This window comes from Notamacropus eugenii, chromosome 3 (assembly GCF_028372415.1).
Source record: "Notamacropus eugenii isolate mMacEug1 chromosome 3, mMacEug1.pri_v2, whole genome shotgun sequence".
Classification (NCBI taxonomy): domain Eukaryota; kingdom Metazoa; phylum Chordata; class Mammalia; order Diprotodontia; family Macropodidae; genus Notamacropus; species Notamacropus eugenii.
The window spans coordinates 229,420,992-229,565,170 of record NC_092874.1 but is presented as its reverse complement, the minus strand read 5'-3'; the positions used below and the strand labels follow the sequence as shown (position 1 = coordinate 229,565,170).

General features: G+C 38.8%; 3 protein-coding genes and 7 pseudogenes across 4 annotated transcripts; 5 read left to right on the top strand and 5 right to left on the bottom strand.

Moving 5' to 3' along the window:
- Window positions 1-1,551, top strand: part of LOC140534199 (succinate dehydrogenase assembly factor 3, mitochondrial pseudogene) — a 1,730-nt pseudogene extending 179 nt beyond the window's left edge.
- A 2,285-nt stretch (window positions 1,552-3,836) lies between these two features.
- On the bottom strand, window positions 3,837-5,806 carry LOC140531421 (olfactory receptor 6C4-like; annotated as a pseudogene).
- A 6,148-nt stretch (window positions 5,807-11,954) lies between these two features.
- Window positions 11,955-13,092, bottom strand: LOC140531420 (olfactory receptor 10P22-like). Its single transcript, XM_072650369.1, has one exon. The coding sequence runs from the start codon at window positions 12,882-12,884 to the stop codon at window positions 11,955-11,957; it is 930 nt and encodes a 309-aa protein (XP_072506470.1). The 5' UTR covers window positions 12,885-13,092.
- Window positions 13,093-24,774: 11,682 nt separating this feature from the next.
- On the bottom strand, window positions 24,775-25,704 carry LOC140534197 (olfactory receptor 10P22-like; annotated as a pseudogene).
- Window positions 25,705-52,732: 27,028 nt separating this feature from the next.
- Window positions 52,733-108,505, top strand: LOC140534196 (olfactory receptor 2AP1-like). Of its 2 annotated transcripts, none has more exons than XR_011977212.1 (5): window positions 52,733-52,892; window positions 79,036-79,189; window positions 80,095-80,232; window positions 84,015-84,100; window positions 87,560-87,985. XR_011977212.1 is itself a non-coding variant. In XM_072654940.1 (5 exons), the coding sequence occupies exon 5, from the start codon at window positions 107,124-107,126 to the stop codon at window positions 108,057-108,059; it is 936 nt and encodes a 311-aa protein (XP_072511041.1). In that variant the 5' UTR covers window positions 52,733-52,892; window positions 79,036-79,189; window positions 80,095-80,232; window positions 84,015-84,100; window positions 107,007-107,123; the 3' UTR covers window positions 108,060-108,505. The 2 variants fall into 2 exon arrangements, 1 of the variants encoding a protein (XP_072511041.1); XM_072654940.1 differs by lacking the exon at window positions 87,560-87,985 and adding an exon at window positions 107,007-108,505.
- LOC140531419 (olfactory receptor 10P22-like) lies at window positions 63,051-63,980 on the top strand. The gene has a single exon (XM_072650367.1). It carries the CDS (start codon window positions 63,051-63,053, stop codon window positions 63,978-63,980), a length of 930 nt encoding a protein of 309 aa, XP_072506468.1.
- On the top strand, window positions 71,265-72,194 carry LOC140531418 (olfactory receptor 6C4-like; annotated as a pseudogene).
- Window positions 85,194-86,122, top strand: LOC140531417 (olfactory receptor 2AP1-like; annotated as a pseudogene).
- Window positions 108,506-120,519: 12,014 nt separating the features above from the next.
- Window positions 120,520-121,447, bottom strand: LOC140531415 (olfactory receptor 10P22-like; annotated as a pseudogene).
- Window positions 121,448-132,397: 10,950 nt separating this feature from the next.
- LOC140531987 (olfactory receptor 10P22-like) lies at window positions 132,398-133,308 on the bottom strand (annotated as a pseudogene).
- Window positions 133,309-144,179: the final 10,871 nt, after the last annotated feature.

Here is a 144,179-nt window from a genome sequence, read left to right as displayed (position 1 = left end):
GCTCCAAAACAGGAACGTTACACCATAGATTTATAGGCCTAAGGGACCTCAGAGAAGAGTGAGATGTAATTTGAGCCCAGATCTTGGTTACTCCGGGCCCCAAGCTTTGTCCTCCATTCCAGGATGTCTCTTAGACAAGATTACTTTTCATGTAACATATATTTAAAATGTCATTGAGATTCAGATGTTCCAGAGGATTAAGGAATAAACCAAGGACCAGACCTGAGTGGAAACATTTAAATTACAACCTGAGCTATCACATTACTCTCATTGTTGTCAAGGCTGTTTGTGCTTCCTTCTGAACTTGCTTTTCTTGAACAATTTTCAGGGAGTCTTGTCATTCTTACGTTATCATCTCTGTGTGTTCGTCCTTTGTTCCCAAAGAAGACAATGCCATCAGAGAAATGATGACATGACTTGCACTTGACTTTGTTTTGGGTGACAGAGGGCTGCGCAAGGTCACTAGCCTCATGTCTCCTCTGGAGCCATCTGGATCTAGTGATCAGGTATTCATCAGGATGACTGGAGATGGCCTCACATATACATGTATGCACATACATACATACACATACATAAAGATAATACAACCCAATCTGATGAAGGAAAAAGCATAAACAAGAAAGATAGCGGAAACATATCGAAGAAGATTGCCAGGAGAGAAGAACCTGTGCTGAGCTGAAGGATAAAAAGGATTCTGAGAGTCAAAGATGGAAGTGGAATGCACCATAAACACAGGGGACAATTTTAAAAACAGAGATAAACAAAACCCAAGCAAAAATGGTCACGGAGGTAAGGCCGGGACGCCGCCATGCTGGGGCCACACGCGTCCCGCGTCCGAGCGTTGTACCGGCGGCTCTTGTCGCTGCACCGTGCGCTGCCGCCCGACCTGCGCGCCCCCCGCGATCAGTACGTAAAGGACGAGTTCCAGCGGCACAAAGGCGTTGGCCGCGAGGAGGCGCTGCGCTTCCTGAGCGAGTGGGAGAGGTATGCAGAGGCCCTGTCACAGCAGATGACGGCAGCGGAGAAGACGCAGCTGGGAGCGCGCCTCACAAAAGAGCAGCTGGACGACTTCAGTGAGGAGCAGATTGGCCAGCTGCAGGAGCTGATGCAGGAAGCCACCAAACCCAACCGGCAGTTCAGTATCGAGGACCCGGCCACACCCAAGGCCTAGCCTGCCCTACCTGCTGCTTCAAGGCATTCTGGGATCCCCTGTTGGGCAGAGGAGTGATAGGGCAAAATCTGTGTCTAAGAGCCATTGGAGTCATTCCATTTGCTGGGCCTCTTGTGAAGGTGTCCTCCCTTGACATAATAGCAACAGCTTGCATTTGGCTGTTTGGGGAAACTTTACCCTTAAGATGCCAATCCCTTTCAATCCAGACCAGCCTTCATCCAAAGCAGCCGCCCAGTGGCTTGTCTGAAGCCTTTAGAAGACGGGATCATCCGCACTCATCCGATGACACACATTCAGAGCTGTAACCTGACAGGTTGGTAAAGTTCTGGAAGCTTTGCCACTTCCACCCCACAAATACAGTGTGATCTGCCATCACGTAAGCAGTGTGAGCTGTTGCTTTCTATCATTCCCTGTACCCCTTCTCACAACTGAAGTGACCAGAGGCTTAAGAGATAAGAATCGGCCCGTTACTGATTCTCTGCTGTGCAAACACTAAATGTTTCCGAACGATATGCTAACAAAAACGACTGCCGGTTAAATATTGGTACCCACCACAGATACCTCACCTGACAGGTTCTGGGGAGAGCCAAGCCTGACTGCAACCTGTATGGAAATAGATTACTTACAACAGTGCTTTGTAAACCCTAAAGAAAAAAAAATGGTCACTGAATTGACATAAATCTGTTAAATTTTGGGGAAAAAAAGATAAACAAATCAGTTAATTTGATCCAAAACTTGGTACCAAAATTTAAAATAGATCAGAATTCACAACAAAAAGAGGAAAGGAAAAAAACTGATAAATGAAATGAAAGGAAATTCAAAAATATTTTAAAAATCAGACTAACGGTTCTAGCAATAAAGAATCTGAATGACACAATTTTTGAAAAGGAAATTAAATAATACAGAAACTGAGTTCCAAAGAAGGAAGAAAAATCAAGGTGCCACATAGGTTCACAAGGGAATTTTATCAAATATTTAAAGAATAATAAATTTGGGGAAAATTGAGAAAGAACAACATCATAGAAACTGAATAAGAGACATATTAAGAAGGCAGGGATTTTCATCACTGCTAGATGCTAGAAAAGGGTGAATAAGTTAGATAAGGGGTGGAAAATACCATTGAATCAGGCACTTAAGAATTCATTAGTTAGCTTGGAGAGAGGATGCAGTTGCAGTAGAGATACATTATAGGATATGGAGCAGTTCATACAAAATTAAGAAACAGAAGAAGTAATATTGAATATATTTGTAGGAATTTATTTTTAATCAATTTTCAAAAATTTTATTCGTGCACCTTGTTTTTATATTATATAAATTTACAGATCACTCCCATCTTGCAAGAGGTGTTTTGTAGCAAAATAAAACTGTTAAGAAGTGACTTCATCTGCAAGTGCTGTAACATTTCACATATGTAACACTCCCCCTCACATCTTGCTATAAAAAATTTATAGAATCTACATTCTCTCACTACCACTCTTCATCAAGTTAAAATTGAATTATAAGATTCTTGTCACAAATATAGTCAAGTAAAAAAATTTTCATGAAAATACAAGGTATATGCTTATGTATGTAGGTGTATATCTATATTTATATATACAATTCTCTACTCTAAATCAATCATTCCTCTGTAATGGTTAGCATATTTCAATAGCTTCTGGAACCATGAATGTTTATTGTATTGATAACGGTTCTTACAATTTTTATATTTTTATTTTTGTATATATTAATCATTTTTGCAGTGTTGTTTTTGTATGTATTGCTCTCTTGCTGCTATTCTCACTCTGCATAAGTTTGCAAAAGTCCTCAAAATTGTTCACTTACATAATATTGATATTATAAGTTATTCTTCTGGTTTTGCTAATTTCATTCTGCATCAGTTCATTTAAGTACTTTCATTCCTTTTGGAAATTATTTATTTCTTACAGCACAATAGTACTCCCTCTAGTTCTTTGTCACATTATATTCAGGTGTTCCTCAAGTGTTGGACATCTTGTTTTCCCCTTTTTTTTGTCACCACAAAAAGAGCTGCTATAAATATTTTTGCATATGTAAGAACTTTTCCTCTTTTTATGATTTCTTTTGGGACTAACAATGAATATCTTCAGCAAGCTTATGGGATGTAAAATGGATCCAAGAAAATTTTCAGCATTTTCTCTATAAATTTAGTGGAGAGGAATGAAAGGAAATGGTAACAGAATTAAGGGAAGGCACTTTTCTTCATTAGGATAAAGGAGAGTTGAGCAGGTCTAGAAGAAGATAGGAAGGAGCCAATCAGAATTAATGGAAGGTTCTTTTATTCATTTGAGCATGTCTGGAGGAAGATGGGAAGCAGCCAATCGAGTGTGGGCATCACTAGACTGAAAGAATCAGAAGACAGTGAAAAATAAAAAAAAAACAAAGAAATCATGGACTCTCAGAGTTGGAAGCCAAGTCAGGAGTCAACTACTCTGATCTCGACCTGAAACAAAACTTCTTTCTATAATATCCCTGAATAATGGGCAGATCTTTCCCCCTGAGCCATCCCGTTATGGTTTTGGACAGACTGAGTTCGTAGGACATTCTTCCTGTTATTGAACTCAAATCTTCTTAAATATGTTTCTGTTTTGGTTCACTAGGTATGGCTAGGCAGAGTAAGACTAATACCATTCCACATGAACACCTTTTATACATTTCAAAGTATTTCACTGTTGTCTTTTCCATGGATTATACTTTCTCAGTCATTTTAAGATATGCTCAAATGACCAAAATTCTAGTCCCCTCTCCATACTGGTTACCCTACTCCATACACCATATACTTTCTCCATTAACACCCCAAGGCACTGACATTTACTTAATCTATAGTATGTACTCTTCCTCCTCCTAGTTTTTCTGTGGAAGTGTGAATTCTTTGTGTCATCAATGACCCATAATCTCGTGGAACAATTCTTTGAAGACTTGTACCACCTGCTTGTTTCTCAGGGTATAAATGAAGGGATTCATTAGAGGGCTTATTGAGGTATTGATCACAGCCACTCCCTGGTTGGAGAAAATGTCATCATTTGCTGAAGGCTTGCTGTACATGAAGATGCAGCTTCCTTAAGAGAGGGAGATGACAGTTGTGGGAGGAACAGGTGGAAAAAGCTTTCTTCCTTTGTTGAACAGAAGGAAATCTTTGAATTGTTTTAATGATGCATATATAAGAGAGCATCAAAAGTGCCAGGGCTATGACAAGGGTTAGCCCAGCTAACCCTTGTTAGCTAACACTTGTTAGCACTTGTTAGATACATTCAACCAGTTCTAAAAGGCCTCTGTCTCAACAGGAAAGCTTAATAATGGGAGCAGTATTACAGTACTACTGGTTTATAACAATGTTTGAACAGAAGTCTTGGTGTTTTGTTGTGATAATTGCTGTTAGAGAAATTAAGAACCCAATCAACCAAGAGGAAAGGATGACCAGGACACAGACTCAGTTGCTTGTGATGGTTATATAATGTAGAGGTTTCCAGTTGGCAATATAGTGATCATAGGACATGGCAGCCAGAAGGTAAAACTTGGTGGCCCCCAGAAATTTTGCAAAAAAGTACGGAGTGATGGAGCTAACAAAGGGAATGGTTTTGTTTCCCATAGAGAACCTATGCAGGAGTCTGAGGATAAGAACAGATTTGAGGAGAATTTCTAAGATGGAGATATTCCAAAGCAAGAAACCCATAGGTGTTTGGAGAAGGGAGTCCAGCAGGGTTAGTATGATGACGGTCGGGTTGTCAATGATGCTAAACATGTAGGTGAGAAAGAGAAAGAGGAAAAGCACAACCTGGAATTAGGGAGCCTCTGTCAGACCCAGCAGGATAGTCATTAAATGTGCGGAGGTTTCTCATTGTGACCTTGACTGGATATGAAAGTGAAAAGAAGAGCAACCAGGGGTAAGAGTGGGAAAGTTGGCATCCAGGTTGAAAGTGGAATGGAATAAGCTCATAAAAGTCCATTCTGTCATATTGGTGTTGGCCTTTCATAAGCTCCATTTCCTTTGAGTCTTGTATGGTACAATTGGTCCTGAAAGTCCTTGTCAGTGATTTCACATTTTACTCCTCAAATAGCAACCATATTCCATTATATTCACATAATACAGTTTCTTCAGCCATTTCCTAATTGTCTAAGAAGTTTGTCATGGAGTCTGCTTATTTTCTTGTCCCCTCCTCTTTCTTTAGCTCTCCTTTTAGGATCAGGTACTTTATTTTGGTTGCAGTTATTGCCTGCTCTCTAGTGTTCTTTCTCTTACCTTCTTTTCTCTCTCTAACCCCATTTAATTTTTTGTTGAGGAAATTTTATTTCTGTATGAAATTCTTATGTATCTGTGTGCATGTTCAACTCTTCTTTGTCCATTTCACATAAGACTGAGGTTCATCTAATGCCTATTTCCTCACTCTTTCCTCCATGTTTGCATTCTTTTCTTACACATTCCAATAATGAACAACAGTAAACCTCATATGCTTGTACCTCCTCTCTCTATGCTATTATTTCCCCTTTATCTTTCTTTCTCTTTCCCCTCATAGCACTCTTGGAACATATCCTACCTACCCCTCATGATTTTTCTTATTTAACTTCTGCAATATCCTTTGAAGACTTTCAGCTTCTGAAAGGATACATTTCTTCTCTACTACAAAGTTAGCAATACATTATCATATAGCTCCTTCCCATTTTTCAAATAAATTTACTTTTTTAAGTTTCCTTGTTTTCTTTTTGGATTTAATATTTCCTATTCAACTTTGGTCTTTTCATCAGAATAACTTGGAAGTCCTGTCCCACTAAAGGTCAATTTTTCCAATATTGGGAAAAATCAAAACAAAACAATAACCCAACAACCGAGCTTTTAAGGTTAGGTTATAATTGTTTATAAGCCTATATGTTTTAGTTTGTGCATTAGAATATTCCAAAATCATATCTCACTTTTATAGTAGTTATTACCATGTGTTATTTTTTAATCTTAATTATAGTCTGTTGGTACTTTACTTGCTTCTTTCTGGATTCTTATACTATCTTTCTTTTTGACATGAAAGCTTTGGATATTTGCAATAAGATTCTACGACTTCTCCTTTCAGACAAATTTATTTCAAGAGGTGATTGGTGGAGTTTTTCTGTCTTTATTTTGGCTTTATTTCATTTTTTAATGTGATAGAATTGGCAGTTTTCTATCATGATTCTTTTTGAAATATTGTGTCCAGACTTTATTTTTTTATGAATCTTGATTTTTCGAGAGTCTTGTGAGTTTTAAAATTATCTCTCCTTGACCTGTTGGCATTTTTCCTCCTAGGTTGGTATTTTTTGAGATTATATATTTTACATTTTCTGCCACATTGTTAATATTTTTATATTATTCTAATGTTTCCAAATCTTTCCTGGAATCATTGATTTATTTTTAATTTTTTCTCATTTTCATGGAGCTAATTTCTTTAGGTAAGGCTTATCATTGCCTTATCTAAAATAAGTATTCCCTTCCCAAATTTTCTAAAAACTATTTTTAACAAAAAGAGTTTTAGAGTTTTGATTTTATTTCTTTTCTTTTTAATATCTTGCTTCTTTTCTTCTAATCCTTGTGAAAAATCCATTTTCCTTTGAGTCTCTGCTTTCAGTTATTATGGAGTTAGAGTTGCAAGAAATTTTGATAGAGGTTGGTGCATTCAAAAAAAATTCCTCATCTTTTGATCTGGGGTTCTGTACCAGGACCCAATTCTGTACCCTGTTCTGTGTTTGGATCGTGGTTGTACCTTCTTGGGCAGGGTACCCTGGGAGTAATAGGTTCCTGGATTAGGCTCCGCTATTTCTTTGTGGATCAAAGTGCTGAAACTTCAGGGTCCTCTCAGTAGAGTGCTTGGCACCTAGGAGCTCTAGGCCTAGGCTGTCCTTGTCTGAGAGATATGGCCCAATGCTCATTCTCTTGCTGTAGCTTTCTGATCACCATAGGGATTTCTGAGTGCTCTGAAGCTAAGGAGAGCTCTGATTTCTGTCTGAAAAAAAGAACCTTACAGACTACTAGTTTCCCTGAGCAGTTCTGGTTTTACTGGGAGAATTTGGTACTGGGTTTACTGGAAGGATCCTCCTTTCCTATTATTTTGAACTCTTGTGCAATTTTGGAAGGGAGAAGTTATGTTTCCCAGTGTATTTTCTCCTTATTATTCAGTCCACTGTAAATTTCAGGATTTTGCTGCTATAGGTATGTGAGAATCTTGGCCTACCTGCTTCCCACTCAGGGAGCTGTCTTAGTCACAAAGCTATTTACAATTACCCCTTCCACATCACAACTTTCTTCATCATGGTTCTGATAGATCATGGGTTGGCATAAGAAAATAAATGGTTATTTTGAGGGAGTTGTACAAAAGCCACACATAAAGGCCAGCACGTGGTACAGAAAAAGTTTAGAAATTCAGAATTTTAAAAAAATATAAGTGTATTATATGCAATCAACATGTTTTATCTTTTAATACCATAAAGATACTTTCTATTTTAAAGTTAAAATAAGTAAAAAGCTAAAGTTTTCAAAAAGAACATTAAAGCCAACAGATGATGAACAAAAGCTGTTTCTAGGTGCACCTGCTGCATTGAGAATTTCCAGACAATGTGAGAGTTCAGAGTCTCAGAGGATATCTATTCCAACTTGGGCTCAACAGACCGTCCAATAAGTGAACTCTTCAAGATAATGGCTATGTGCTCTATATTTGAAATTTTCTAATGAGGTGTAACCCAATACCTCTTATAATAGCCTATTCCTATTTATTTAATTTCTTATAACCAATGGTTATGATATTTTTCCTTATAAATTTTTACTAGATCCTTGCTTTCACTGGTGTAGGGAAGTGTCATTGAGGAATTTTCTCTACCAATGTCAATCAATATCTTCTCTCCCACTTATACCTTTATAGAGGTTGTGTGGATTAACAGCTAGAAATTTGGCCTCAGAGTCATGGAGATCTGGCTTCCAATCTACTCCCTTACCCATACTTGCTGCGTGAACATTTCAGTGACTCAGACAACTCTTTCCTCATATTAAAAACAACCTACCTGAGGTAGCCCTTTGATATGGTTACACTACTTAGTGGGAAAAGACCTTTCAGAGGTACTTAAAGGAGATTTGTGGGAGTGATTTTTATTCTTAGTTGATATCTAGAGAAGAATATAAAATCTCTGGACCCCCCTACTTGTACTGTTCTTCCAGTTCTCTCAACCCTATCCCTTCTGTACCTATTCAGCAGGATTCCTGGATTATCTAATCTTCATCCTTCAGATATAAATATAGTCCCTTTCAGAGTTTGGGAAGAGACAGCCATCCCATGGACATAATACCATTTCTTAGAAGACTAATAGGGTTTCAGGAAAGGGGCCTCAGGAGTTAGGGTCCTTTTGGCTTCTTTGTCTTGTCCTGTTCTTTAAGTATCCCCAAGACAAAAAAGTATCAGCCAACATCTCTTACTGTTCTACAGCTCTTGCTAGAAAACAAAATAATCTGGGTTGTCCTTGTATCTTGCTTTTACATGAATTCTACAGAAATTGGTCAGATACTCAACTCTAAGGGAGTAATCAATGTCTCCAGCTTGCTGCATACTCCAGTACCACCATGATCCAAAAGACCAATTCCCAACATAACCTTCTCTTCCTAGAATTTCCATCCATCCATATTTTCTGCTCTAAATCCACAGGAGGAAACCACATTTACTTTGAACCTTATAAAAAGTCTGGTTACCTTCACTTGAAGAACAGTTGGAGTGCAACACAAAGAAGTTTAATAAAAAGGTATAAATACGGCATCACCTAGTAGTATGCTTGCCTTGTGGACATTTGTACTGTATCTGCTCCTGGTACTGATACAAAATCAAACTGAGAGGCAGTCCTACTTGAGTGAGTAAATAGGTACACTTGGAAAGAAAAGGGACTTTGAGAGTGAGAATATGTCTGGACTTTGTGTTCCAGAAAGAATGATGCTGCTAACCTTGGCAAGCAGGTTGTGGACTCAGTCTTGGCAGGTACTACACTACCCAGTATGACTCAAATTGTAACAGCTCTATTTAGGATTGGCACTGGGGTATCAATTGTGTGCGGAAACAAAAGGTGCTCTGGGGAGACTGTTTTGAAGATACTAATAAACTTCATTCTTTGGTGACTTGGAAGCAAAATCATTAACAGGGGACTAAGAGAAAGTGGTGCTAAGAGACAGGAAGGAAGGAAAGTAACAGGAGAATATCAGTTGCAGCTCTAGAGTTTGGTAAGAGAAACAAGGACAAAGTTCATCAGCCTGCTGCCTACTGGGCTGTTGACATCCTCAATACTTTTCCAAATATCTGCTGTCTAATCAGGAGTCAGCTTATTCTTGGATGATGGCTATCTACAGAAAGCATTTCCTATTTTCCTTGACTGTAGTAGGACTGCTACTAGCAGCTGTTTTGGAGGTGTAAGACCAATAACACCAGCACATAGGAGGGCTGATAACACAGGTTCTAGATCTGCTTTTCTAAAGGAAAGACAGCCTCAGAGGAGTTAATAATCTTAGTTTAAACAATGCAGACAGATAAAGATATAAGTAGACAGAACTGAGTATCCATGAAAGACTTCAACAGACAGGGCTTCAACTGTCTAAAAAAGGTAATTTACATCACCAAATAAGGGGAGAGGGGGTACCATTTCACATGAGAAAGCAATAAACTGCTTTCTGTCTTTCTTAAGACAAATCTCTGACTGATTACTTTCAGGGTCTCAAGACCCATAGCACACAGTTCCATAAAACATAGGGACAATATTAATGACTGGGTGGAGGGAAGATTGGTAGAGATTTCATGTAGGACATCATTGCACTCACGCTAATCCTTGTTGAGAACTAACGGATTATAAATAACAGAAGTGAGGAAGGAGTACACTCCAGACACAGGAAACAGCCTGTTAAAGAGGAAAAAATTAGGGATTGTACTATAATTTTTGGAGAGAAGCAAATAAACCAGTTTGGCTGGAACACAGCATGCATGGTGGGAAGCAATGTTTATTTCCTCTAGAAAAATAGATTGGAGGCAGGTTGTGGATAACCATAAATACCAAACACAGGAGTTCATATTTTATCCTAGAAATAAAAGGGAGTCACTAAAGGTTCCTAAACAAAGGAGGGCCATTATCAAACTTGTGCCTGGGGACCAGTACATAGCAAAAGGCAGCTACATGGCAACCTAAATACAGTACCAGCCCAAGAGTCAGGAAGATCTGAGTTCAAGTCCAGTATTAGACACTTTCAATCTATGTAATCACAGCCAAGTCACTCAACTCCAAAAGCTTCCATAAAGAAATGAAGTCTGTAAGCCTAAGAAATGATATGATGGGTGAGAAAATGACAACCCACCAGAATCTCATTAGGGTGATCTTTTTAGATAGGACAAATTCAGTTAGAGATAGAGTTTAAATCAGATCTTCTGATTCCAGAACCAAGGGAGCTAGACACAGGCTATAGATCCATCCAAGTTCAGAGCAGGATTCAGAACTTCATGGAGTTAATGGTTGCAAAAGGACAGAGCTGGGGAGCAAATATTCATTTCATAGTAATGACGGAAATCAGAGGAGTTAGAGGGAAGTAGCCACAAACAAGGACAATCTAAACAAGATTTACCTCCTAATTTAGATCAAAGCAAATTCTGTATTTCCTCCAGTAAAATCCAAGCTCCTTAAAGGAGATCTTGTTATATCTGTGTCTCAGTATCCTCAGCCCCTTGTACAATGACTTCCACGTAGTAAGCACTTAATGGATGCTTGTTAAACTGATGTGAGTGCTCCCTGACTATGATAAACTTATATAGAGCTTACTTTGTGATAGTTCTGACCACCAAGGTAGCTACTGGCATTGAACACAGCCAATGGAATGCCTTACCATGATGAGGAGGGCTCCATTTAAAGATTTTACTTCAAGGAGGGTCCCCAAGCCCTCAAGGAGTGGTGTCTCATATGTGTCAAAGCTGGTATACCATAATCACATTAAATCATTTATATTGTGTTGGTTAATCCATGTGAATCCCTCTCAAATTTCAGCACTAGACTCAGCACACTTTTATATACTCAACACCCCCAGTAATAACACAGAATCCAAATCACAGAACTTTAAGGAGGGCAGTGTCCAGCTCACAGCCGCCTCCACCTCAACCACTGCCCTTCTACTTGGAGACATCAAAATATACATGTTTATGTCCTTCAGACATCGACTTCCTAGTCCATCTAGTCCAACCCATACCTGAGTATCCTTCCAAAGGTGATCATTCAGCCTCAACTTGAAGCACCAATCTGAAAACAGCTACCAGATCAGCATTTTACATGAAAACTGACAGAGATTCCTGGGACCTGAGAAAAGGAAGGATGTCTTTCTGAAAGACCAAGCCCATGTCAGTCATCATCCTTCAGAAATCTCCTTACTGTGGAAAATATCTAGGATTTTAGCCCCACCACTACGACCACCCTTTGGAAAGATCAGGTCATGGTGGTGATAAACACAAAATATGCAGGATGAGACAGACTTCGGGGCAAAATTGGTTTAAGAATTAGTTTTCTTTGACTATGTATGTGTGTGTATGTATATATATATGTATTTACACACACATATACATGTATATGTGTGTGTATGGATTTTCTTTTTCCTTTACAAGAAAGTGGTGGCAGGAGCATGGGAGTATAAGGTCAATAAATGTATATTAGTTCACAATATAAAAATTAAAGGAAAACCAAAGAATGACAAGTATCTCTCAACTCACCAAAAAGGAAGCCAAGCAAACCACTGGACCAGGCAAGGACTTCAAAGGTGTTTGATTACCTTGCGCCTCAGGGCTCCCATCACCTCCTTGTTCCTCAGGGTATAGATGAAAGGGTTGAGCATGGGGGTTACAACTGTGTAAAAAAGGGAGATTATTTGGTCTGTGTCCTGAGTAGCATTGGCACTTGGTGTCATGTAGGCAAGGGTGGCGGTCCCAAAGAAGAGTGTGACAACCATTAGATGGGAAGAGCAAGTAGAGAAGATTTTTTGGCGGCCCTGAGTGGAGGCTACCCCAAGGATGGCAATGAGAATTCGAACATAGGAAAACAGGATCAGAGCAAAGGGAGTCATGATAAAGAGCACAGTGATAGTAAGAATCCCAACCTGCGCCCAGAATGTGTTTCCACTTGCCAGTCTCAAAACAGGCAAAACATCACAAAAGAAGTGATGAATAATGTTAGTATCATGATATGGCAAGGTAAAGATGAATATGGAGTGGGTGGTGCCTGTGATGATGCCCATCAGATAGGAAGCACCCACCATACCCACACACACCTGCCTATTCATCAGCATGGCATAATGCAGGGGCTGACAAATGGCAGCATAACGGTCATAGGCCATGGCAGTGAGCAGGCAGCATTCAGCAACGCCAAAGAGGGCAAAGAAATACATCTGAGTGAAGCAGCTGGCAGGAGACATGGCAGGATGTGAGAAGAGGAGATCAATCAGCATCCTAGGCACAACACTTGTAGTATAGAGAATCTCTGTCATAGAGAGATGTCGAAGGAAAAAATACATGGGAGTTCTCAGGGCTGGGTCCAGTAGGGTAAGGCTTATGATCAGGGAGTTGCCCAGCAAGGAGACCAAGTAGACAAAGAGCACTCCCCAAAAGAGGGCACTCTGGTAGGCCCCCAAATATGAGAATCCCAACAAAATAAACTCAGTCACCTCTGTCCCATTAGCATCATCCATGTCCCTAAATCGGTAGCTGGCAACAGAACCAAGGGAGAGTTAGTAATAGTCCCAGGAAAAGAAAGAAGTACAAAAACTGTTATATTAAGATCCAGGCTAGTGGGCAGCTAGGTGGTGCAGTGGATAGAGCACCAGTGCAGGAGTCAGGAGGACCTGAGTTCAAATGTCACTTCAGACACTTGACACTCACTAGCTGTGTGACCTTGGGCAAGTCACTTAACTCCAAATGCCTCCTCCTGGGTCATCTCCAGTCATCATGATGAATGTATTCACTGTATTCAGATGGCTCTGGAGGAGAAGTGAGGCTGGTGACCTGCACAGCCCTCCCTCACTCAAAACAAAGTCAAGTGCAAGTCATGTCATTATTTCTCTGATGGTATGGTCTTCTTTGGCAATGAAGGAAAAACGCACACACGAAGATCCAAGCTAGAGAAGACAAGAATTTTCCAACTATGGGGATTGTGATGGATAAGTAGTGAGATATTCTGAGAAAACAATAAATGTATTTTTTTACTTATCAGAAGTAAAATGGAATTGAGACAGGAAGAAAGTTGCTGTCTAGAACGTCAGGATGGTCCCTTCCACCTCACAAAGCCCTCAATTCTGTGGGCAGAAACCTCAGTCTTTGAGCATTAAAGGTAACTGGCAATGTGAACAGATGTAGACAGGTATAGAGAAATTATTATGAGGGGGAGGGGCCAGAAAAAAAAAAACAGAAAAGGAGAGAGAAAACAGAGAGAATGGAGAGAGCAGAGGAACCCTTTGAGTCAGAGAAAGTGAAACACAGAAGACAAAGAAAAGAAGGGGAGCTTTAAACTTTAGATATGATCCCCATCAGCCAAGGGTGTCTGTCCCAGAGCCCCTATGAGGTAACAGCTGCTAGCAGTCATTCCCATGTGGTTCATTCCCTGAGTCAAAGGCCATGGGGACTCATGATCCTCAGAGTGAGAAGCAGGAACAAGAGAGATCAGACTGTAATCTAGAATAAAGAAGGAAATGAGAAGACAAGCTTTGCCCTTAGGCCCTGACCTTCCTAAGGAGAAGTAAACAGTAGTTACGCAGCTCCTCCTGCTCCCTGAGCTCCTCACAATGTAGCTACAGAGATCTGGATCAGGAGACACCTCAGTCTTATCTCTGTAACACCAACTCCACCAAAAAGATTAGAGATGGAGTGAATATCTCAAGTCTATGGAGAAATGGAGGTCCAAAAAGAGGCAAATACACATCTAGTGTGGCCCAGTGAGTCTAAGGTAGATGCCTTGCAGGATGCTAAAGACATGTGGAATTTCAAGATGCATGTCTGTTGGTCAAGATGGAAACGACCTAGTTTTCCTCACTTAGCCTTTAGGCAGTTAACACTCCCACAGACTGAAGCAGCCAGAATTTGATGGACAAGTAAGTCCTCTCTTGATGCAAATGGAGGAAGCCACAACCCAACACTGCTCTTAAGAATGTGAAACAGATAAAGGATATAAACAGGCAATTTTCAGAGAAAGAAATTAAAGATACCTATAATTATATGAGAAAATGCTGTAAATCACTATTGATTAGAGAGATACAAATCAAAACAACTCTGAGATACCACATCACACCTATAAGATTGGCAAACATGACAGAACAAGAAAATGATAAATGTTGGAGAGGATGTGGGAGAGTTGGAACACTAATTCATTGTTGGTGGAGCTGTGAACTCATCCAACCACTATGGGGAGCCATTTGGAACTATGCCCAAAGGGCTACAAAAATGTGCATACCCTTTGACCCAGCAATATCACTTCTAGGACTGTATCCCCAAGAGATCATAAAAATGGGAAAGGGTCCCATACGTACAAAAATATTTATAGCATTTGTAGTTTCCAAAAACTGGAAATCAAGGGGATGCCCATCAATTGAGGAATGACTGAATAAATTGTGGTACATGAATCTAATGGAGTACTATTGTGCCATAAGAAATGATGAACAAGAAGATGTCAGAGAGGCCTGGAAGGACCTATATGATCTAATGCTGAATGAAAGGAGCAGAACCAGGAGAACTTTGTGCAGAGCAACGACCACAGTGTGCGAGAATTTTTTTCTGGTAGACTTGGAACTTTCTAACAATGCAAGAACTTAAAAAAAAATTCCCAATGGTCTTCTAAGGTAAAATGCCTTCCACATTCAGAGAAAGAACTATGGAATTTGTTTGCAGAATGTAGCAGATCATTTTAGTGTGTGTGTGTGGGTATTATGTTTTAATTTGTCATATAATTTCTTCCATTTATTTTAGTTTGTCTACACATCTTGACTACAGTGAAAACACATTTAATAGGAAAGTATGTGTAGATCCTATATAGAATTGTATGCCGTCTTGGGGAGGGAGGGGGGTTGTGGGGGGCAAGTGTGGGGGGGGAATCTAAGTTTTATGGTAGTGATTGTAGAACATTAAAAATAAAAGAAACATTTAAAATAAAAATTAAAAAAAGAATTATTTTAAAAATGTGAAACAGAGTTTAAAAACTTTTCATGCAGGTCAAGCTGGCAAGGAGTCTGGCAGATAGATGGCATGGCAGCTAAGCTGCTATGCTGGGAACCTGGAGATAATCATAGCCACTATAAGCTGGAGCACAAGTAACCTGAGAGCAAAAGGAGCAGAATACAGCATAAGAGGGAAGATGGGGATGCCACCAAAAGAAGCAGTACTGATATATTTCCTGCCACAACAGCTGCCAGCTGTAGCTACCACCACTGCCAAAAAAAACTGTATAGGAATAAAAGCTAAGGTAAGGACAGTGAATATAAATGGGCAATGCAGGTTCCACAGAGAGCTTTGATGCTCTCTCATGACCTAGGTTCTTCCACCTAGTTCTCCTCTGGATTAGTAAAGAAGTCTCCCTTTCACGACCTTGATTATTCTTGTGACTGAAGCATTTCTTCTAGCCTCCTAAAAGAGAAAAGAAGTATGAATGCCTTTTCAGACTTCCTTTGAAGAAACCCAACAAAATCCAAAGGAGATGAGCCAATAGGTCACCCCCAGTTTCATACCCCTTATAAACAGTAAATACATCACTCTGGAACCTTCCAAAATCTGAATGGGATGTATTTTAATACCTCACTGTCTCACTTATTGCTCCATACATTCTGAAATCTCATCTTATGGGTAAGGGAGACTTAATTGATCAACGGTGATCTAGTCAACCTCATCCCCACAGCATGTCCAAAATATATATTGTACATTTTATACATATGTGGGGACACATACACATGTAGAGACATATATATGTCACTTTAAGGTTAACAAAGCACTTTTTTCAAGTCAACCTGTGAGTCAAGCAGTGCAAGTATTAGTGTTGCCGTAAAAAGTGTCCATGGATTTTTAATAGAAATGAATTTCTTTTGTTAAAAAAATTTTCAGCTATATTAATAAAATTATCTAATTTTTATTTATTTACATAGTCTTCTGTGTTTATAATTTTACATATAATGAACACAGTATTTCTAATACAAATAAAACCTTGACATAGTGTACAATCTTATTACTCTGTTGCTGTAAACTCATTGCTAATACATTACTTAATATTTTTGGTCTAAAAATCATTAAGGATAATGGTGCATTGTTTTCCTTCTCTTTGCTGCATTTTTTGGTTTGATTATTAGGCCAACATTTATATCATAGAAAGTGTCTGAAAGGATTCATTTCTTTTCTATTTTTGATAAATCCATTAATTTCATCAATGTTAACAGGCTTGTTCCTGTATAATTGTCCAAAATAGGCTTCTTATAGTTTCTTTTATTTTATCTGCATTTCTTCTGAGTTCTGTTTTTCTAATTGTGATGTTGACAATTAGATTTTCCTCTTTTTCATTCAATCAAATCCATTTGGTTTGGTTAATTCATAATGTCAGCTTCTGCTTTTACTTTTCAATTTGATGAGCTGGTGCTGCTGTTTTCATTTCAAATTTCTTAATACCTTCTTTGACTTTTCAGGATTTCTAGTTTACTCTTTACTTGGAGTTTTTTGGTTTGTTGCTTTTCTGATTATTTTAGAGGCATGCCCATGTCATTATTCCAATCTTTCAGTCTCCAGATTAAGAGTTTGGGGATTTATATTTTCCACTAAGGTTGCTTTGCCTACATCACAAAAATGTTGTGGTCTTATTGTTGCCATTTGTTTTGAGGAAATTATCAAGTGTTCTATGATTTGTTCTTTGACCTATAAATTCTTTGGAATTAATTTAGTCTTAAATTGATTTTTAATCCTTTCTCCAAATTCCCTTCATTGAATATATTTTTATTGCATCATCTTCAGTACAGGGAGTGTTTAATATTTCTGCTTTTCTGAATCTGTTGGTGAGGTTTAAATGCCCTAACACTTGGTCAATTTTTATAAATGTATTGCGTATAGCTGAAAAACATGCAGTAGAGTGCTTTGAAGCTTGAAAAGCAATTTACAGGTTTTATTTCATTTAATCTGCAAAATTACTGTATAATATAGCTGTCATTTTTATTATCCATATTGTATAAATCAGAGACCTGGTGCCGAGAAATTAAGTGATTTGGATAGAGCCACACAAGCCTGTTCATGACTGAGGTAGCATTTGAACTTCAATCTTGTAGTTCTAGTTGCCATGGCACTAACTGCCCAGAGAGAGAAACTTTCTATTCAAATTCAGAAATTAAAAGAGTTTTCATGTTGAACTTTTCTAAAATTTTATTAAGGTCTTTATTTGTCACTATCTTTTGGTTTGTCTAGGTATAAAGAGGCATAGTGAGAATTTCTCCTTGAAAGAGTAATCAATAATAACTAGCATTTATATAAACTTTAAAGTTAGTAAAGCATTTTACAAATTTTACATTATTTTGTCAATGATCATTTCAGCTATTCCTCATTTTGTTGTACTTATTTTTAGCTACACTTTGCAAATATTGCATTTTTTATAAATTGAGGGCTTCCAGCAACCATGCATTACAAGTATGTCATCATTTTTCCAACACGATGGACTCACATCATGTCTTTGTGTCATCTTTTAGTAATTCTCATAATATTTCAAACTTTTTATTATTACATTTGTTATGATGATCTATGATCAGTGATCTTTGATGATGTTATTGTAATTATTTTGGAGTGCCATAGACCACACCCATGTAAGACACTGAACTTAACTGATGAATGTTGTTTGTTTTGACTGCTCCACAGACTACCTCTTCTACCTATTACTCATTCACCTCTGGTGTCCTTATTCCCTGAGACACATTAATATTGAAATTAAACTAATTGAGAACTCTGCAAAGACCTCTATGTTGTTGTGTTTGTCCTTCATTCTTGAAGAGAACCATGATGTCAAGATGATGACATGACTTGCGATTGACTTTGATTGAGTGAGGGAGTATAAGGTCACCAGCCTGACTTTCTTCTCCTGAGTCATCTGGGTCCAGTGGTCTGATATTCATCAGGACAACTGGAGATGGCCCAGGATGTAATGTGAGACCCTGGCTTAGGTCTTATCACAGTGTTATTTTGAGTAAGATATACCCATTCAACAAATAGGCCTCTTCAAGTAAGTACTCAAGAGAAGTCCCTTTTAATCCCCCCCCCCCAAGAAAAACCTCTGAGGGGAAAACATTTAGGGTTCCTGGGTAAAAGAGAAGCATTCTTTCTTTCCTCTTCATTTCCACTTCATGATCCATCACAGCCACACTAGATTTTGTTTTGCTTAGGAATTCGCTACAGTTCCTCTAAACCAACCCATTCCTTTGTTATCTCTACATTTCTCTGCTGAGGTTAATGCACTTGCATAAAAGAATAAAAAAACCTCTGGGGTGGGGGGAAGTGTGAGTGAGTGAATGAGAGACCAAGTCAGAGACAGAGAAACTGAGTTAAACCTTCTTTTATCAAGTTCAGATGAAAGTGAGGTTCACATTACACATTCCCTCATCCCTTCCTCCACATTTATACTCTTTATCACACATTCCCTCAATTATCTCCTCATTTTTTCCTAATATATATTCTTTTCCTCCTTTTTTTCCACTTCCTTAGACCACTTCCTCTTTCAGTCACAACATGAGGTCAAAGCTCTGTGGGCGACTTTTCCTGATGAGGACACTAGGTGGTCTTCTCTCCCCTCTGAAACTTCTAAGGTCAATATGCTGCTTCTTCTCTGCCATCTGGGGACAACTCTGCTCCTACTACTGATTCATTCAACTTCTGGAGTTTTCCCAGTCAAGACAATTCTGGAATTTCCCTGAAATGAGAATTTTGAACTGTTTCCTCTTCCAGGGTTCTTAGCTTCTGTTCATTTTTCTGTTTAACTCCGGAATGCATGACTCAGCTTACTGAAGGATCACTTGTGATTGGGTGTTATAGCTTGATCTTGTGCTTTTGTTACATCATTACTGAATTAAAGGTAGGAGAGTTGGATCCTCTGCACCTTTCAAGAGGCTGTGTTTACATGAAGTACCAAGAAATTATTGATCACTTACTACATGCCAGACACTGTAGCAGTTGCTGGGGATACAAAGATAAAATATGACACAATCCTGTCAATAAAGAGGTTATATTTCTATAGGGAGATAGAATATATGTGTATATTAAAAAAATAGAAGTTAATTTGGTGGGCCATGGCAAAGGCACTAGCAGGTGGAAAGATCAGCAAATAGATGATGTGGGAAATGGGACTGAAACTGAGTTTGGAAGGAAACGAGAAATTCGAAAAGATGAAGATAAAGACAAAGGGCATTGCAACATGGGAATAGATCTCGAGAAAAGTCAGTTTAACTGGAACATGTTGGGAGGAAAAAATGAAATGTGTAATAAGTATGCAAGGGGGAATTACAGTCAACTTGTGGAAAGAATTAACCTTCTTATCATAAAACTCTTCCTTGATTTTAAGCTCATGCCCACTTTTACACTCACTGTACTCAATTCAAAGCAGAGAGAAAGGACTAAGGTTCTTGTCTTTCGTGTGATCTCCTTTCTGAGCCTTGACAACTATTCACAATTCAGGATTCCCCCAATAATATCTGGAAATCACCCAGCACAAGGTAGATGCTTACAAAATGCTCATAACAGTTATTGACATCAAACAACATATTTCTCTCCATGAATTTCATGGTGTGACAAAAGCTGCCCAATGTTTGTACATGTGGGCTGTATCATCAGGTCATCTGGTTACCTTTACTAACTCTGTGATTCATGTCTATGCACATGTAGTAACTGGAACTACATGTTCCAAGTTAATCTTCATCAATACCTGGCCTTACTTGAAGAGACAGAGCTGTATTCAGTGCTCTCTGGACAGCAGATCAAAGGGCATCCCAAGTCAAGGATCAAGTTGGTAGGCATAGCACACTTATCCAAAGGAGAAAGAATAATTAAATTAAGTATCTATTTAGTGCTACTATGTGCCAGTAACTGTGTTAAGAATTAAACATATGAAAACAAAAAGGAAACAGTCTCTATCTTTAAGGTTCTTACATTCTTCTGTGGTAAGATAGCAAGTACACAGATGAGGAAATAAAAGGGAATTTCAAGGGGATGATATTAATGACTGGGAGGAGGGAGAGACTGGTACAGATTTCATGTAGGACATCATTACATTCAAGCTAGAGTGTAATGTAGAGAGCTAAGGATTCTAAGAGAAGTGAGGAAGGAGTACACTCCAAGCAAAGAAAACAGTCTGTAAAGAGACAGAAAAGTAGTGGTTGTACTATAATGTTTGGGGAGAAGCAGATAGGCCTGGTTGGCTGTAACATAGAGTCCATGCTCAGGAGCAATGTGTACTGATTCTAGAAAAAAAAAAACTGAGCCAAATTGTGAATGACTTTTAATACCAAACACAGGTATTTGTATTTTATTCTTGAAATAAAATGGAGAGACCAAAGGCTCTTAAACATAGTAGTGACATGATCAAACGTGTGCCTGGGTGCAGCTAGATCAGCTAGTGGATAGAGCGCCACCCTGGAGTCAGGAAGACCTCACTTCAAATCCCACCTCAGATACTTAATACCTTTGTGAACCTGGGCAAGACACTTAATTCTAATTGTCAGAAAAAGAAAAAGAAACTGTTGTCAGAGCTATTAGCTTAGCAACAGCTGCGTAGAGGGTGTAGTTACATGAGGACAGGCTGGAAACAGGGAAACTAATTAGATAATTACTGTGACAGTCCACATAAGAGGTGATGCTGGTCTGAATTAGGGTAATGGTCATGTAAGTAAGGAGAGAAAGGCATGTCGGGGAGACATCAACAAGACTGGGTGACTGATTGGACGTGAGGCACAAGGTGGAGCAAAGCTAAGGATGACTCCGAGGAGTCAGATGACTCACACCTAGAAGCACAGTGGTGCCCTCAACAAATACACGGGGGCTTAGAGGAATACAAAACGAGTTCTATTTGGGACTCTGGCACTGGTGTTCTGGGGCTTCCGAGGCATTCACATGCAGATGTCCAAGAGCAGAAGGAAGAGTCATCAGAGAAGAGAAGATCATTGATCTCTTGGGAGTTTACGACCATCACCCCAGAGAGGGCAGGCCTGGGACAGATGCCTCAGGGGTGCCCATGGCTGGGGCAGAGGTGTGAATGATGACAAAAGACACTGAGAAGACTCCCCAAGCACACTAGGTACTCCAGGAGAGCCTAGTGTACAGGAGGGCGTGGTCAGCTGTATCCAGAACTGCTGAGAGGAGAGGGAAGAGGAAGATGGAGACTGGGCGTTAGCCGTCGAGACACACCGGGGTCCTTGGAGAATGCAGTTTCAGAGGAATAACGGAGACACAGGTCGGGCTGCCGGAGTTTGGACGGGGCCGAGAGCTGCGGCCCCACTGCGGCCGGGCGCCCACACGCCTCCAGAGACCAAGCTCCCGCCGCCCTCACCTGCCTCTTCCCTGTCCCTCCGGGGTGGGGCGGACCTCCTAGCCTTATGGGAGCTACGGATAACAGCTCAGTAACTGAAAAGTGGGGAGGGGTTTTCTGCGGAGATTTTATTTTTGTCAAGGTGCAATGTAAAATGACAAAAAAAAAAAAAGTTTCTTTAAAAAAAAACTGAGGCTATGAGCAAGTACAGGAAAAAAAGCGTTTCCTAGGAGTTAATCAAAGGCAGAGGAGACATGCTATTGTAGTATGAAAAGATGCCACAATCAAGTGAAAGTTTCTTAAAGGGGAAGGTGTTCTAAGCATCCTTGAATGCAGCAAGGAAACTAGATCAAAAGAATTTGAAGATTAGAGAGAAAGTATAATCAAAAAGTACAAGCTCCCATTTGAGATTGGAGGGGATGTGATCACGGGCACACAGAGCAGAGTTAGCATTAGCAAAAATCACCTTTGCCTGAAACGGCAGCAAAGAAGGGAAGAAGGAAAGATGATGTTAAGGGTATTTGAGATCAGGAATTGAGGAGCAAAGGGAGCTCATCATACTAACCTTAACTCATAAACTATGAAGCAAAATCTTCTGTTTAGAAGGAGAGGGAAGGGTGACATTAGTGACTGGAAGAAATAAGAAAAGACTTGGCTTAAAAAAGTGCACCAGGGAATGAATCAGGGAAGAGTAAAAAGATAACTAGGCAGCCATAGGATCGAGCCAGGATATTGATAATTGATAATATTGATAACAGACATTTATATAGTGCTTACATTGGGCCAAGAACAGTGCTGATCACTTTACAATTATTACCTCACAACAACCCTGAGAGGTAGGTGCTAATGTAATCTACCTTTCACACATGAGGAAACAAACTGTTTACTGAAAAGTATAGTGACTTGGTCTAGATCATCCCCCAGCAGGTGTCTGAGATCACACTTGAATTTAGATCTTGATGAATTGCTGACTCCAGGCCCAGAGTTCTATCCACTGTTCCATCAAATTGCCACGTTTAAAGTAAACCTATTCAACAGAGTTCTGTGATTTTGTCAGCTGTATGTAAGGAGTGGAGGTAAATAATGGGGGAAATCCAAACATGGGGATTAGAATGGCATAAATGTTGAGAGGAGAGCAGTGTAAGAGATTTAAGGGTAGAGAAATCATAAAATGGAACAGCTTAACAAGAGCTTGTCTGTGAAGGGACAATCCAAAGGTACGCCACTAGTAATGAACTATGACAGCAGTGAAGATTGAAATGACCTGAGAACTGGCCTGAAAACAAAGAATAAATTTAAAATTGGTGTGAGACAGGAAGAGATGCAAATGCCAAAGGTTAATGGAACATAGGAAAATTTTGGCTTTCTGGTTTGTACAGATGAATTTGTGAATGATGATGAAATCAAAGGACAAGTGACTACCCTCTGAGGGAGAGAAAGAGATATAGAAAGAAGGTCAAGTCATAGTTCTTGAGGAGTCAATAAAATAGTAAATGAGAGTGTTGAGGGATACAAACAGGCATGTTGAAGTATGCAGACGGGGAAGCTAGGTGGTACAGTGGATAGAGAATAGACCATAGAAGCAGGAGGACCTGAGTTCAGCTGCGTTCTTAGACACTAACTGTCTTATCCCAGGCAATTGACTTAACCCCCAAGTGCTTCCAAAAAGAGATGAAGTCTGTGAGACTGACATATGATCTGAGGGGTCAGTAAATAACTACCACCAGAATCTCAGTAAGGTGATCTCTTTAAATAGGGCAAAGCAAGGTAGAAGTAGAGTTTAGGTCAGATCTGCTGATGCTAGAACCAAGGGAGCCAGACGCAATCTGTAAATCCATCCAAGTTCAGAGTAGGACTCAAACCTCATGGAGTTAACAATTGCAAAAGGACATTTCTGCACAGGGAATATTCATTTCATAGTGACAATGGAAATCAGAGGATTTGGACAGAAGTAGCCATAAACAAGTGCAATCTTAGCTCCTAATTTAGATCAAGCCAAATTCTGCACCTCCTCCAGTAAAATCTACATTCTTTAAAGGTGACCTTGGTATATCTGTGTCTCTGTGTCTTTAGCCCCTTGTACAATGTCTTACACATAGTAGGCTCTTAATGAAAACTTCTTGAACTGATGTGAGTACTCCCTGCCACTGGTAAACTTTTATAAAGTTTATTCTCTGATAGTTGACCATCAAAGTAGTGGCATTGGACTTAGCCAACAGAATGCCTTACCACAGAGGAAGACCATGCCTCTATTTCAAGGTTCTAGTGCAAAGAGGAGTCCCAAGCCCTAGGGTCTAAGGTATGTCAAAGCTGGCATTTCATACTCACACTAAACTATTCACATTGTGTCCCTTAATTCATGTGAATCCCTCTCAAACTGCAGCACAAAACTCAACACATACTTATATACTCAACACTCCCAAAAAATACCACAGAATTTAAATCACAGAATCTCTGCTAAAAGCAACTTTAAGGAGGTCAGTGTCCAGCTCACAGACTCTTCCACCCCAACCACTGCCCTTACTTGGAGACTTCAACATACATGTTTATGTCCTGCAGACAAATACTTCCTAGTCCCTCTAGTCCAACCTATACCTGAATATCCCTCTAAAGTAGTCATTTAGCCTTCGCTTGAAGCACAAACCTGAAAACAGCTACCAGATCACGATCTTAGATGAAAGCTGACAGATTCCTGGGACCTTCACAAAAGGAAGAAGTCCTTCTGAAAGACCAGGCCCATCTCAGTCATAATCCTCCAGGAATCTCCCTCCTGTATAAAAGATTAGGTCATGGTGGTGAAAAATGCTAAATATGCAGAAGGAGACTCACTTTGGGGCAAAATTGATTTCGGAATTTGTTTTCCTTGACTATATAGATTGTAACAAGGATTTTGTGTTTTCTTTTCCTTTAGTGGAGGACAGGAATGGGGTCAAGGGGTGGAAGAACAAATAAAAATGTTTGGTATTTGAAAAGTATACTTATTTTTTTTTTATTTAAAGATCAGGAAACATCTCTCAACTCATCAAAAAAGGAAGCCAAGCAAACCACTAGACCAGGAAAGGACTTCAAAGATGTTTGGTTACCTTGTGCCTTAAGGCTCCCATCACCTCCTTGTTCCTCAGGGTATAGATAAAAGGGTTGAGCATGGGAGTTACAACTGTGTAAAAAAGGGAGAGGATTTGGTCCATATCCTGAGTAGCATGGGCTCCTCATTTCATGTAGGCAATGGTCCCAGTCCCAAAGAAGAGTGTGACAACCAGTAAGAGGGAAGAGCAGGTAGACAAGACTTTTTGGCGGCCCTGAGCAGAGATTACCCCAAGGATGGTATTGAGAATTCGAACATAGGAAAACACAATCAGAGCAAAGGGAGTCATAATAAAGACTAGGGTGAGAACAAAATTAGCAACCTCTCCCCAGAACGTGTTTCCACTTGCCAGTCTCAAAACAGTTAAATTGTCACATAGGAAATGGTGAACAATGTTACTGCCATGAAAGGGTAGGATAAAGATGAATATGGAGCCAGTGATGCCTGTTATAATGCCCATTAGATAGGAAGCAGCTAACATACCCACACATACCTGCCGATTCATCAACATGGCATAATGCAGGGGCTGACAAATGGCAGCATAACAGTCGTAGGCCATGACAGTGAGCAGGCAGCATTCAGCACTGCCGAAGAGAGCAAAGAAATACATCTGAGTGAAGCAGCTGGCAGGAGACATGGCAGGATGAGAGCAGAGGAGGTCAGTCAGCATCCTAGGTACAACAGTTGTGGTGTAGAGGATCTCTATCATAGAGAGGTGTTGAAGGAAAAAGTACATGGGAGTGTTCAGGGCTGAGTCAAGCAGGGTAAGGGTGATGATCAGGGAGTTGCCCAGCAAGATGACCAAGTAAACAAAGAGCACTCCCCAAAAGAGGGCACTCTGGTAGTCCCCCAAATATGAGAATCTCAACAAAATGAACTAAGTCACTGCTGACCCATTAGCATCATCCATGTCTCTAAATCTGCATCTTGGAACTGGACCAAGGGAGAGTAGTTAATAGTCCCAAAGAAAAAAACAAGCTGCTTCAATAAGAGAGATCCAGATTAGAGAAGACAATAACTTCCCAAGGGTGGAGATTGTGATGGATGAGCAGTAGGATACTAGAATGTCCTTTCTGAGAAAACTATAAATTTTTAAAATTTTTTTTAACTTATCAGAAGTAAAATGCAAAATCGAGCCTGGAAACAGGCTGCTGTATATAACATCAGTGTGGTCCCTTCCATCTCACAAAGCCCTTGTTCTACGGGCTGAAACCTCAGTCTTTGAGTTTTAAAGGTAACTGACAATGTGAATAGATATAGGCAGATACAGGAAAATTGTATGTGGAGAGAAGAGAGAGAATAGAAAAAGAGGGAGAGAGAACAGAGAGAATGGAGAGAGCAGAGGAACATTGAGGCAGAGAGAGTGAAACATAGAAGACAAAGAGAAAGAAACTGGGAAACTTTAACCTTCAGATATGATCTCCATCACCCATGGGTGTCCCTCCCAGAGCCCCTATTAGAGGTAACAGCAACAAGCAGCCATTCCCATGTGATTCTGTGGTTTACTATCCCTGAACTAAAGGCGATGGGGAGTCTGATCCCCAGAGTGGAGAGCATGAGAAAGGGAGATCAAGCTGTAGTCTAGAGGAAAGAAAAGAAGTGAGGAGGGAAACTTTGCCCTTAGCCCTGACTTTCTTAAGGAAAGTAAACAGTAGCTACCCAGCACCTTCTACTCTCTGAGTTCCCTACAAAGTAGGTACAGAGATCTGGGTCAGGAGACACCTCAATCTCATCTCTCTCACCCCAACTCCACCAAAACGATTAGAGGATGAAGGGAATATCTTAATCCTGTGGAGAAATGGAGGTGCAGAAATATACACCCATTGTTAAGCAGTGATTCCAAGGTAGTTGCCTTTGCAGGATTCTAAGGAGATCTAGATTCCCAAGATGCATCCCTACAGGTCACAATGGAAATCACCTAGTTTTCCCCCCTTCAGCCATTAGGCAGTTACTACTCATACAGACTGAAGCAGCCAGAATTTGATTAACAAACAAGCCTTCCTCTCTTGATGCAAAGGGAGGATGCCATAACCCCATATTAATCTTTTAGTTCATGCAGGACAACCTGGCTAGGGGCCTGACAGCCAGATGGTATGGCAGCTTAGCAGCTAGGTTGGGAAACTGGAGATAATCATAGCCACAACTCCACCATAAGATGGAGCACAGGCTACTGTGTTTACTGAGAGTAAAAGAATCTGAGTCCCAGGAAAGAGGGAAGACTGGCATGCCACCACCAACAGCAGCAGCAGTGTTGGGGCCTTCCTGCCACAGCAGCCAGCCACTATCACTGCCAGCAAATGGGCAGAGGAATAAAATCTAAGATACTAAGACAAGGACAATAACTGTAACTGGGCAATTCAGGAACCACATGGAATAAATCCAGAAAGCCTGAATCATTCCCAATGCTAAGAACAAAACTGATAATTTCTTCTTTGCTTCATTCTCACTCTATTCTCTCTCAAAGAGACAGGGCTTCCTGTCCTTGTCTCTTGAGTTCTTCTTAGGAATATGCAGCAGCTTCTGCTGGTACAGAGCAAAAGGAAGAACAGGAGAAGAAGCAGGAGGAGGAGAAGAATAAGGGTTAGCAGCCATTTCATTCACCCAGGATCTCACTGTCGTTTCACTCTTCCAGGAAGTTGCAGCTGTCAAAGAGATCAGCAAACAAACCCTTGCAACCATTTCTAAGGTTACCTTTCAACAGGGTTTAAATTTTGCCAGACATGCAAAAAGGAGCATAATTAACATGGAAGATCTGAAGTTCTTGGCCAGGAGGAGTAATTCATTGCTAAAATACATCCCAGAGCTAGTAAGTGTCAAGTGTCTGAGGTGAGAGTTGAACTCAGTTCCTCCTGACTCCTGCACTGGTGCTCTATCCACTGCACCACCTAGCTGCTAGTTGTGTGACCTTGGGCAAGTCACTTAACCGCAATTGCCTCATCCTGGGTCATCTCCAGTCATCCTGATGAATATCTGGTCACTGGATTCAGATGTCTATGGAGGAGAAGTGAGGCTGGTGACCTGCACAGAACGTCCCTCACTGAAAACAAAATCAAGTGCAACTCATGTCATTATTTCTCTGATGGCATGGTCTTCTTAGACAACAAAGCATCTATGAACACACATATCCCAGAGAGCACTGAGAACATTTCTCAGGTTAATCTAGAACAAAAAGAAGAAAACGGAAGGAGAAAGCAAAAAATATTCAAGGAAATGCATAATAACTGAAATGGAGATTGACAACTGAAATTGCTTCCTGTCACCACTAAAAACTATGTGATGATATGGGGTGGAACAGAGCAGTGGACAACAGCATGAATGGCCATCCAAAAAGTCATGCTCTTTAGCAAAGGCCATTCTAAGAGAAGGAATGGAGATAACATATTTTTTTCTAATCTGTTACTACTCCATAGTTGATTAACAACGTGAATACATAAGAAAGTTGGAAATATTTAAGCAAAATATTCCTGTGTTTCATTGGAATACGAAGAAAAGAATGTTTGAGCAGTGTGGATTTGTTTTTATTTTAGAGTTAATAAGATGTTTTGTAACTTTTTAAAAAAGAGTTCTTTGCTTTCTGTTTGCTTTTGTGTTTCAGATAAACTGATTTCTCTAAGATAAAATGGTTTACCATTGAGTTGCTGATCTAGGTATGTTTCAAGAAGAAGACGAAAAAAAAAAAAGAAGAGCTGGTAAAGAATGACCCCCACATATCCAAGGATGGGGGCCAGAAAAAGGGAGTAATTGAACCTTCTCCTCAGTCCAGCATGCTACCGCACTGCCCCCGGAGGAGACTTTTCCAACTACCCTGGTGACACAAAACCAACTCAGGGTCCCGAGGGAGGTTATGGTCTTCCCTCTCAAATTTCAGAATAGGATAAATTCTCATCCATGTAGAATGAATATTTAAAAAAAACAAAAACAAAAAACAGTTTATGAGAGTCCAGGCTACATTTAGTTCAATTCATGAAAAACAAGGTATAATAACTTCAAGCCCCAAGAAGCTTACTGTTATGTGATATTTTTTGCAAAGAGCCACAAAAGCTTGCTCTGGTGGATGCTTAACGTCATAACAGGGTGGCCACTAGCTCCAAAATATATAAAGTCCAGTCATAGTGCCCCCATGTGGTAGACCTTTACAGAATCGTGGTCAATTGCAGATAGTGCTGTCTGGGAAGGGTGTATCTATGTACCTGTGAGTCTGTAAGTGTTCTTGTGTGTATGTCCTAACATATGTGTCTGTATCTCTGTGTAAATAGGATTGTAGAATTTTAGAACTGGAAAGGATCTTAGAAAACTTCTAGACCAAAGGTTCTTAGCCTGTTTCATGTCCTGGATCCCCTTGGCAATATGATAAAGCCCATGGACCCCTTCTTGGAATCACATTTTTCCATGCTTTAAAAAGCATAGGATTATGAAGGAAACCAATTACAGCAATATATAGATACAAAAATATTAAATAAAAAATTTATGAACACAACAAGATTAACAACCTTTTCTCTAGGCCAATATCCTCAATTTCACTGAGAAGGAAAATGGGGCTGAGAGATATTTAAAAACTTGCCCAAGGTAACACAGGTAGTAAGGGTCAGAGGGAAGATTCACACTTGGTTCCTCTGATGTGAGGTCCAGCTACCTCAATGGAGGTGTGTGTGTCTGTGTGTAAACGTATGTGCCTGAATAAATGTACATCTTTTACTGGCTCTATCTGTGTGTGTGTGTGTGTGTGTGTGTGTGTGTGTGTGTGTGTGTGTTCAGGATCAAGTCTATGCAAAAGCAGAGTATCCAGCTACTTCAGTTTGTTGAGTTGCACCATAAGGCCCAATGGTCATAAACCCGCCTCTGTCTTTTCCAATATGCCTCCCTCTTTTGCATCCAATGCAAAACCTCCGCTGAGTTCCAATAAGCTTCCTAGAAAGAATAACACATTAAACCCTTTGTTCAGTCTTTTCAGTCATGTCTGACTTATGACACCATTTGAGGGATTTTCGTGGCAAAGATATTGGAGTGGTTTGCCATTTCCTACTCATACTCATTTTACAGAGGAGGAAACTGAGGCCAACAGGGCTAAAAAAATTTTAAGGGGGTAGGAGGTGGGAGGGTGAAAAGGGGTAGATCTTAGTTTATAATATTAATTCTTATCACCTGATAGGGCCATAAGGGAGAAGATACAGACTGGAAAAATTCAAATGGACACTTGAGGGAAGGAACTAGAGGAAGAAAAACAGAGTCCACTGATGGGGGACAAGAATATTTAGTCAGCGGTGCCCAAAATGGCATTCAGGGACTCCACACACAAATTTCAGCTATGTAAAAAAAAAAACAAAAAAAATGCCTGTGGTTTAGTTTACGTAGTAAATATGTTGGAAGATGGTGCTGATCAATTCACTTTAGCTCCCAAAATTTTATTGGTCTCAAATACTGTGCCTCAGACATTACCCACTACTGTAAAAAGCAATTTTTTTTCTCCTGTTGTGGGTCATTTTTTTTCCTTCCTTTTTGCCCTTGTGGGAAGCAGAAAGAGCCCTGAAGTATGAGCCAGATATTGTGATGGCATCTATCCCTAGAAAGACAAAGTTAGGGAGTTTTTCCCAGAATTCTCTCTGGCTGTCCCCCATCTCCCAAACACTCCTTCCTCTGCTCTGACTACTGACTTTTCTGGCTTTTTAAAGTCCCAACTTAAATCCCACCTTCTACAGGAAGCCTTCTTCAATACCTCTTAATTCCAGTGCTTTCCCTCCATTAATGGCTTCCTATTTGTCCTACACATAGCTCGCTTTGTATATATTTGTTTATATGTTGTTGCCCCATTAGAATGTAAGCTCCTTGAGAGTAGGGACTATCTTTTGCCTCCTTTTTGTATCCCCAGCATTTAGCACACTGCCCGGTATATCATGGTGACTTAATAAATTTTATCGATTGATCGATTTTTCAGCTAAGAAATTGCCCATCAACCCCTGCACTATTCAGTGTCCCTATTGTGTGACAGTTGAATCCCCAGCCTCTCTGGAGAGCACCTAGACTCCCCAAAATAGACAGGTTAAGAGAAACATTTACAACTCCACACCCTTCTATCACCATTCAATTAAAAGCTATGGAGGAGACCACAAAGCCAAGGATCCCCTGCTGATCCCAACAGCAGGGCCAGTTCTATTGGAGTAGGAAGTGTAGTGAATCAAGACTGAGATCTGGAGGACCTTAATTTCAAGCAGAGAAATCCCTTAGCCAGCACTGAGGGGACAGGATGAAACATATTATGATGTGACAGGGAGACTCTCATAGGATAATGATGGCAGAAACCCTGGACCTACCCAGGGAGACCTTGGATTTCCAAGGTTCTCAGGTTCAGATGAGGAAGAGACCTCCAAAAACACAAGGACTACACAGGGAGATATGTAGGACTCACAGAACACTCAGACCGAGAGAAACAGATTCATGGACAGAGTTCCCAGATCCCCTTTCCAGATAGAAAGAAATCCTAGATACCCAGAGACCCCCTGACACAAATGGGGAAAGACCTAAATTCGTTGAGAGAGACCCCTTAGACACAAGGGGAGGTTCAACAAGAAATCAGAAGACTACAGATCTCAAAACCTAACTCGAAAGATACCCACTCACCCCAAGACCCATAAGGAAGTCATAAGTATCCTCTAATCTAATAGGAGGTTGAACCAAGAGAAACCCTGGATTCACTGAGAAGCCAGAATTATATCTCTAACCTACTGACAGAGACCCAAGATTCACTGACAAAGACCTTAGATCAAGGTAGACCAGGTACTGTATTCACTCAGAGAGACCCTAGACCCACAGAATGTCAAATTTGGCATGAAAACTGCAGACATACTCTCTGGCTAGGGAGAATCTCAGATCCCCTGTGCCAACTTGTTTGATCAACTGTCATTGATTTTGCCGGTTACCCTACTTCCTACCTCTTTTCTATTGCCTTTAAGACTTCTTCCTGATTTTGGTACAAATTTGGGGTGGAATATAATTTCTTATTGGATTTCTTGATCATTATTTGGTTTGGTGTGAACTTCAGGGTTTTGCTAAAAAGAGGCATTATAGGAGCTGCCTCATTGGAAGAGGAACACCATCACTATTTTTTTTTTTTTCTGTGAAGTCTGAGGCAGCTTCCTGAACTGAGAAGGTTACCTATTTTGTCTGAAGTGGAGTTTGAGTAGTCGGCCAAGACTCTAATAAGCCTTTCTTTATCTCCCCTGTGAATGAAATAGGGAAGAGTCAATTAAAGCAAAATATAACTCCTCCTGAAGGAATAGAACAGATTTAATACACATATAACCCTTTTTCTCCCCAGACTTGCCAGTTTCTGGACGAGGGCTATTACATTACACATGAGATGAACCCCCAAAGAAATTTCTTGAGGAAGAAACATTTAATCTTTATAAAATGATACATTTCTCAGAAGCTCTCCAATCTTTTAGACGCAAAGCAGATAAGGACCCATGGAATGTCTTTTCTGATCAGTATACAGAAATTTTAAGCATAAAATCAGATCCATGGCTAAGAGCCATAAATGCCTACACGGCCACCAAAAAAAACCTCAGTCACAAGATATGGAGAAATTGACTGATCCCCAAAATTATGAGTAGGCTTTCATTTATAACACCACAGAGAAATATGGACTCACTGAGAACACAGCCTACATTGATTAACTACTGTGAACTTTAGACTTAATCTCTTCAACTTTTGTAAATGTTTCATCCCTTCCACATCATCCTTGCAGCCCTGCTTCACTGACATCTCTATTTATTAACCCAAGTAACCATGGTATCCCCTAACTCATTCTAAAGAGCCATGTGAACTATATTTTCCACATCTTTAAGCATCTCCTTCCCCTTCTTCAGTTTCCCCCCCTTCCTTGCCCTCCACTTTAGCCACAGGACTTGCAATCAGGAGGCACCTAATCATTTTCCTCCTACTCCTCTCCTCCTTCTAATCTTCTATCTCATCCTGAACCTCCTGCTAAACCTTTCATCTTTGCTACCAGGATCTTCCAATTGAACCTCTGTTTATGCCAAAAGTCCAGCTAGAACCCCAGTAGAAGTGATCTTATTACTGTTCATGCCTCATGGGCCCCAAGAACCTTTATAATTTGGCCAAAGATTTTCCTTAAGTTCAGGAGAACCCAGTGAAATTTAGAGATTTAGTTGAGAGACTATTATAAATTGTTATGCCCCATCTCACACTGACATAAATCAGTTGATAAGATCTGTTATGCTCAGAGAAACCTTATAATATGTATTCACAGACTGTGACTGGCTGATTATTAATGCAATGGTAATAAATGCAACTGTTCATTTTTTAAAGGTTCTTTAATAAGAAGTATTGGTGAATGATCTCCTTCCCATATGCCCATGAAAACAGACTGGACTAAAGTACCTGCAAACAACATAATGAACAACACCCTGGGGATTATTTAGAAAGACTGAAAAAGATTTTTGAATGCCATTCAGATATTCAGCCCCTGTTGGACAAATTCCACATGCAGCCCTTGCTGCCTTTGGACAAGGATTAAACCCAAAGATAACAGATAAACTCCAGAATACAACAATAGTTTGGGAATATAAAAACCTCACCAAGGCCCTAAGTGCAAATGTCCAATCCTATAATAGTACCCATCACATCTAATAAAACTGATCAAAATGATGACCCTCCAAGCTACAGGGCAACCACAATGTAAAAGTGACAACTTCTGCAGCCAGGGGAGAAGCACTAGATTCCATGTGCATATGCAGCCAGGACTTGGCTTGGTACATATTCAGACCACCTAACAAAGAAGCAACCTACTTGCTTCTGGGAGAAGACTTTCTGAATTCCCCTACCACACGAATGGAAGTAACTCCTTTCCATTGGCTTGTGTAGCTTGAATCTTAAAAGCTGACTTCAAAAATTATCAAACTGGATCTCTACACCTCTCTCTCCCTCCCTCCCTGTTCTCTCTCTCTCTCTCTCTCTCTCTCTCTGTCTCTCTCTCTCTCTCTCTCTCTCTTCCCTCCCTCCAGAAGTGAAGGTCCAAGTTCACCAACAGCATGGATGCCATTAATTAAATGAGTAGAAGAAAGATTTGCCTTCCCCTCTTCCCCCATTTTTTACCCTGTGGACCCCCAAAACAGGTTTGGAGTTGCAGGTTTTAGTTTAGTTTCGTGTGTTTCATTTGTCTTTTTTTTGGGTCTAGGCATTGGCAGCAGAACCCCCTCTGAAATTGAGAGTTCAAGCTATGACAATCTTGGAGGCATGATTCCAGGCCAGATGGGCAGCCTGCCAGGCACACCAGGGAAGTCCTGAGAATCCAGGGTGCCTGATATTCAAGCCCACGAGGAGACTTTGAATTTCTCACTTGGGACTGAGCTATACAGGAACTGAGCTAAACTATGAACCTAATCTCCTCTACCTCCACAGAGTTATGTGAAAGTACAGGAAGGGTTATGTACCCAGGAATTGGGAGGAAGTTTGTATATTTATCCTTACTATAGCTTTAAAGTAAATATTCCTCTTTAAAAGTTAATTAAACTATTAGGGTTAAATGGAACTGGGGTTCAGGGGATCCCTGAAAATTAAGGGAATACCATGAGTGGGGACTAGAGTCAATGTCAGAAACTAGATCCCCCCAAACCCATCCACCCCTTTAAGAGTACTGAAGAACTCTGAAAAAGGAGTGAAATATAACACATCTGGCATTCTAACAATAGGGGCCAAGGCAATCACTATTATACATAGCTGTTCCCTGGCACTTGCTAACCTTTATATCCAGCAGTTATAACAAATCATGTCATTATCACAGATAAGGGTACTGGAGAGTCAAGTGTCTTTACCATCCTAGGACCATTTCACCCTGTCCAACCTCCTCCTCCTACTCTTGTTTTTTGTTCTTTGTTTTCATAGAGGAGCATGACATCAGGAGGGGATGTCATGACTTGCAAGTAAATTGAATTTAAGTAAAGGAGGGCTGTGCAAAGTCACCAGCCTCACTTTCTCCTCCAGAGCCATTTGGGTCCAATGGATAGATACAGATCAGAATGACTGGAGATGGCTCCCACTCCCGCTCTTAAATCCCCAATTAAATTCACCATCTCCACACTCACTGTAGACCCATCTGCTCCCTATGTGACTTTCTCCACTCCTAGGAGAAAATATCCTTTTCTTCATTGTTACCAGAGCCTCTCATTTAACTTTACAGGTTTCTGAATTTTCCTTTTTCATACACCCCCAGAGATTATAAACACTGTGGGAGTAGGAAAGCAACCTGCTCCCCATCTTCTTTCCATTCCTACATCAGTTTCACAAACATGTCTTACTACATAGCCCATGTATCCTAGCCAACTCACTTGGAAGGGATTTGTTGTGTAAGGTGGGATTCATAATTTATTGTTGCCATGATGGGATCTATATGGATGTCCAGAAATCACAGCAAGTGGAAATATTAACATCCTTGACTTGTGAGGGCACTAGTATTGATGCTTCATCATTGTAGGAAGATACTATGACTCTTCAGTTTTAGATCACACATGCAAACAAGGTTGGATCTATCCTCACTATTGAGCTAGTTCACACCAGACTGAACCCAGGCAAATTACTTCCTTCTCTTCTGAAATATACTATTTCCAAAGAAGGTAAGGGGGATGTTCAGCAAGTCTAATGACTTCCCTTGTTAAACACAGAGTTTTTGTTCCCACTGGTTTCTATTACAATACATTTATCATCAATGCCATGATACAGTCCTAAAAGAGATATTGCTGGGTCAAAGGGTATGCATATTTTTGTAGTTCTTCGGGCATAGTTCCAAATGTCTCTCCAGAATGATTCAATCAGCTCACAGCTCCAGCAACAATGAATTAGTGTACCAACTCTCCCACATCTTCTCCAACATTTACCATCGTCCTGTTTTGTCATGTTAGCAAATCTGACAGGTGTGATGTAGTATCTCAGAGTTGTTTTGATTTGTATCTCTCTAATCAAAAGTGATTTAGAGCATTTTTTCATATGACTATAGATAGCTTTAATTTCTTCCTCTGAAAACTGCCTGTTCATAGCCTTTGATCATCTATCAACTGGGGAGACCAAAAGCTTTATATCCAAGATTTGACCCCTTTCTCAGCAAGTAAAGTTCCACAATGAATACACATGTGGCAAATTTATATTTTGCAAAAATACCCTGGAAATACTCCTGCACATCAATAGCAGCTGCTGTGGGTATTGCATTGGTGCTACATTACAGATGAGTAAACTGAGGCAGATAGAATTTAAGTGATTTGCCCAGGGGCATACAACTATTAGGCAGAACTTGAACTCAGGCCTTCCTGATCAAGGAAGTACTAACAGGGAAGTAGCTTCAACAGATCTGAAACAGAGAAGGAAACTGACTCCCACAAGTTCTAAGACACAGCCATGATGGGCAATAAGTTGATGAATAGGACCTTGGGTCAGAACATCTTGGGCAACACCATCCTTTTCATGACAAAACAAGGTGAAAGGTTTTCTTTAGTCAGGAAGACTGAGGTTAGGAGCAGAGATTGTTTCCAAGTGGTAAATGCTGCCTTAATTTACTAGAATTGATGATTATTAATATAAAAATATTCAGGAGTGATGTCATGATTGAGATCCTTTAAGGGTTTCAAGAAGGCTGCATATCTTTCAATCCAACTCTCTATAAAAGCTAGCTGCACCTGAGTCTTCACATTGGTAATCAGGTAGTACAGTGGATAGAGTACTGGGCCTGGATTCAGGAAGACCTGAGTTCAACTCTGGTCTTGGACACTTAGTAGCTGTGAGATGCTGGACAAGCCACTTAACCTTTGTTTACCTTGGTTTCCTCAAATGTAAGGCACAGGTAAGTGGTGCAGTAGATAGAGCACTGGGCCTAGAGTCAGGAAACCTGAATTCAAATCTGATCTCAGAAACTTACTAGCTGTGTCACTCTGGACAAGTCACTTAACCTCTGTTAGCTTCATCTGTAAAATGACCTGGAGAAAGAAATGGCAAACTGCTCCAGTAGCTCTGACAAGAAAATCCTAAATGAGGTCACGAAGAGTTGGACAGCATTGAAAAATGACTGAACAACAACAAAAAGAGAACTATTTCATCTCATTGTTCATCAAATCTGCTCATTAGCTCACATAATCAAATGGAGGATGGTTATTATACTGTCCTTGGGACAACCATCTTTCTGGATCACAAAACTGTCCAACAAGTCAAAACTTTATTTTCTCCCTCCCCCTCATCATAGGGACCATTTATAAACTTGTAGATAAATTTCATCCATTCGCATGAGTGTTGTTCCTATAAATATACTCTAATTATTGTTAACATGTATTTTGGATAAGTGGAAGCCTGTCCTTACAGACTTCCCTACTGCCACCAAGAAACTTCATAAGAAATTCATTCTCATCTTTGCATTGCCATTCATTATATTCAGTATAGGGGATAGGGATTAAGCCCTGTGAGTCCACAGGAATAGCAAATTTCCAGATGAGAGAACTTCTCCTACTAAGGCAGATTGTTATGTGTTCTGCAATTTATAGTCTTAGAGAGTTTCCTAGAGCACTACACCAGGGTCACATGGTTAGTATTCCTCCTAGGCAGGACTTAAACTTCCAGGTTATAAGGCCAGGATGATATTATGCACTACACTTCACCCTACATTTCACAAATCAGATATTAAAGATACTTGTTAAGCTCTTAACATACAACATCTGCTCTGTAGTCCCTACCCACAGTCCAGCAAAGCTATTGAATGCAAGAATTCTGAAATAAATCACACTTGACCAAAAGCTTGTGCTGAAAACTGCCTGTTCATAGCCTTTGATCATCTATCAACTGGGGAGACCGAAAGCTTTATATCCAAGATTTGACCCCTTTCTCAGCAAGTAAAGTTCCACAATGAATACACATATGGCAAATTTATATTTTCAAATATACCCTGGAAATACTCCTGCACCTGAAATGACCCTAATGACCTATTCTTCTCACGCACATTAGATACACTGTCAATGGAATGGATGGCCTTATATATCATAGGAAATTCTCACAACAAATTCTAGGTAGATCACCATATTGTCCCATTCCAACATAGATCTCTAGATAAATGAAACCATGCTCAATTACTGCAAAGCACCAGTGAAATGTGTTGAGTCAATTCACCAACAGATTCCAGAAGGACAATGATGATCCCTGATTGAAAGTTCAAAGAGATCTCAGAAATCATCTAGTCTAACACTTTTCCTTTTACAGATTTGTGCCTAACACAACCTCCAATGAGGAAGTTGGGTTTACTGAGGTTTCTTCATCAATAGAATGATCAGACTTGACTGGAAGGGTTTATTGCAGACCTTGCTGACCACCAAAACCACAGTCCATTGCCAAGACCATCAGACTTGGACTCCATCATATCTCAAGAAGATTACTCCACCTTAAGACCCAAATGACCTTGGCCCTTTTCCTATGCCACAGCACCACCTTGTGGACAAAGGTGGGGATTCCTCCCCAAAACAGCCAGTCTAGCCCACCTCCCTACACTCCTGGCACAGGATCTTACTCGAAGATATTTCTTTCCTCCAAAGGAGTATTATCAGTCCTAACTGTATTAATACTACTAACTATGGTTTTAGCAGAGGTCAGTCTCTAAAATAGGCAGATTGAAATGTGATCTCCTTTGACTCCTAGGAACTTCATGAAAACTATTCTAAACATGATGGTGGAGGCCAAAGTTCCTTTCAGATTTTACCTTTCTTAGACCTGAAGTGTCTAAAAGTTTGCCTTTCCTGCACTCCAAGGGTATGGCCATTTTTCAGCTACACAATCCAAACTTTCCTTCCAATTCTACCTGAGAATTGCACACTTTGTAAAGGTACAACAGGGCTTAACCTGCCTTTGTACTTTGCTGACATTAATACCCAATTATTTCTGCTACATATCCATTACTTTCTGTGATTATATCAAAGGAGTGGGGCAAAGAATCAACTCATCCACCACCACCACACAAATTTAGCAAGTATATTAATAGTCACATTTATGTAATGTGAGATCTCTGATGAGGGCACTGACCCCTGAATCAACAGGGGGAAGAAGGTGAGGGGAAGCATTAAGCCTGTGGGCAGCAGCTTACTGGGACACTTCTGCTCTTTGTTCTAAAGGTTTATCAGTTGACTCCCATCTAGAAACAGGAAGTCTCTGGGCTAAGACCCAAGCAAACAATAGGACCTCTACTGGTCCTATAAATCGTAATTTCTCTGAGGCTGTCTCCCCACCTGTTTATGTCTCTAGTAGACAGCTAGGTGGCACAAAGCACTGAGTCTGGAGCCAGGAAGACCTGAATTCAAACCCTGATCTCAGATACCTACTAGTTGTGTGACCCTGGACAAGCCATTTAAACTGTTTGGCTCAGTTTATCTGACTGAAAAATGGGGATCATAATAGCACCTACCTCACAGCGTTGTTATAGAATCAAAAGAGTTTAGCCCACAGTAGGCATTTAATATTGTTTGTTGTTATTTGTCCTTCATTCTCAAAGAGGGCCATGACATCAGAAAGGTGATACCATGACATGCAAGTGGGTTGGATCTAAGTGAAGGAGGCTGTGCAGTTTCACCAGTTTCACTCCTTCCTCAGGAGCCATCTGGGTCCAGTAGTAAGGTATAGATTAGGGTGGCTGGAGATGGCCCCAGGGCACTTAATAAATGCTTGTTTCAAGGACTTCTGGGTCCTATGAGCAATGAGTTGGAAGAGCAGACATTTCCTCTGATCTCCCTGACCTCTCAAAGCTCCCCCCAAAAATAAATTAGACTCCAATGATTAAGCAACTTCAGTTATTTCCATGGTTTAGAACACCCAGAATCCAAAAGAAGGCTAAAGCACATATATACACACCTACACTCATGAACTAAGGCTCACTGATCCTAAAAGCTCTCTCAGCACCCTTCCCTCCCCCACCACAACAAGACTGCACTAACAGACTCAAGGATTGGGGACAAGCTTACAACAAAATGCATCCCACACCCATCTTCCTTCCTCTTTCCAGTGCTGAGGAAACCAAGCTGTAGAAGTTTATCCTGGCTTGTGCTAGCCTTAGCCCTCCAGGAGCAAAAGCCTACTTACTAGTGGTCACAAGCCTGAAGCACCAACAGAACCCAGTGCCAGGCAGCATAACCTTCTGGTACCAGCACTTCAAAACTCTTAAGTGTCACTGCCAGGAAAGAGAAATAAAGAACAGAAGGAACAGGACCAAATACCTAAGGGGGTGGGGTGCTGTGTAGCACAGCATCCAGTTGAGGCTGGTTCTGATTTCAAAAAAAAAATCATTTCAGGGGAGACTGAGATGTTTTGAGAACTAGCCACCATCAGAATGGACAGAGTCAAAAAGTGAACAGGGAAAATTAGGAAGAAAATAAAGAGTGGTATAATATCTCAGGAAGAAGAAAACTTAAAGACCTTGAACATAAGCAGATAAATAAATAGGAAAACCATTAACAACAGAAGTAAAAATGGCCTCCAAATCTAGTCAATGAGTTCAGGCACTTATGAATAGATACTGCAACAAAGAAAAATAATCAAACACTTCATGAAACAGAGGACCCAGTAGAAAGTGATAAGCACATGGAACTTCAAGGCTGTTCCTTGGTGTTTCAAAAGAGAAATTAGAATTATGAGAGCAGAATTTGTGGCCTGCACAGAAAATAATGGGCAGAATAGGAAAACTGGAATTGGAAAAGTCAGTTTCACCAAAGAAACAAAAAGAGAACAATTTATTAGGAATACAAATACACCAAAATGAAGAACAATGTATAAGAAGAAACACTAAAAATATGCTCACTGTGCAAACAAAACATACGGATCTTGAAGACAGCATGCATGGAAACAATCTAAAGATCATAGATCTCCTAGAAGAATATGCTACAAGAAAACCATATAATGCAGGAAAGAATAGAATTGTGCAAAGCTTCTGAACACAGAAATCAAATACCCATTGAAAGAACTCACAGATCACCTCCAGAAGAAACAAAAAAAAACCCAAGGGTACAAACCCCAAGACATATATAGTGGTTACATTTGACAATTCAATTCAGAAACAAGTTCTAAAAGTGAACAGGAGAAAAGACCTTCAAATACAATGGAAAAGAAATTCAACTCAAGCAAGTCTATTTTGCATCCAATAGAAAACAAAAGGGGAAATAAAATAATGTGTTCTGAAGAGCACTGGAGCTCAAGATGAAGTCTAGGATGAACTACCCTACAAATCTAATTTCAAAATACATGGGGGGAAAGGTGGACATTCAGTAATAAAGAAGCTTTTGAAATACTCCTAGAAAGAAAATAAGAACTAAAAAGATTATTTGCTTTTCAGAAACCTGTAGAAATGCAGAAATAAATAAATGTAGCAAATAGAGGAATGCTGAGAGAGTAACAATAGACCAATAAGAAGCTTCTTTATAAATGTATACAAGAGAAACAAGGGTGAAGGTAGAAATCTTGTAAAGACAATAGCAAAGAAGTAGGCATGCGAAGTTATGGACAGAGCTTGGTAACATTGTCTATAGGTGAATCAAAGTGTTCTTTTCTTTTTTTATGGGATTATATTACAATGGGGAGGTGGATGAAAATGAGGGACAGAGAGGAGCAGGAAGATAGAAAAGAATAGGTGATGTGCTCAGGTCAAATTGAGGGCTAGCAATAAGAGAAGGACTCTACCCCTGTAGAGTCAGAAAGAGAGGAGTTTGTAGGGGAGTGGGTGAGGAGGAGGGTGGAAAGATTGGAAAGGGGTGGGAGGAGCCTTGCTTTGGAAAGGAAAGAGTGCTTCTATGAGCGAAGAGAGGTGGTCTGTGAAAGGAGACCTTGCACTAGGGACAGACTGAAGAATTTGATGCTTGAAAAATCTACTCATCCTGTAAATGGTTGTTCCCCTTCCCTTTCTAGTCCAGGTGTTCCCAATTTAGAGTACATATACCCCAAGTTAGGAGAAGCTTGTTAATTGGAATATTTGGCAAAGTGTATCATTTTATTTTAATTACTCTCATTTTACATAATATGTGCATATGCATGGGAAATTCTAGAATTTCTAGACTCTAGAAATAAATTCTAGCATTTATTCTAAAATAAATCCTTTATTTTATTTTCTTTAATATTAAATAATGAATACAAAAAGGTACATTGAAAGTCTAAAGGTATACAGACCAAAAATGACTTTAATAGGTATCAAATGATGTATATTTGTAGCTAGCCTTGCTTGAAGCAAATTTAGGGGAGGGACTGATGTTGATTCCCAAGCAGGAAGGGGAGACTCAAACCAAGTAAACAGGGAGGGTTTTGTCAATCTGTAGGAGCAAGCAGCACATGTTGAGGGATAAAATGTGAGACAGCTTCTAAGAAGATATGGTCTGATCCTGTGCTAGCCAGGGCAACCTCAACAGAGATCCATAGATCTGAGGCAGTGACAGGCATTCCAAGGGACCTCACTAATCCGTGAGCCTCATTTTATCCCTAGTAAAGCCTTTTTTCCCCTCTTCCTACTAACTAAGTGTGCTAGTTCTTATTCTATATCTGTTGTTTTCTATTTATGTTATTTAAGTAAATGGTTACACAGAGAGTCAACCAAATCTCACTTTCTATTTAACTACTATATTCATTCCCATCATTCTGAGTTCTAGGGTAATCTAAAGGTATATTTGAGTATTTCTTCACTAGGTATTAATTTAACTCTCATTAGTTAATCAGATAAGCTCAGTGACCCCACTCCAATTTATCAAATATTATTTCATAAACTAGAGAAACCTCTTTGACTATAAGCAGTTCCTCATATCTAGATAACAAAATCTCAGGGGCAGTCAGGTGGTGCAGTAGATAGAGGACTGGCCCTGGAATCACGAGGACCTGTTTTCAAATCCGACCTCAGACACTTACCAGCTGTGTGACCTTAGGCAAGTCACTTAATCCCCATTGCCTCCAAGTGAAAAGAGTAGATATCAAAATTTCTGATCTCTTAGCATTAAATCAATGTTAAAGTTGCTAACTATATAACACATTAACAAGGTAACAAATGATACTTCAAAGACAAAATAATTCTTTAAAATATTTTAATTGTAAGCAATATCACAGAGTCACCTAAAGTCACTATTGAAACTTCTTGGCATTCTCCTTTCTTCTGAAAATATGGTCCATCAACTTAATTAACTCAAGATACCAAAGTCTTCTCTTAAGAATTCTCTTCACAAGCTAAAGGTTACAACAGTTTTTTGGGGAAAGAAAGTTTCCATCTTCTTTCAGCTATCTGCATTAACTTCTCAGTCTCTCAAAAACTGCCATGGCAGAACTTTTATAGAATTCTCTTCATAGTGTTTCTTCACAAAATAGCAGTTAAGATTGAGCATAGTGGTGAGTACCTGTAATAACAGGGAAGCTCTGGTTGATGGATTACTTGAGCTCAGGAATTCTGAGTTGTAGTGAGCCTAAAAATCAGAGTTTCCCCCAAATCTCTATCAATGCCACCAATGATCACACATCAAGGAGTAGTGACCACCAGGACATACATGCAGATGATAGATAGATAGATAGATAGATAGATAGATAGATAGATAGATAGATAGACAGACAGATAGATACCATATCAAGAAATGGCAGAAAGCAATTAGAGGAAATAGCTAGTCCATTTGGAGAGAAATCCACTATTAGTATCTAAGTCCTTGGGAAGAATCAGATTCCTCTACTTTCAACTCTTTCCCTTATTTCATACATGGAGAATGTACTTAAACTCCACTCTGACGGGGAAATATTTGTCATTCTCAAAACAGGAAAAAAATCTCTTCTTTCATTGTTACTTCTGAATGTTAGGAGGAGGAAGAAACAAAACTCGGAGGTGTTGGTCAGTAATAAGAGTTGTTCCCTTCCTGTCACGGAGGCAGGGATACAGAGTGTTGTCCAGAGACACTTGAATGATCTCAGCAACTATTACTCTGAGTTCTCCAGTCCCCCTTCCAAGAGACCAACAAGAGTAACAGTTTCACTGTCAGCAGCAGCTGTATCCTCTCAGAGTCTTAGAATGAAAAAGAAATGGAAAACATACCCAAAGATGTAACTCAATGCTCAATTTGCCTGCTCATATGGTCCCAAGATGGAGAATGGAATCCTTCTGGCTCTTCTCTACCAGCAATCTCCAAAGGCAAAAACATGGTTCGAGCAGTCCAAGATCAACAATAAAAACAACTGAACTCTGGGATAAGCATAGGCACCTGCTAACCAAAAGAAATCCTCTGCTATTTAAAGCTTACAAAGAGGGAAAGGGTAAGGTAGAAAGAATTCCTGACTTTAGTGAAACAAAAGGTTTGGTCAGCAGGGCTTGATCTGGGGACTTGGAGCTATTGGGATGAAATAGACCATGTAGGTCTGACATGATTTTGCGATGTAGCTACCCTGAGAAATAAATCACAGACTGGCGAGAGTAACTGGCTAAGAGGAAGCCATGCTTGCTTTAGTCTCCTAATTTATAGCCACCATTTTTGGTAGGCTGGACTTGAAAGATACTCTCCTCCCTCCCCCACTCACTCTACCCAAGGAGGAGAATGAAGAAAGATATACCTACAGGGAAGAGAGAGTGTCTCTCCCCTCCCCAGCTGCTTAGCCTGCCTCCCTCACCAGTACCACTTGCTGCCTGTACATGTAAGACTCTTCATAAAACATTTGTTCATTGATTATTTTTGACCTAGACCTAAGATTTCATTGCTTTAGGGTGTGAAAATGTCCTGTACCCATGCAGCTTGTCAATTCACCTGTACTTTACAGTCTTAGAGGATTGCCCAGGGCACTAAAAAGTGACGTGTACCAAGTTCCAAGGCTAGTCCCCTAACTACTATGAAATCCTGCCTCTCTTGTAAATCTGAAGGTTTTAATTTGGAGTGGAGAGAGGATCGATGGGACCTGTAATCAGTAACACATCGAAAATCTCTTCCTTCCCACGGCAGATCTACCAACACCTACCCTGCAACTTGTAGTCTTAGAGAATTGTCTGGGACAGTGATAAGTTAAGTGACTTGCTGAGAGTCACATAGCCAGTATGTATCTGAGGCAGGATTCAAACTTGGGCCTTCCTGATTTTAAGACTAGTCCTCCTTCCATTGTGCCAAGCTCCACCTTAATGTAAAGTGAAAACCTTAGAGGACTATAATATACACATATACATTACTATTCATTAATAAATAATTTAAAGGTTATGATTTTAAGGATGCATCTTTATTTTGGTTGTTTGAGTTTTTGTTTTCAATAGGAGTTATTAAGCTTAAAATAAAAATTATTTTTTAAAAAAGGAAATTGTATGTTATTATTACTCTGTATTTAACTTATTGCTTTGATAATTTAGTGGGAATGTCACTTTGTGAGTCAGTCACTAAGCATTTATTAAACACCTAATATGTCAAGCCCTGGGGATGCAAAGAAAGGTAAATGGACAATCCCTGATCTCAAAGAGTTCACAGTCTAATAAGGGTGGATGACATGCAAACAACTAAGCACAAAAGACTATATACAGGATAAATTGGAAATAATCAATGAGAGAAGGCATAAGAATTAAGGATCAGTAAAGGCTTCCTATAATAGTGGGGTTTTGGCAAGAACTTGAAAAAAGCCAGGGAAGCCAGGAGACAGAGATGAGAAGGGAGAGCATCCTAGGCATAGAAGACAGAATTGTGGAGTCAGAAGATGGAATGCCTTGTTGGAGGAACAGCACGAAGTCAGTTATCATTTGATCAAAGACTATGTAGGGACTGGAAGGAAAGAGGGGAAGATATAGGAGGTCTGGGGAATTGGAAGTGGGTGAAGTTAGGAAGAGCTTTGTGTCCCAAACAGAGAATTTTATATTTGATCTGGGAAGTGATCAGGAGATATTGAAGTTTATTGAGTAGGTGAATGACATAGTAAACCCTTTGATTTAAGTAGATAAATGTGAGTGCTTTCTCCACCAGTAGACATCACAACTGATCACCAGTTCAGGTCATAGATCCATGCCTTCTCCCTAATAATCACACTACTTTTAGACTGTCCATAAATATTAATGTAATTATTGATGCTCTCGATGTAAAAACCTTGTCCAACGACAAATAAATTGATACACTGCTAAAGGAACCAAACCACCATTATACCCACCGTCTTGCTATAAATGAAGCTGTAACATATATGAAGTTATAGCTAAATAGAAGAAGGGTGAAATGTTTGGTAAGCAGGGCCCTTCCCACACTCATGAATATGGGGAAAGATTGGTGATTTCCATAGAGAAATCTATGGAACAGAACCTAGCAGCTAAATCAACAAGGATTTTGATACCAGATGACTTCAATACTAAGGTGTGCCCAGGACAGAATGCCAAAAGAAAGAAAGAAAAATATGGATTGGGACTAAGAAAAGAAAGAATACAAAGGCTGCATCAGTATACATATATATGTATGTATATATATATATATGTGTATATATATATATATATATATATATATATACACAGAATACATATGTCAGCATACATATTTGCAAGAAGAGTAGGATGATATTGGATATGGAAGGACAAAAAAATATCATTTTTTAAATGAAATTGATTCTATCCACATCAACAGAAAATGACTGACTATTGCCACAGAAACCATTTTAGAATCAGTTTTTTGTGCATAACCAAACCATTGACTAAGTAAAGTAAAGACAGTTTCCTAAAAAAAACAAGAAGAAAAAGCATGGTTACAACTCCAGTGCAACATATTTATACATACCAAATAATAGGAAATGAATAAAAATAAAGACCTTGATTCTGCCTGGCACACAATACATGTTTAATGATTGCTTGTTAATTGACTGATGGATTACCATTTCTTCTAAAGGTCAAGCTTCAATTGAGCTCTCACAGTATGAGTATAGACTTAAAGGCTGCAAAGTTCCCTAAAAATAATCTAACCCAACCTTTTCCATTGATTTTACCTATTACCTTTCTTTTTCTTTTATTTATTCTTATTCTGAACTTAACAAACATCAAATACAATGGGCATTTCCACAACTTCTTCATTTTGAAGATGGTACAACTGTGGTCAAGAGAAGCTAAGTGACTTCCCCAAGGTCACACAGTCAGCAATTGGCAGAACAGGAATTCAAATCCATATTTTCTGACTCCTTGTTCTTTCCTGGTTGACTATTATGCAATCGTCAATGGCTATTCCAAGCATTCTCCTTTCTCCTCAAATCCCTGTTACCACTCACATATCTCTCAATAGGTGACTTTGCCTTCAACTTTTACAGTTCCTCTACTACTCAACTTCTCTATCTTCCTTTCCTCTTTTCATCTAATCCCTGAGGAAAAGGTTACCTTTCTCCTTGTCAAAACTAATGACTCTACTGATGCCCTTGATCCCACCCCTTCCTGTCTTCTCTGGAAGCTTGCCTCTTCCACAGTTATCATTCTCTTTCTCTTTCATCTTCAATTTCTAAATGTCTTTTCCTACAAATAGGCTCAGGTGTCCCTATCCATATGTAATTCTATAAACAGTATCCTCCCCTAGTTTGCTCCAGCTAAAGCCCACCACATGTTATTCTCCTGATCCCAGACTCCAGAGAAACATGCTTTGTAGCCCTGTGCATTGTATAAAAGATTTTCTCATTCTACTGTTACCTCCTGGATTCTTAGTATTACTAAGAAATTAGGGTGTTATATGTGAAGCGTGGTCTGTTTTCAATGAAACCATGCAGCTGTCTGGGCATTACCACACCCCTTTCATATTCCAAGATTATCTCTTGAATAATGCATTCCCATCTCTTGAATTTCTTGAATAATGCAACAAGGAGCTTACTTAGCTCCTCAGTCTTCTTTGAATAGATAAAAATCCATCCAAATTAGAGGTTTAAAGGAGGAAAGAAAAAAAGGGGAGCAACTATAGAGCCTCAGAGAGAATAGTTGCTCAAATAGAAAATGGGAATTGACAAGTAACTAAGTAAACAACAGAACAAAGCTTCCCGTATGATGAACAAATACAAACTACTAAAAGATTCAGAAACAAAAATTGAAAAACAAATAAACTTCAACAATTTCCCAAAAAATGAAAAGGGACCTAACCTAAGACATCAAATCAGATTAACATTTTAAAGAAAATGAAGGAAGATATGGCAACAATAAAGAAAGATCTGGATTATAGAATGAGATATGTATCATTAGAAAAAACTAAACAGCATGTAAACTTTTTTCATACAGAGCAGTTTGATGCTAAAAGGGGTAGACAAAAAAACTACTTTTTTCATAATGAAAAAGAGTTACAACTACTGGTAAAGGATATAAACAAAGCATTATGTATTTCTTTCTTTTTCTCTTTTACATGTAAACAATTGGATAGTTTAAAAGACAAGCTTTTACTTATTAAAAGCTGATGATATGTGAGCATGAAGAAGCAATCTCAAGGACACAGAATATGGTGAAGACTGTTCTAAGAACTTAGCGCTTCTGAGAATTATGATCCTCCTGCTCATTTATATATAACTTTTAAGACCAATCAAAAACAAAATTCAGGAAAAAAATGAGAAATCAAACAACTATTTGGAGACTGAAGAATGATAAAATAAGGATTAGTCATTTCATTGGGGAAATTTGGTTAGTTGTTAACCTCATAAGTGAAAGGGGTGTTACTGAATTACAGGAGACTGATTTGTCATTGTAACAGGCAGATTCACTAAAGAAGAATGTGGCTAAGACTGAAATTAAAGTGCTAAAAATAGGTAGGAGAGGAAGAAAGGTCAAAAAGCAGTTTCGAATCCAGTATCAGGCGCAACTGACTAAATTGAAGACCACTTCCTAACTCTCCTACTAGCCGCGTAATACAAATTACATCCAAGAGTGGTGGTACAGTGAGATCCAACTATTGCCCTTCAGCGCCACTTGTAGGTTTATCTCAAAAAGGTCAGCAGCAGCTCACCGCGCCCCCCCCCCCCCCCAGTTGGAGAGGTTTTCCAAATGTCTGTCTATAAACTATGTTGTCCCTAGTCACTCTGAGTTATTTGTTATGAGTTCTGTTCTGATTCAGTAGGGTGAGCGAATTATTTCTGGTGAGGTAATAACTGGAGGGGAAGTGCTGGGGTGTGATGCCCAGAGGGAGCCGGCTTTGAGAGTTTTAAGTTTCTCTGGCTAAAAGGCTAGGCACCTGAGGATGTTTTGCATTTTCAAGAGAAACCCGCTGAAAATTAGATACTCAACATCTGGCAGGAATCAAGTGAATTACTTGCTGAAGGAAATTCAGGGTTTCAGCATCAGGTCTTAATTCCTTTTTTTTTTTTTTAAGGGGTACTTCAACATTTCAAAAAACTTTTATAGTCCGGTTTAATAAATTAATCTTTTTTTTTTTTTTTTTTTTTTTTTTTTTTTTTTTTTTACTCATTAACTGTAGCAAAATCAAACACTGAAAAGAATACATATCAAACATTGGATCTACACACGCCCCTCTCGGGGTTTTCTGTGTGATGTTCGCTTCTCCGAGTGTTTCTCGGAGTTACAAATGTTCAATCAGTACATAATGATGAAATGTTTTCTGAACTAGCATTCGTTATAAAGTACAATATTTCCACTAAAAGGAAAGCTGGGATGTCACAAAAACGAAGAGGTCATTGGCAGACAATGTTTGAGGCACAGTATATTCTATTTGCTTCTGATTTTCCAGTCATTGCTTACAAAGAAGGAGCACAGCATACAGACAAGATATATTCATCATTTCCTTATTCACGTCCCAACATTTAAAGTCTATGGTGTCTTGAATTGCTCCGATTATAACAAATCCTATCATTTGGGTAATTAATTACAAGTTTGTCTTTTTTTAAGGAAAAAAACATTTCATTAATGGTAACAACTAAAATGAGAATATTTTAAAACGGAGTCTGTACCTTTGACCAACTGGCTTTAAATCGTTTGAGATGCAGAAATTCTCAGTTCCAGGTACTTAATGACGCACGGTAAGGAATTAATCGCCTGAAGATGACTGAATATTACAACGATTGGTACTGCAAAATTCACTGAAGAAAATAAATGACAAAACAGAAACCATATTTTACATATGTTCGAATTTTTCACTGGGGAATTCTTCTATACTACGTGTTCCATTTGAGGATCTTCATCCAACAACTTTAGGACAAGGTCTGAATCAAGAACATACTTGATTTTTTTGCCCCCTGAATACTTTAGGTTTGTCACTCTTGAAAAAAGCCGGTACTTGGGGAAACCGTCCCAGTTTTCATCCACATACTTCAAAGCTAACACCTGCATATAGGCGTTGTTATTCCAGGTATCTAACTGTTTCTTCCTGGCAGTATTCTCTGCAGTTAGGATCCAACTGAGTTAAGTTAACTGTCCAAGATCACAAGGGCTACAGAGCAATTGTTGGAGAAACCCAATTCTCTGCATGCTTCCGATAATAATTCAGATCCCTGGGTAGATCTTTTGCAGCACGGAGTCAGCACGGAGTCAGCACGGAGTCAGCACGGAGCCAGCAGCAGCCGCGCCCGAATGCCGGAGCAAATCAAGACTACCCGCCCGCGATCTCCGTAGTTCGCCAAATCCTTTCAGTGACATTCCAGAATGTGTGCAACATACAGTTTTTATTTACCTCTACTTTTTTTTTTTTTAACCTCAACCTTAAAGTTGGGGCTTTTGTGGTTGCAGTGGGGGGAAAAAAAATAAATACGGGGTCCCACCAGCTGAGACGCCAGCCAGAGCTTTGCGTTGACGTCAGAGGACTGGGAAACAATGTCGCACCTGCCTTGGGTACCCCGCCAGCCTCCACACTCCACCTAAGACCGGGCCTTGGCTGGTTGGCGCCGTCCTGTGGTCAGTATGGGGTAGCTTCACCTACATGAATGACCCATGGTGCTCTTCCATCAGATCGATGCTTTAAATATTTTACAAGAAGCTGAACTATATGATGTTCCCTGGGCCACAGGTAATAGAGAAGAAAGTTATGGAGGATGAGTTGTGGCGACTGCATTTTGTGCAGGAAAAAAGCATATACAATTATTGATATTTGCCTGGATGACAATGGTGAGCCTTTAATGTGTTACCTTCCAGATGCTGGCAAATTTTATTTAACGGGAATTACCACTTTGAAACATGATTGCAGCCGGAAAAATTGCCCTGGTGTTTGTGTCCAGGTGCAATTCTTCAAAACCTGGGTGATAAACTAAGTACTTCAGGCAGCAGCTGCAGACAGAAATAAGATGAATATTGGAAAGGGGCACATCCTTTTTATTGTAGTCTTTTTTAGTTTATTAATGGACTCATAAATTGGCACTAAGATCATAACTTCTTTTGGAAACTTGCCCTTTTTCATATATTCATATTGCACAACATACTAATTAATCTTTGATGAGTAAATGGGCCTCTTTGACGGTGTCACATCAACATTGCTTGTTCATATAAAAGGGTTATGGTGCTTTTAGATATGTGGGTTTTTAAATTACATTTGGAATGATAGACTTTTTCCTGGACAGTCCAAATTACTATATTTTGTAATAACATACTTTATATTTGGAATGCTTTTCTCAGGACTTATAAACAAATATAAATTTATGTATACTTTTTATGAACATATTTGTATAAAGGAACTCAAACATTTAAAAAAAGAAAAAATTAAGTACTTAACTGAGGGATATTTTGTATTTTTCATTATTTAATGAGTTGCCACAATCTGAGAAGTCATCATCTAGTCTTTCAGTAATGAGCCTCTCCATGCTCAGCTAAGATCATCCTCAGAAGCACATAGTCAGTTACCTATACCCAGTGATGTGTTGGAACCAGCTCTCACTGACTCAAAAGATAATTGTTCAATTTTCAATGTGATCATTTACATCAGAAATCAGCAAATGTTACAAATGAGGGTTGATTTACTGTTTTGTTGATTGTCTAGAATTATGAGAGTAAAGGAACAAATGCTACTAATGAAGATCAAGCTTAAAGGTATGTCATACACACTTATTTTTTTGGTAAAAGAACTAGTTGATAAATATCTACCAGCACACTTCTTACTAGAAATACCTGAAACTTTTCATCATGGTAGAGCCTGTAAGAATTTAAGCTCTACTAGCAAAGACTTCCAGGACCTAGGAGCACTTCCACACCACACTGAAGCATAAGGGCATTAAAGCATAAGAGAATTAAAGTTGGTATCATGGGGGAAGCCCCTCTCCATTCTATCCCATAAGAGCAGTGTCCCACACAACCCCAAAGAGCTGATAAAACCTAAATATTCCTTCCAAATTAATAATAACAATAGTATAGCTGGCATTTATATAGTGCCTAATTTTACTAGACCCTCTGCTAAACACTTTACAACTATTATTCATTTGATCATCACAACAACCCTGGAAGACAGATACTATTACTATCATCCCCATTTTTGAGGAAGAGGAAACTGAAGCAAACTATTACGTTAAGTGCCTTCCTCAAGATCACACAGACAATAAGTCCCTGAGGTGAAGTTGTATCTTTTAGAGCTCACAACAATTGTCATTGCTACGTAAGTGAATTAGGGAGTGACAGCAAAGGGGTATGAGGAGCCTTGAGAGACAGTATCAGAAAGGATGTTGGGGCAAAAGAATGACTGGTAAGAAAGGAAATCTGTAATTTTCTCCTAGAAAGCAGTCTTCAAGGGGACCTTTTCCTTGCAGAGAGGGGAAATGCACTGCATCAACCTGATAACACTGGTTAAATGGATAAAGTACTGGATGTGATATCCAGGGAGTATATGAGCTCAAATCCTGGCTCTCTAATTTTGCCTGTATGTGCAAGTAAGGTGGGGTTTTTGCTGGCTTCTTTTTTCTTAGAGTTTAGTTTCCCAGGCTTGTGCTAAATTGTAAATATCTGAAGGATTAATCTTCTTTGAACCCTGATAATTCACAGCTGTGCTGAGTCACTTAGATTGTGTACCTAAGTGAGTCAAGCTGAGTCAATTAGGGGCTGAGTCTTTGTATGTACTGGGGAGTTAGTGTTATATTGGGCCTCACTCATAGGAAAAATGGTTCTTTGTGATTTGGAAGGATGAGACACTGAGTAGTCCTGTTAAGAAGCCACCTGGTTTTGTGATGTTGGTGTTCCCTGGACTGGTAATGTAAATTATTTTTTTAGATGGTTGAAGCCCTGTCTGTTGAACTCTTTCTTGGATACTCACTGCTCTCTACTTATAGCTTTATTTTTCTGCATTGTTTAAATTAAGAATAACTCCTTTGAGTCTATCTTTCCTTTAGAAAAGCATTTCTAGAACCTGTGTTAGAAGGCCTCCTGTGTGCTGCTGTTATTGGTCTTACAGCAGCTGCTAGTAGCATTCCTACTACAGTGTCCCATTCTGACTCTATGATATTAATGTAGTCTATCATTCCTCCAGTTCCCAAGGAAAATAGGAAATTCTTCCTGTAGATAGCCTTCATCCAAGAATAAGCTGACTCCTGATTAGACAGCAGATATTTGGAAAAGTATTGAGGATGTCAACAGCCCAGTAGGCAGCAGGCTGATGAACTTTGTCCTTGTTTCTCTTACCAAACTCTAGAGCTGCAACTGATATTCTCCTGTTACTTTCCTTCCTTCCTGTCTCTTAGCACCACTTTCTCTTAGTCACCTGTTAATGATTTTGCTCCCAAGTCACCAAAGAATGAAGTTCATTAGTATCTTCAAAAATGTCTCCCCAGGGCACCTTTTGTTTCCTCATACAATTGCTACCCCAGTGCCAATCCCAAATAGAGCAGTTAAAACCTGAGTCATACTGCTTAGTGTAGAGAGGTTGGCTGATAATTCTTTCTCTTGGAGATACTTAAAGAACAGGACAAGACAAAGAAGCCAAAAAGACCCTGTCTCCTGAGGCCCCTTTCCTGAAACCCTATTAGTCTTCTAGGAAATGGTATTATATTCATGGGATGGGTATCTCTTCCCAAACTCTGAAAGCGACTACTTTTATATCTGAAGAATGAAAATTCAGATGATCCAGGAAGACAGGACAATAGCTACAGATGGGATAGGGTTGAGAGAACTGGAGGAATACAGCAAGTAGGGGGATCCAGAGATGTTATATTCTTCTCTAGATATCAACTAAGAATAAAAATCACTCCCACAAGTCTCCTTTAAATCCCTCTGAAAGGTCTCTTCCCACTAAGTAGTGTAACCATATCAAAGGGCTGACTCAGGTAGGTTGTTTTTAATATGAGGAAAAAGTTGTCTGAGTCACTGAGAGGCTCACACAGCAAATATGTGTAAGTGAGTAGATTAGAAGCTAGATTTTCATGATGCTGAGGCCAGATTTCTAGACATTAATCTGCACAACCTCTATATAAAGGCACAAGTGGGAGAGGAGGTATTGATTAACGTTGGTAGTGAAAATTCCTCAATGGCAATTCCCTACACCAGTGAAAGCAAAGGTTTAGTAAAAATTTATAAGGAAAAATATTCTAACCGTTGGTTATACAAAATTAAATAAAGAGGAATAGATTATTTTAGGAGGTATTGGGTTACAGAAGTTACTTTCTGGCTGTCATGTCCTATGATCAGTATAGTGCCATCTGGAAACCCCTACATCATACAACCATCACAAGCAACTGAGTCTGTCTCCTGGTCATCCTTTGCTCTTGGTTGCCTGGGTTCTTAATTTCTCTAACAACAATTATCACAGTAAAAGACCAGGACTTCTATTCAAACAATGTTGTAAACCATTATTACTGTGACATTGCTCCCATTATTAAGCTTTCTTGCTTAGACACAGGCCTTTTAGAACTGGTTGAATCTATCTTGGAAGTGCTAAAGCCCCTGAGGGATTGGAGCAGTTCGTCTTAATCTCAGCCCCCAGTGCTGGCTTGTCAGAACTGGAGGTGGCGAGGTGGTTGTGGAGATGAATCACAGAAGTCAAGTAACTGACTGAGAAAATGCCCAGAAAAGGAAAATAATAAGACCATAGAAGGTTACTTTCTTGGAGAACATGTGTCTCAACCCATCCTTTAGGATGAGGAAGAACAAGGCATACTGTCAGAGGAAGTCAAGGCCCCTGCCTCCAGGGTCTCTGAAGGGAACTTAAACTTCTCTTAGACAATAGAAGAGCTTGAAAAATGAGTAACCAGCTTACTAAAGGAGAACAAAAAAAAAGGCTGAGGAAAATAACAGCTTTAAAAAGAGGCAAACTCATTGGAAAAAGAGGTCCAAAAGGCCAATGAGGAGAGAGAGGCTTTAAAAAGCAGGATTAATGAAATGGAGGAGAAGTTTCAAAAGCTCACTGAACAAAATAGTTCCTTGAAAGAGAGAATTGAGTTCAGTGAAGTGAATGACTATGAGGCAAACCAAGCAGTTAGAAAACAAAACCAAAAGTTTGAAAACATAGAAGATAATGTGAAACATCTCATTGGAAAAACAACTGACCTGGAAAATAGATCCAGGAAAAACAATTTAAATATTATGAGACTACCTGAAAGCCATGATCAGAAAAAGAGCCTAGGCATTATCTTCCATGAAATTATCAAGGAAAACTGCCTTGATATTCTAGAACCAGAGGGCAAAATAAATATTGAAAGAATCCACTGATCACCTCCTGAAAGAGACCCAAATAGAGAAACTCTGAGGAATATTGTGGCCAAATTTCAGAGTTCCCAGATCAAGGAGAAAATACTGCAAGCAGCTAGAAAGAAGCAATTTGAGTATTGTAGAAATACAATCAGGATAACACAGGATCTGGCAGCTTCAACATTAAGGGATCAAAGGGCTTGGAATGAGATGTTCCAGAGGTCAAGGGAACTGGGATTGAAACTAAGAATCACCTACTTAGCATATCTGAATAAAATACTTCAAGGGAATAAATGGCCATTCAATGATATAGAGGACTTTCAATCATTCATATTGAGGAAAAGACCAGATCTGTATAAAAAATTTGACTTTACAGTACAAGAATCAAGAGAAACATGAAAAGGGAAACAGGAAAGAAAAATCATAAAAGACTTTCTAAAGCTGAACTGTTTACATTACTACATGGAAAGAAAATATTTATAACTCTTGAATCTTTTCTCAGTGTTTGGATAGATGGAGAGATTGTACATACACACACAAACACATATATAGACAGAGAGTACAGGGTGTGTTGAATCAAAAGAGATGATATCATAAAAAAAAATAAAAATTAAGGGGTGAGGGAAGAAAATACTGGAAGGAGAAAGGGAGAAATGGAACAGCGCAGGGTATAACTGAAAAAAAGAGATAAGAAAAATCTTGTTCAATAGAGGAGAAAATGGAGAAGGAGAGAGGGGAAAAGTGAAGCTACTCTCTCCACATATGGCTGAAGGAGGGAATAACATGTTCACTAAATTTGATATAAAAATCTATCTTACACCACAGGAAAGTAGGGGAGGAGGCAACAAGTGGGGTGAGGGGAATGATAGAAGGGAGGGCAAATGAGAGAAAGGAGTTACTAGAAATAAACACATTCAAGAAGGGACAAGATCAATTGAAGGAGAAACAATATAAGGGGAGGAATAGAGAAGGAAAGAGGGCAATATAGTTAGTATTACACAACATAATTATTATGGAAGTCTTTTGAAAAATGACACATATTTAGTCTGTATTGAATTTCTTTCCTTCTCAGTGGGGCTGGAGGGGGGAGGGAGAGAAGTTGGAATTCAAAGTATTAGCAACAAAGGTTGAGAATTTTTATTACATATAATCTGGAAATAAGAATTATAGGTGATGGAGTATAGAAATTTATCTTGCCCTAAAAGAAAAGAGAGAAGATGGGGACAAGGGAATGGGGGAGTGTGATAGAAGGGAGGGTACACTGAGGGAAGGAGTAATCAGAATTCAAGGTATTAGGAAGTGGGGGGAGGGGAGCAATGGGGAGAAAAATTGAACATGCTATAAAGTGAGGTAAAAGAAATTAGTATTAAAACAACTGACTGAATTAATTACTGAGAGCAATGCAATGACATCTTTGGTTTGGGGAAACGAATTTTAGTCTAAATTTCCTAGAGGAAGGTAACCTCAAGTAAAATTTGGCATTGATGGAAAAGTTAAGGTTTTAATGTAAATTTGATGTTATGGTTATTATTTAATCAGAAACTAGAACATGTATAGAAAGGCACGTAAGCCACTTAAGACTTGCCTCAAAAGATGTTTCTTAGCCAAAGTAAAATTACAATCATATTTGAAACCTGGTTGTTGGAACTTGCTATTTTTAGGTGCTATGGGACTATTAAGTGACTGTTCTTCTGAGTCTAACTCCAGATATAGATAGCAAGAAAGGCTGTCTGAGCCTCCAATTCATGATGCCAGTAAGCTTGTGAGATGTTGGTATGAACTGCAAAGGTGATCTCATGGGAAGGGTGGGAGAGTGGCTGTTCAGTCTGGGCTGAGGTAGGATTCTCCTGACTCAATTTCCCCACTGACACCTGAAAGACTTTAAGCTGGACTGAGTGCAGGTTGCAATCTACTCCTGCCTGGAATTGACATGAAGTTGGGGAACTATTGTTTCCCTGCAATGCCCCTACACTTGGTGACAATTTCCTATAGTCAAAAGGTTTGTAAGCTTAATACCAGATCTATTCAATTATAGATTATTGGTAGGGGAAGATCCGAGGTTAAGTCTAAAATTAAGCTATTACGTTTAGGACTTTAGACCAACAACAGTAAGATAAGGTCCTTTAATTCTTAGAAATACTGTGGAGACAATTAGGTCAAGAGCTTGTGAAGTTAGCAAACATAAATATTATTTGTGTCTCAGGTGGTTAATGTTTAAAAAAAATTCTTTTGTGGTCCATATTGAAAATGATTTAAAAAGAAGTATCACTTGACCAAAAGTTTGAGTTGTTTTATCTGTTATAAACTGTGTTAAAAATGAAAAATGAAATTCAAAAAAAGAAATATGGATATACACATATCTACATAAGGACATAACTTGTATTTTAATGGAAATTGTTTTACTTGACTATATTTGTGACAAGAATCTTATTATTAAATTTTGATTGGATGAAGGGTGGGAGTGAGAGAGTTGTAGATTCTGTAATTTTTTATAGCAAGATGTGAGGGAGAGTGTTGCATATGTGAAATACTACAAGCACTTTCAGATGAGGTCGCTTCTTAACTTTTATTTTGCTATAAGAGATGTCTTGCAAGATGGGAGTGATCTGTAGACTTCTGTAACATAAAAACAAGGTACATGAATAATTTTTTTTAAACTGATTGAAAATAAATTCCTACAAAAATATTCAATATTTACTTCCTCCATTTCCTAATTTTGTATGAACCATTCCGTATCCTATAATCTATCTCTGCTGCAATTGCCTGCTCTCTTCGAGGTAACTAATGAATTCTAAAATGCCAGATTCAATGGCTTTTTCCACTCCTCATCTAACTTCTTCACCTATCGTTAGTTTCTAGCAGTGATGAGAATCCCTGCCTTCTTGATATGTCCCTTATTCAGTTTCTACGGTGTTGTTCTTTCTCAATTTTCCCCAAATTTATTATTCTTTAAATATTTGATAAAATTCCCTTGTGAATCTATGTGGCACCTGGATTTTTCTTCCTTCTTGGGAACTTAGTTTCTAGATTATTTAATTTCCTTTTCAAAAATTGTGTCTTTCATATTTTTATTGCTAGAACCCTTAGTCTGATATTAAAAACACTTTTGAATTTTCTTCCTTTTCATTTATCAGTTTTTTCTTTCCTCTTTTTTTGTGAATTCCGATTTTTTTTTAATTTTGGTATCAATTTTTGAATCAAATTAACTGATTTGTTTAATTTATCATTTTTTTCCAAAAAATTTAACAGATTTACGTGTCAAATCAGTGACCTTTTTTGCTTTGGCTTTATTAATCTCTGTTTTTTAAATTGTCTCCTCTGTTTATGGTGCATTCCACTTTCACTTTTGACTCTCAGGATCCTTTTTTTCCCTTCAGCTCAGCACAGATACTTCTCTCCTGGGAATCTTCTTTGATATCTTTCTGCTGTCTTTCTTGTTTATGCTTTTTCATTTCTCAGATTGTGTTGTATTATCCTTATGTATATGTGTGTGTGTGCATATGTATACATGTGGGGCCATCTCCAGTCATCTTGCTGAATACCTGGTCACTGGATACAGATGGCTCCAGAGGAGAAGTGAGACTGGTGACCTTGCATAGCCATCTGTCACTCCAAACAAAGTCAACTGCAAGTCATGTCATCATTTCTCTGATGGCATACTCTTCTTTGGCAACAAAGGATGAACCCAACAACAGGTGCTTTCCAGATATTACTGTTGAAATCCTGAGTTGTGAATAGTTCTCAAGGGGCAGGAAGGAGATCATATAGAAGACAAGGACCCTTAGTCATTTGTCTCTGCTTAAGATTCAGTATAGTGAGTGTAGAAGGGGGCATGAGGCTAAAGCCAAGGAAGAGTTTTATGATAAGAAAGTTAATTTCCTCCACAAACTGACTCCAATTTCCCTTTCCATACTTATTACACATTTCATTTTTTCCTCCCTACGTGTTCCAATTAAACTGGATTTTCTCAAGATCTACTCCCATGTTGGAATGCCCTTTGTTCTCATCTTCATCTTTTACAATTCCTGGTTTCCTTTCAAACTCCACTGAAGTCCCATTTCTTACATCATCTATTTCCTGATCTTTCCAGCTGCTAGTGCCTTTGCCCTAGCCCGCCAAATTAACTTCTATTCATTTTGTATACACGTATATTCTGTCTCCCTATAGGAATATAACTTCCTTATTGACAGGATTGTGTCATATTTTGTCTTTATATCCCCAGCAACTGCTACAGTGTCTGGCATGTAGTAAGTGCTTAATAATTTCTTGGTATTTCATGTAAACACAGCCTTGTGAAAGGTGTGGAAGACTCAACTCTCTCACCTTTACTTTAGTGATGATTTAACAAAAGCAGCAGATCAAGCTGTAACCCCCAATACAAAGTGATCCTTCAGTAAGCTGAGTCATGCAGTCCAGGGTAAAACGAAAAGATTAGTAGAAGCTAAGAGTCCTGGAAGAGGAAAGAGTTCAAAAGTTCTCAGTTCAGGGAAGTTCCAAAAGTGTCGTGACTGGGAAAACTTCAGCAGCTGAATGAATTAGTAGTAGAAGCAGAGTTGTCCCCAGAGGGCACAGAAGAGGCAACATACTGACCTTGGAAGTCTCAGAGGGGAGAGAAGACCACCCAGTGAACTGGTCAGGAAAAGTTACTCACAAAGCTTTGACCTCAAGGTGGGACTAAAAGTGAAAGTGGCTTAAAGAGGTGGAAAAAAAGGAAGGAAATGTAAACATATTCGGGGGAAAAAAGAGGAAAATCTAAACTGCCAACACCAAAACTAGAAAAAGACAACTCAGAAGAAATGAAGATAAAATAAAAGGAGTTACAAAAACCTGTTGTGGCCACTTGTATAATAACAAAATTGTTAATGTTGATGAAATTCATGGATTTGTACAAAAATGCAAAAGTTTCAGATTATTTGGAGAAATAGATAATTTACCTTATGCATGAAAAAAAGTAAATTAGTCATAAATGAACTCTCAAAGCGAAACCTGATGGATTTACAAGTGGATTCATCAAACATTCAAAGGACTATTCATTCCAATATTACTTAAAATGTTTACAAAAGTAGGAGATGAATTAATTCTACCTGACTCTTTCTATGATACAAGTATTTCCTTGATATCTAAATCACACAGAGAAAAGAAAAATAGAGCAATGTGTCATTATACTTAATTATTTTCAAAAAATATTAAGTAAAATATGAGCAATGAGATTGCAGTAAGAAATTAGAAATATACAATAAATTTAGGTTGCATTTATGTTAGAAAGATTGCAGTAAATATATATAAATCATTGTGTAAATGTAAATCTTATGTAAAACATTACAGACTGTGGATAACAAAAAATAAAATGACACAATTTTATTAATATAATTGAAAAACTTTAAATGTCAGCATTGATTGCCATTAAAAATCCATGGACACTTTTTATGTCAATATTAATACTTGCACTCACAAGTTGTGGTGAGAAACTGATTTGTTAACTTTAAAGTGACATCTGTATTTGCCTCTACATGTGTATACATCCCCATATGTTATAACAAATATAATATATATTGTGGGTATGCTGAGGGGGTTAAGTCATCCCTACTCAGTTAAGTACCCCCAACCCACATGTTGAGATTTCAAAACGTAAGGAGCTGATACAGAAGACGATGAAGTATTAAAATGTGTCCCATTCAGATTTTTGAAGAGGCTCCAGCCAGAATGTTGTATTCACTGATTACAAAGGGTCTGAAACTGGGAGGTATTAGCTCGTCTCCTTTGAATTTTGTTGGGCCTCTTCAAAGGAAGCTTGAAGAGGTATTCATACTTCTTTTCTCTTTTAGGAGGCTAGAAGAAATGCTTCAGTCAGAAGAATAATCAAGGTCATGGAAGGGAGATCTTTTTACTAATCCAGGGAAGAACTAGATGAAAGAACCTAGCTCATGAGAGAGCATCAAAGCTCTCTGTGGAACCTGCATTGCTCAGTTACAGTTACTGTCCTTGCCTTAGCTTTTACTCCCATACAATTTTTTTGGCAGTGGTGGTAGCTACAGCTGGCAGCTATTATGGCAGGAAATATATCAGTACCGCTGCTTCTGGTGGAAACCCCATCTTCCCTCTTATGCTGTATTCTGCTCCTTTTGCTCTCAGGTTACTTGTGCTCCAGCTTATAGTGGCTATGCTTATCTCCAGGTTCCCAGCATAGCAACTTAGCTTCCATACCATCTGTCTGCCAGACCCCTTGCCAGCTTGGCCTGCATGAAAAGGTTTTAAACTATGCTTCACATTGTTAAGAGCAGTATGGGGTTGTGGGTTCCTCCATTTGCATCAAGAGAAGAAGACTTGCTTGTCAATCAAATCCTGGCTGCTTCAGTCCCTGGGAGTGTTAACTGCCTAAAGGCTAAGGGAGGGAACCTAGGTGATTTCCATCTTGACCAGCAGACATGCATCTTGAAATTCCACATGTTCTTAGCATCCTGCAAGGCATCTGCCTCACTGGGCAACACTGCATGTGTATTGGCCTCTTTTTGGACCTCCGTTTCTCCACAGACTTGAGATATTCTCTCCATCTCTAATCTTTTTGGTGCAGTTGGTGTGACAGAGAGGAGATTGAAGTGTCTCATGACCCAGATCTCTGTATCTACATTGCAAGGAGCTCAGGGAGCAGAAGGACCTGAGTACCTAGTGTTTACTTCTCCTTTGGAATGTCAGGGCCTACGGGCAAAGCTTGTCTTCTCATTTCCTTCTTTATTCTAGGTTACAGTCTGATCTCTTTTTCTTGCTTCTCAGTCTAGGGATTATGAGTCCCCATGGGCTTTGACTCAGGGAATGAACCACATGGGAATGACTGCTAGCAGCTGTTACCTCATAGGGGCTCTGGGAGAGACACTCATGGGTGATGGGGATCACTTCTAAAGTTTAAAGCTCCCCCTCTTTTCTTTTTCTTCTATGTTTCACTCTAACTCAAAAGGTTCCTCTGCTCTCTCCATTCTCTCTGTTTTCTCTCTCCTTTTCTTTTCTCTTTTTTTCTGGTCCCTCCCCTCTCATAATATTTCTCTCCACCTGCCTACATCTGTTCACATTGCCAGTTACCTTTAAGACTCAAAGACTGAGGTTTCTGCCCATAGAACTGAAGGCTTTGTGAGGTGGAAGGGACCATACTGCTGTTCTAGACAGCAACTTGCTTCCTCTTTCAATTCTATTTTACTTCTGATAAGTAAAAATATATATTCATTGTTTTCTCAGAAGGGACATTCTAATATCTCCCTACATATCCATCACAATCTCCATAGTTGGGAAATTCTTGTCTTCTCTAGCTTGGTTCCTAATGTGTGTGTTTTTCTTTCATTGCCAAAGAAGACCATACCATCAGAGAAATAATGACATGCATTGCACTTGACTTTGTTTTGAATGAGGGAGGGCTGTGCAGGCCACCAGGCTCACTTCTCCTCCAGAGCCATCTGAATCCAGTGATCATATATTCATGAGGATGGCTGGAGATGACCCAAGATGAGGCAATTGGAGTTAAGTGACTTGCCCAAGGTCACACAGCTATTGAGTGTCAAGCTTCTGAGGTGAGATTTGAACTCAGGTCCCCCTGACTCCTGCACTGGTGCTCTATCCATTCTACCACCTAGCTGCCCCTCAGCCTGGATCTTAATGTAGCAGTTTGTCTAATTCTTTCTTTTCTTTCGGACTATTAATAACTCTTGGTTGGTTCTGTTGCTAGATGCAGATTTAGGGACATGGATGATGCTAATGAAACAGGAGTGAGTGAGTTTATTTTGTTGGGATTCTCATATTTGGGGGCCTACCAGAATGCTCTCTTTTGGGGAGTGCTCTTGGTCTACTTGGTCACTTGGCTGGGCAATTCCCTGATCATCACCCTTACCCTACTGGACCCAGCCCTGAGAACTCCCATGTATTTTTTCCTTCGACATCTCTCTGTGATAGAGATCCTGTATACTACAACTGTTGTGCCTAGGATGCTGACTGACCTCCTCTGCTCTCATCCTGCCATGTCTCCTGCCAGCTGCTTCACTCAGATGTATTTCTTTGCCCTCTTTGGCATTGCTGAATGCTGTCTGCTTACTGCCATGGCCTATGACCGTTATGCTGCCATTTGTCAGCCCCTGCATTATGCCATGCTGATGAATCGACAGGTATGTGTGGGTATGGTGGGTGCTTCCTATCTAATGGGCATCATCACAGGCACCACTGACTCCATATTTATCTTTACCTTGCCCTTTCATGGAACTAACACTGTTCATCACTTCCTATGTGACATTGTGCCTGTTTTGAGCCTGACAAGTGGAGACAAATTTTGGGGTGAGGTTGCGAATCTTGCTATTGCCTTACTCTTTATCATGACTCCTTTTGCTCTCGTCGTATTTTCCTATGTTCGAATTCTCATTACCATCCTTGGAGTAGCCTCTGCTCAGGGCCGCCAAAAAGTCTTCTCTACTTGCTCTTCCCACCTAATGGTTGTCACACTCTTCTTTGGGACTGGGACCATTGCCTACATGAGACTCAGTACCAATGCTACTCAGGACACAGACCAAATAATCTCCCTTTTCTACACAGTTGTAACACCCATGCTCAACCCTTTCATCTATACCCTGAGGAACAAGGAGGTGATGGGTGCTCTGAGGCGCAGGATAACAAAACACCTTTGAAGTCCTTGCCTGGTCTAGTTGTTTGCTTGGCTTCCTTTTTGGTGAGTTGAAAGACACTTGTTGTTCTTTGCTTTTCCTTTAAATTTTATATTTTCAACTAACATACATTTATTGACCTTACACTCCCATGCTCCTGCCATCACCTTCTTGTAAAGGAAAAAACAAAAGAAAATCCACATATACATACATACATACATACATACATATACACACACACATATATAGTCAAAGAAAACAAATTCTTAAATCAATTTTGCCCTGAAGTGTATTGCATCCTGCACATTTGTTGTTTTTCACCACCATGACCTGATCTTTGCAAAGGGGGGTCGTGCTGGTGGAGCTAAAGTCCTAGATATTTTGCACAATGAGGAGATTCCTGGAGGATGATGACTGACACGGGCCTCGTCTTTCAGAAGGACATCCTTCCTTTTCTCAGTTCCCAGGAATCTCTGTCAGCTTTCATGTAAAATGCTTATGTGGTAGCTATTTTCAGATTGGTGCTTCAAGTCGAGGCTGAATGATCACCTTTGGAGGGATATTCAGGCATGAGTTGGACTAGATGGACTAGGAAGCCTGTATCTGAAGGACATAAACATGCATATTGACGTCTCCAAGTAGAAGGGCAGTGGTTGAGGTGGAGGAGGCTGTAAGGTAGACGCTGCCCTCCTTAAGGTTCTGTGATTTGGATTCTGTGATATTTTTGGGGATGTGGAGTATATAAGTGTGTGCTGAATATAGAGCTGCAATTTGAAAGGGATTCTCATAGATTAACGAACACAATGTAAATGATTTAATGTGATTATGCTATACCAACTTTTAACACACAGGAGACACTACTCCTTGATGGCTTGTGGTCCCTCCTTGAAGTAAAATCTTGAAATGGAGCCCTCTCCTTCATGATAAGTTATTCCATTGGCTATGTTCAATGCCAGCAGCTACCTTGGTGGTCAGAATTATCAGAGAGTAAGCTCTATAAAAGTTTATCAGTCAGGGAGTACTCACATCAGTTTAACAAGTATACATTAACTGCTTACTATGTAAAAGTCATTGTACAAGGGGCTGAGGAAACTGAGACACAGATATAACAAGGTCTCCTTTAAGGAGCTTGGATTTTACTGGAAGAGATGTAGAATTTGTCTTGATCTAAATTAGGAGGTAAGTGTTATTTAGATTGCCCTTCTTTATGGCCACTTCCCTCTAACTCCTCTGATTTCCATCATCACTATGAAATGAATATTTGCTCCCCAGATCTGTCCTTTTGCAACCATTAACTCCATGAAGTTCTGAGTCCTACTCTGAACTTGGATGGATCTACTTATTTCTGGCATCAGAAAATCTGACTTAAACTCTATCTCTAACTCAATTTGCCCTATCTAAAAAGATAACCCTGATGAGATTCTGGTGGTTGTTATTTTCTCACCCCTCATATCATTTCTTAGGCTGACAGACTTCATTTCTTTTTGGAAGCATTTGGAGCTGAGTGACTTGTCCATGATCACATAGCTAGAAAGTATTTAATGCTGGACTTGAACTCAAGTATTCCTAACTCTTGGGCTGGTACTCTATTCAGTTTGTTATGAAGCTGACTTTTGCTATCTACTGGTCCCCAGGCATAGGTTTGATAATGGCCCTCCTTTGTTTAAGAACCTTTAGGGACGCCCTTTTTTTCTAGGATAAAATATGAACTTCCATGTTTGCTATTTATGGTCATCCACAATCTGGGTCCAACATACTTTTCCAGAGGAAGTACACATTGCTCCCCACCATGGATGCTACATTCTAACCAAACTGGTCTATTTGCTTCTCTCCAAACATGATAGTACAATCCATAAATTTTTTCTCCTTTACAAGCTGTTTCCTATGTCTGTAGTGTACTCCTTTCCCACCTCTGTCATTTAGAATAATTAGCTCTCAACAAGGATTAGTTTGAGTGCAATAATGTCCTACATGAAATCTTTACCAATCTTCCCTCCACCCAGTCATTAATATTGTCCTTGTGTTTTATGGAACTGTGTGCTATGGGTCTTGAGACCCCAAAAGTAATCAGTCAGAGACTTGTCTTAAGAAAGACAAAAAGTTTATTGCTTTCTCATGCAAAAGGGTACCCCCCCCCCTTATCTGGTGATGTAAATTACTCTTTTTTAGAGAGTTGAAGCACTGTATGTTGAAGTCTTTTGTGGATACTCACTTCTTTCTACTTATATCTTTATTATTCTGCATTGTTTAAAGTAAGAATAAAGTAAGAATAACTCCTTTGAGTCTATCTTTCCTTTAGAAAAGCATTTCTAGAACCTGTGTTAGCAGCTCTCCTGTGTGCTGGTCTTATACCTATACAGCAGCTGCTAGTAGCATTCCTACTACAGTGTCCCATTCTGACTCTATGATATTAATGTAGTCTATCATTCCTCCAGTTCCCAAGGAAAATAAGAAATTCTTCCTGTAGATAGCCTTCATCCAAGAATAAGCTGACTCCTCATTTAGACAGCAGATATTTGGAAAAATATTGAGGATGTCAACAGCCCAGTAGGCAGCAGGCTGATGAACTTTGTCCTTGTTTGTCTTACCAAACTCTAGAGCTGCAACTGATATTCTCCTGTTACTTTCCTTCCTTCCTGTCTCTTAGGACCACTTTCTCTTAGCCATCTCTTAATGACTTTGCTTCCAAAGTCACCAAAGAATGAAGTTCGTTAGTATCTTCAAAAATGTCTCCCCAGGGCACTTTTTGTTTCCTCACACAATTGCTACCCCAGTGCCAATCCTAAATAGAGCTGTTAAAACCTGAGTCATACTGATTAGTGTAGAACCTGCCAAGAATGAGTCCACAACCTGCTTGCTGAGGTTACCAGCATCATTCCTTCTGGAACACAAAATCCAGATATATTCTCACTCTCAAAGTCCCTTTTCATTCCAAGTGTACCTATTTACTCACTCAAGTAGGATTGTCTCTCAGTTTGATTTTATATCAGTGCCAGGAATAGATACAGTACAAATGTACACAAGGCAAGCATAAGAGTAGGTGATACACCTTTTTACTAAACCTCTTTGCGTTGCATTTCAAGTGTACTTCAAGTGAAGATAACCAGACTTTTTATAAGGTTCACAATAAATGTGGTTTCTTCCTCTGAATTCAGAGCAGAAAATATGTATGGATGCAAATTGTTGGAAGAAAACGTTGTATTGGGCATTGGTCTTTTGGATCATGGTGATACTGGAGTATGCAGCAAACTGGAGACATTGATAATTCCCTTAGAGCTCAGTATCTGACTGATTTCTGTAGTATTCATGTAAAGGGAAGATACAAGGACAACCCAGATGATTTTGTTTTCTAGCAAGAGCTATAGAGCAATAAGAGAGGTTGGCTGATCCTTCTTTCTGTTGGAGATACTTAAAGAACAGGACAATACAAAGAAGCCAAAAGGACCCTAGCTCCTGAGGCCGCTTTCCTGAAACCCTATTAGTCATCTAGGAAATGGTATTATGTCCATGGGATGGGGGTCTCTTCCAAAACTCTGAAAGGGAGTATTTTTATATCTGAAGGATGAAAATTAAATGATCCAGGAAGACAGGAGAATAGGTACAGATGGAATAGTGTTGAGAGAACTGGAGGAATACAGCAAGTAGGGGGATCCAGAGATTTTATATTCTTCTCTAGATATCAACTAAGAATAAAAATCATTCCCACAAGTCTCCTTTAAGTCCCTCTGAAAGGTCTTTTCCTCCTGAGTAGTGTAACCATATCAAAGGACTGACTCAGGTAGGTTGTTTTTAATATGAGAAAAGAGTTGTCTGAGTCACTGAGAGGCTCACACAGCCAGTATGTGTAAGGGAGTAGACTGGATGCCAGATCTCCATGACTCTGAGGCCAAATTTCTAGCCACCAATCCACACAAACTCTATATAAAGGTATAAGTGGGAGAGAAGATATTGATAAGCATTGGTAGAGAAAATTCCTCAATTGCATGTCCCTACACCAGTGAAAGCAAGGGTCCAATAAAAATTTATAAGAAAAAAATGTCAAAACCATTGATTATTTAAAATTAAATAAATAAATAGGAATAGGCTATTTTAGGAGCCATTGGATTATATTTCATTAGTAGTTTTCAAATGGAGAATAGATAGCCATTGTCTTGAAGAGTGCACTTATTGGATGGTCAGTTAAGCCCAAGTTGGAACAGATATCCTCTGAACTCTGACATTCTGTGGAAATTCTTAATGCAAAAGGTGAATGTAGAAACTACTTTTTTTCCATCATCTGTTGGCTTTAGTGTCCTTTTTGAAAACTTTAGCTTTTTACTTATTTTAATGTTTAAAAAACAAATTATCTTTATTTATGGTATTAAAATATAAAATATGTTGATTGCATACAATACTGTACTTATATTTTATGCAATTCTGAATTTCCAAACTTTTTCTGTGCCACCTGCTGGCCTTCATGTATGTCTTTTGTAGAGCTTCCTCAAAATAACCATTTAAGTTCTTATGCCAAAACCATGATATATCAAAACCATGATGAAGAAAGTTGTGATGTGGAAAGGGTAACTGTAAATAGATTTCTGACAAAGACAACTGCCTGAGGGGGAAGCAGGTAGATTCTCACTTAACTATAGCAGCAAAATCCTGAAATTTACAGTAGACTGAATAATAAGGAGAAAATACAGTGAGAAACATGACCTCTCCCTTCCAAAATTGCACAAGAGGGCAAAATAATAAGAAAGGAGGATCCTTCCAGTAAATGCAGGGCCAAATCCTCCCAGTAAAACCAGAACTGCTCAGGGAAACTTGTAGTCTGTTTCAGAGAGAAAACAGAGAGATCTCCTTAGTTTCAGAGCACTCAGTAATTCCTATGGTGATCAGAAAGCCACAGCAAGAGGAGGAGCATTGGGTCATATCTCTCAAACAAGGACATCCTAGGCCTAGAGCTCCTAGGGGCCAAGCACTCCACTGAGAGTGAACAGGATTTAGTTGGGGCCATTCACCCCAAGCCGACAGGTTTATCTGTCCAGCTCCTGAAGGAGCTTGCTGTGAGTAACGATGAGGCGGGAGGCAAAGATGTAAGGCAACTCCGTTTATTCAAACTAGCTCAGGCACTTAAATAGTATCATGTATACCTTAGCTACGTAAGCAGCACAAGCAAGATTAAACTAGTTTAAGCAAGTTCTGCTACTGCTTTCCAGCCACGTTTCAGGAAGTATCTGGTGGTGAACAGGGGCGGAACCTTCCTCCCAGCGCCATCTTGTTCATGCCTTACCAATCTCCCCTCAGATTACCTGAGCCGTGATTGGTGTACGCCGTCTAAGAGAACTGAGGGTTGGCAGTTCCCTTACATGAGAGGACCCTGAAGTTTCAGCACCTTGATCCACAAAGATATAGCAGAGCCTATTCCAGGAACCTATTACCCCCAGAGTGCTTTGCCCAACCTGGTACAAGCATTCCATCCAAACACAGAGCAGGGGACAGAATTGGGCCCTAGCACACAACCCCAGATCAAAAGATGAGGAATTTTTTTAAATGCACCAACCACTATCAAAATTTCTTAAAACTCTAACTCCATAACAACTGAAAGCAGAGATTAAAAGGAAAAATGGATTTTTTGCAAAGACTAGAAGAAAGGAAGCAAGATATTGAAAAGGAAAGAAATAAAATAAAAGCTCTAAAAGTCTTTTTGTTAAAAATAGTTTTAAGAAAATTTAGGAAGGGAATATTTATTTTAGATAAGGTAATGATAAGCCTTACCTGAAGAAATTAAAAAGAAATCAATGATTCCAACAAAGATCTGGATGTATTAGAATAATACAAAAATATTGACAATGTGACAGAAAATATAAAATATATACCTCAAAAAATACCACCCTAGGAGAAAAAACACCAACAGGTCAGGAAGAGATAATTTTAAAAATCACAAGACTCCCTGAAAACCATGATTCAGAAAAAAAAAATTAAGTCTGGACACAATATTTCAAAAAGAATCATAATAGAAAATTACCAGTTTTATCACATTAAAAAATAAAATAAAGCCAAAATGAAGACAGAAAAACTCCACCAATCACCTCTTGAAATAATTTCTCTGAAAGGAGAAGTCGAAGAATGTTATACCAAATATCCAAAGCTTCTGTGTCAAAAAGAAAGATAGTATAAGAATCCAGAAAGGAGCAAGTAAAGTATCAATAGACCACAATTAGGATTTTAAAAAAAAAGCCTGGTAGTAACTATTATAAAAGTGAGATACGATTTTGGAATATTCTAATGCAAAAACTAAAGCATACAGGCTTATAAACAATTATAACCTAAACTGAAAAGCTTGGTTGTTGGGTTATTGTTTTGTTTTTATTTTTCCCAATATTGGGAAAATTGACCTTTAGTGGAACAGGACTTCCAAGTCTTTCTGATGAAAAGACCAAAGTTGAATAGGAAATATTAAATCTGAAAAGAAAACAAGGAAACCTAAAAAAGTAGATTTATTTGAAAAAATGGGAAGGAACTATATGATAACATATTGCTAACATTGTAATAGAGAAGAAATGTGTCCTTTCACAAGCTGAATGTCTTCAAAGGATATTGAGGGAGTTAAATAAGAAAAATCATGGTGGGTAGATAGGGTCTATTCCAAGAGTGCTATGAGGGGAAACAGAAAGAAGGATAAAGGGGAAATAATAGCATAGAGAGGAGGTACAAGCATGTGAGGTTTACTGTTGTTCATTATTGGAATGGCTAAGAAAAGGATGCAAACATGGAGGGAAGAGTGAGGAAGCAGGCATTAGATTAACCTCAGTCTTATGTGAAATCGACAAAGGAGAGTTGAACATGCACACAGATACATAAGAATTTCATACAGAAATAAAATTTCCTCAACAAAAATTAAATGGGGTTAGAGAGGGAAAAGAAGGTACGAGAAAGAACACTAGAGAGCAGGCAATAACTGCAACCAAAATAAAATACATGATCCTAAAAAGAGAGCTAAAGAAAGAGCAGGGGACAAGAAAATAAGCAGAATCCACAACAACCTTCTTAGACAATTAGAAAATGGATGAAGAAACTGTATTATGTGAATTTAATGGAATATGGTTGCTATTTGAGGAGTAAAATGTGAAATCACTGATAAGGACTTTCAGGACCAATTATACCATACAAAACTCAAAGGAAATGGAGCTTATGAGAAGCCAACAGCAATATGATAGAATGGACTTACACGAACTTATTCCATTGCACTCCCAACCTGACTCCCAACTCTCCCACTCTTACCCCTGGTTGCTCTTCTTTTCACTTTCAGATCCAGTCAAGGTCACAATGAAAAACCTGCCCTCATTTAATGACTATCCTGCTGGGTCTGACAGAAACTCCCTAATTCCAGGTTGTACTTTCCTCTTTCTCTTTCTCACCTACATGTTTAGCATCATTGACAACCTGACCATCATCATGCTACCCCTGCTGGACTCCCTTCTCCAAACCCCTATGGATTTCTTCATTTGGAATATCTCCATCTTAGAAATCCTCTTCAAATCTGTTCTTATCCTCAGACTCCTGCATAGCATCTCTATGGGAAACAAAACCATTTGCTTTGTTAGCTCCATCACTTAGCACCTTTTTACAAAATTTCTGGGGGTCAACAAGTTTTACTTTCTGGCTGTCATGTCCTATGATCACTATATTGCCATCTGGAAACCCCTACATTATACAGCCACAACAAGCAACTGAGTCTGTGTCCTGGTCATCCTTTGCTCTTGGTTGGCTGGGTTCTTAATTTCTCTAACAGCAATTATCACGGCAAAACACCAAGACTTCTATTCAAACAATGTTAAAAACCATTAGTACTGTGATACTACTCCCATTATTAAGCTTTCCTGCTCAGACACAGGCCTTTTAGAACTAGTGGAATCTATCTTGGCAATCCTAACAGTTGTAATAGCCCTGGTGCTTATGATGCTCTCTTATATAAGAATCATTAGAACAATTCTCAGATTTTCTTCTGCTCAACAAAGTAAGAAAGCTTTTTCCACCTGTTCCTCCCATGATTGTCATCTCCCTCTCTTAAAGAAGCTGCATCTTAATGTACATTAAGCCCTAAGGAAATGATGATATTTCCTTCAGCAAGAAAGTGGTTGTGATCAATACCTCAATAAACCTTCTAACGAATCCCTTTATTTATACCCTGAGAAATAAGCCTTCAAAGTGATACAAGCCTTCAAAGAATTGGTTGAAAAGATTATGGATCATTGATGACACAAAGAATTCACAACTCCATGGAAAAACTGGGAGGAGGAAGAGTGCATACTACATATTACACAATTATCAGTGCCTTGGGGAGTTGATGCAGAAACTATATGGTGTGTGGAGCAGGGTAACCAGTATGGAGAAGGTCCTAGAAGTTTAGGCATTTGAGCATATCTTAAAATGACTGAGAAAGTATAATCCATGGAAAAGACAACAGTGAAAAACTTTGAAATATATAAAAGGTCTTCATGTGGAAGAGAATTAGCCTTGCTCCGTTTAACCATACCTATTGGACCAAAACACAAATATATTTAAGAAGATTTGAGTTCAATAACAGGAAGAATGTCCTAAGAACTCCATCTGTCCAAAACCATAATGGGATACGTCAGGGGGGAAGATTTGCCCATTATTCAAGGATATTACAGAAAGAATTTTTGCTTCAGGAAGAGATTAGAGTAGTTGACCCCTGACTTGGCTTCCAACTCTGAGAGGTCATGATTTCATTGCTTTTTTAATTTTTCATTCTCTTCTGATTCTTTCATTCCAGTGATGCCCACACTCGATTGGCTCCTTCCCATCTTCCTCCAGACATGCTCAATTCTCCTTTATCCTGATGAAGAAAACAGCCTTCCCTTAATTCTCTTACCACTTCCCTTCATTCCTCTCCACTAAATTTCGATAGGAAAGGCTGAAAATTTTCGTGGATCCATTTTATATTCTACAAGCTTGTTGAAGATATTCATTGTTAGACACAAAAGAAATCATAGAAAGAGGAAAAGTTCTTACATGTTCAAAAATATTTATAGCAGCTCTTTTTGTGGTGACAAAAAAGCTGGAAAACAAGATGTCCAACACTTGCGGAACACCTGAATATATTCTGACGTAACTAGAGGGAGTACTATTGTGCTGTAAGAAATAAATAAATAATTTCCAAAAGAAATGCAAATACTTAAATGAACTGATGCAGAATGAAATTAGCAATACTAGAAAAATAATTTATTTTATAACATCAAAATTATGTAAGTGAACAATTTTGAGGACTTTTATAAACTTATGGAGAGTGAGAACAGCAACAAGAGAACAATACTTACGAAAACAACACTGCAAAAATGATTAATATACACAAAAAGAAAAATATAAAAATTGTAAGAACTATTATCAATACAACAAACATTCATGGTTCCATAGGCTATTGACATATGCCATCCATTACTGAGGATTGATTGATTTAGAGTAGAGAACTGGATATAAATATAGATATACACATACATACATAAGCACATTTCTTGCATTTTCATGGAAATTTTTTTTTTTTGCTTGACTATATTTGTGACAAGAATCTTATACTTCAATTTTGACTGGATGAAGGGTGGTAGTGAGAGAGTGTAGATTCTGTAAATTTTTATAGCAAGATGCAAGGGGGAGTGTTACATATGTGAAATGTTACAGCACTTTCAGATGAAGTCACTTCTTAACTCCTTTATTTTGCCACAAGAGACCTCTAGCAACATGGGAGTGATCTGTAAATTTACATGACATAAAAACAAGGTACATGAATAAAATTTTTAAAAATTGCCTAAAAATAAATTCCAACAAAAAAATTCAATATTTACTTCCTCCATTTCCCAATTTTGTATGAACTGCTCCATATCTTGCAATCTATCTCTGCTGCAACCTCATGCCCCTTCAAGGTAACTAATTCTTAAATGCCAGATTCAATGACTTTTTCCACTCCTCATCTAACTTCTTCACCTATCTTTAGCATCTAGCAGTGATGAGAATCCCTGCCTTCTTGTTATATCTCTTACTCAGTTTCTGTGGAGCTATTCTTTCTCAATTTTCTACAAATTTATTATTCTTTAAATATTTGACAAAATTCCCTTGTAAATCTATGTGGCACCTGAATTTTTCTTCCTTCTTTGGAACTTAGTTTCTGGATTATTTAATTTCCTTTTCAAAAATTGCATCATTCAGATTCTTTATTGCGTTAGAACTGTTAGTCCGATTTTTAAAATACTTTTGAGTCTTCTTCCATTTCATTTATCAGTTTTTTCCTTTCCTCTTTTTGTTGTGAATTCTGATTTCTTTTAATTTTTGGTATCACATTTTGGATCAAATGAACTGATTTGTTTATCATTTTTTCCCCAAAATTTAAGAGATTTATATGTCAAATCAGTGACCATTTTTGCTTTGGTTTTGTTTATCTCTGTTTTTTAAATTGTCTCCTGTGTTTATAGTGCATTCCACTTTCACCTTTTACTCTCAGAATCCTTTTTTTTTCCCTTCAGTTCAGCACAAGTACTCCTGGGAATCTTCTTCAGTATGTTTCCACTGTCTTTCTTGTTTATGCTTTTTCCTTCATCAGATTGGGTTGCATTATCTTTACGTATGTATATGTATGTATGTGCGTACATATACATGTGGGGCCATCTCCAGTCATCCTGATGAATATCTGGCCACTGAAACCAGATGGCTCCAGAGGGGAAATGAGGCTGGTGACCTTTCACAGCCCTCACTCACCCAAAACAAAGTCAAGTGCAAGTCATGTCATCATTTCTCTGATCGCGTAGTCTTTTGGCAAAAAGGATGAACACAACCTGTCAACCCCTTTTTGATTTTTTTGCTGTTGCTCCCTAGGTGAAGATTAGCCAGATAACATACTGTGACCTTCTGTCTGTCTGTCTGTCTGTCTGTCTGTCTGTCTGTCTCTCTCTCTCTCTCTCTCTCTCTCTCTCTCTCTCTCTCTCTCCCCCCCTCTCTCTTGTCTCTTCTCTCTCTCCTATTTTCGCTCTCTGTTTCTGTCTTTTTCTCTCTGTCTCTTTCTCTCCCTCTCTCTATCTAGAACACTACATTTCTAGAAATCACAAGTAAAAATTGCCAACATCTATTAGATTCAGAAGACAAAGGGAAAATTGAAACGATTAACCAATCACTTTTTGAAAGAAAAGTCAAAATGAAAAATTGTTTTCATAATCAATTTCAGAGCTTCCACATCAAAGAAAAATATTACAAGCAACTAGGTGTTCAATTACTTAGGAAGCATAAACAGCACCATACAAGACTTTACACCTTGTGATATAAGTGATAGACTATCTTTGGGATATAGTATTCAAAAAGGGCAAAAGATATAGGCTTACAGCCAATAATCAGTCACCATGAAAAAGCTGCATATTATTTTACATGAGAAAAATAGATATTTAGTGGATTAGATGATTTTTATATATTCTTAATCAAAAAGCAAGAAATATATAGAAACACTGAAATGCAAAAACAAAAATCAAGAGAAATATAGAAAGATACATGCATTGAACAATTAGAAGGGGCTGACAGATGATGTCGGGTCACCATTGTCATGGAGGTAAAATAAGTGATACCACATAATGTTCATATTCTGAAAATTGAGTCAATCAGAGATGAGCAGCTAGGTGGTGCAGTGGATAGAGGAGCAGTGCAGGAGTTGGGAGGACCTGAGTTCAAATCTCACCTCAGACACTTGATACTCACCAGCTGTGTGACCTTGGGCAAGTCACTTAACCCCAATTGCCTCATCCTGGGTCATCACCAATCATCCTGATGAATATCTGGTCACTGGATTCAGATGGCTCTGAAGGAGAAGTGAGACTGGTGACCTGCACAGCCCTCCCTCACACAAAACAAAGTCAAGTGCAAGTCATGTCATTATTTCTCTGATGGCATGGTGTTCTTCGGCAATGAAGGATGAACACACAATCATAGATAATTTAAGAATGACAGGACTCCCTGAAAATTGTTCAAGCAGCAAGGTCAGAAGGAAGCCTTGACAGCAATGAGAGTAATGTGATACCTCAGGTTCTAATTTAAATGTTTCTACTCAGCTCTGGTCATTGGTTTAATCCTCAATACTCTGGAACAACTGAACCTCAAAGATATTTTTAGCATATTTTACATGAAAACTAATCCAGTCTAAGAGAACATCCTGGAATAGAGGACAAAGCTCAGGGCTTGAAGTAACCAAGATCTGGGCTGAAATTACATCTCACTGGCCTCTAAGCTTAGACCTATAAATCTATGGTGTAATATTCCTGTTGTGGCTCAGATGATTCTGTGACAGAGCATTATTTTGTAGCTAACTGATAAAGGTCTTCCAGAGTACTACTTAAATTATCATAATGACATTATTGACATCTCTGACATCAGGGATGCTAGAAGCCTGGTACAGAAATGACTAGATAAAGAACTTACTGCAAAAAAAAAAAATAGAAAGAATACAAAACAAGACAGCAAGTAATGTAATATCACCCCAAAGGATTGATTGAATATGGAGGAGAATAAAAACCCAAAATTTCAGGTTTTTACTATCTACCTTCTTAATTCACTTTTTAAAAGGATGAATCTTTAAAATCTACTCCAGGTGGTACATAGTACCAGATCTTGGCAGTATATAGTGGGTCTCATGTTTAAAGCACTGGTGGTGAACAGGAGCAACACTAGGAATATTAGGGCCACAATTCGGAAGATGACTCTTTTGACATTGTCATCAATTTTCATGATGGTTCAAAGTCATCTGAAGTAAGGAAACTAAGAGAACGTTTATCCTCTTGCAGGCATCATGGCCCAATGAAAAGGTCAATCTGGAGAACCATCTTGTACAAATATTCACCAGCCAACTAACCTCAAGGACATTATAGAGGGCAGTGGTCATAATATCAAATCCTTGTCTCTTTAGAAGGCTCTCCTAAGGGAGTATCCCTCTTCTTCCATGGGGGGTTCTACACTGGATTTGACTAGAAGGATTTTTAGGAGTCTGACTGTTGTCAATAACTTACATGCAATGGAGCTCTTCAATCAATAATGGAACTATGTTCTTGTATAACTGTTTAAAATTTGAGTATCTATATATAAAATCCTAAAAAATAGGATTTTATTCCATTAATTTGAAATATAGTGATCACGTTAATTGAGAACAATTTAAAACAAAGAAGAGCAAAATACTTTTTCTCTATAACATGTAAGGAATATACTTACACATCTAGATTACTAACGGCAATAACGTTTCTCTGTGGTTTTCATGATGCAAGTTCCTGACAGCAATCTAACATGAACTGGAATTCTCTACTATTCGGATCCAGATATTGGATCAGGGTTCTTATAAAACTGTTTTGGATATAGGCATCTGGGTTCTTGGTAACTAGATTTCATATCATAACAAATAGAACTACTTCATTATTAAGAACACTAAAAAAATGAAGAAAATTCATTATTCTTTAGACTGCATATTAAAAGCCTTCAATCTTGAACCTAAATTCTTGATCTTGATCCTAAAAATTTTAAATAGCCCTGTAGTGAAACAGAAATGGAAGCAGAAATCAGGTACACTCATTGATCACACTATATGTACTAAAGACAAATTTGGTCCAGTTTGGTTTCCTTTGGGAACTCTGGGGAAAGAAAGGCTATATCCAGATTTCTAGCAACATAGCTCAGTTGCTGAAAATTACAGTGGATTTCCCCTCTGCTATTGGAAACAATCTAAATAGAATTAGAAATCTTCAGTGAATATTGGATGAATGTCATTATATAACAGTTGGATTTAAATATCTTGATCCCCATCTTTTTTAGGTTCATTGTATTTCCTTGCAATATAACCAGACTATTAATTCAGAAGAAAGGAAAAAATACATTAAACTACTTAGTCTTTAGAACATATACTGTAAGCAGTGATAGTATCAGATTTTTAATTTTATAAGGATAACCAATTTTTTTTTAATTTCTCCTGCAAGATACAGGATCACTATAACTGGAACTTTATATGAACTGGAGCTCTCTGCTGGTTACTGGGTAACATGAAATAATGGAAATAGCATGCTATTTGGAGTTAAAAGATCTGAGTTCAAATCCCAACTTATTTACACCCTAACAATAATTGGGTAATAAAATATCCAGCTGATTGACCTAACTGATAATGAGAAGGTAGGCACACATCAGCGTGAGAAGTATAAAGCAATATATACTAGTTGTAAATAACCTGATCAATTGTTACAACAAAAAATGATGACATGAAATAGTTGTGGGAAATTTTGAATAGAGGGATGAAATCAAAAGGCAATAAAATTCTCAGGCTAATGGGTCGATAGATAAAAGTAACAAAAAATACAGGAAAGTACTAAATATTTTAAAGAAAAGATGGCACACTGAAAGCTTACTGTCCATGATGGTTTTATATTGCTATATTGTGTTGTATTTTGTTTCTGTATATTCTCCTCTCCATCTTTTAGTATACTGCCCCAAAATTGAGATATTCGTTTTGTTCTAAATGTTCAAGACAATTTTATGACACTTTTTTGGCCACTCTGTTAACATTCAATCACTAATACAAGCAACATACTTCACTTTGACAGTTTCAGGTGGGACCCTTTTCAAGAAATATAAAGGAAAATGAATTGCTGATCACACCCGACTAATTTCAAATGAGTAAAAATGCAATAAATTTCACTTGATCACGAGCTTAGGAAATTAACTAGAATAGCCCTCAGAAAACAGACCAAATTACTCATGTGGACCATATTCAAAACCTTTTTGCTGTGGTGTAAACTGCCAGAGTTTAGTTTCACTGTTATTATATGGGGAGCTCCTTTCCATTCCAGCCTATGAGGCACTTGTTACCACATAGTCCATAGACCTGATGCAACCTAAATATAGCTTGAATGTCAAGTTGAATCAGGACTATGTATATTCAAGATGACATTAAGTATGTCACTGAAGAGTAAGGGAAGTAAGAGGAAGTGTTAAAGGGGAAAAAAGAGTGAAGAATGATAGGATGAAAATAGAAGGGGAAACATGATTGTAGTTTTTCCATCCTTCCCCTCAGAAAGAAATCTTCAGGAGAAATATTCCTTTTCATGGAGAAGAAATATATTGCTCCAACCTGAGAACACCATAGTGTACTAGATGCAGTACTGCATCTAGTGTGGATCCAGAGGATCTGGAGTGAAGTCACTTATTGGCTTCCCGTGTATGCTTGGGTAAGTCACTTAAAATCCTGGCTTGAGTTTACTCATCTCAAAACCTTGGGGTATGGACTGAATAGATCATTATGTCCCACTGTTACCTCTAAATACTATGAAACTAGTGTAGAATAGTAGGAAACAACACATACAGAATGTCTCTCTCTACCTCTATCTCTCTGTCTCTCTGTCTCTCTGTCTCTCTGTCTCTCTGTCTCTCTGTCTCTCTCTCTCTCTCTCTCTCTCTCTCTCACACACACACACACACACACACACACACACACACACACACACACACACACACACACACAAACCTTGTGCAAAGTCATTGTTAATCTTAACAGAAATAGCAAGTCTATAAATATTGATGGAGATATAGTCCAAAGCAGAATTCAGAACCCTGTCCCTCTTGCTCCTCTTGCTAGACTCCAAGCTCCTCTGGATACTTTCCTGATGCCTTCCTTTCTCCTTATCAGCACCCTTTTGTCTTAGCCACCTGTTTATTAGTTTGCTTCTAAAACTGCCAAAGAAGGAAGTTCATTAGTATCTTCACAATGAGTTCCCCAGGGCACCTTTTGTTTGTTCATTCAGTTGATCCCACAGTGACTGTCCTGAACAGAAAGGAATAAAACCTGAAACATTGTGATTAGTGTACAACCTGCCAAGAAGTCCATGTGCAGCCTGTAAAGGTTATCACTATCATTATTTCTGGAATTCACAATCAGAAGCATTCTAACCTCCAAAGTTCCCTTTCTTTTCTTCTAACTCTACCTATTTGCCAGTAACACTGACTTTCAGTTCAATTTTGTATCAACTCTAGGTACAGATATGGTACAAATACCCACAAAGGGGGCACGGGAATAGGTGTGGTTATAGGTATTCCCTTACTAGTAATCCTTTGAAAAATGGAGGTTTTTTTCCAGGAGAGAACATGACAGGACCTTTTAAAGGCCTCAGGGATGTCACTTTCTTCACCACTGCATAAACTCTCAGCTCTGACCTACCTTTCAAGATACTGAGGATTTAGCAAAGTCTATGAAGTTGTCTGGATTATCAGGAGTGTAAGTATACCTCCAAATCCCCACCACCACTATATCAGATATATCATATATCACTATTTGTGACAGTAGAGAAGTTCTATGTAGATGTGAATTCCTGGAATATCATTACATATACTAAATATCATATCAAGTATGTCATTGCTCTGTGAATGAATTGGGGTCTGAGACCTCACACATGTGAGAAGCCTTAAGAAGCAAGGGCAGAGAAAACCTGGGTCTAGAGAATAACTGGACAAATGTAGAAAATTTCCATAGCTTTCCTTTAGAGAAGTCTTCAAGAGAGCAATTCCCTGTCAGGGAGGGAAAACACACTGCCCCTACCTGAGAACACATGAATACTGCCCTGGATGTGGGCTCAGAAAATTTGTGTTCAGTAGGTAGGTACATAGATAGCTATCTCATATATGTATTTATACATGTATGTGTGTATGAATACTCATGTGCACATACATACACACATATATACATATAAAAGGAAACATTCCCTGAGACTTGACATTTTCCAGGAACAATTTGGTTCCTGATTTGGATGCAAATATTTGAGCAGTGTTCGGGATACTAGCAGCCGAAGAGGAAGATGCCTCCTAAACTCTTTCTTTCTTCCTTCTATCACCAGATTCTAGAAGCTTAACCAATGCTCTCCTGACATGTTCTTTCCCTACTTCTCCAAAGCATTCCCTCTTAGCCACCTGATGACAGTTTTGTTTTCAAACTTCTCTATGAAATATTTTCATTACTACCTTCACAATAAATCCCCAGAAGACATTTTGTTTGTCCACTCAATTGATCCCCCAGTGCCTGTCCTGAACAGAACTGAGAAACCTGAGTCACTGTAGTTAATATAGAACCTGCCAAGACAGTTTAGAGAATGCTTGCAGAGGTCATCACCATCATTCCTTCTGGAACACACAGAGATCAGATATATTCTAACCTATATAGTCCCTTTCTTTCCTTCTAATTATGCCTCTTTGCTCACCTGAATAATGTTGACTCTCAGTTCGATTTTGTATTGATGCCAGGAAGAGAGATGATGCAAACATCCACAAGGCTGGCATGAGGCAAAGTGAGATTGTACCTATTGCCTTTCTACTAAACTTCTATAAATACGAATTCTTCTTGGAGGGAAGATAACAGGTACATTGAGGGAGTCAGAGAAAACATATTTTCTTCCTATGGTTATTGAACAGAAAAAGTGTGTGAATGCATTTCCTAGATGGAAAGGCTATATTGGGAATTGGACTGATGGGTCTGAAGTTTGCAGAAAAGTAGAAACATCCATTACTCCTTGAGAGTCCTAGAGTATCTGACCATTGTCATCCGTATTCATGTACAGATGTGCAGCAGAGACACTCCAAATGTCCTTCTTTTCTAACTAGTGCTAGAGCGGTAAGAAGTAGCTGAATCATCCTGTGCTCTAGGGATACTTCAGGAACAAGAGATTAGGGAGATGCTAAAAGAATCCTGGCTCCATGAGATAGGCATCATCTCAGACTCTGAAGGGGACTCCATTTGTATCTGAGACATAAAATTCAGATGATTTTCGGAACTGTGACAATAAATGTGAATGGTGTTGAGAGAGCTGAAGGAACTGAGGGAGGTGAAGAAAGGGGATTCAGAGGCTAAAGCATACTTTCTCCAAGATCATTAAAATAACTGAAAGCAAAAATAAAATCTACTTCTAGAAATCTCCTTTGGGTCACTTTGAAAGGTTTCCTCATATTCAGTAGGATAACAAAATCAGAGGGCAAACCAAGTGAACATTGCAATGAAGCAAATTTGTATTTCAAATGAGGAAAAGAGTTCCTTGGGCCACTGAAACATTAAGGTACTTGCCTCAAGTCATATAGTCAATATTTATCAAAGAGCAGATTAGAATAAAAATCTTGAAGACTCAGAAACCAACTCTCTGGCTGTTACCCCATACAGCTTCTCCAAGGATCTAAGTGCCAGAGAATGTGCTGATTTGTAATGGTACAAGTTCCTCACCAAGATTTCCCTACACCAACAGAACCAAAGATCTGGCCAATTAAAAATTTAAGAAAAATTTCTGAAACATTATAGCTATGCAAAAAAACAATGGACTACCTTGGAAGGCAAGGGCAATTACATGGAACAGTGTATAGAGCACCAGGCCTGAAGTCAAGAAGACTAATCTTCCTGAGTTCAAATCTGGCCTCAGACACTTACTAGCTGTGTCACCCTAGGCAAGTCACTTCACCCTGTTTGCCTCAGTTTCCTCATCTAAAAAGTGAGCTGGAGAAGGAAATGACAAACCACTCATTTCTTTGCCAAGAAAATCCCAAATGGGGTCACAACTGAACTGCAACCTTGAAAGGCATTGGATTCCATCACATTAGAAATATTTAAAAGGACATTATTTGGGAGAAGTTTTTTAGAAGATACTCTTGGCTAAGCAAAGGATAGACTAAATTATTCTGAGGCCCCTTCCAAATCTGAAGTTCTCTGGAAACTCTGAATCAAACTGGAAAACCAAGAAACAGCTGCAGATCATTTTCATTCATTTATCATTAAACTTCAAATATCCTCAAGTTCCAATATATATTATCCTTTAGTGCTGGGATGCCCATTCCCCAGAATCCTTACACATAGAGAGAGTAACATGTAGAGCTTGCTGTAAACTCTCTCAACGAAATAGCTGGGGAATTAGAAGCAAACACATGTATCCTTTTTTTGGTGCTTTGTGGGTCTATTTCACCTCTGATGACACAGTGAATAGAGTGCTAGGCCTGAAATAAGAAATACTCATCTTCTTGAGTTCAAATTTTCCCTCAGGCACTTAACTAGCTGTGTGATCCTGGGCAAATCACTTAACCCTTTCATCTCAGGTCCTTATCTATAAAATGATCTGAAGAAGGAAATGTCAACTCACTCTAGTATATTTGCCAAGAAAACTCCCCATGGGATCACAAAGAGTCAAAAAGGACTGAAAAATGACTGAACAACAATAAATGGCTATTAGAACCAGGACGCAAAGTGAAGATATACCCCAATTACATCCTGAAAATAGAAAGGGAAAAGTGCTTGGTATGTCATAAGCAAAATCTATAGCTTCAATATTAATGTCTAAATATCTCAGTCTATATAAATAAATATTTAGGTCTATGTACCTAGATCTAGATATTTAGACATACAGACAGACAGATAGATATAGATAGATAGATAGATAGATAGATAGATAGATAGATAGATAGATAGATAAACAGACACACTATAAGCAGTTCAAAAACCAACAGACCACAATCAGGATCAAAAAACACTGGCAGCTATAATTTAAAACATGACAGGGGTCCTTACAATGTTATATTTCAAAAAGCAAAATATATAGACTTACAACTAAGTAAAACTTACCATACCTAAGTTACATACCAAAGTAAGTGTAACTCTACAGAACTGGAAAATACATCTTTGATAGAATAAAGGACATTCAAATACCTCTGATAAATGTAACAGAGCTAAATTGGAACTTTAAAGTACAAACCTAGAAATGTAAATTTATTTAAGTAATTAGGAGGTATAGGGTGATATATAGCCAGGAATTCCATAGAAATGATACAAGTGCCTCTTAAAAACTAAATGTCTCCAAAGCATATCCAATATCCAAAGGATATGGAGAGAGTTAAATAAGAAAAACAGAGGTCAGGAGAGTAGATTTGTTATTTTTTTAAGAGTTTTTAAAAAATGAAAAAGAAGGATAGATCAAAGAAAAATGTTAGTTTGTAGAGGAGCAACAAGCAGCAGAAGTTGTTATTTCTCATTAACAGGGAGCACGAAAAGAAGAATACGCAACGTGGAGGAAAGGATGGAGAAAAGTTACATTCATCTCATTCATCTGAAATGAATAAAGGAGGTAAGACAATTGAAATTATTCTATTTTGCAACTGAATGTATTCTGTACCTCCGCTGGCATTTTTGTATACTTTACAAGCCATATTTCTTTCTCTCTGAGTGAACTTAAGAAAATTCAGAAATTCAGCTTTCCTTTATGATTTAATTAATCTAAAAAGTTTGGTTTTCCTAATAATCACTGTTCTATTCTTGTGTTAAGGAAATCTATTATCCTTGAAAGGATGCAGGTTGAAATTAGAGAGGAAATCTCTGAAACATTGGCTGTCCTACAAGAAAGTCTAATGTGTTATCACTGTGATGGAAACTAACAATGAAGGAGGACACCACCAATGAGCTTTTCATAGTGACAGGATGAAAGGACAACTTAGCTGCTAGACCTATATTCCAAACACATCATATTGTTTTGCCACCTAGGAGGCTTTGTAAAATTTGTCTTTGCATTTTTGTCAAAGATATTGCCTTGTAGCTTTTGGATTCTCTTCCTATTGTCTGCAAAAATGGTCTATCTGCCTTGTGTAGGGTCTTTTTGATTGCTGACAAACTAAAGACCACTTTTTTGGTAATTGCTAGCTTTGCCAATACATTGAATGTGCTCAGAATTTTGTGATTCACTTTACTTTAATTTTGATTGAAACAGAGGGCTGAACACAAGCACATAAATATACACTGCAAGAATTGCGTGTAAAAATATTCCAATCTCAACAGGGAAACAAGCCAGGCATTGAGAGGGAGAATAATCCTGAGGAGAGAAGAGCTGCAAACTTCCTCAGTGTAAAGCAGGGAGTACAGGAGTGCAGAAAAAAAATAAAATCACAGAATGAGTATCCAGAGGGTACCTAAGTCTACCTCATACGCAATTGGAGATTGGCTGAACAAATTGTGGTATATGAATGGAATGGAATATTATTTCTCTATGAGGGGTGAAATACCAAAACCCTGATAAGGACTTTTGGGACAAGTCATACACAGAGTCAACATGAGAGGTAGAAGAAACCTTCACAACATGATTCCCTTGGATCTCACAGCCTGACCCCTACCCCTCTCATCTTTATACCTGATTGCTCTTTTCACTTTCAGATCCAGTTAAGGTCACAATGAAAAACCTCACCACACTGACTCACTTCATCCTGCTGGGTCTGACAGATGCTCCTGAATTCCAGGTTGCACTTTTCCTCTTTCTCTTTCTTACCTACACATTCAGTGTCATTGGAAATCTGACCATCATCTCACTCACCCTGCTGGACTCTCACCTCCAAACCCCCATGTATTTCTTCCTTTGAAATTTCTCCATCTTAGAAATTTTCTTCACATCTGTTTTCATTCCAAGACTCTTGTACGGTATTTCAATAGGGAACAAAACCATTAGCTTTGTTGCCTGCTTCACTCAACATTTTTTTGCTATATTTCTGGGGCCCACTGAGTTTTACCTCCTGACTGCATGTCCTATGATTGCTATGTGCCCATCTGCAAGCCCTTACATTACACAATCATCATGAGCAGCAGAGTCTGTGTCCTGCTTGTTCTTTGCTCTTGGTTGGCTGGGTTGCTGACTTCCCTCCCAGTGGTATTAATGGCAAATCACCTAAACTTCTGCTCATCCAAAGTCATAAATCATTATTACTGTGGTACAACTCCCCTTCTGAAACTCTCCTGCTCAGATACCAGCCTAACAGAACTGGTTGATTCATTCTTAGCTGTGCTGACACTTGTGATAACCCTAGTGCTTGTGATGCTCTCTTACACAAACGTCATTAGGAGGATTCTCAAATTTCCTTCTAGTCAACAAAGGAAAAAAGCTTTTTCCACCTGTTCCTCCCACATGATTGTCCTCTCTCTCTCCTTTGGAAATTGCATCATCATGGAGATCAAGCCCTCAGCAAAGGATGATGCCACCTTCAACAAGGGGGTAGCTGTGCTCAACAGCTCCATAAGCCCTCTGTTGAATCCCATTGTCTATACTCTGAGAAACAAGCAGGTGATACAAGCCTTCAAGGACTTAGTCCAAAAGATTATAAGTCATTGATGAGATGAAGAATTTAAGCCTGCTTGGATACCTAGGGGGAAGGGAGAAATCATGCATGAAATAAATGAAGTACTAAAAAGTACTGCCTTAGATTGGCTGCAAGGGTTTTGATGGGTTAACTGGAGCGTCCATCTAGAAGAGCATTATCAGGTTGGGGAAGGGTCTAGAAATCTGGTCATCTGAAGATAGCTTTAAATTATTGGGAATGTATAACTCATAGAAAAAAGACAACAAAATATGTGATCATTGCCTTCAACTATGTAACGGGTTATCATATGGAAGAGTAATTATCCTTACTCTTCTTGACCCCAGACATTACCTCTTGGACCAGGAAAGAAACAGATTTCAATAGATATTAGTTCAAAAATAGGAAGAACATTCTAAGAACTAAAGTAGTACAAAACCAGAATGAGCTGTTTCATGAGGGAAGATTTGTCCATTTCCCAGGAAAGAATTTGTGCTTCAAGGAGAGGCTGGATTACTAGATAATAATTACATCATTTCAAGTCCTCATAAATCATCTGTGCTCTCAGTAGCCTCTGTCCCTTTGGGGGACAAGACGGTGAAATAAAAATTCCTCCTCAACCCTCCATTTGAGTAAAGCTCAGATGCCCATCAACAACACCCCCATTTATGGCTCCCCTTTGTCTGTTGTCTTACCCAATTAGATTACAAAGTCCTTGAGAGCACGGGGTATTTTTATTTTATTTACATCCTCAGCAATCATTACAGTGCCTGACACATGGTATGCTCTTAATAAATATTTGCTTTATTGTGTTGTCTTGAATATGTTACTGTAGACTGATGACCCCTGGCTTCATATTCAACTCTGAAAGTCTATGATTTCAGTTTTGTCTTTTTTTAACTCTTTTTTGATACTCTCAGTCCAATGATACCGGAAACTGACTGGTGCCTTCCCTTCTTGCTTCATACATGCTCAATTCTCCTCACTCCTAAGAAAGAAAGAAAACCTTTCCTTCTGTTAATGTCTTACATCTGCTAAATTTCTAGGAGAAACAATACTGATATCTCTGAAGGTTTGCTTGCAAGACAGCTGAAGTGATTAACTGTTATTATGATGTTATTATGTGTTTTTCTAAATCAACATATGGCCTCAGGGATCCTTATACATGATTAGTGGTACCTATTTCTATTTGAGTTTGTCACCACTATTAAAGAGGTAGTGCTAAGGAGAGAAATAACAGTAGCATATACATATAAAACATATATGTACATGCATACTTGGATGTATAGAACTTTACATACACATCTATATATATGCAAGTGTTTACTTACATATACCACTATATATAAGTGTATATATAAAATACAGTTGTGTATAAATACATATTTTCTACATACAATATACACAAATGTATATACTCAGATTATGTGTGTGTGTGTGTGTGTGTGTGTGTGTGTGTGTGTAAAATTTAGGAATCATCTGCGAAAGCCCTTCAATTACATCTTTTGGATGTGAAGAGTCCACTAAGGGAAACTATAGAGTGGAATGAAGAAAATGGAATGAAAGAAAGTTCAGAACCATTGGACAAGAAATGAAGTGGTGGGACAGAAAATAGATAATGATAACAGCAAAGGATCTTGACAAGGAATAGGCAAGACAGAAAGAGAAAAAAAACAGAAGAGTATGGTATCATGAAAACCCACGGAAGAGCGAGTCTCTGCAGGAAGGATTACTCAACAGTGTAAAATACGAGACAAAACTCCAAAGGAATAAAAAATGAGAATGTTCCTTTAATTTAACCATTAAAAGATAGTAATTGACCTTGGAGAGACTCATTTCAGTTGAAAGGTGTTATGGGAAAAAAATACCAAGTGATCAAGAAGAAAGAGGAAAAAGAAAAAATGAAGGGAATGTTGTAAACATATTTTTTTGTGGGAGTTAGACTGCAGAAAGAGAAGATATTAGGATGATGGCATTATAAGAAAGGGTATTGTATCCATAGGATGGGTGTCTATTTCCAAACTCTGAAGTATTTATATCTGAAGGATAAAAATTCAGATGATCAAGGAAGCCAGGTGAATAGCTACAGATGGGATAGGGTTGAGAGAGTTGGAAGAATAGGGCAAGTAGTGGGATCCAGAGATTTTACACTCTTCTCTAGATATCAACTAACAATAAAAATCACTCTCACAAGTCGTCCTTTCATCCCCTGAAAGATCAATTCCCACTAAGTAGTGTAACCATATCAAAGGGTTCACTCAAGTAGGTTGTTTTTAATATGAGGAAAGAGTTGTCTGAGTCACTAAGAGGCTCACACAGCAACTATGTGTAAGGGGGTAGATTGGAACCCAGATCTTCATGACTCTGAAGCCAAATCTCCAGCCATTGAGCCCTGAAGACTCTATAAGGGTATAAATTGTAGAGGAGATATTGATTAGCACTAGGAGAGAAAATTCTTCAATGGCACTTCCCTTCAAATGTGAAAGTAAAGGTCTAGAAAAAATTTATAAGAAAAAGTGTCCTAACCATTGACCATACAAAAATAAATAAATAGGAATGGGCTGTTTTAGGAGGTATTGAGTCCCAGCTCATTAGAAGTTTTCAAGTGGAGAACAGATGACCATTATCTTGGAGAGTTTGCTCATTGGATCCTCAGTTAAGTCCAAGTTGGAGTAGATATCCTCTGAGATTCCTCTGAACTCTGACATTCTCTGGCAATTCTTAATGCAACAGTTAAACGAAGACACAGCTTTTTTGTTCATCATCTGTTGGCTTTAGTGTTCTTTTTGCAAATTTTAACTTTTTACTTATTTTAACTTTGAAAAAGAAATTGTGAATTTCATAATCCTGGTATTCAGTTACTTTACAGTCATAGCATATGGTTCCACTGTTTATCCTTCTTTCCTTCCTCCTCCCTATTATAGATAGGATGATTTATCCAAGACCACACAGGTAGTACTCTTTCTGGGGGAAGACAGTGACAAAAGAAGCATGGTATAATTAGAATCCAAGGAACTGGATTCACATTCTATCTCTAATACTGATAACGTGTATGACTTAGAATAAGCCACTTAACCATGCTGGGCCTCAGTTTTATCATCTATAAAATGAAGGGTCACCTTCTAGCTCTAGATCTGAGATTAGACTATGATAGTGTAAAAAAATCCTTGATTATCAGAGCATACAAGGAACATTCAAGCATGAAAAGGAGACCTTCCTTGTCTCCTTATTTGCTGAGAAAGGTGATAGTGACTTTAAAGCTTTCAAATTATCTTTTGAAATGAGTAGGTTGGAAATACTCTCTTAAATAGTGATGAAAACACAGGAAACTCTAGAATTTACAGGCATGTAAGTACATTAACCTAAGAAATGTAAAAAACCTCAAAGTTGTAATTATACAAGTCTAAGTTAAAATGAGTGACTTGTCACTGCAAATAAAACATGGTGCTGAAAGACTATGGAGTGAATTATTATTGAGATTCGCATCCAAAAGAAGGTTTCTGTAGGAATCCAAAGAGAGCTAAAAAGCATGGGGTGGGGTATAATAGGGAAGATTGGGGAGGGGATGGTATCATAGTCTGAAAAGTCAGAAGCAAAGACAGAAATGTTAGTCTTTCTAGGTTCTCCCCAAAATGGAAATCCAAGAGGAATTCATCAATAGAAAAAGGTCAGAATGAAGGAGGAAAGATGTTCCAGGGTGAGAAAGCCTCAAATTCTGAGAGAAGTTCCACGGCACCAGAAGAGTGGTGGCAAAGTACAGAAAATCAGAAGCAGAACCATAGGGAGAAATAAAGATAAGCCTAATTAGAAAACTATTCTTTTATCATGGTTTAACTGTGCCAGTGTGAAAAAAAGTGGTGATGCTAACTAAACTAATTTATTTATTCATACCAACTGAACTAGTAAAGAAACTACTTTACCAGTACAGAAAACAATAACAAAATTCATCTAGAAGACCAAAAATTCAAGAATGTAAAAGGAAATCATAAAAAACGGGAGGAAATGGGGTAAGGGGGCTTAGTTGTATCAGGTATCCAACTATTCTATAAAGTACTCAACATTGAAATATATGGTACAGATTAAAAACTGAAAAGGCAATTTGTTGTTGTCCTTCATTCCCAAAGAATCCATTGGTGATTGGGAAAGCATGAGAAAATCATCCATTATCCAGAACCCATGCAGGAATGATGTCATGAAACTGACATACAATACTGATGAACTCCAAGTACCTAAATTTTCCTATAATTTTCCACAAGCCTTCTTGATTTACAGTATCAAAGACTTTGGTCAGAATAATAAATGTTGGGTACAGATGTCTGTTCTGCTCCTAGCATTTCTCCTGGAGTTGTTGCCTAGCAAACACCATATCGACCATTCCTTGACTCTTTCTAAAGCCACAAGTGCTCTTAGAAAGATGACCATCATCCAGGTAAAGGATTAGACCAGGGATGGGGAAACTGTAGCCTCAAGGCCACATGTGGCCCTGTAAGTCCTCAGGTGTGGACCTTTGACTGAATCCAAACTTCACAGAGCAAATCCCCTTAATAAAAGGATTTTTTGTCCCATAAAACTTGGACTCAATCAAAAGGCCATATCCATGGACCTAGAAGGCCACATGGGGTCTTGATGCTGACAGGTTTCCCACTGCTAGATTACCCTATTAAGGAGGACTCTGGTGAAAATCATGTCAGCAATCACTAAGAGATTAGTCATTGTGATTGTCACAGGAAAATCTATTTTCTTTACCTTTATATAGATGGAAAATGGAGCCATCCTTGAACTCCTGAAGGATAATTTCCTCTTGCCATATAGCACAGAAAATTACACTCAGTTTTTGCATGAGCAAAAACTGCCCTGTAACTCTTAGCTAGAATAAAACCAGCACCAGGAACTTTACCACATGAGAGAAGCTGAACGGCATTCCAAACCTGTTCTTCATTTACAAGTTTGGCTAGAGGGATTAGCTTGAACCTACAGTATATAGTCACTGGCTTCAGCATTGATTGATGATGGTCTGTTGAAAACACTATGGAAGTGTTCCACCCATCTCTTCAGGATCATGTCTTTATCTCACTATTCAATGTGGCTTTATCAACATCGATTAGTTGACATGCACCATAGGCATTTGGCCCATAAATAGCCCTCAGAGCATCATAAAAGTGCTTTGGATTGTTACTACCAACATGACACTGAATTTCATGTGCCTTCTTACTGAGCCAAGAATTCTATATCTCTCTGAGCTTCACTTGCACTTTATTTTTGATGGAGTTAAATGCTGCCTTCTTAGAGACAAACAAATTATTCTGCTAGCAGAGCTTGTCAGGGTACTTCCAGCACAGAGAACACCTGAACCATTGTATGCCACAGTCTGTTTATGAAGTTGGACAGTATTATTTCTTGCAGTGACTGGATAGGACAATCACTGGAGCTAGGTATGAACACAATCCCTATATATTAAGGTTTCAAATCCAGAGGAAATTTTTCAAAATTGCACATGAGACGACAGCAGCTGATCACTACTATTATTTACCCCTCACAGAGGATTGTTGGTTTAGTGTTATAAAGAGTGTATGTGCCAAGGAAGAATCTCAGAAATATCAATCAAATCTCAGTCCCAGAAATACTTCCAAGTCTGAGAAGAACCAGGAATGCTCCCTGTTTGTATTCTGGGGCTCATTTCTGTGCTGGGGTTTTGAGGGTGTAGTTGCTCACCATATGCGCTGGCACTAGTGCCTATAGAATAATCCCAGTTTTAAATATATTTGCATGAATTGGAATGATGTTAAATTTTGAACATCTGGACATATATGATATCTGAAATAGTAAGTTCCTGAGTGCCAAACAGTTGTACAAGAAACTGGAAATTGCTCTGGATCAAGGATTCAGAACTAAGAAAAGTGATTGTGGTTGATTACAGGAAATAAGAGAGGAAGCCTGGATCAGGATCAGGATTAAAGCCAGCAAAGAAATAAATGACAGACCAGAGATCTAGGTCTCTTCATAGTACCACAATAGAAAGGGTTGAGACAAAGTAGCTCACTTAGTGTAGGATTAGAAACTTCAAGACAAAAAGGTAGGATCAAGAGGCAAGATTTAGAGGTGTCAAACAGCTGACGCAGCCTGGCCACTTAAAGCTTTATTCTTTGATGGCAATAGAAACTATTTCCAAACCCCATGCTACACTGATAGGTCAATACTGTCATGTGTTTAGCATTTTCATTTCCCTTCATGATTTAACCATGCCAGGAAAGTTATCAACTAAGATGGAACAGTTCAATAATGGAATCAGCTAGCTGAACATATAATGGATTCCCTTTCCCTACAGATCTTTAAGGAGAGGGATAGGAGGCTACACATGAGATCTCACTTGCAGAAAGAACCCCCTCTACTAATACAGGTCAGCAGCTTCTTTATAGCTTACGGTCATAGAAAGTTTCCAAGAATACTGTGAGATTAAATGATTTACTGAGACTCTTATAGACAATATGGAACACAAGGAGAACTTGAAACCAGCTCTTCCTGGCTTTGAGGCCAGATCTCTATCCATTATGCCATGTTGCCTCCCAAAAAGACTCTTGAAGTAGAGATTAACTAATAATATATCAGGAATAGTATGGACAGAATTCATGATTTAGGTGGTGAGTGAATGGGATGACTGGTGAAGTCCTCTATTATTCTGAGTGTGTTATTCTGTATTGAATATAAAACTATTGGATCATGAGGTAGGAATGGAGAAAATGTTACTAATGGAAGATGAGAGGACACAAGATATCTACCTACCTTACCACCAAACTACTCGACAATTTTGCCTTAGGACCAGTTCTGGTGACATCACTGAAAATCACACCTGATCAATATCAGGTCTGAAAGTCATCCATTTATGTTTTAAGTCCAATTATCAAGCCATAATCCAAATTCTGTGTCCAATGCTGTACTTATTCTCCATGTAATAGCTATAATAGGTGTAATAGCTGAACCCATTTGGGGCATAGGTACCACCACCTCTTAGCCAAAATATTTTCCTCACATAAGTCTGAAATTCCTCTATTAAAAATTCACAGGTTCTGGGGGTGGAGCCAAGATGACAGAGTAGAAAGATGCACATACACTCACTCTTCCTCCCTTGCCCATAAAATCCCTGTAAGGAAGAACTCTCTATGAATTCTGGAGCAGCAGAAGCCACAGAGCAATGGAGTGGAGGAAATTTCTAACCCAGAGTGACCTGAAAGACTGACAGGAAAGGTCTGTCGCACCAGATGGGGAGCAGAGAGCAGCCCAGCCTTGGCCATGAGGCACTGAGAGAAGCAGATCCGAACAGGCTTCAGGGACAGAATCTCCAGCCACAGCCCAGATCCCTCAACCTGCAGGTGCTAAATGTCAGTGAGAGGGTTTCTTGCAGCTGGCTGAAAAGGGAGCAGGGTGTCCCCATAGCTCAGGCTTCCTCAGGTGGCAGCAGTGGATGCAGCAGCAGACAGGGGCTCCCAGGGCAGGCAGTAGCCCACATCCATCACTGAAGGTCTCAGGGTAAGGTACCTGAGGGAACTGAGCCCTGTGTGATGGCTCTGCCCCCACCTGAACAGCTGATCTTAGTCTCACACTGAATAGCAGCCCTGCCCCCGCCTAAAGCCCCTGAAGCTTTGGAGCAGCTCATCTGAATCTCAGCTCCCAGTGTTGGTTTGTTGGAACTGGAGGTGAGGTGGTTGTATAGAGGAACTTCAGAAATCAAGTAACTGACTGGAAAAATGCCCAAAAAAGGGAAAAAGACATAAGACCATAGAAAGTTACTTTCTTGGGGAGCAGGTGTCTCAACCCATCCTTTAGGATGAGAAGAACAAGGCATACTGTCAGAGGTAGTCAAGGTCCCTGCCTCCAGAGTCTCCAAAAGAAACTTAAATTGGGCTCAGGCAATAGAAGAGCTTGAAAAACGAGTTAGTAACTTACTAAAGGAGAACAAAAAAAAAATGCTGAGGAAAATAACAGCTCTAAAAAGAGGCTAACTCAATTGGAAAAAGAGATCCAAAAAGCCAATGAGAAGAAGGAAGCTTTAAAAAGCAGAATTAGCCAAATGAAGGAGAAGGTTCAAAAGCTCACTGAACAAAATAATTCGTTGAAAGAGAGAATTGAGTTCAGGGAAATGAATGACTATGAGATAAACCAAGCAGTTAGAGAACAAAACCAAAGGTCCGAAAAAACAGAAGATAATGTGAAACATCTCATTGGAAAAAACAACTGACCTGGAAAATAAATCCAGGAGAAACAATTTAAAAATTATGGGAATACCTGAAAGCCATGGTCAGAAAAAGAGCCTAGGCATTATCTTCCATGAAATTATCAAGGAAAACTGCCCTGGCATTCTAGAACTAGAGGGCAAAATAAATATTGAAAGAATCCACTGATCACCTCCTGAAAGAGACCCAAATAGAGAAAGTCCTAGGAATATTGTGGCCAAATTTCAGAGTTCCCAGATCAAGGAGAAAATACTGCAAGCAGTTAGAAAGAAACAATTTGAGTATTGTGGAAATACAATCAGGATAACAAAGGATCTGACAGCTTCAACATTAAGGGATCAAAGGGCTTGGAATGGGATATTCCAGAGGTCAAGGGAACTGGGATTGAAACCAAGAATCATCTACCCAGCATATCTGAGTAAAATACTTCAAGGGAATAAATGGCCATTCAATGATACAGAGGACTTTCAATCATCCATATTGAGGAAAAGACCAGATTTGTATAAAATATTTGACTTTATAGTACAAGAATCAAGAGAAACATGAAAAGGTAAACAGGAAAGAAAAATCATAAAATACTTTCTAAAGCTAACCGTTTACATTACTACATGGAAAGAAAGTATTTATAACTCTTGAATCTTTTCTCAGTATTTGGGTAGATAGAGAGATTGTACATACACACACGCACACATACACATATATAGACAGAGAGTACAGGGTTTGTTGAATCAGAAGAGATGATATCCACACAGAAATAAAATGAAATAAAAATGGAGAGGTGAGGGAGGAAGACACTGGGAGGAGAAAGGGAGAAATGGAACAGGGCAGGCTATAACTCATAGAAGAGATAGGAAGGATCTTGTTCAGTGGAGGAGAAAGCGGGGGGGTGGGGAGAGGGGAAAGGTGAAGCTAATCTCTCCATTTGTGGCTGAAGGAGGCAATAACATGCTCACTAGATTTGATATGAAAATATATCTTGCACCACAGGAAAGTGGGGGAGGAGGTGACAGGTGGGATAAGGGGAATGATAGAAGGGAGGGCAGATGGGAGATGGGAGTTACTGGAAATGAACACTTTTGAGAATGGACAAGGCCAATTGAGGGGGGGGAATAAGGGGAGATAGAGTAGGACAGAGGGCAATGTAGTTGGTATTACACAACATGATTATTGTAGAGATCTTTTGCAAAATGACACATATTTAGTCTGTATTGAGTTGCTTGCCTTCTCAGTGGGGTTGAGGGGGCAGGAGGGGAGAGGGAGAGAAGTTGGAATTCAAGGTATTGGCAATGAATGTTGAGAACTTTTGTTGCATATAATCAGGAAACAGGAAGTGCAGAGAATGGGGTATAGAGATTTGTCTTGCCCTACAAGAAAGGAGAGAGGATGGGCATGGGGGAAGAGTGTGGTGTGATAGAAGAGAGGGTACGTTGAGGGAAGGAGTAATCAGGGTGCAGGGTATTGGGAAATAGGGGGAGGGGAGTGATGGGGAGAAAAATTGGACATGTACAAAGTGAGGTAAAAGAAATTAGTATTAAAACAATTGACTGAATTAATTACTGAGAATAAATCAATGACATCTTTAGCTTGAGGAAAAGAATTTTAGCCTAAATTTCCTAGAGCAAGGTAAGCTCGAGTAAAATTTGGTATTGATGGAAAAGTTAAGGTTTTAATGGTAAGTTTGATTTTATGATTGTTATTTAATCAGGAACCAGAACATGTATGGAAAGGCATGTAAGCCACTCAAGACTTGCCTCAAAAGATGTTCCTGGGCCAAAGTGAAATTATAATCATATTTGAAACCTGGTTATTAGAACTTGCTATTTTTAGATGCTATGGGACTATTAAGTGACTATTCTTCTGAGTCTAACTCCAGATATAGATAGCAAGAAAGGTTGTCTGAGCCTCCAATTCATGATGCCAGTAAGCCTGTGAGATGCTGGTATGAACCACAAAAGGTGATCTCATGGGAAGGGTGGGAGAGTGGCTGTTCAGTCTGGGCTGAGGTAGGATTCTCCTGACTCAATTTCCCCACTGACACCTGAAAGACTTTAAGCCTGTCTGAATGCAAGTTGGCAATCTACTCCTGCCTGGAACTGACATGAAGCTGGGAAATATTGTTTCCTTGCAATGTCCCTACCCTTGGTGGCAATTTCCTATAGTCAAAAGGTTTATAAGCTTAATACCAGATCTGTTTTGGTAGAGGAACATCCAAGGTTAAGTCTAAAATTAAGCTACTAGGCTTAGGACTTTAGACCAGCAGTAAGTTAGGGTCTTTAATTCTTAGTAATACTGTGGAGACAATTAGGTCAAGAGCTTGTGAAGATAGCAAACATAAATATTATTTGTGTCTCAGTTGGTTAATGTTTAAAAAAACATTCTTTTGTGGTCCATATTATGAATACTTTAAAAAGAAGTATCGGGGGGGCGGAGCCAAGATGGCGTAGTAGAAAGACGCACATACACATAGCTCCGAACCCACAACCCATAGAACAACTACAAAGAAGTAACTCATGGCGAATTCTGCACCCAGAGGCCACAGAACATTGGAGCGAGGGAGATTTCTGTTCCGGAGAGACCTGCAAACCTCTCGTAAAAGGTCCTTCATGCTGCGGACTGGGCGCCGGGACTGGGAGCTGAGTACAGCCCTGCCGTGGCCGCGGCACCGAGAGGAACAGATCCGAGCGGGCTTCAGGGACGGGATCTCCAGCGGCCGCACAAGTACCTCCACCCACAGGTGACGGGGGTCGGTGAGAGAGTCCCTTTGGCGGGTCGAGGGGGGAGTGGGGTGCCCCCATGGCTCGGGCCCCCTCGGGAGACAGAAGCTGAGGGGCAGCAGCAGACCAGGGCTCTCCAAGCAGGCAGGAGCCTGGATCCATTGTTGAAGGTCTGTGCATAAACTCCCTGAGGGAACTGATCCTGAGAGGCAGCCCTGCCCTCACCTGAGCATCTGAATTTAATCTCACACTGAATAGCAGCCCTGCCCCCGCCCAAAGCCCTGAGGCTGGAAGCAGCATTTGAATCTCAGACCCCAAACACTGGCTGGGAGGATCAGGAGGTGAGGTGGGTGTGAGGAAAATATTCAGAGGTCAAGTCACTGGCTGGGAAAATGCCCAGAAAAGGGAAAAGAAATAAGACTATAGAAGGTTACTTTCTTGGTGAACAGGCATTTCCTCCCTTCCTTTCTGATGAGGAAGAACAATGCTTACCATCAGGCAAAGACACAGAAATCAAGGCTTCTGTGTCCCAGCCCACTCAATGGGCTCAGGCCATGGAAGAGCTCAAAAAGAATTTTGAAAATCAAGTTAGAGAGGTGGAGGAAAAGCTGGGAAGAGAAATGAGAGACATGAAGTCAAAGCATGAACAGCAAATCAGCTCCCTGCTAAAGGAGACCCAAAAAAATGTTGAAGAAAATAACACCTTGAAAACTAGCCTAACTCAATTGGCAAAAGAGGTTCAAAAAGCCAATGAGGAGAAGAATGCTTTCAAAAGCAGAATTAGCCAAATGGAAAAGGAGATTCAAAAGCTCACTGAAGAAAATAGTTCTTTCAAAATTAGAATGGCACAGATGGAGGCTAATGACTTTATGAGAAAGCAAGAAATCACAGAACAAAGCCAGAGGAATGGAAAAATGGAAGATAATGTGAAATATCTCATTGGAAAAACAACTGACCTTGAAAATAGATCCAGGAGAGACAATTTAAAAATTATGGGACTACCTGAAAGCTATGATCAAAAGAAGAGCCTAGACATCATCTTTCATGAAATTATCAATGAAAACTGCCCTGAGATTCTAGAACCAGAGGGCAAAATAAATATTCAAGGAATCCACAGAACACCGCCTGAAAGAGATCCAAAAAGAGAAACTCCTAGGAACATTGTGGCCAAATTCCAGAACTCCCAGGTGAAAGAGAAAATATTGCAAGCAGCTAGAAAGAAACAATTCAAGTATTGTGGAAATACAATCAGGATAACATAAGATCTAGCAGCTTCTACATTAAGGGATCGAAGGGCATGGAATAGGATATTCCAGAAGTCAAAGGAACTAGGACTAAAACCAAGAATCACCTACCCAGCAAAACTGAGTATAATACTTCAGGGGAAAAATTGGTCTTTCAATGAAATAGAGGATTTTCAAGCATTCTTGATGAAAAGACCAGAGCTGAAAAGAAAATTTGACTTCCAAACACAAGAATGAAGAGAACCATGAAAAGGTGAGCAGCAAAGAGAAGTCATAAGGGACTTACTAAAGTTGAACTGTTTACATTCCTACATGGAAAGACAATATTTGTAACTCTTGAAACTATTCAGTATCTGGGTACTGGGTGGGATTACACACACACACATGCACACGCACACGCACACACACATAGAGATAGAGCGCAAAGAATGAATTGAAGAGGATGGGATCATATCTTAAAAAAATGAAATCAAGCAGTGAAAGAGAAAGATATTGGGAGGAGAAAGGGAGAATTGAATGGTGCAAATTATCTCTCATAAAAGAGGCAAGCAAAAGACTCATTAGTGGAGGGATAAAGAGGGGAGGTGAGAGAAAAACATGAAGTCTACTCTCATCACATTCCACTAAAGGAAAGAATAAAATGCCTACTCATTTTGGTATGAAAACCTATCTTACAATACAGGAAAGTGGAGGATAAGGGGATAAGCAGAGTGGGGGGGGATGATAGAAGGGAGGGCATGGGGAGGAGAGTGCAATTTGAGGTCAACACTCATGGGGAGGGATACGATCAAAAGAGAATAGAAGTAATGGGGGACAGGATAGGATGGAGGGAAATATAGTTAGTCCTATACAACACAACTATTATGGAAGTCATTTGCAAAACTACACAGATTTGGCCTATATTCAATTGCTTGCCTTCCAAAGGGAAGGGGTGGAGAGGGAGGGAGCTAAAGAAGTTGGAACTCAAAATGTTAGGATCAACTGTAATGTTCTTAACACTAGGAAATAAGAAATACAGGTAAAGGGGTATAGAAAGCTATCTGGCCCTACAGGACAAAAGAGAAGACAGAGACAAGGGCAGAGAGGGATGATAGAAGAGAGAGCAGATTGGTCATAGGGGCAATTAGAATGCTTGGCGTTTGGGGGGGAGGGGAGAAAAGGGGAGAAAATTTGTAACCCAAAATTTTGTGAAAATGAATGTTAAAAGCTAAATAAAAAAAAAATGAAGAAAAAAAAAAAAGAAGTATCATCTGACCAAAAGTTTGAATTGTTTTATCTGTTATAAACTGTGTTAAAAATGAAAAATTAAAATTAAAAAACAAATAAATAAAATATCCGCTGCTTCTGGAAAGACTTGTATGAACTGATGCAAAGTGAAATGAGCAGAAACATGAAAACGTTGTACACAGTATCACCAACATTGTGTAATAATCAACCATGGGCTTTTCTCAGCAACACAGAGATTCAAGTGCAGAGGACTCATGAAGGAAAAGGCCATCCACATCCAGAGAAAGAACTGATGGATTCTGAATGCAGATTGAAGCATTTTTTTACTTGCTTTATTTTTATGTGTTTTTTCTCTTTTCTTTTTTTCATTTCTTCTTTCACAACTGTGACTAATATGGAAATATGTTTTACATGATAGCACATGTATGACCTATATCAAATTACCTACCATTTTCAGAAGAGGGGAGGAGAAGGAGAGAAGGAGAAAAATTTGGAATTCAAAAGCTTGTCAAAATGAACACCAAAAATTTTCTTGACATAATTGGGAGGAAATAAAATACTATTTTTAAAAACTCACTGGTTCACAAAAATTCAATCAGGAATAAGTTATTTTGGAAAACATTTGATTTTCCTCTTACTTCCCAATAGTTTCCACTTCCTTCCCCTAACTCCTTGAGGACTACAGCTGCTCAGACATCTTACTCAAAATGTTTACACAACATTCATTAGTGAATTCTGAAAACTGATCCCCAAGGTGCTGTTTGTTTATTCCCCAGTTGATTACCCCCTTCATGCTTTTATCCCCCCCCCTCCTTCTAGTCTGTAATGAATAGAGGAGATAAAAACAGTTGTCATTCCAAGTATTGTAAAGTCCCCTCATCAGAGGCTTCAGATGCTGAGATGCCCAGGAGAATATGATAAACATCCAGAGTCCCAACTCAACTTTTCAAGGTCCCTTCACTGTAAGAACATTGCTTCAAACTGTGTAACCTCATTTCTCTCTAAATGATGAAGTGCATTTCGATTTTGTTTAGAGTGTAAAGATTGCAAGAAAAGACTGGTTTTAAAGTAAGTAGGACAGGATCTACAGAGTATTAATGGCATCTCATCTGAAATACTACTTCATTTCTTCAGTGCTACTCAGCATCAGCATTCTTTACATAAGATCCGTTGAGACATTCATTCAGGTATTGAATGGGAAGAATTCATGTTGAGGCCTCAGCTTCTCAAACTCCAGGAATGAACTTCAGTTCAGATGTCCCATGGGCCACAAGACAATTGCTCCATTGCTCTTCAGAGAAGTCTCTGATTGATCTTTCATCAAGACATTGCTTTCAAAGCTCCAGGTAAAACAAGGAGAACCCATTGCTTCCAAGTAGATATTAAGGCAATAGTGAAGATTCTTTCCAAATGTTAGAGAGGAAAGAAAACATAGGGTTCCTTTTATGGTTATTGTATTTATTCTGAGTTTAACAAACACCGACAACATTGGGCATTTGCATATATGAGTAGGAAAGGAAAAGAATACATTGTACATAAAACTGCAGGTTTCTGTTACATACAGCTGACTTTTCTTGTTAAGTATATCGTTAATTAACTTGTAGCTTTCAAAGGTCTCCTTTTGTCTATGCTTTCCTCTGACCTTCTTTCTATCTTCTCATTTGCACTTTTAAAAAGATACCTCAATGACACTCTTTTCTTTCTTTGCTCTCTTTTTTATCTGCCCTGTCCCTATCTCTCATTGCCTTACAACTCACCCTACCCCCATTGGAAGAAGAAAGAATAAAAAAACAAATTCTGGGAACACATGTGCATAGTCAAAACAAATTCCTACTTTGGGTCCAAAAATATATATCTTCTTCTGTATCTTGAGTCTAGGGGCAGCTAGGTGGTGCAATGGATAGAGCACCAGTGCAGGAGTCAGGGGGACCTGAGTTCAAATCTTACCTCAGACACTTGACACTCACTAGCTGTGTGACCTTGGGCAAGTCACTTAACCCCAATTGCCTCATCCTGGGTCATCTCCAGTCATTCTGACCAATATCTGGTCACTGGGTTCAGATGGCTCTGGAAGAGAAGTGAGGCTGATGACCTGCACAGCCCTCCCTCCCTCAAAACAAAGTCAAGTGCAAGTCATGTCATCATTTCTCTGATGGCATGGTCTTCTTCGGCAATGAAGGATGAACACACACATCTTGACTCTATCGTTTCTCTGTCAAGAGGTGGGTAATATTTTTTCATGCTCAGCCCTCTGCAAATATGGTTTATCATTGCATTCATCAGTGTTCTCATGTCTTTGAAAGATGTTCTTCTATATGATGTTGTTAGTGTTGTATAATTTTTTGCCCTGCTCACTTCACTCAGTATTAGTTCCCGCAGGTCTACTCAGACTTCTCTGAAACCATTTCATAATTTCTTCACCTATTTCATCGCTCCTTAAACACAATAACATTTCACTCCATTCATATGCCATAATTTGCTTATCTATTCCCGAATAAATGGATAACCCCTTGGTTTGAAACTGACACCACACAAAAGATGCTATAAATAATTATGCAAGTGTTGGTCCTTTACTTCTTTCTTTGATCTTTTTTGGAGCATAGACCTAATAATGGTATAGCTGGATCAAAAGGCACACAGTTTGGGGCTTTCTGTTTTGTTCATTTTGGGGCTTAGTTCCAAATAGCTTTCCATAATGGCTAAATCAATTCACAATTCCACCAATAATGCACTTGTGTCCCTATTTTTCTGCATCTCCTCCAAAAATTGTCATTTTTCTTTTCATCATTTTTGTCAAAATAATGAGTGCGAGATAGAACCTCAGAGTTACTTTAATTTTCTTAATAACAGTATTTTGGAGCATTTTTTCAAGTTTGTTGATAGCCTGCATTAATTCCTTTGAAAACTATCTGTTCATATCCTTTCACCATTTATCAGCTAGGGAGTGTTTGTTCTTATAAATTTGAATTAGCTCCTTATATATCTTGCATATGAAACTCTTTTCAGAGAAACTTGTCACAAAGATTTTTTTGCTTAGTATATGTTTTGCTTCTAATTTTAATTGCATTGGCTTTCTATAAAGCTTCATTAATTTTATATAGTCTAAGCTATCTGTTTTATCATGTAACCTACTTATCCCTTCTTTATGAAGTCTTACCCATCCATAAATCTAAAAAATACTCTTTGTTTGCTTCTCTAATTTACCAGACTTCTCCCTGATCACTTTTCAATTTTCCCAGGAGTTTTTGTCAAGTAGTGAGTTCTGACTTCAGTAATTGGGGTCTTTGGTTTTTATCACACACCATGATAAATGTTTGCTTCTTTATTCCAAGTGCTTAATCTGTTCCACTAATCAGTCTCTCTGTTTAAAACAAGTAACAAATCATTTGAATGATAACTGCTTTACAGTATAGTTTGACATCTGATTCTAATAGACCTCCTTCCTTCCCACTTTTTTCATTACCTCCCTTAAGATTCTTTGTTCCTCCCCCAATAATTTCATTATCATTTTTCCAGCTACGCAAATTATTTTTGTAATTGGATTAGCATAGCCCTGAATAAAATAGTTGGTTTCTAAATTAGAGAGATATAGTGGGGAAAGGTGATGGACTTGGCATTGGGAGAAACCTGCATTCATATTTAAACTCTGGGAGCAGCTAGGTGGCACAGTGGATAGAGCACTGACCATGAAGTCAGGAAAAACTGAGTTAAAATTTAACCACAGATACTTACTAGCTGTGTGATCCTGGGCAAGTCACTTAACCCTGATTGCCTCCAAAAGAAATTTCAACTCTGACATTTACTAGATCTATTACTCGATAACTCACCTTACTTTCCTAAGAAGTAAAATGTAAGATACTTCCTAGGATTGTGAGAAAAACGTTTTTCAAACACCAAAACACCCTAAAAATGTGAACTATTATTGAGCTATGGGGCTATTAGGCAGGTAGTATTTAAAGTAAAAGGAGTGAGGATGATATAGTGGATTGGATGGTGAGCTTGCAGCTAGGAAAGACCTTGATTGAAATTCTAATTCTGACATTAACTGAATGACCACGGAGCAGTGGGGGGGGAGTCGAGGAGGTAGTAATTTAACATCTTCTAAAAGAAATTACAAGTCTTTTCTGTTTCCTATGAGTGATTTTCATTCCTGTGAATTAGGATATTTCTTGTATTCATGGGAATAAAAACCATTTACAGAAAACTAATGAAATGGGACAAGGACTAGGATTAATGTTGAGAGACTAGTTCAAGTACAAGTTCAGCCATTTAGTTGTCTGTGTGACTCTGGGCAAACCAATTAGATGCTCTAAGCCTGAGTTTCATTATCTATAGAACAAGATTAGTGGAAGGCTTAAGGGAACTACTAGAAGAACCAGGTACATCAATTCCAGCAAACTTTTTATAAAATATAAAAATTTTTATACAGTATTAAAAAATATACTTTGACATATAAAATGTTCTTCCTATCTCTATTTTCTTTGTCTTGTGGATTAAAATTAAGCACTGTGTGAAATTATATAGTTTAGTCCTTCAGGAAAATCTTAGTTACTGGCCCTTCTATTGAAAAGGACCTTAAAATGTCATTAAAATGTGAGTTACTTATCATTATCATTATTATCAGGAGTCTGTAAATTAATGTAATCAACAAGCTTAGAGACTCTAGACAAAAACCCAAAAAGCAAACAAGGGAATAGGAATTTTTTAAAGGCAACTAGGCACAGTCAATAGACTGCTAGGCCTAGAGTTCAGGGATCTGAGGTAAAATCCAGCTTCATTCACTTATTGTGTAAACCTGGGCAAGTCATTTAACCTTCTGTTTCAGCCTTAATTTCTTCAACTGTAAAATAGGGGTAATCACATCACTACCCAGGGGTGTTGTAAGGATAAAGTGAAATAATTGTATAGCACTTAACACAGTGCCTAGCACATAGCAGGCATTTAAGAAATACCTATTACCTTTCCTCCTTAATGAACTTTCACTATCACCTTGCTCTCACTATGTAACTTTTGGCAAGACACAATTTCTCTAGGGCTCACTTCCCCCAACCATAAAATGTAGGCAACATTTTAGCATTCTTTTAAACAACTTCTTAGCATTTAGTTACTAAAGTCCTCAAATATCCTGCCTTCTTACCAAAGGAAGTGTAGCAGATATAATGTAGAAGAGATAAAGGACATACATTCCAACAACACTGCCATTTCTTGTGTCTTCTCAAACAAAGGAGGGAAGGGTAATGAGGGTGGAGGAGAGAGAAAAAAGTGCCCTGTTAATGTCAATCCATCAAAAGTTGAGTGAAGTGATGCAGAGTGAAGTAAACACAACAATAACAGCATTTTAAAAATAAACAACTTTGAAAGACTTGAGAACTCTGACTTTTGAACAATTATGATTGAAGAAGACTGGACATGGATGATTCTACCACCTCCTCACAGACAGATGATTCATTCAAAATGCAGAATTATGTACATATGTATGTATATTGAATGTGAACAGTGTGAGAATTTGTTTTGCTTGATTACATATGTATGTGTGTTTATGTGTGTGTTTGTGTTTATGTGTATATGTTTGTGTGTATGTGTATATATATGTGTGTATACACACACACACACACACACACACACACACACATATATATATATATATATAAATATATATATATATATATATATATATGACACAATGGGTTTTAAATTTCCAGAAGAAAGGATGAGGAAAAGAAAATAAATGTTTGTCACTTGAAAAAATAAATAGAATTACTGCTAAGAGATCATAGATTTAGAGATGGGAAGGTCATCAAACCTAACCCCTTCATTTTCCAAAGAGGCTAAGTGATTCTCCCAGATCATAAATGTCTGAGGCAGGATTGAAACCCAGGTCTTCCTGAGTCTAATACTTGCACTTTACTGGCTACATCACAATGTCTATATTGGACAGAGTCCTTCTTGAGTTTCTTCTCTGCCTGCTTTATTAGCCATCCATGAAGTTCTTGATAATCAAACAGAGATTCAGTAGTAAATTGATAATTAATGCATAAAATTATGAAACTGGGCAGGCATGCCTGATTTAAGGGGTACTCCCCAGGAAAGAACACAATTGGCAGTAGGAAATGGGACAGCAATCACACTTTAATTAAACACAGAGCATATGTGGACAAAAAGCCCATAAAAGCATTGACAAGTGTTAAAAACATAAATTAGTACAGAGGCAAACCCGGTGGTATGGGGACAGGGAATAGGATGGCGAAGGCAGGAAGCATAGAGAATAGGATGGGGAGAGACAGATAGATAGATAGAAAACATGACTCATGTAACCATGGAGTAGAGTTGGGAGCCCTCAGCAGCAATGGACTCAATGAAGATGGAAGAGCACTTGGGAGGCAGGAGTTTGAGGTCTCATTTTTATAGAGTTGTGGAGGGGAAACAGACCAACTCCTATCTGCACCATGCTGGGTTTAGTTCATTAACACAAGCAAATCATCTCAAAGTTATCAGGAAAACTTCAAAGTTATATCTCAAAGTAATTAGCACTTTTTTGATGTTCTGATCATCTAGAGCTATAAAGGTCTGTAATTTGTCCAGAATTTACATATCATAGGACCAGAACCCTGATAGCAGCACCCAGATGGCTTTTACTGATTCTTCACATATTAACACGTTGCGAATTTTGGTTAATATATGAAATCATTTGGAAATTCTGCTCCTTTGATCTTTGGGATGGTTTCTACGTGACTTCTAGATTCCTCTTTGCAATCTCATTTCTTGCTATGGCCCCTTTACACTGGCTACTCATAAACTTACTCTACTGACTAGAAGGGTGGGGGATCAGTGGGAACAGAACTAGATACGATTTTAACACAAATACCCTTGATAAGAATTCATTATCTTCCCCACCCCACCCCCACTTCTTTCTATTTCTATAGCTGCTTGCAGTTTGTATATACATCATGGGGGTGAGGGATGTGGTGCCCCCCACCCACCCAATCTGGAAAATCCTGATAAAGCTATTTGGCCTGACCTTCATATCAGAGAAAAAGTTTGAATTAGTATAGTATTAAAAGATAAAATGTATTGATATTATACAATAATATCCATACAGTTAATGCATTTCTGCATTCCTAAGCTTTTTATGTGTCTCCTGCCAGCTTTGCAAAAGTCCTCAAAGTTTCCCATCTAATTTCTTATGCCAACCCATGATGTATGTGTGTGTATGTGTATACATACATACATACATATACATACATACATACACATACATACATACATACATATATATATACATATACATATACATACATATATATATATATATATATATATATATATATATATATATATATATATATATATATATATATATATATATATACATATATATTCCCCATGATGGGGAAAGTTGCAATGTGGAAGGGGTAACTGTATTTTATAGAGAAATCAAAGAGGAATATTGATGTTGGAATTTCCTTGTCCTGTGTTTAATGAAGGTTTTCTTTTTGATTTTTGCAGGTCTTGGTGTTGATAGTCCAAATATATAAATATTCCCAACGGAGGGAAGAAGAAAACTTCTGTCCTGTCTCATTTGTTCCATGTTTGTGCATGACAGGGAAATGACCAAAGCCCACGATGGGCAATGAAACCAGAATAACTGAGTTTGTCCTCCAAGGACTGACAGATACCGAGGACCTGCAAATGATAGTTTTCCTGCTCCTGCTGCTAGCCTATCTGGTAACTATTTCTGGCAACTTGACTATTATCACTCTGACACTATTAGATACCCGTCTACAGACCCCAATGTATTTTTTTCTCCGGAATCTGTCCTGCTTAGAGATCTGGTTCCAGACAGTTATCATCCCCAAGATGTTGGTCAACATCGCCACAGGGACCAAGACTATTAGCTTTGCAGGCTGTATCACCCAAGACTTCTTCCATATCTTTCTTGGAGCCACTGAATTCTTCCTCCTCACTGCCATGTCATATGACCGCTATGTGGCCATCTGCAAGCCCCTTCACTACCCAACCCTTATGAGCAGCAAAATCTGCAATCAGCTCATCCTCACCTGTTGGCTTGCTGGCTTCTCCTTCATCATTGTTCCTCTGGTCCTGACCAGCCAGCTTCCCTTCTGTGACTTCCACATCAACCACTTCTTCTGTGACTACACACCTCTGATGGAAGTGGTTTGTAGTGGGCCAAAGGCACTAGAGATGGTGGACTTCACTTTGGCCTTGGTAGCCCTCCTCAGCACCTTGGTGCTGATCACCATATCCTATGTCCAGATCATCCGGACAATAATTAAAATCCCATCATCCCTGGAGAGGAGGAAGGCTTTCTCCACATGCTCCTCTCATGCTGTTGTTGTGTCCATGTGCTATGGCAGCTGTTTCTTCATGTATGTCAAACCCTCACCAGGAAAAGGGGTTGACCTCAACAAGGGAGTGTCACTAATCAATACAATTATTGCCCCCTTAATGAATCCCTTCATCTACACCCTCAGGAACCAGCAAGTCAAGCAGGTGGTGAAGGACCTAGTTAAGAAGTTTACTCGACTCCAAAACAAATAAGAAAAGCCCAGATAAGCAGTTTTCTCTCCTTTTGGGCTAAGAATGCTGCCTAGAACATAGTGGAGAGGCCTCCACAGAATAAATGCACAGCAACTGGGCCCAAGAAGCAGGGTCTAAAGAGGTCAGGCCACAGATGTTCCCTTCTCTCCACACCTGGCAAGTATAGATTATCTCTAAAACACAAGGAAAATTCCTTGTTAGCCTATGAAGGAAACGCCCTTCTTAACTGATTGTCCTAGACAGAGTCTCTTTCTACCTCCCAGAACACAGTCAGCATAGGAAGTATGGAAAGCTATGTCCCACAACTTCCCCAACTAGCCTAAGGATCACAGACAAACACAGAAGAAACCCTGGAAATCATCAATCACTACACATTTATTAAGTACTGACTATATACCAGGCACTGTGTTAGTCAATGGAAATACAAATACAAAAATGAAACAGTCCCTGCTCTGAGGAAGCTTATATTCTATCACAGGATACAGCGTGTGTGTGTGTGTGTGTGTGTGTGTGTGTGTGTGTGTCTGTGTCTGTGTCTGTGCCTGTGTCTTTGCCTGTTTCTGTGTCTGTGTGTACAAGGTTATGAGACTAGAAGTGGGGCAGGAAGGAAACAGATCAAGAAAGTCTTTGTAATGATGGTGCTTGAGCTGAGCTTTGAAGGAAACTGGAGGTTCAAAAACTGGAGGTAAATGTGAGATTGTGTTGGGGGACAGGCAGTACAAGGGCACAAAGACAAAAGAGTGTGTGAGGAATGTGTGAGGAATACAAAGATGGACAGTTTGACTGAACAAAAAGTGATGAAAGAGTAATAACGTGTGACAAGATTAGAAAGGCAAGTTGAAGCCAGTTTGTGATGTCCAACACCATGATTTTACAAAACAGGCAACCAAGTCCCAAAGTATTCAAGAGACTTGCCTGTTTTTTTGAGAACTCGAACAAAGAGTGCCATGAGTGATTAAAAATGTCTGTTTAAAAATTACCTCTCCCACAGGCTTCTAGGGAGGAACTGGATTATTCCCTCGGGGAAAGGACAAGGGAGGCTACATACATGGGGAGGGTGGTCTTTAAATATGATATGTTGTATTGCTTTTCAGTAGGGATCCTTCTTTTATAGAGAGCCTGGAGTCTATTTTGCTATTGCCAAGAGAAAATAGTAATAATAAATGGGTACCAATGGTCCCAAAGTGTGGCCTGAGTCAGTCAAGAACTGAAAAAAAAAATGAGGGGTTTGAGAGAATGAGAAGGCCCCACAGGGCCCGAGGTCCTTCCTCAGCTAATTAATAGAGAAGTGAGGTGTGGGGTGTTCCAGGAGAACTAATATCTTTGCTCTGAGGGTTTGTCAAGCCCTATTCAGGGCTACTTATCCACCTTTGGTGTTTACTCTTCACCCAACTCTCATCTGTGGCTCCAAGAAGCTGTAGCATGAGCAGCCAAACAGTAGCAACACCACCTTGGTAGACTGGCTAAACCAGGTTGAGGGTAATAAGTAAGCCTCAAACCCTTTGGTGAGTTAGGAGAGTATCGCAAGCATGTGAAGACCTCCACCTCATGAAACAGATGGATGAGAACAATTTGTTCCAATGACTATGAAGGCAGCTACATGAGGCATGGTGGAGCCCTTAAAGCTAGGTCAGACATTGAAGATGCCACATCTACTGCAATCTAAGCCATCACCAGTCATCCTGACTTTTGTCCTACTACTGGATTTCAATGATTCTGGAAGAGAGATTTCCTGGAGCTTTGCCTCACTTAAATCCAATTCATTCATAAATGAAGACATCACCTATGGTGTCACTGGTCCTCTCTGAAAACAAATAACAGCAATGGAAAAGCCCTCATGGGTCCACCCTAAGAAATCACAGAATTATAAAATCTCAGAATTGATTGCAGTAGCCAACTAGTTTAATGCCTACCTCAGTAGGATTTCTCCCTACAATATTGCCAACAACTGGTCATCTGAGTTGAACTTGAAGATCTCTAGGGAGAGGAAACCCATTACCTACCAAGGTCAATGAAGGAAATTAGCTTGACTCCATTTCAGTGCAAAGCTTAAGTACAATGAAATATCCAACCCAGGCCATCTTGTCTCCTGATACTATCTACCACACCTCTGGAGAACCCAGAGGAGGGGTTGGGATCAATAAAGAAACAAAAAAAATTATATTACATGCCAGGAACTATTATAAACTATGATTGGTTGGTTGGTTACTATCCTTCATTCTTGAAGAGGATCAAAATGACATCACTATGTTAGAGTCAAGTTACAATGCCTCTAACTGTGGCTGATCAGACCAATATTAGCTCAGAATACTCTACCACAGATTAGGCACAAATAGTCCATGTGAACATTAGGGGTGGATTCTCTAAATTTTCACATCTCCCATTTTTTTTGGATGTACTTCAATTCTGCCTTGCTTGTAAAGCACAACACTTTCTCTGATGAAGGCATGCCATGCTATGCAGTCTTGTGTCAGTGTCTCCCAATTCACGCAATCAATTCCAGTGTTCTTAAGAGAGACGTTGAGAGTTCAGGGGCACCATTGTTCATCTCTATAAAGGTAAAGGAAATAGACTGTCCTGTTACAATCACAGGGGGGCATTTCTCTCTCAGTCATTGCCAGAGTCCTCTTTAATAGACTAATTTTTCACCTGGAAAATGGTCATTTACCTGACAGCCAATGTGACTTCAGAAAAGGCCAAGTTGATATGGTGTTTGCTGCTTGACACCTACAGGAGAAATGCCAAGAGCAAAACAGAGGTCTATGCACAATGTTTGTAGATCTGACCAAGGCCCTTGATACAGTCAGTCATGAGAATTTATGGGAAATTATGTCAAAATTTGGTTGCCTGGAGAAGTTCATTGGTATTGTACATCAATTTCATGGCAACATGCTTGCCCAGATTCTGGATAAAGGACAATACTCTCATGCTTTCCCATGGAGTGAAAGAAGCCTGTGTGCTTTCTCCCATGCTTTTCAGCATGATGTTTTCAGGCATGTTCAGCATGGACAAACATGGCATCAAGGTCAGCTACTGCACTGAAGGTAAATTTTGCAACTTGAAAAGACTACAAACCAAGAGCAAAGTGGAGGGAATGTTGGTGCATGACTTTTTTGTTCACAGAGGATTGTGTGCTCAATATAGCTAAACTATGGTAACACAAGTACAAAGAATGAAATAATTCCCACTCATGTGAAGCTTTCATTATAATTGGGAAGACTAAGAAATACACACACACACACACACACACACACACACACACACACATATATATGTATACAAAGTAGCTACTTACAAGGTAGTTAGAGAGGGAGAGTATTAGTAACTGGGGCAGGGGAGAGGGGTGAAATTAGGAAAGGCTTCACACAGGAAATGGCACTAGGGTTGCAACTTTAAGGAATAAAGAAACTCTATGAGGTGAAGGTAAGGAGAAAATGCATTCCAGATAAGGAGGATGGCTACTTCAAAGGCTCAGAAATGGGAGATAGGATGTTAAATGTGGGGAATGAAGAGAAGACCAATATGGCTGGACAGGAAGAGACAGTGCCCATTCCCATGGATTTTTTTCAGAGAAAAAACTGAACTTCATCTTTACAGTCAGTGAGAAAAATCAATATCTCTCCTGATCTTATTTTTAATTGTTTTTTTATGAAGGTATTTTGGAATTTTTTACATCTCCATAATTTTCCTCAGCATTCCACTCCTCTCCCACCAAGAAAGCTATCCCATATAACAAGTGATATTTTTTTTAAAAAAAGAATAAGGAAAAAATCAGCACAACTGATACATTCAAAAGAAATCTGAAAATATTTGCAATATGGAAGAAAGGTGCACATGTTACACCTGTGAAAATAACGGAGTGGAGGTGTTTTGATGTAACTCTTATTACAACCAGTGCTTGTTTATGATTTTGCCCCATTAACTTGTTTTGTAGGGATTCTTTCTGTTTAGATTGACATAGCCATTATATACGTTGTTTGCTTGGCTCTGTTTACTTCACTCTGCATCACTTCATGTAGACATTTACATGCTTTTTCCGTATTCATCATATTCACCATTTCATGCATCAATATGTCTGCATTGTTTACAATTCTTTACTATCACAAAAAGTGCTGCTATATGTAGACTTTCATCTTATTAATGGCCTCCTTGGGGTATAAGCCTAGTAATGGAAACTTTGAGTCAAAACGTGCATAGGTTATTTTAGTTACTTTATCTGTATAATTTAAAATTGCTTTCCAGAATGGTTGTACTGAATCACAACTCCACCAACAATGCACTAATATCCATTTTCTCTCAACCTTTCCAACATTGCCTATTCCCATTTTATTTTGTCACTTTTGTCAATTTTCAGGGCATAAGGTGAAAAATGAAGGTTGTTTGGGTTTGCATTTCTCTTGTTATTAGCGATTTTAAGCATTCTTTTATGTGATTGTTAATAGTTTGCAATTCTTTTTAAAACTATTCATATCTTTTGATCACTTATCTATTAAGGAATTGTTTTTTGTTTTCTGTGTATGTGTGTACACATATGCATATATAAATAAAATACATATATTATTCATATACACACATATATACATACACCCACAGAGCTCTGATATCAAATCTTTGTCAGGGAAATACGACACAAATAATTCTTTCACATTCAACCAGTTCTGTCTTAACCTAGTTTTGTTTGTGCAGAAGTTTTCAGTTTCACATAGTCAAAGTTAGTTATTTTATCTTTTGCAATTGCTCTATCCTTTGGTTAACAAAGGATCCCCTAACATAGCTGCAAGAAGTATATGATCAGCTTCTCCTCTACTTATTTTTATAGTATGATCCTTAATATTGTGGTGGTATATTCATTTAGAATATATTATAGAAAATAATGTAAGGTGGTTATGTAAACCTAATTTCTTCCATATTGATTTCTGGTTTTCCCAACAGTTTGATTCTCTTGATCTTATTTAAGGTCTAAATGTAACATGCTGGGGAAAGCAATCTTCACCTCTCTCTTTCAATACAAGATTAATTAATTTCAAAAACCATTTATTAGGTGACTATTATGTGGAAGGAATTGCGCTGACACAAAGTCAAAAACAGAACACTTCCTCACCTATGAAGGTAAGTATAATAATACAACACAAGAAGGAAAGGGAGCAAAGGACAAATCCCGACAAGGTACTTTTGTAATGTTTGAGAAGGAAGAGAATAATAACCGGGACGATGAGGTAGGAAGAATAGGTAAGTCTACATGGACTAAGTGTCACCTAAGTTGAGCCCTGAAGAAACAAAGATGTTCAAAAGCTAACTGAAGAAAACAGATCTTTAAAAATTAGAATGGAACAGATGGAAGCTTATGACTTTATGAGAAATCAAGAAATGATAAGACAACAACCAAAAGAATGAAAAAAATAAAAGACAATGTGAAATATTTCATTGGAAAAACAACTGATCTACAAAACAGATCCAGGAGAGAAAATTTAAAAATCATTCGTCTACCTGAAAACCACTATCAAAAAAAGAGCCTAGACATCATCTTCCAAGAAATTATCAAGGAAAAGTGCGCTAATATTCTAGAACCAGAGGGTGAAATAGAAATGCAATGAACTCACTGATCATCTCCTGAAAGAGAACCCAAAAAGAAAACTCCTAGGAATATTTTAACCAAATTTTAGGTCAAGGAAAAAATATTACAAGCAGCCAGAAAGAAACAATTTAAGTATTGCAGAAATACAATCAGGATAACATAAGATTTGATAGCTTCTACACTAAGAGATCAGAGGGCTTGGAATATGATATTTCAGAAGTCAAAGGAGATAGGATTAAAACCAAGAATCACCTACCCAGCAAAACTGAGTATAATACTTCAGGGGGAAAAATGGAATTTCACTGAAATAGAGGACTTCCAAGCACTCTTGATGAAAAGACCAGAGCTAAGTAGAAAATGTGACTTTCAAATATAAGAATCAAAAGAAACAGGAAAAGGTAAACAGGAAAGAGAAGCCTTAAGGAACTCATTAAAATCTGTTTTAGCATGCAACTGGAAATTAAGCTATATAGGCACTGGAGTATAGAAATCTATTTTGCCCTACAGGAAAATAGAGGGGAAGGAGGGAGAAAGAAGTGTGGGTCATAGAAGGGAGGACAAACTGGAGGGAGGACTTGATGGGGTGCATCCTGTCCTGAGGTGGGAGAAGATGGGGAGAAAATTTTCAATTCAAATTCTTGTAGAAGTGAATGTTAAGAAGCAACAAATAAATTATATGTTTTTTTTACAAAAAGTTTTTCAACTATATGAATGAAATGTCATTTTTATTCTTTTTGTTATTAACACAGTATGTAATGTTTATAGTTTTGCATCTGTTGAACTCAGTATTTCTAAAATAATTCCATCCTGAACATAGCATATAATCTTTTTCCTTTGTTGAAGTAACCATACTGCTAATATTTTACTTAATTTTTTATAATCAGTAAGGATAATGAAACATGGGCCCCTTTTTCTTTTCTATGTGTCTGGTTTAGATATCAAGCCAATATTTGTACAATAGAAAGAGTCTGGTAGAATTCATTCTTCACCTCTTTTGTAAATAGTTTAAATAATATTAAAATGAATGGTTTTCTGAATGTTTGATGAATCCACATGTAAATCAATCTTGTTTCACTGGGAGAGTTTATTTATGACTAATTTACTTTCTTATGATAATTATAGATAATTTAAATTCATGATTTATAATCAAATTAATCAGAACTTTTTGTATTTTTGTAGAAAGTCATGAAGATTATCAATATTGACAATTATGTTGGCATAAAATTGGACAAGATAGATTTTTTAATAACTTTTTTATTTTTTCTTCAATTCTTCTGAATTCTCTTTTTCCATTTTTGATGCTGGCAATTAGATTTGTCCCTTCTTCACTTAATCTAATCCACTAGCTATGTTGTTTGTTTTGGTCATAATGCCAGCTTCTGGTTGTACTTCTCAATTTCATGAACTGTAGCTGTTGTTTCAATTTCAAATTTCTCAGTATTTTCCTTCATTTTTCAGGATTTCTAGTTTAGTGTTTACTTGGAGTTTTTTGAATAGTTGCTTTGCTGATTATTTTAGAGGCATGGCCCAGTCAATATTACAACTATTCAGTCTTCAGATGAAGAAAGAGTTTAGAGGTTTATATTTTCCATTAAGGTTGCTTTACCTGAATTACAAAAAAAGTTTGCTGTCTCGTTGTTGCCATTTGCTTTCATGAAATTATCTAGTATTCTGTGATTTGTCCTTTGACCTATAAATTGTGTTGAATTTTTTAGACACAGTACCATTGCACACTTAACAGACAACAATATATTATAAATAGAACTTTATATGCACTGGGAAACCAAATGATTTGTGTGACTAACAATTGGAATATTTGCTTTATTGCAGTAAACTAGAAGTGAACCCCAAATATCTCTGAGGTAGGGTTGAACAATTAGTATTCCTACTTTTAAAATCAGGAAATAAAGGCAAATGGAGATTAAGTGACTAGCCTAAGGTGACACAGAAAAAAAATGCCTAAGACTTCATTTGAACTGGTCTTCCTGACTCCCATACTCTCCTCACTGCACTACCTAGCTACCTAACACCTATCTGCCTAGAAGTATTCAGATGTTATACCATTCAATGCAGTTAGATAGATAGGAAGGGAAGAAATAGACATTGATTAAGTACCAATTACAAATCAAGAACTGTGCTAAGCACGTTACAGATATTATCTCATCTCACTCTAATAACAACTTTGGAAGATAGATGATATTACTATCCCAATATTTATAAATGAGGAAATAGAGGCAAGGAGACATAGAGAAACTTGCCTGGGATCACATGATTAGTGGGTGCCTCTAAGATCGTATTTGAACTCTAGTCATTCTGACTCCAGGCCACCATTCTATCCAGAGGCACCACCCAGCTACTTCTATGTGCCTCTTTATGTATTAAGTAGTGACGTTGATTAATTTTTCATTGTGAATTGAAATAGCATGAAGTTTCCCTGTTTACCTCTTTTAATCCTGTCTATTTTTACTCTTGTTTTGTCTGAAATCATGATTGCTACTTTTGCTTTTTTAAATTGACCTGAAAAACCAAAATGAAATTCACCTGAAGCAGAAGTAAATTTTCACCCAGACTCAGTATAATTCTGTATGAATTTGTATGTTTCTTGTAAAGAACTCAATGGGCTCTGCTTTCTAAACTACATTCTTACTTTCTCACATTGTGTTGGTGATTTCATCCCATTCATATTTGTGGTTATCATCATCAGTTGCATATTTCCCTCCATCCTGTCCTCTTAGTCTTTTTTTATTTTTTTCCCCACACCTTCTCCTTAAAAAGAAGGTGGTAAAAAGAGGAGCTTGCTTACCATTTAGTGATCTATAACTGAAGTGATCTCTTTGCCACACTGCTCCTCTTCTCTTCCTCTTATCTAGCACCCAACTCAAATTCTTATTCCTCTTTTCTCCTTAAATTCCTTTTCATGATTCATCACATCCACACTAGATTTTGTTTTCCTTAGACCACCTGCACACTACCTCCAAATAACCTCATTCCCTTGCTATTGTGATATTTGATTCCTGAGGTGCATGTATTTATTCACCAAAACTAAAATTCCGTGTGTGTGTGTATGTGCGTGTGTGTGTGACTAGGTTAAACACTCTATTGTCTAGTTCAGATGAAAGTGAGGTTTACATCACACATTCCCCCTTCCCTTCCTCCATATTTATAGACTCTTCATCATCCTCATCCCGTGGCTATATGCTATAAGAAGTCCCCTCTCCTATTTCCTCATTTTTTCCTATTTCCCTTCCCATCCTTTTACTTAAAAGCATTCTTTTTTAAGTCATCTCCTTAGGCAACTTCTTCCTTCATTCCAGTTTTGAGGTCAAAGCTCGATGGGTGACTGTCCCTGATCAGGACACTCGGTGGTCTTCTCTCCCCTCTGAGGCTTCCAAGGTCAAGATCTGGCCTCCTCTGTGCCCTCTCAGGACAGTTCTGCTGCTAATACTGATTCACTTTACTGCTGGAGTTTGCCCAGTCAGGGCACTTCTGTGGCTTACTTGAGCAGAAAACTTTTGGACTGCTTCCTCTTCCAGGGCTCTTAGCTTCTTTTTGTTTTACCCTGGATTGGATGAATCAGTTTCTTCAAGGATCACTTTGGATTTAGGGGTTATTGATTGATTTGCTGCTCTTTCTAAATCATTGTTGGAGAAATCAGTGGAAGAGTTGAGTCCTCTGCACCTTTCACATGCCCATCTTTACCTGTTAATACCAAGAAAGTATTAAGCACTTACTACATGCAGGACACTGTGCCAGATGCTGAGGATACAAAGGCAAAAGAAATGATATAATACCTATCAATAAGGAGGGTCTATTTCTATAGAGAGATGGAATACATGTGTACACAAAATAAATAGAAGTTACTTTGGTGGGCCAGGGCAAAGGCATTAGTAGCTGGAAAGATCAGGAAAAAAGATGATGTAGGAAATGGGACTTGAACTGAGTCTGGAAGGAAACAAGGAATTGTAAAAGATGAAGGCAAGAGCAAAGTGTTCTCCAACATGGGAGTACATCGTGAGAAAAAACAAAGATAGGAGAATGAACAATCAATTAAATTAGAACATGGTAGGAGGGAAAATTGAAATGAGCAATAAGTCTGGAAAGGTGAATGGTAGTCAGCTTGTGGAGGGAACTAACCTTCTTATCATAAGCACTTACAAAGCATCCTTGATTTTAGCCTCATGCCTCCTCCCACAACCACTGTACTCAATCCAAAGCAGAGACAAAGGATGGAGGTGCCTTGTCTTCCATATGATCTCCTTCCTGAGCCTTGAGAAATATCCACAATTCAGAATTCCCCCATGTAATATCTCGAAAGCACTTAGCACATTTTGGTACATGCTTATAAAGTGCTCATATACTTCCTTTTACAAAAAAAAAAAAAAGCCAAGCAGTTATTGACATCAAGCAGCATATTTCCTTGATGTTCATAGTGTGACAAAGGCTGCCCAGTGGTCATACATGTGAGCAGGATCACTCTGGTCATCTAGTTGCCTTCTCTGACTCTGTGATTAGTGACGATGCACATTTGCTAACAACTGGAACTACGTGTTCCAAGTTGCCCTTCAACAAGACCTGACCATAGAAGAAGAAACCAAGAGTTGTACTTGGTCACCTCTGGACAGCATATCAAAGGTATCCCAAGTCAAGGATCAAGGTGGGAAGAATACCACACTTATCCAAAGTGGAAAAAAATGTAATTAAATTAAGTTTCTACTTAGTTCTACTATGTGCCAGCAACTGTGTTAAGAATTATAGATATAAAAACAAAAGGGAAATCGTTTCTAGATTTAAGGATTTTACATTCTTCTGAGGTAAAACAAAAGACACACAGATATGGAAATATAGAAAGTAATTTCAGGAGGACAATATCAATGACTGTGGGGAGAGATTGTTAAAGATTTCATGTAGGACATAATCACCCTCAAACTCATCCGGATAGAGAGATAGTGATTCAAAGAAACAGAAATAAGGAAGGAGTACACTCCAGACATAGGAAACAGACCAGAAAAGAGGAGAAATTAGGGGCTGTACTATCATATCTGGGGAGAAGCAAATAGACTGGTTTGGCTAGATCATAAAGTTCATAGTAGGGAGCAATGTTTATATCCTCTAGAAAAATAGGTTGGAGCCAGACTGTGAATGGCTTAAATACCAAACAAAAGAGTTGATGTTTTACCCTAGAAATAAAAGGGAGCCACTAAAGGTTCTTCAACAAAGGAGTGACATGATGAAACCTGTGCCTGGGGACTGCTCGATGGACAAGTCAGCTACATGGCATACTAGATAGGACCCAGGATAGCCCAGGAGTCCAGAATACCAGAGTTCAAATCCAGCATTAGACATTTACTAGCTATGTGAACATGGGCACATCACTCAACCCCAATAGCTTCCAAAAAGAAATTAAGTCTGTAAGTCTGAAAAATGATCTGAGTGATCATAAAATAACAATCACCAAGATCTCATTAGGGTGATCTTTTCAGATAGTGCAAAGTGAGTAAGAGATAGAGTTTTGGTCAGACCTGCTGATGCCAGAATCAAGGGAGCTAGACACAGGCTGTATAGATCCATTCAAGTTCAGAGTAGGACTCAGAAATTCATGGAGTTAATGATTGCAAAAGAACAGATCTTGGCATGGAACATTCATTTCATAGTGATAATGGAAATCAGAAGAGTTGGAGAGAAGCAGCCATAAACAAGGGCAATCTAAACAAGACTTACCTACTAATTTAAATCAAGACAAATTCTGCATCTCCTCCAGAAAAATCTAAGTTCCTTAAAGGAGACCTTATTAAATCTGTGTCTGTGTGTCCTCAATCCCTTGGACAATAACTTCCACGTAGTAAGGACTTAATAAATGCTTGTTCAACTGATGGGAATACTCCCTGTCATTGGTGAACTTTTATTATCTTATAGTTCTGACCACCTTATTATCTTATAGTTCTGACCACCAAAGTAGTTGCTGACTCTGAACACAGCCAATGGAGTGCCTTACCACAGAGGAAGAGAAGGGCAGGTTCTAGTACAGAGAGGGGTCCCAAGCCATCAGTGAGTGGTGTCTGAGGAGTGACAAAGCTGGTACATCATACACTAAATCATTTATATTGTGTTCCTTAATCCACGTGAATCCCACTTAAATGGAAGGTATAGATTCAGCACACACTTATATACTCAAAGCATACCCCCAAATCTTACCACACAATTCAAATCACAGAATTTCAGTATTAAAATAATCTTCAAGAGGTCAGTGTGCAGCTCACAACCTCCTTCACTCCAACCACTGCCCTTCTATTTAGAGACTTCAAGATTCATGCTTATGTCCTTCAGACACAGGCTTCCTAGTCCCTCTACTCCAACACATACCTGAATATCCCTTCAAAAATGGTGATTCAGCCTGCACCTGAAGCACAAACCTGAAAATAGCTACCAAATCAGAATGTTAGATGAAACTTGACAGAGATTCCTGAGAACTTCAGAAAAGAAAAGATGTCGTTCCAAAAGAGGGGACCCATCTCAATCATAATTCTCCAGGAATTCCGTTACTATGCCACATATCTAGGAGTTCAGGCCCTCCTCTTTTTATAATGATCAGGACATGGTGGTGCAGAACACCAAATAAGAGGAATGACACATACTTTGGGGCAAAGTGGATTTAGGAATTTATTTTCTTTGGCTATACACACACACACACACACACACACACACACATATATATTGCAAGAAGGATTTCGTATTTCTCTTTCTTTTGGTGGAAAGAATAGGAGTGGAAGAACAAACAAATGTTTGATAGTTGAAAAGTATACAATTTGAAGAAAAACTAAAGATTATGAAGCATGTATCAACTCACCAAAAAGAAAGCCAAGCAAACCACTGCACCAGGCAAGGACTTCAAAGGTGTTTGGTTAACCTGCGCCTCAGGGCTCTCATCACCTCCTTGTTCCTCAGAGTATAGATAAAAGGGTTGAACAGAGGAATTACAACTGTGTAAAAAAGAGAGATGATTTGGTCTGTGTCCTGAGTAGCACTGGGTTCAGGTTGCATATAGGCAACGATGGCAGTTCCAAAGAAGAGTGTGACAACCATTAGGTGGGAAGAGCAGGTAGAGAAGACTTTTTGGCCACCCTGAGCAGAGGCTACCCCAAGGATGGTAATGAGAATGCGAATGTAGGAAAATATGACGAGAGCAAAAGGAGTCATGAGAGAGAGGAAGGTGAGAGCAAGATTTGCAACCTCACCCCGAAATGTGTCTCCACTTGACAGTCTTAAAACAGGCAAAACATCACATAGGAAATGGTGGACTATGTTAGTTCCATGAAAGGGCAAGGTATAGATGCATATGGAGTGGGTGGTTCCTGTGATGATGTCCATCAGATAGGAAGCACCCACCATTCCCACACATACCTGTCAATTCATTATCACTGCGTAACGCAGGGGCTGGCAAATGGCAGCATAACGGTCATAGGCCATGGCAGTGAGCAGGAAGCATTCAGCAATGCCAAAGAGGGCAAAGAAATACATCTGAGTAAAACAAGTACCAGGAGAGATGGCAGGATGTGAGAAGAGAAGGTCTCAGCATCCTAGGCACAATAGTTGTAGTGTAGAGGATCTCTATCATAGAGAGATGTCAAAGGAAGAAATACATAGGAGTGCTCAGGGCTGGGTCCAGCAGAGTAAGGGTGATGATCAGGGAGTTGCCCAGCAAGGTGACCAAGTAGATGAAGAGCACTCCCCAAAAGAGGGCACTCTGGTAGGCCCCCAAATATGAGAATCCCAAGAAAATAAACTCAGTCACTACTGTGCCATTAGTATCATCCATGTCCCTAAATCTCCATTTAGGGACAGGATCAATAGAGAGCTGTTCGTAAGCTCAAAGAAGAGAAAGAAATAGACAAACTGCTTCAGTAAGAGAGATACAGGATAGAGAAGACAAGAATTTCCCAAGTGTGGAGAATGTGATGGATGAGCAGTGGGGTATTAAAATATTCTTTCTGAGAAAACTAAAACATAAATTATATTTTAACCTATCACAGGGAAAATAGGATCTAACCTGGAAAAAGGATGCACTATGTAACATCAAGGTGGTCCCTTCCACCTCTCGTTTTTATGGACAAAAACCTCAGTCTTTCGGTATTCAAGGTAATTGATAATGTGAACAGATATAGGAAGGAATAAAGCAATATGAGAGAGAGAGAAAAGACAGAAAGAAAAGAAAAGGGTAGAGAGTGGAGAAAGGAAAGGAGTAAAAAAAGAAAAAGAGAGAAAACTGAGGACAGAGCGAAAAAAAGAGGAACACTTTGAGACAGACAGAGTGGGACATAAAATAAAGAGAAAGAATACAGGAAGCTTTAACCTTTAGATATGATGCCCATCACCCATGGGTCTCTCCCAGAGACCCTATTAGAGGTAATAGCTGCTATCAGCCAACCCCAAGTGGTTCTCTAGTGTACTGTCCCTGAGCCAAAGCCCATGGGGATCCATGATCCCCAGAGTGGGAAGCAGGAAAAAGGGAGACCTGACTGTAGTATACAAGACAGAAGGAAGTAAGAAGGGAAGCTTTGCCCTTACTCCCTGACTTTGCTAAAGAGAAGTAAACAGTACCTATCCAAGTCCTTGTACTCCCTGAGTTAGCTGCAAGATAGGTACAGAGATCTAAATCAAGAGACACATCAGTCTCATCTCTGTCACCCATATTCCATCAAAAAGACTAGAGATGGAGAAAATATCTCAAGTCTATGAAGAAATGGAGGTCCAGAGAGAAGCAAATACACACCCAATGCTACCCCCTGAGTCTGAGCTAGATGCTTTTGCAGGATGTTAGGAAGATGGGAATTCTGAAGACACATGCCTGCTGGTCAAGATGGAAATCATCTAGTTTTCCTTTAGGCAGTTAACACTCAATACAGATGGAAACAACCAGAATTTGATTGACAAGCAAGTCTTATTCTCTTCATACAAAGGGAGGAAGCAACAAACTCACATTGCTCTGAAGAATGAGGAGCTGAGTAAATTTTTTTTAAAAAAATCAATTCAGGGCAAGCTGGAAAGAAGCCTGGCAGACAGATGGGAAGACAGCATAGCAACTGTGATACAAATTTGGAGATAACCATAACTACCACTCCACCATAAGCTAGAAGCTTAGAGTAAAAAGAAGGAAACCGGGGAAGAGAAAACTGGAGGATGTCACCAGAAGCAGCAGTGCTGTGTCCTTTCTGCCACAGCAGCTGCCAGCTTCTGCCATTACCTCTGCCAGCAAATTGGCAGGGGAGAAAAAAGCTAAGATACTAAGACAAGGAGAGTAACTAAAACTGGGCAGTGGAGGCACCACTGAGAGCTTTGACATTCTCTTATGAGCTAGGTTTTTACATATAGCTCTCATCTGGACTAGCAGAAATCTGCCTTCCATGGACTAGGTTATTCTTCTATGACCAGAGACACAACCTTCCTTTATGTTGACTGAAACATTTCATCCCACCTCCTAATGGAGAGTCACTCAAACTGTAAATGCAATTACTCAAAAATCTGAAATGGAAACATATTAATACTTTAATTTCTTGGTTATCTTCTTCTAGAGGAACAGATGGTGAGATTGGTGACCTTGCACAGTACTCCCTCACTCAAAACAAAGTCAAATGTAAGTCATGTCATCAATTCTCTGATGCCATGATCTTCAGGAATGAAGGACAGACGTAGAATGTGACTAGACAGAGTTGCCTCACTGAGGACCCAGACATTTAAGTAGCCTGACTCATCCTTTCCCCTTGGTCTTCCACACCACTTTGCTTGGGTCTTTGGGGTTTACTGGCTAAATGTGCTTCCTTGCTTCCTTCCTTCCCTCCTTCTTTCCATCCTTCCTTGTTTCCTTCTCATTCCCAAAATTTTAAACATAGTGCACTGAAAAGCTCATGGACTGGAAAACAGTAGGTCCCTGTTCAAGCTCCACTTAAAGGCTGCTTTAGAGTGATTAGTACTAGTAACAGTTTCTGTTAATTTAGTAGCTTTTTCTTCCATTCATCAAAATGGCCATTACCTGACTGCTTCTTAAAGAGGCCTATTCAGGCAATGGGCATTACCTCCCTCTAAGTGAATACCTGAAAAGATCAGCCTTAAGAGGCCAAAGTCTCCCATTGTGTCCTGGGCCATCTCCAGTCATACTAATGAATATGCAGTCACTGGTCCCAGATGGCTTAGGAGGAGAGAGTGAGGTTGGTGACCTTGCATAACCCTCCCTCACTCAAAACAAAGTCAAGTACAAGTCATGTCATCATCTCTCCGTTGGCATGGTCTTCTTCAGACATGAAGTGGGAATGCAGGTATCTGCTCCTTACATTCTGAAATCTCATCATGGCATTTCATGGAAACTTAATTGATCAGGGGTGACCTAATCAACCCCTCCCCATAGAATACCTAAAACATATATTATATAAGATATATACATGTGTTGATATATATATATATATGGTCTATCTGAAAACCATGATCAGAAAACTAGTCAAACAACATCTTCCATGAAATTAGCAAGGGAAACTGCCCTGATATTTTGGAACTAGAGGGGAAAATAGAAATGGAAAGATTTCACTGATATCACCTCTTAAATGAGATACCAAAAGGAAAACTCCCAGGAATATTGAAGTCAAATTCCTGAGTTCTCAGGTGAAGGATAAAATATTACAAGCAGCCAGAAGGAAAAACTTCATGTATTGCAGAAACACAATCAGGATAACACAGAATTTAGCACCTTCTACACTAAGAGATCAAAGGGCTTGGAATATGATGCTCCAGAGGTCAAAGGAGAGAGGATTCAATCCAAGAATCACCTACCCAGCAAAACTGAGTATAACAAATACCTCAGGGGAAAAAATGGAATTTCAATGAAATAAATGACGTCCAAGCATTCTTCTTGAAAAGACCAGAGCTGAATAGAAAATTCGGTTTTCAAATCCAAGTATCAAAAGAAAAATGAAAAGGTAAACAGGAAAGATAAGCCTTAAGGAATTCAATAAAGTTGAACTATTTCCATTCCTACATGGCAAAATGATATTTGTAATTCATGAGATCTTTTTTCACTCTTAGGGTAGTGAAAGGGAATATATATATATATATGTAGATGTGTTTGGCTATGTATGTATGTGTACATTATATATGTGTAGGTATGTATATGTACATGGGTGTATATGTGTACATATGTATATGTACATATACATACATAGACTGCACAAGGTGAGCTGAATATGAAGAGAGAATACTTAAAAAAATAAAATTTACTGTTCGTACTAGGAGTAAGAGAAAGGGAGAGGTAGAATGTAGCAAATCATCTTACATAAAAGAGGTAAGAAATAACTTTTACAATGCAGGGGAAGAGGAGGGAGATGAAAGGATATAACTGAGCCTTAGTTTCATGGGATTTGGCTAAAGAGGGAATAACACACACTCCATTGGATATGGAAATCTATTTTACCCTGGAGGAAGACAGGGGGTAAGAGGGTAGGAGAGGGAAGAAAATAGAAAGGACCACAAATCGGGAAAAGGGATAGTCAGAAGCAAATATTATTGTGGGAGGACAGGTCAAGGAATAGAATGGAATAAATGGAGGGTAGGATAGGACAGAGGGAAATTTGGTTAGACTTTAAGAACATAACTATTATGGAAGTGATTTACATTGTTACAGGTATGACCTATATTGAATTGCTTGTTTTTTCAATGAGGGTGGCAGGGGGAGGGAGAGAGAGAATATGGAACTCAAAGCTTTAAGAATGAATGTTAAAAATTGTTTTAACGTGTAACTGGATATTAAGCTGTAAAGCAATGGAGTATAGAAATCTATTTTGCCCCATAGGAAAACAGAGGGGAAGTGGGATGGAACAACGGTGGGTCATAGAAGGGAGGAGAGACTGGAGAAAAGGGTGGATGGGGTTGATGCTGTCCAGCAATGGAGGTGGGGGGAGGTGGGGAGAAAATTTTGAATTCAAATCCTTGTGGAAGTGAATTTGAAGAGTGAAAAATAAATAGACTATATATATTTTTTAAAGTTTTTCAACTATATGAATAAAATGTCATTTTTAGTATTTTTGTTACTAACACAGCCTGTAATGTTTATAGTTTTACATATGTTGGACATAGTATTTTTAATATAAATACAACCTGAACATAGCATATAATCTTTTTAAATTTGTTCCTGTAACCTCACTGATAATATTTTACTTATTTATATAATCATTAAAGATAATGACACATTTTTCTCTTTATTTTTTCTATGTGTCTCATTTAGATATCAAGCCAATATTTGTACAGTAGAAAGAGTTTGGTAGAATTCATTCTTCTCCTCTTTTTGTAAACAGTTTAAGTAACATTGGAATGAATAGTTGTTTGAATATTTGATGAATCCACATGGAAATCCATCTTGCTTCACTTTGAGAGTTTATTTATGACTAATTTATGTTCTTTTTCTGAAAAAGGATAATTTAAGTTGACTATTTCTTGTCCAATTAATCTGAACGTTTAGAATTTTTGTACAGATCCATGAATATCATCAATGTTAACAGTTCTGTTGGCTTACAATTGGCAAAGATAGATTTTTGTAATTTCTTTTATTTTGTCTTCATTTTCGTCTCAATTCTCTTTTTTTTCAGTTTTGATTCTGTCCATTAGGTTTTCCTCTTGCTCATTTAATCTAAGCTATGTGATTTGCTTTGGTTATAATGTCAGCACCTGGTTTTACCTCTGAATTTCCTGAACTGTGGCTGTTCTTTAATTTCAAATTTCTAAGTATTTTGTTTGATTTTTCAGGATTTCGAGGTTAGCGTTTACTTGGGGCTTTTTGATTAGTTGCTTTGCAGATTATTTTAGAGGCATGAACAGGTCATTTTTCCAATCTTTCAGTCTTCAGATTAAGAAAGAGTTTAGATATATATATTTTCCATTAAGTTTGCTTCTCCTGAATCACAGAATTATTGCTATCTCATTGCTGCCATCTGCTTCGATGAAATTATCTAGTGTTCTGTGATTTGTCCTTTGACGTATTAAGTGTGTTGACTTTTTTAGACACAATACCATTGCACACTTAATAGACTACAGTATATTATAAATAGAACTTTATCTATACTGGAAAACCAAATGATTTGTATGAAAAACAATTGCAATATTTGCTTTTCTGCAGTTATCTAGAAGTGAAACCCAAATATGTTTGACATAGGTTTGTACAATTATTACTCCTACATTTAAAATGAGGAAATTAAGGCAGATGGAGATTAAGTGACTACCACAAGGTCACACAGAAAATAAAGGCCTTAGGCTGGATGTGAACTCAGGTCTTCCTAACTCCAACACTGTACTAACTGCACTACCTAGCTACCTAACCTAGCTACCTGCCTAGAAGTATTCAGATGCTATACCATTCAGTGCAACTAGATAGACAGGAAAGGAAGGAATAAACATTGATTAAGTACCAATTACAAGTCAAGAACTGTGCTAAGCACCTTACAGATATTATCTTATTTCACTCTAATAACAACTCTGAAAAGTAGGTGATATTATTATCCCAATACTTATAAAACAGGAAATAGAGGCAAGGACACATTAAGAAACTTGCCCAGGATCACATAGTTAGTGGGTGTCTCAAGGCCAGATTTCAACTCTAGTCATCCTGACTCCAGGCCTACCATTCTACCCAAAAGCACCACCCAGCTACTTCTAGGTGCCTCTTCATATATGAAGTAGTAGTATTGATTCATTTTTCATGGTGAATTGCTATAGAATGAAGTTCCTTGTTTACCTTTTTAATCCTGTCTATTTTTACTCTTGCTTTGTCTGAAATCATGAGTGCTATCTTTGCGTTTTTAAATTCACTGAGAAAAACAAAATGAAATTCACCTGAAGCAGAATTAAATTTTCCCCCAGATGTTAGATAATTCTGTATGAGTCTATGTGTTTCTTGTAAACAACTCATTGGACTCTGTTTTCTAAACTATATTCTTACCTTCTCCCATTTTGTGGGTGATTTCATCACATTCCTATTTGTGGTTATCATTATCAATTTGATATTTCCCTCCATCCTGTCCTCTTACACTTTTCTTTTTTTGCCCCATAACCTCTCCTTACAAAGAAGGTGGTAAAAAGAGAAATTTGCTTAACATTCAGTGATCTATAACTGAAGTGATCTCTTTGCCCCATTGCTCTTCTTTTCTTCCTCTTACCTAGTCCCCAACTTAAATTCTTATTCTTCCTTTCTCCTGAATTTCCTCTTCATTATCCATCACATCCACACTAGATTTTGTTTTGCTTGGACCATCGTCACATTGTCTCTAAACAATCCCATTCCCCTGCTATCCAGATACTCCCTGTTAAATTGAATGTATTTGTGCATCAAAACTCTGAGTGTGTGTGAGTGTGTGTGTCTGTGTGTGTGTGACAGAGAGAGAGAGGGAGAGACTGTGTTAAACCCTCTATTGTACAGTTCAGAGGAAAGTGAGGTTCACATCACATATTCCTCCTTGTCTTCCTCCATATTTACAGACTCCTCATCATAATCCTCTGGTTATGTGAAATAGTAAGTTCCTTCCCCTATCTCATTTTTTCCCTAGTATTTCTTCCCTTCCCATTCTTTTCCTTGAGAGCATTCTTTTTAAGTTACCTCCTTAGGCCACTTCTTCATTCATTCCAACTTTGAAGTTAAAGCTTGGTGGGTGGCTCTCCCTGATCAGAACACTGGGTGGTCTTCTCTCTCCTCCAAAGCTTTCAACATCAAGATTCTGCCTCTTCTGTGCTCTCTCAGGACAACTACCGATCCACTCTACTGATGGAGCTTGTCCAGTCAGTGCCAGGCCTAAAGGCCTGTGTGGGCTACCCGAGTCTTCTTACCTCACCTCTGAGGTCTTTGGTTGGCCAAAACCGAATGCTCATATGAGAGAAAGGACGTTCCAGAGTCGAACAAGGGTTGAGCTTTATTTCAGGGTCTAGTTATAAGTGCAGGGGGTCTTCCTTAGGAGGAAGAGGGGGAGATTTCCTAAGGAGGCTAAGATCTTAAGGGATTGGAAGTAGAAGTACAAGCGGGGAGAGAGGGGGAGGGGAGAGAGGAAAGAAGAAAGCGGAGCCTACTGTCCTCTTGGCTCCTCACGTGCTAAGAGAGCTTTCAGGCTTCCTCAATCCTACTTAACCTTCAGCTGCATAGTTTTGCATCTGAATACCGTGCTGTTAGGTAACTAGGTGTGCCCAGATCCGGGACAATCTCGAGGGTGGGGAGATCTCTCTCCCATCACGTTTCTCACGGGAAGAGGCGGAATTACTCGAGATAGCTCGGTTCACCTCGATCCCCTGCCGTTTCCTGGGGCAGTCTCGTGAGAGCTCTAAGATTTAGAAGCTCCCACCTTTACCCGCCTGAGACTGTCCACACGGAATTGAGCTTCCAATCCCAACAAGTCAGGGCTCTTCTAGGAATTCCTTGAGCTGAAAACTTTTGGACTGTTTCTAGTTCCAGGTCTCTTAGCTTCGGCTCATTTTTTTTCCTTTACCCTGGTTTGGATGAATCACCCTCCTGAAGGGTGAAGGATCCTGAAGGATCACTTTGGATTTAAGGGTTAGTGATTGATCTGCTTCTCTTGTTAAATCATCACTGGAATAAAGGTGGAAGAGTTGAGTCCACTGAACCTTTCATATGGCCATCTTTACCTGGAATAGCAAGAAAGTATTGAACACTTCTTATTTGCCAGACATGGTGCCATATGCCAGGGATACAAAGACAAAAGCAATGACACAATCCTTGCCAATACAGAGGATTTATTTCTATGCAAGATAGAATATATGCCTGTAGAAAATAAATAGAAATTTTTTTGGTGGGCCAGGGCAAAAGCACTAGCAACTGGAAAGATTAAGAAAAAGATGATATAGGAAATGAGACTGAAACTGTATTTCAAAGAAAACTTGTAATTCTAAAAGATGAAGATGAGAACAAAGTGCATTCCAACATGGGAGTACATCCTGGAAAAAAAAAAAACAAAGATAGGAGATTGAAAAGTCAATTTACCTGGAAAATAGTGGAAGGAAAAAAATGAAATGATTAAAAAATCTGGAAAGGTGAATGACAGCTTGTGGAGGGAACTAACCTTATCATAAAACTCTTCCTTGGTTTTAGCCTCATGTCCCCTTCTACACTCACTGTTCTCAATCCAAACCAGAGAGAAATGACTAAGGGTCCTTGTCTTCCATATGATCTCCTTTCTGAGCCTTGAGAAACATTCACAATTCAGGGTTCCCCCGTATAATATCTGGAAAGCACGTAGCACATAGCAGATGTTTGCAAAATGCTCATATCCTTCCTTTTGCAATAAATAAGCCAAACAGTTATTGACATCAAACAGCATATTTCCTTGACCTTCATGGTGTGACAAAGGCTGCCCAGTGCTTGTAAGTGTGGGCAGTGTGTCACTTTGGTCATCAGGTTGCCTTCTCTGGCTCTATGATTAATGGCTATGCACATATGCTAACAACTGGAACTACATGTTTCAAGTTTACCTTCAACAAGACCTGGCCATAATAGAAGAGACAGAATGGTACTTCATCCCCTCTGAACAGCAGATCAAAACCATTCCAAGTCAAAGATCAAGGAGGGAGGCATAGCACAATTACCAAAAGAAGAAAGAATGCAATTAAATTTTAATGTATCCATGTAATGCCACTATGTGCCAGGAAATGTGTTAAGAATAGAAATAAAAACAAAAGGGAAATGGTCTCTATCTTTAACGATCTTACATTCTTCTGAAGTAAGTTAGGAGGCACACAGATAAGGAAAGACAATGTATAGCGATAGTAATTTCAGGGGGACAATACCAAGGATTGGGGGTGAAAGATTATTAAAGATTTCGTGTAGGACATCCTCACCCTCAAACTAATCCTTCTTGAAAACTGAGGATTCTAAGAGACAGAAATGAAGGAGCACACTCCAGATATAGGAACCAGCCTTGAAAGGAGGAGAAAATTAGAGGCTGTACTCTCATATCTGGAGAGAAGCTAATAGACCAGTTTGGCTAGAACATAGAGTCCATGGTAGAGAGCAATGTTTATTTCCTCCAGAAAAATAGGTTGGAGCCAAACTGTGAATGGCCTTAAATACCAAACACAGGCATCAAATTTTATCCTAGAAATAAAAGAGAGCCACTAAATGTTCTTCAACAAAGGAGTGACATGTTCAAACCTGTGCCTCGGGACAGTTCTATGGCTAAAGTCAGCTACATGGCACATTGAATACAGTACCAGTCCAGTAGTTAAGAAGACCTGAGTTCAACTTCAGCATTAAACACTTTCTAACTATGTAATCATGGCCAAGTCACTCAACCCAAATAGATTCCAAAAAGAAATTAAGACTGAGTCTAAGAAACTGTCTGAGGGTTTAGAAAATAACAACCACCAGAATATCATTAAGGTGATCTTTTTAGATACGGCAGAATGAGTTAAAGCTACAGTTTAGTTCAGATCTGCTGATGCCACAACCAAGGCAGCTAGACACAGGTCGTAGATCCATCCAAGTTCACAGTAGGACTCAGAACTTCATAGAGTTAAAGACTGCAAATGAATAGATCTGGACAGGGAATGTTCATTTCATAGTGATGATGGAAATCAGAGGAGCTGGACAGAAGCAATCTAAACAAGACTTACCTCCTAATTTAGATAAAGCCAAACTCTGCATCTCCTCCAGTAAAATCTAAGTTGCTTAAAGGAGACCTTCTTATATCTGATTCTCAATATCCTCAGACCCTTTTACAACGATTTCCACATAATAAGTACTTAAGAAATGCGTGTTCAATTGACAGGAATACTCCCTGTCACTGGGAAATTTTTTCAGCTTACCTGTTATAGTTCTGACCATCAAAGCAGTTGCTGTCACTGAACACAGTCAATGGAATGCCTAACCACAGAGGAAGGAGAGGGCTCCATTATAAGGTTCTAGTGCAGAGAGGGGTCCCAAGCCCACAGGCAGTGGTGCCTGAGGTATGTCAAACCTGACAAATCATATTCAAACTAAATTGAGTTCTTTAATCCAGGTGAATCCCTCTCAAACAGTAGCACTGGACCCAGCATATACTAAACAGAAACTAATATTACCACAGAATTCAAATCACAGAATAGTAATGTTAAAAGCAATCTTAAGAAGTCAGTGTCCATCTCACAATCTCCTCCACCCCAACCACTGCCCTTCTATTTGAAGACTTCAAGATGCATGTTTATGTCCTTCAGACTCAGGCTTCCTAGTCCCTCTACTCCAATACATAGCAGAACATCCCTCCAAAACTGTTCAATCAGCCTTCACTTGAAGTACAAACCTGAAAACAGCTACCAAATCAGGATGTTAGACACAAACTGACAGAGATACCTGAGATCTTCAGAAAAGGAAAGATGTCCTTCTGAAAGAGGAGGCCCATCTCAACCTTAACCATATGGAAATCCCCCTACTATGTAAAAGATCTAGGAGTTTGGGGCCCCCTCCTTTTACAATGATCAGGACAGGTTGGTGCAGAAGATGAAATTGGTGTGATGATATGCACTTTGGGGCAGAAATGATTTAGAAATTTATTTTCTTTGACTATCCATATTGCAACACAGAGTTTGTTTTTTCTTTTCCCTTTACTGGAAAGCATGACGGTGGAAAAGCAAAGAAATATTTGCTACTTGAAAAATATAAAATTTAAAGAAAAAGAAAACATCTGGAAGCATCTGTAAACACACCAGAAAGGAAACCAAGCCAACCACTGGACCATGCACAGACTTCAAAGATGTTTTCTTACTTGTGGCTTAGGGCTCCCATCACCTCCTTGTTCCTCAGGGTGTAGATAAAATGGTTGAGCATAGGAGTTACAACTGTGTAGAAAAGGGAGACAAGTTGGTCCACGTCCTGAGTATCATTGGCTCCTGGTTTCATGTAGGCAATGGTCCCAGTCCCAAAGAACAGTATGACAGCAATTAGGTGGGAAGAGCAGGTAGAGAAGACTTTTTGGTGGCCCTGAGCAGAGGCTACCCAAGGATGGTAATGAGAATGTGAACAAAGGAAAATATGACGAGAGCAAAGGGAGTCATGATAAAGAGGAAGGCAAGAGCAAGATTCGCAACCTCACCCCAAAATGTGTCTCCACTTGACAGTCTCAAAATAGGCAAAACATCACATAGGAAATGGTGGACAATGTTAGTGCCATGAAAGGGCAAGGTATAGATGCATATGGAGAGGGTGGTGCTTGTGATGATACCCATCAGATAGGAAGCACCCATTCCCACACATACCTGTCGATTCATCAACATGGCATAATGCAGGGGCTGACAAATGGCAGCATAATGATCATAGGCCATAGCAGTGAGCAGGCAGCATTCAGCACTGCCAAAGAGGACAAAGAAATACAACTGGGTGAAGCAGCTAGCAGGAGAAATCACAGGATGAGAGCAGAGGAGGTAAGTCAGCATCCTAAGCACAATGGCTGTGGTGTAGAGGATCTCTATCATAGAGAGATGTCGAATGAAGAAGTACATGGGAGTGCTCAGGGCTGGGTCCAGAAGGGTTAGGGTGATGATCAGGGAGTTGCCCAGCAAGGTGACCAAGTAAACAAAGAGCACTCCCCAAAACAAGGCACTCTGGTAGGCCCCCAAGTATGAAAATCCCAACAAAATAAACTCAGTCACTGCTGTCCCATTGTCATCATCCATGTCCCTATGTCTGCATCTAGGGACAAGACCAAAGAGAGTAGTTTATAGGACCAAAGAAGAGAAAGAAATAAACAAACTTCTGAAGTAGGACAAGTTTGGGCTAGAAAAGAAAAGAATTTCCCAAGCATGGAGATGGTTATGGATGAGCCATCTGATATTAGAATGTCATTTCTGAGATAACGGTAATATAAATTATTTTTAACTTATTAGAAGGAAAATAGGATCTAACCTGGAAGCAAGTTGTGGTATGTAACATCAAGGTGCTCCCTTCCACCTCACAAAGTTTTTCTTTTTGTGAGCAATAAACTCAGTCATTCAGGATTAAAAGTAACTGAAAATGTGAACAGATATAAGCAGGAATAGAAAATTATGAGAGGGGGAGAAAAGACAGAAGAAAAGGGGGAGAGCATGGAAAGAACCCAGGAGGAAAGAAAGAAGAGAGAAGTGAGGAGAAAGCAAAAAAGAAACAGAGGAACACTGAGTCACACAGAATGAAACATAAAATAAAGAGAAAGAATGTGGAAAGCTTCTACCTTCAGATATGGTCCCTATCACCCATGGGTATCTCTCCCAGAGACCCTGTTAGAGGTAACAGCTGCTAGCAGCCATTCCCATGTGGCTCTTTGGTTTACTGTTCCCAGAGTGGGAAGCAAGAAAAAGAGAGATCAAACTGTAATATACGACAAAGAAGGAAGTTAAAAGGGAAGTTTTGCCATTAGGCCCTGACCTTCCTAAGGAGAAGTAAACAGTAGCTACCCAACTCCTTGTACTCCCTGAGTTACTCTCAATATAGGTACAGAGATCTGGGTCAGGAGATACGTCAGTCTCATCTCTGTCACACCAACTCCACCAAAAAGATTAGAGATGGAGAAAATATCTCAAGCCTATGGAGGAGTGTTGCAGAAAGAGGCAAACACACACCCAGTGTGACCCATTGAGTCTGAGATAGATGTCCTTGGAGGATGTTAGGGAGATGGGAATTCTCAAGAATCATGCCTGCTGGTCAAGATGGAAATCACTTAGTGCTCCTCCCCCTCAGCCTTTAGGCAGTTAACACTCAACACAGACTTCACTGACAAGCAAATGTCTTCTCTTGATACAAAGGGAGGAAGCCACAAGCCCACATTGCTCTAAAGAATGTGGAGCTGATTAAAATCTTTTTTTAAATCAATTCAGGTCAAGCGGGCAAGGAGCCTGACAAACAGATGGCATGAAAGCATAGCAACTGTGATGGAAATCTAGAGATAACCATAACTACCACTCCACCATAAGCTAGAAGCTTAGAGTAAAAAGAATACCAGACAAGAGGGAAGTGATAGATGCCACTAGTAGCAGCAGTGCTAGGGTCTTCCTGCCACAGAAGCTGCCAGCTTCACCCACTACCACTGCCAGCAAATTGGCAGAGGAGAAAAAACTAAGATACTAAGACAAGGAGAGTAACTAAAGCTAGGCAATGCAGGCACCACTGAGAGCTTTCATGCTCTCTCATGAGCTAAGTTCTTTCATCTAGTTCTCTTCTGGATTAGCAGAGATCTCCCTTCCATCGACTTGGTTATTATTCTATAACAAGGGACATAATCTTCCCTTAAGTTGACTGAGATAAAGAAACATAAATGCTTCTTCAGACTTCCTTTGAAAAGGCCCAAAAAATCTAAAGGAGATGAACCAATAGTTCTATCCCAATTTCATAACCTTTATAATCAGTGAATACATCACTCTGGATGTGAGCCACTCAAACTATAAATGCAACCCCTCCAAAATCTGAAAGGGAAACATGATAATACTTTGCTACCTTGGTTATCTACTACTAGAGGAAAAAAGAGTGAGATTAGTGACCCTGCACAGGGATCCCTCACTCAGAAGAAAGTCAACTGAAAGTCATGCCATCATTTCTCTGATGGCATGATCTCCTTCAGAAATGAAGGACAAACACAGAGCGTGAGTAGACAGAACTGCCTGAGTGGGGACTCACCTATCTGGGTAGCCCAGCTCCTCTTCTACCTTCTGTTTCCCTCTCCACTTCCTTTGGGACTTTGGGGTTTACTGGCCAGATGCCCTTCCTTCCTTCCTTCCTTCCTTCCTTCCTTCCTTCCTTCCTTCCTTCCTTCCTTCCTTCCTTCCTTCCTTCCTTCCTTCCTTCCTTCCTTTCTTCCTTCCTTCCTTCTCATTCTCGAAACCTTAAACACTCTGAATCCCATGGGCTCAACAACAATAGGTCCCTGCCCAGGCTCCACTTAATGGCTGGCTTAGAGTAGTTATCACTGGGAACACCTTCTGTTCATTTACTTATTTTTTCTTTTATTCATTAAAAGGGCCCTGACTACTTCTTAAAGAGGCCTATTCACTCAGTGGGAATTACCTCCCTCTAAGTAAAAAGGCCAACCTAAAAAAGCCAAGATCGCCCTTTGCATCCAAGGCCATCTCCAAACATTCTGAAAAATATCTGGTCACTGGACCCAGAAGGCTCTGGAAAAGATAGTGAGGTTGGTGACCTTGTACAGCCCTCCCTCACTCAAAACAAAGCCAAGTACAAGTCATGTCATCATTTGTCTAGTGTCATGGTCTTCTTTGAAAATGAAAGAGGAACACAGATATCTGCTCCTTATATTCTGAAATATCATCATGTGATTTGAGGGAAACTTAATTGATCAGGGGTGACCTAATCAAGCCCCTCTCCACAGTATATCCACAATGTTTATTATGTATGTTATATACATGTGAGGATATAAACATATGTAGAGCCAGATATATATGTCACTTTAAAGATAACAAAGCACCTTTCTCACCACAACCTGTGAGTGAAGATATTAGTAATGGCATATAAACTATCCATGGATTTTTAATACAAATCAGTGCTGACATTTCTTTGAAGTTTTTCAACTAGGGGGTGGAGTCAAGATGGCAGGGTAGAAGAACACACCTGCTCTAGTTCTCTCCCCATAGTCCATAAAATACGTGTGAAAAATGACTCTCAACAAATTTTAGAGGAGCAGAAGCCACAAAAAGACACAGTGAAAGAGATTTCCAACGCAACAGAGCCTGGGAAGGCTGAGAGGAAAGGTCTGTCTCACCAGACTCAGAGCAGAGCACTATACAGCCTTGGCCATACAGTACAGACAGGACTAGAGCAGACTTCAGGGTGTGAAATCATCGGTAGAAGGTGCAGTTCCCAGATTTCAAAACTTACAAACCCAAAGACACCTTCAAAGGTCAATAAGAAAGAGCTTTCACCTAGGTGAGAGGGGAGTGTGGTCTGGCTATAGCCCCAACTGCAGTAACTGATTCCACTTTTGGAGCCCTCTACCTAAAGACCCCGGGGGAATCAAGTGGCTGATCTGGGTCCCAGTTCTGACTGTCAGTCCAGAGGTTAGGAGGAGTGCTGGTGTGTTGGTGGAGAGGGTCTCATACTCACTGATCCTGGGCAGAAAAGAATGCTTGTGGTTGCTCACAGATCAGATCACAGGACAAGAGAGGAGCAAACTCCTCTCCCTTGATTGGATCACCTTGGAAGAACTGAGAACTTACAGGTCCCTAGAGTATATTCTCCACTTGAAAAAGGACTCAAAAGTTAAGTCACTGACTGGGAAAATGCCCCCAAAAAAGGGAAAAAATAAGACTATAAAAGGTTACTTTCTCAGTGAAAAGGTATATTCTTCCATCTTTTTCAATGAGGAAGAACAAAGTATATCATCAGAGGAAGACATAAAACTCAAGGCTTCTACACCCAAAACCTCCAAAAAATGTATTCAATGGTCTCAGGCCATGAAAAAGCTAGAAAAGGATTTTGAAAATCAAAAAAGAGATGGGGAGGAAAAATTGGGAAGAGAAATAAGAGTGAGAAAGATAATCATAAAGCGTGAGTCAACAGCTCTCTAAAGAAGACCTAAAAAATGCTGAGGAAAATAGCGCCTTTAAAAATACCATAACCCAAGTGGCAAAAAAGGTCCAAAAAGCCAATGAGGAAAAGTAGAATGGGACAAATGGAAGAGGAGATTCAAAAGCTCATTGAAAAAAATAGTTCTTTAAAAAGCTCCATGGAGCAAATGGAAGCTAATGACTTTATGAGAAACCAAGAAATTATAAGACAAAAGCAAAAGAATGAAAAAGTAGAAGATAATGTGAAATATCTCATTGGAAAAATGACTGACCTGGAAAATAGATACAGGAGAGAGAATTTTAAAATGATTGGTCTACCTGAGAAGCATGATCAAAAAAAAGAGCCTGGACATCATCTTCCAAGAAATTATCAAGAAAAACTGCCCTGATATTTTAGAACTAGAGAGTAAAGTAGAAATGAAAAGAACTTGTTGATATCACCTCCTGAAAGTGATCCCAAAAGGAAAACTCCCAGGAATATCCAGAGTTCCCAGGACAAGGAGAAAATATTACAAGCAGACAAAAGGAAGAAATTCATGCATTGCAAAAATACAATCAGGACAGCACAGGATTTAGCAGCTTCAACATGAAAGCCTCAAAGGGCTTGGAATATGATGCTCCAAAGGTCAAAGGTGATAGGATTAAAACCAAGAATCACCTACCCAGCAAAACTGAGTACAATACTTCAGGGGAAAAATAGAATTTCTATGAAATAAGAGACTTCCAAGGATTCTTGTTGAAAATACCACAGGTGAATAGAAAATTTGACTTTCAAACACAAGAATCAAGAGAAACATGAAAAGATAAACAGGAAAGACAAGCCTTAAGGAACTCACTAAAGTTGAACTGTTTATATTCCGACAAGGAAAGATGTTGCTTCTAACTCATGAAGCCTTTTTCACTATTAGGGTAGAGGGGAACATATATATATATATATATATATATACACACACACACACACATATACACACACACATGTGTATATAGACCTACAGATATATGTAGGTCTATATACATATATAGGTGTGTGTACAGGTTATGTCTGTATGTGCATATTGTATATGTATGTGTATGTACAAGGGTGTATATGTATACATGTGTATATAGAGAGACAGACAGACAGACAGAGGACACATGGTGAGCTGAACATGAAGGGAGAATACCAAAAAAGAATTTACTATTGAGTGGAGTGTACTAGGAGTGAGAGAAAGGGAAAGGTAGAAGGTAGCAAATCATCTCACACAAAAGAGAAGAGAAAGAGCTTTTACAATGGAGGAGAAGAAGGGGGAGATTAAAGGAAATAACTGAGCCTTACTTTCATGGGATATGGTTAAGGAGGGAATAACACACACCCCATTGGATATGGAAATGTATTTTACCCTGTAGAAAGACAGGTGGGGAGAGGGATAGGAGAGGAAAGACAATAAAAGGAACAGCAAATTGGGGAAAGGGATAACAAGAAGCAAACACTATTGTGGGAGGACAGATGAAGGGATAGAAAAGAATAAATGAAGGGCAGGATTGGACAGAGGGAAATATGGTTAGTCTTTTACAACATAACTATTATGGAAGTGGTTTGCATTGTTACATGTATGATCTATATTGAATTGCTTGTTTTCTCAATGAGGATGGGTGGGGAGGTAGGGAGACAATATAGAACTCAGTGCTCTAAGGATGAATGGTAAAAATTGTTTTAGTGTGCAACTGGATATTAAGCTATACAGGCAATGGAGTACAGAAATCTATTTTGCCCAACAGGAAAATATAGGGGAAGGGAAATGGAAGAAATGTGGGTGATAGAAGGGAGGACAGACTGGAGGACGGGGTGGATGGAGTGCATGCTGTCCTGGGATGGGGGTAGAGTGAGATGGGAAGAAAATTTTAAATTCAAATTCTTGTGGAAGTAAATGTGAAGAAGTGATAAAAAATAAATTGTAAATTTTTTTTCAAGTTTTTCAACTATATGAAATGTCATTTTTATTACTTTTGTTATTAATTCCAAGTACAATGTTCTTAGTTTTACATACATTGAACAGAGTATTTCTAATATAAACACAATGTGAACATAGAGTATAATCTTTTTAATTTGTTCCTGTAACCTTACTGCTAATGTTTTATTTAATTTTTATAGCCATTAAGGATAATGATACATTGTTCTCTTTTTCTTTTCTTTGTGTCTGGTTTGGATATCAAGCCAATATTTGTACAATAAAAAAGAGTCAGGGAGAATTCATTCTTCTCCTGTTTTTGTAACTCTTTAAGCAATATTGGAATGAATAGTTCTTTGAATGTTTGATAAATCCATGTGCAAATCCATCTTGCTTAACTTTGAGAGTTTATTTAGGACAAATTTACTTTCTTTTTTTTGAAAATAGATAATTTAAATTAGCTACTTCTTTTCCAATTAATCTGAACATTTTGGATTTTTGTACAGATCCATGAATATCATCCATGTGAATGGTTTTGTTGGCATAAAATTGGCCAAGATAGATTTTTATACCTTCTTTTATTTTATCTTCATTTCATCTGAATTCCTTTTTTCCAGGTTTGATACTAGCAATTATATTTGTGCCTTCTTCATTTAATCTACTCCACTAGCTGTGTGGTTTGTTTTGGTCATAATGTCAGCTGCTGGTTTTACTTCTCAATTTCATGAATTGGGGGTGTTGCTATAATTTCAAATTTCTTAGTATCATCTTTGATTTTTCAGGATTTCGGGTTTAGCATTTACTTGTACCTTTTTGATTTATTGCTTTTCTGATTATTTGAGAGGCATAGACAGGTCATTATTCCAAACTTTCCGTCTTCAGATTAAGAAAGAGTTTAGAAATTTATATTTTCCATTATGGCTTCTTTGCCTGAATCACAAAAATGTTGTTGTCTTATTGCTGGCATTTCCTTTGATGAAATCATCTAGTATTTTGTGATTTGTCCTTTGACCTATGAATTGTGTTAATTTTTTTAGACACAATTTCGTTACAAACTTAATAGACTACAGTATATTATAAATAAAACTTTATATGCGCTGGAAAATTAAATTATTTGTGTGACTAACTATTGCAACATGTGCTTTATTGCAGTTATCTAGAAGTGAAACCCAAATATCTCTGAGGCAGGGTTGTGCAAATACTATTCCTACTTTTAAAATCAGGAAATTAAGGCAGATAGAGGTTAAGTGACAGCCCTAAGGTCACACAGCAAATAAATGTCTAAGGCTGGAATTGAACTGAAGTCTTCCTTATTCCAACACTCTACTCACTGCACTACCTAGCTACCAATACTTATCTGCCTAGAAGTATTCAGATGCTATACCATTCAGTGCAGCTAAATAGATAGGAAGGGAAGAAATAAACATTGATTAAGTACCGATTACAACTCAAGAACTGTGCTAAGCACATTACAGATATTATCTCATTTCACTCTAATAACAGCTCTGCAAGATAGGTGATATTGTTATCCCCATTTTTATAAATGAAGACTTAGAGGCAAGCAGACATTAAGAAACTTTCCCACAGTGGTATAGTTAGTGGGTGTCTCTAAGGCCAGATTTGGACTCTAGTCTTCCTGACTCCAGGCTTATCATTCTATCCAAAGGAATCATCCAGATACTTCTAGTTGCTTCTTCATATATTAAGCAATGATACTGATTAATTTTTCATGGTGAATTGAAATAAAATGAAATTCCCAGTTTACCTCTTTTAATCTTGTCTATTTTTATTCTTGCTTTGTCTGAATTTCTGATTACTTTTGTTTTTTTTTAATTCACCTAAAAAAAAATGAAATTCACCTGAAGCAGAATTAAATTGTCATCCAGACCCTCAGTATAATTCTGCATGAGTCTATGTATTTCTTATAAACAACTCATTGGGCCCTGCTTTCTAAACGGTAGTCTTACCTTATCCCATTTTGAAGGTGATTGCATCCCATTCATGTTTATAGTTATCACCATCATTTGTATATTTCCCTCCATCCTGTCCTCTTAGTCTTTTTCTTTTTTTTTGCCACACACCGTCTCCTTACAAAAAAGGTGGTAAAAAGAGTTTTCTCAACATTCAGTGATCTATAACTGAAGGGATTTCTTTGTCCCACTTCTCCTCTTCTCTTACTCTTATCTAGTCCCCAACTCAAATTCTTATTCTTACTTTCTCCTGATTTTCCTCTTCATGACCCATCACATCCACACTAGATTTTGTTTTCCTTAGACCATCCCCACAGTGCCTCCAAACAACCTAATTCCCTTGCTATCCCAATATTTCCCTTCTGAGGTGAATGAATTTGTCCACCAAAACTCCGTGGGAAGGAGGAACTGTGATAAACCATCAACTGTCCAGTTCAGATGAAAGTGAGGTTCACGTCACACATTCCCCGTTCCCTTACTCCATATTTATAGACTCTTCATCATCATCCTGTGGTTATATGCTATCTGAAGTCCCCTCCCTTATCTCCTCATTTTTTTCCTATTTCCCTCCCCATCCTGTTCCGTAAGAGCATTCTTTTTTAAGACACCTCCTTAGACCACTTTTTCTTTCATTTTGACTTCAACGTCAAAGCTCAATGAGTGACTGTCCCTAATCAGGACATTTGATGCCCTTCTCTCCCCTCTGAGGTTTCCCAGGTCAGGATCTTGCCTCTTCTGTGCCCTCTGAGTACAAATACTAATCAACTCTACTGCTGGAGTTTGCCCAGTCAGGGTGCTTCTAAGACGTCCTTGAGGTGAAAATTTTTGGACACTTTCTTCTTCCAGGGCTCTTAGTTCCTTTTTGCTTTATGCTGGATAGGATGAATCACCTTCCTGAAGGATCACTTTGGATTTAGGGGTTATTGATTGATCTGCTGCTCTTCTTAAACCATCATTGGAATAAATGTGAAAGAGCTGAGGCCTCTGCACCTTTCACATGTCCATCCTTACCTGGAATGGCAAGAAAATATTAAGCAGTTACTATATGCTAGACACTGTGCCAGATTCTGGGGATACAAAGATAAAAATACACAATCCCTGCCAATAAAGAAGTTATATTTCTATAGGGAAATAGAATATATGTGAATATAAAATAAATAGAAGTTACTTTGGTGGGCCAGGGCAAAGGCACTAGCAGCTGGAAAGAACAGGAAAAAAGATAATGTAGTAATTGGGATTTAAACTGAGTTTGGAAGGAAACTAGTAATTCTGAAAGATGAAGATGAGAACAAAGTGCATTCTAACATGGGAGTACATCCTCGGAAAAAAAACAAACATAGGAGATTGAACAGTCAATTTAACTGGAACATGGTGGGAGGAAAAAATGGAGTAAGTCTGGAAAGGTGAGTGACAGTCAGCTTGTGGAGGGAACTAACCTTCTTATCATAAAGCTCTTCCTTGATTCTAGCCCCATGTCTCCTTCAACACGCACAGTACTCAATCCCAACCAGAGAGAAATGACTAAGGGTCTTTGTCTTCCATATGATCTCCTATCTGAGCCTTGAGAAACATTCACAATTCAGGATTCCCCCATATAATATCTGTAAAGCACCTAGCATATGGTAGATGCTTATAAAACACTTATATCCTTCCTTTTACAATAAACAAGCCAAACAATTACCGACATCAAACTCTTTACGTCCTTGACCTTCATGATGTGATGAAGGCTGACCAGTGCTTGTACATGTGGGCAGTACCACTCTGATCATCTGGTTGCCTTCTCTGGCTCTGTGATTAATGACTATGCACATATGCTAACTGGAGCTGCATGTTCCAAGCTCACCTTCAACAAGACCTGGCCATACTAGAAGGACAGAGTTGCACTTCATCCCCTCTGGACAGCAGACATACCAAGTCAATGATCAAATTGGGAGGCATAGCACACTTATTCAAAGAAGAAAGAAAGCAATTAAAATTTTAAATTATCTGTTTAATGCTGCTATGTGCCAGCAACTGTGTTAAGAATTATAGATATAGGGGACAGAGACCAGATGGCAAAGTAGAAGGACACACATACTCTAGCTCTTCCCCAACAGCTCATGAAATTCTTGATGAAAAGACCAGAACTGAAAACAAAATTTAACTTTCAAACACAAGAATCAAGAGAAGTATAAAAAGGTAAACAGGAAAGAGAAATCATAAGGGACTCACTGAAGTTGAACTGTTTACATTCCTACATGGAAAGATAATATTTGTAACTCTTGAGACTTTTCTCAATTCACACACACATACCATATACCTATACCTATGTATATATATATATATATATATATATATATATATATATATATATATATATATATATATATATATATATATATATATGTAGGTATGTGTGTGTGTGTGTGTGTGTGTGTACACAGAAGAAAAAGCTTTTTCAAAGGAGAGTAAAAGGGGAGAGGTGAGAGGGAAAAAGTGAAGCTTACACTCATCACATTTGACTCAAGGAAAGAATAACAAGCACACTAAATTTGGTATGAAAATCTGTCTTACACTACAGGAAAGTAGGGGAGAGGAGGATAAGCACAGTCAGGAGATGAGGGAAGGGAGGTCAAATGTGAGGAGGGAGAAAACAGAAGTAAACCTTCTTGTGGAGGGACAAAGTCAAAAGAGAGAATAGAAGAAATGGCGGCAGGATAGGATGGAGAGAAATATAGTTAGTCTTAAATAATGTGACTATTATGCAAATCTTTTGCAAAGCTACACATATGTAGCCTATATTTAATTACTTCTCTGTGGGTATGGATTGGGAAGGAGGAAGAAAGAGAAATTGGAACTCAAAGCTTTAAGAACAAATGTTGAAAACTGTTTTTGCATACAATGGGGAAATAAGAAATACAGGTAATGGGGTATAGACATTTATCTTACTCTACAAGACAAGAGAGAAGATGGGGATAAGGGAAGGGAGCATGGTTAGAAGGATGGGTTCATCAGAATGCTCAGGTGGGGAAAGGGGAGAGATGGGGATAAAATTGGGAACTCAAAGTTTTGTGGAAATGAATGTTGAACACTAAAAATAAATAATAAAACTAAATAA

Excerpts from the sequence above, each read along its gene's own strand:
- LOC140531420 (XM_072650369.1), bottom strand. The coding sequence starts at position 12,884 with ATGGATGATGCTAATGGGACAGAGGTGACTGAGTTTATTTTGTTGGGA.
- LOC140531419 (XM_072650367.1), top strand. The coding sequence starts at position 63,051 with ATGGATGATGCTAATGAAACAGGAGTGAGTGAGTTTATTTTGTTGGGA.
- LOC140534196 (XM_072654940.1), top strand. The coding sequence starts at position 107,124 with ATGGGCAATGAAACCAGAATAACTGAGTTTGTCCTCCAAGGACTGACA.